The 138,819-nt window shown below is 53.1% G+C and overlaps 7 protein-coding genes across 13 annotated transcripts in view; 3 read left to right on the plus strand and 4 right to left on the minus strand.

Moving 5' to 3' along the window:
* Nucleotides 1-491: 491 nt before the first annotated feature.
* On the plus strand, nt 492-34,781 carry Espn (espin). Of its 2 annotated transcripts, XM_038333614.1 has the most exons (14): nt 492-934; nt 3,701-3,894; nt 16,663-16,849; nt 16,951-17,133; nt 17,278-17,409; nt 19,793-19,994; nt 20,798-21,072; nt 23,856-24,053; nt 24,144-24,342; nt 26,479-26,624; nt 26,700-26,981; nt 31,537-31,616; nt 31,704-31,715; nt 33,849-34,781. In XM_038333614.1, exons 1-14 carry the CDS (start codon nt 641-643, stop codon nt 33,991-33,993), a joined length of 2,529 nt encoding a protein of 842 aa, XP_038189542.1. In that variant the 5' UTR covers nt 492-640; the 3' UTR covers nt 33,994-34,781. The 2 variants fall into 2 exon arrangements, with proteins under 2 accessions (XP_038189542.1, XP_038189541.1); XM_038333613.1 differs by lacking the exons at nt 492-934; nt 3,701-3,894; nt 16,663-16,849; ... (4 more) ...; nt 23,856-24,053; nt 24,144-24,342 and adding an exon at nt 26,106-26,256 and having other exon boundaries at nt 26,479-26,981.
* Nucleotides 34,782-35,008: 227 nt separating this feature from the next.
* On the minus strand, nt 35,009-38,982 carry Tnfrsf25 (TNF receptor superfamily member 25; the record flags this gene model as incomplete). Its single annotated transcript, XM_042055276.1, has 9 exons — nt 35,009-35,613; nt 35,762-35,945; nt 36,395-36,432; nt 36,670-36,768; nt 36,946-37,001; nt 37,650-37,679; nt 37,850-38,039; nt 38,340-38,474; nt 38,673-38,982. Coding segments are annotated over 9 exons (1,371 nt in total), but the record flags the coding sequence as incomplete, so codon positions are not given.
* A 1,201-nt stretch (nt 38,983-40,183) lies between these two features.
* Nucleotides 40,184-73,240, minus strand: Plekhg5 (pleckstrin homology and RhoGEF domain containing G5). Of its 5 annotated transcripts, XM_038334028.1 has the most exons (22): nt 73,152-73,240; nt 72,358-72,434; nt 56,821-56,950; nt 50,805-50,904; nt 50,397-50,457; nt 50,014-50,105; nt 49,312-49,448; nt 48,881-49,029; nt 47,146-47,355; nt 46,878-47,069; nt 46,544-46,639; nt 45,891-45,941; nt 45,632-45,781; nt 45,241-45,351; nt 44,992-45,141; nt 44,769-44,906; nt 44,514-44,633; nt 42,768-42,900; nt 42,572-42,687; nt 42,309-42,490; nt 40,850-41,614; nt 40,184-40,576 (listed from the first exon to the last, which is right to left on the minus strand). In XM_038334028.1, the coding sequence occupies exons 1-22, from the start codon at nt 73,153-73,155 to the stop codon at nt 40,567-40,569; spliced, it is 3,174 nt and encodes a 1,057-aa protein (XP_038189956.1). In that variant the 5' UTR covers nt 73,156-73,240; the 3' UTR covers nt 40,184-40,566. The 5 variants fall into 5 exon arrangements, with proteins under 5 accessions (XP_038189956.1, XP_038189957.1, XP_038189958.1 ...); XM_038334029.1 differs by having other exon boundaries at nt 40,184-41,614; XM_038334030.1 differs by lacking the exons at nt 72,358-72,434; nt 73,152-73,240 and adding an exon at nt 62,353-62,476 and having other exon boundaries at nt 41,233-41,614.
* A 23,779-nt stretch (nt 73,241-97,019) lies between these two features.
* Nol9 (nucleolar protein 9) lies at nt 97,020-116,807 on the minus strand. Of its 2 annotated transcripts, none has more exons than XM_038334516.1 (12): nt 116,304-116,807; nt 114,927-115,146; nt 114,590-114,717; nt 109,673-109,808; nt 109,469-109,556; nt 108,869-108,966; nt 104,792-104,953; nt 103,893-104,193; nt 103,060-103,171; nt 100,324-100,501; nt 99,420-99,553; nt 97,020-98,780 (listed from the first exon to the last, which is right to left on the minus strand). In XM_038334516.1, the coding sequence occupies exons 1-12, from the start codon at nt 116,790-116,792 to the stop codon at nt 98,646-98,648; spliced, it is 2,181 nt and encodes a 726-aa protein (XP_038190444.1). In that variant the 5' UTR covers nt 116,793-116,807; the 3' UTR covers nt 97,020-98,645. The 2 variants fall into 2 exon arrangements, with proteins under 2 accessions (XP_038190444.1, XP_038190443.1); XM_038334515.1 differs by having other exon boundaries at nt 109,469-109,559.
* A 741-nt stretch (nt 116,808-117,548) lies between these two features.
* Nucleotides 117,549-126,237, plus strand: Tas1r1 (taste 1 receptor member 1). Its single transcript, XM_038333698.1, has 6 exons — nt 117,549-118,087; nt 120,674-120,980; nt 122,677-123,438; nt 123,857-124,069; nt 124,335-124,455; nt 125,174-126,237. The coding sequence occupies exons 1-6, from the start codon at nt 117,801-117,803 to the stop codon at nt 126,103-126,105; spliced, it is 2,622 nt and encodes an 873-aa protein (XP_038189626.1). The 5' UTR covers nt 117,549-117,800; the 3' UTR covers nt 126,106-126,237.
* Nucleotides 126,238-126,511: 274 nt separating this feature from the next.
* Zbtb48 (zinc finger and BTB domain containing 48) lies at nt 126,512-133,348 on the plus strand. The gene is made up of 11 exons (XM_038333247.1): nt 126,512-126,622; nt 127,094-127,774; nt 128,138-128,367; nt 130,339-130,450; nt 131,039-131,131; nt 131,431-131,517; nt 131,611-131,765; nt 132,103-132,239; nt 132,310-132,474; nt 132,843-132,931; nt 133,001-133,348. The coding sequence occupies exons 2-11, from the start codon at nt 127,097-127,099 to the stop codon at nt 133,295-133,297; spliced, it is 2,043 nt and encodes a 680-aa protein (XP_038189175.1). The 5' UTR covers nt 126,512-126,622; nt 127,094-127,096; the 3' UTR covers nt 133,298-133,348.
* A 2,114-nt stretch (nt 133,349-135,462) lies between these two features.
* Nucleotides 135,463-138,819, minus strand: part of Klhl21 (kelch like family member 21) — a 9,168-nt gene continuing 5,811 nt past the window's right edge. Inside the window, exons 3-4 of the mRNA XM_038334982.2 lie at nt 138,813-138,819; nt 135,463-137,910 (exon numbers count right to left, since the gene is read on the minus strand). The exon at nt 138,813-138,819 is cut by the window's right edge and continues 66 nt beyond it. Of these exons, the coding sequence (XP_038190910.1) occupies nt 137,617-137,910; nt 138,813-138,819 (301 nt within the window). The 3' untranslated portion in view covers nt 135,463-137,616. The remainder of the gene's footprint in view (nt 137,911-138,812) is intronic.

Consider the following 138,819-nt stretch of genomic DNA (forward strand, 5'->3'; position numbering starts at 1 on the left):
TTGGCATCCAGAGAGCACTGGGCACTGGGCATTCTGCACGTGATGGGACATTTTTAAGTTTCTCGACAGTGGCGTCCAGTTCCCTGGCTTTGAACGTCCCTTCTTACAACCAGATCCAGCGGCAGGCACCTTCTTGATGCCCATGACAAACCATTTCCTATCTCCAACTTGCCAGGTTCAAGTGACACTTGTAGCTCCTTGTAACTGCCATCAGCTGCTGGCTTGTGTCCCCAGCACCCGAAACACTTCAGTGGCCACTGGGGCGCTGAATGAACGGGTCTGTATCTGGGTGGCAGTAGAACCCTACCCAATTTTTATGTGCAGCAAATCAGAAAAGGAACCTGCTGCGCACCAACCCTTGTCACCCGCCGGGGATGGGGGACGGCTCAGAGCCCGGGAGGCGGGGCAGAGAGAAGGCGTGGCGGGGGCGGATCCAGGGCTTAAGCGGGGCACTCTCGGGGTCCCCGCCCCAGAGCGCTGCAGAAACGGAGTTGAGTCCCAGGGATCGCAGAGCCGGAGCCGACGGGCAGCCGCTCGGCCTCTGGGGTTCACACTTCTGCGCCACGGGGAGCCTAAGGCCACCCGCATGACTCCCGGGGGAACCCACTGAGCGCCGGGTCACGGCGCCGAGGGCGACACCATGGCCTTGGAGCAGGCGCTGCAGGCGGCACGCCGGGGCGACCTGGACGTGCTGAAGTCCTTGCACGCCGCCGGCCTGTTGGTTCCTACTCTGCGCGACCGGCTAGATGCTCTGCCAGTGCACCATGCGGCCCGATCTGGCAAACTTCACTGTCTACGCTACCTGGTGGAGGAGGCTGCCCTCCCGGCCGTGGCCCGCGCGCGCAACGGCGCCACACCCGCCCACGACGCCGCCGCCACAGGCTACCTCTCCTGTCTGCAGTGGCTGCTCACACAGGGTGGCTGCAGAGTGCAGGTGAGTCCACTCCAAGAGAGGGTTTGGGCCCAAAGAGGACTCCAAGGATGGGCGGAATATAAGTGGTCTTTGCTAGGCTGAGCCCTGCAGGTTTCTCTTTCCAGACGGCTTTAGAGAAGGTGGGCTCCTGAGACTGAGGACATGGGTAGATTCCTGGCTGCTTGGTATTAGGAAAACCCAAAGGGGACCGGACTCAGTAGAGCTGGTATCTCCAAGAGCAGGCAAAGCACAGATCGTAGAGGGAGTGGCCTAGGCTTGGAGGAAGGTGGGGGCCATGATGGGCCTTGGCTGACAAATTAGAAGCCTGTGTCCTCCAGGCTCAGGTCTGGAGGGAGAGTGCACAAGGTCCCATAACTTGCCCTAGGCCAAGATCCAGATACCACTAAGTCAGGGACAAAGGTACTGGGACGTGAGGTGGGGGAGTTCTAGGACATAGGAGGATCCAAAGACATCAGCAAGGCTGGGCCTTCCAACTCCAAGGCTCTTCTCAGCCCAACCTGAATCTTTGTGCCTGAGATAACCACCTGGTCCCTCTGAGGACCTGCCAGGGGGACATCTGGCTGAAGAGTGGATCAGAAAGTCCTCATCACAGAGAACAAGAAACACCCTGAGATGCCCACACTCCTAGGGGAAAGCTAAGGAAACCAGGTGATGGAGAGGGGTGGGGCCGGGAGGCCACCAGGCTTGGCCCAAAGGCTCTCCTAGGCTGAGGGAAGGGATCAGTATGATATTCTGGTTGCCTGAGTAGCCAGCTGAGGAGGGAGCACATCTGATCTCCGCCTGACAGAGACCACTGGATGGTTCGCATCTATAATCATAGCACTTGGGAAACTGAGGCAGGAGGATGGCTGTGAGTCTGAAGTCACCCTGGGCCTCACAGTTGAGACCCTGTCTCAAAAAAAACCAACCAAACAACAAAAACAGACCACTGGGTTAACTGCACGCCAAAGGGGTGCAAGCCAGCGCCAATCTGGTCTGCAGGGACCTAGCAAAACGCAGTACAGCTCCCAGCTCCGGTCCCCCCTCCTGTCGGAGGGCAAGCTCCACCTTCCCATCTTTCTGGTAGATTCTTTCCTTACCTTATCTCCTGGCCTTGTTATTTCCACATGGTCCATGCCTCCCTCTTTCGGGAGGTGCCTGCCTCCCTGATTCTACATCCACCACTGGTCAGAAGACTCTCTTATCACTACAGAGGAGGTGGAAGGAACAAGCAGCCTTGGGCCAGCTAATCAATTCTCTGTCCTGTGCACCCAGAAAGCTGGGGGTAGAAGCATGGAGGGAGGTGGTGGGGGTGACCTCGATCTCTCCTGTCCAGCCCACAGATAAACAACTTAGGATGTGGGCCTCAGTACACAAAACTCCCAGGGCCTATGCAGCTGGTGGCACATTGAATGCAGGACATTGGCTTCACACTGCCATCGTTATCCAGAAACCCTGAGCTACGGAGATGCCCAAGAGCCTAAGGCCCATATCCCCAAGAGCAACGGAGAGGGAAGGCCTTTCTCCAGAGCCGAGTTACCAGACCTCCATCACTGTAGTCCTACTTCGGCCACCTCTAAACGGCTGATGCCTGAACTCAGGAGAACAGACTAAACAAGCCTACAACGCGCAGTAGGGAACTCGGCATCTTCCTTAGTCTCTTATGGACATGGGTCATTCACTTTCTGTTCCATGATCCTCCCCGCCTCTACAGCCTGACAGATAACAACCTAGTCCCTGTGTCCCTTTCTTCTCTCAGGAGGCTCTGAAGTCTCCCTCCTGAGATTCACCTGCCTCAGGATCCCTGTGCCTTGACCAGAGGTGTTGCTGCGGTACCCTCTCCCTGCAGGAGAGAAGAGGCCTCACTTCCCGGTCACGGCTCACAGCAACTCCACACTTTCTCTGGTGTCTGTGTGCTAGATGCTGACAGACTGTCAGCTTCTACAATAGCACCTGCTCTCAAATGAAGCAGCCTCAGTGGGGACATCTGGGGTCTCTCGGTGGTTCTCTCCCTGCCCATGACCAGCCCCTCAGCCCCTCCCCCAGAGAAACCCAAATGTGTCTGCAGGGGTTTTACCCAGCCTCTCTAAGAGCCTGCCACTAGTACACACCCACACCATTGGCTGGCTGCCCCGGGCCCTGCCCACCAGTGCCCAGCAACCTCCTCCTCCACAGGGCGAGGACACAGCTTGTTCCTGAAGCTGTGTGCAGGGGAGTCTGCAGGAGGGCAGCTTCTTGCGTGGGGGTTGGGTTGTTGGAGGTATACCGCGATGAAAGGCTCTGTCCCTCCCAAAGGACACCTGGGAATGAGGAAGAGGAGGAATGAGGGCTAGAGGCAGGGGGAATCCTAATGCCAGCCTGGTAGAGACCCAGTTACCCCCTCCCTGTCTCCTCGCTCAGCCCAACAACGTAGTCATGGGCTCACATGTTTCCTAGGTGTCAGGGCTGTGCACAACTGTTGCTATGACAAAGGGTGCCATGTCCTGAGAGCCTCATGTACTGGCAGCTCTCCATCATGCCCCGAAGGCCTCCAAGAGTCCCACATGGTCTTGCTACCTATGGCCCAAGGGTCAAAGCCAGCCAGGAGTTGCCTAAGGACAGAAGTAGATTCAAATTCCTGGGATCTATTTCCCCTCCAGAGCATGCTCAGCTAGGCACAGCCGTTCCCTCAAGGGAGGGTCAGCACATGGATGTGTGCCCCACCTCCTGGAGGAGGCTGGCCGTGGACTGGACGCCTGGCAAGAACAGGTTCTGACTACAGCGTTTTAACTAGCTCTCTCACCGCAGGATAAAGATAATTCTGGTGCCACAGTCCTGCATCTGGCTGCCCGCTTTGGCCACCCGGATGTGGTGAACTGGCTTCTGCATCACGGCGGTGCGAACTCAGCCATCACCACAAACACAGGTGCCCTGCCTCTCCACTATGCCGCCGCCAAAGGAGACCTTCCCTCCACGAAGCTTCTGGTCGAGCATTACCCTGAGTAAGAGCCTTTCTTTGCATCCTTGTTCTGGTTTTGTGCTGGGAATTAAAACTGGGACTTGCACATGCATGGAGTCCGCCACGGAGCTGCACTCCCAGGCCAGGGCCGCCCTCTTTGTCTTTTGAAACAGGCTCTTATGTAGCTCAGGCTGGCCTCGAACTTGCTAAGTAAAGGATTTGGGCCTTGGATTCCTGATCTATACTTTTTATTTTTTTTCTTTTCTTTTCTTTGTTCGTTTATTTATCCATATTTCTTGAGATGGATCTTTGGTTGGCCTGGAACTTACTATGTAGACCAGGCTGGCCTCAAACTCACAGAGATCTGCCTCTGCCTCGCCTACTGAGTGACTGCCATGCCCAGCCTAAGGGTTCTCAGTCTTTCTGCTGACCACTTCCCAAGGACTGGGATTACAGGTCTGACTACCTACCACCCGGGACTTCTAGACTTTTCTCTTAAGGAGGTCTCAGAGGCAAGGCTCTGGGGGATACCTGGAGGCTGCCTCAGTGATCATCCGGGGTTCAGAGGCCCAAGCCTAAGACAGGTCCGGCCAAAGTGAAACTTCTGCCTTTTACATGGCCCATCAGGGCCTCTGTTTCAGGCTCTGCAAGCAGGTGCTCCCTACCTTAGCTCCCCTAGCAGCTTAGAATTGGATTTGAACCGGGCGGTGATGGCGCTCTCCTTTAATCCCAGTACTCGGGAGGCAGAGGTAGGCGGATCTTTGTGAGTTCGAGGCCAGCCTGGTCTACAAGAGCTAGTTCCAGGACAGGCTCCAAAGCTACAGAGAAGCCCTGTATCGAAAAAACAAAAAACAAAACAAACAAAAATGTTGGATTTGGGACACTGGGCATGCTAGCCCAGGTCACTCGCCCTCCTCTGGGTGCTTGCCTTGCTGCAGCAGGTGGCCATCAGTCTGTGCTCGGAATGAGGAGTTAGGGGTCACCTCCTAGTCTGAGCATGACCAGGAGAGGAAGGATCGATGATGGAGCAGGTAAGAGGAGAGCCATCCTGTTGTCCATGATTCCTCCCAGCCCCAGAGCAATGAGCAGGCTTTCTCTGGAGAACCTTCCTGTTCTGCGGCCTCTCAATCCGTTTGTGTCACTGGGAGATCCCGAGGCAGGATGGGGACATGCTGGGGAAAGAGACTCATAGCAGAGCAAAGTGTCGTAGAAGAGCCTGGGGGAGGAAGACAGTCAGGTCTTACGCGTCCTGGGCTGAGGACAAGGGCCTCAGGAAAAAGACATGGATTCTCCCTAACGGTGTAGGATGTGAGCAGCCACCACCAGGACCTGAGGCTGAGGGTGCTCCTCAGTTTCTGTCCAAGTATGTGTGCCCAGCCTCAGGAGGAGGACTTCTGCAAGGTGACAGGGTTAGACCCAACACCTATTCATTTCCGAGGTTGCCTCATGGCCACTGCCCACCAGGAAGCAGACTGGCCACAGGGCATAGGACAGGCACTGGTGTGGACATAAGAAGCTCTCAGATCGCCGGGCGGTGGTGGCGCACGCCTTTAATCCCAGCACTCGGGAGGCAGAGGCAGGCGGATCTCTGTGAGTTCGAGACCAGCCTGGTCTACAAGAGCTAGTTCCAGGACAGGCTCCAAAGCCACAGAGAAACCCTGTCTCGAAAAACCAAAAAAAAAAAAAAAAAGAAGCTCTCAGACCAAGAAGGCCAGGCACCAGTTGTCTCCTCGGCTCTGGGTAGGCAGGCTGAGCCTGTTTGGCATCTGGCAAGGGTTTCCCTGTCTGGCATTGGGTGGGTGAGCCAGCAGGAAGGAAGTTTGCTGGTGTGGCTTCTCTGCATAGCCATCTGGTGGCCACTGAGGTGTGAAGGCTTCGCATTCAGACAAGCAGGACTGGAGGTCAGATCCAAGCCAGTGGCCTCAGGGACCTCTGAGTGTGGGGTCTGACCTGCTGGCCCAGATTCCTGTTAGCCCCTTCAGATTAGGGCCTGGCCATGCCTGTGGCATGTCCTCTGCCCAAGGCTGTGGTTCTGATGTACTCTCAGGTGCCCTCACTCTAAGCACAGGACGCCAAGTTCCTAATATGACGTGTTATGGAATATGGGATTGTCCTGCTTTCAGCAGCCTCTCCTTCAGACACAGCACACACAGAGGTCCAGGCTACTGTGAGCACTATGAGCAGACAGGGCTCCAAGCCTGCTCTGTGGGTTCCAGTGAAAATCACAGCCCTTTATGTGCCTTAGCGAAAGACCCCACTCAGGACAAGCCTAACATCCCCTATGGGCTGAGATTCCTACGGAGGAAGACTCCAGCTCCACCGTGCAACACACTCGTGAGCTCCAGCCCTTGGGGCCCTTGGAGCCCTCGGAGCCCTTGGGGCCCTTGGAGCCCTTGGAGCCCTTGGGGCCCCTGACTTTCCCAGGTGCTGAGTAAGATAGGACCCTGGTGCAGACTCTGCAACAAATGACCTCATTGAGGGGCTGACAGACCGCCCAGGACTCACCAAGCATCTCAGGGAGTTAGATGGAGGGCTTGGGCTCCGATCCCTGCCATGGTTTGTGACCTTTGAACGCATGCCAGGCTAAGCTCAGGCAAGAGGGGAGACTAGAAATTGGGGTCAGGGGTTGTTGCGCCCATGTAACCTCTGGCCTTGGGAGTGGGATTCTCTGGGGTCACAGGGTCCAATCGGAGGACCCCCACAGCCCAGCCCCGAGGCTGAGGCTCCACGCTCGCTGGAGCCTCCCAGACCTGCTGAGAAGCTTGTGAATTATTCACAGGGACTCAGCTCTCTCTGGGGCGTTGGTGAGGGGGGAAGAGTGCCATCCGTGGGAAACTCGATCCTGCCCAGGGAGGCTGTGGGTAACCATGGGCCATGGGGCTGACAAGCTGCAGAGGAGCTGGAGAACTGGGCAGCTTTGGGAAGGGCCCTGCCAGGGCAGGCCTATGCCTTGGGGGCATTTCAAAGGGCTTGAGGTCACAGGAACACACAGTACACATTCTTTTCCTCAAGTCTACCCCAATTCATTGGACTGAATCTCTCCAGAAAGAAAACTAGCCACAGAACACCTCCCTCCCACTCTGGGCAGGAGGAGGGGGGCCTTCCTCTAAGAACCCTGCAAAAAAGGGACCCCTAACCTGGGAGTCCTGGAGACAGATGGGCTGACAGTCCAGGACAGAAACACAAGTAACTCATCGTGACTATGGTGTCTGCATCCCCAGATGGAGTGACTGAAAAGTGTAAACCAGGTGGCAGACTTCTTTGCTTTCAAACTTTTTGTTTGCTTGCTTTTTTAAGGTTTCTCTGTGTAATAGCTCTGGCTGTCCTGGAACTCACTTTGTAGACCAGGCTGGCCTCAAACTCACAGGCATCTGCCTGCCTCTGCCTCCCGAGTGCTGAGATTACAGGCGTGCGCCACCACCGCCCTGTTTTGGTTGACTCTTAACAGGGATCTTAAATCCAAGAATCCCCTTCCCGAATGTCTTTGCCATGTCTGCTTTGGGCTGTTCTCCGGCCTTTACTGCTGGAGGAGGGCCCTGGGCTCAACCCTGACTGAACTTTGAGACTGGAGAGTGGGGAGCGCTCTGGGGTCTTCCTCTCAGGCTCCCGGGCTCTTATCATCTGTGAACATAGCCTTCTACATGTCTCTGTGTGTTTTCTTACTGTTGGACCCCATGACTAATGATGTTACAGGCTTATCTTCCTTGCTCTGTGTGCCCAGTGTCTGCACGCCATGGGCCTTTGTTTGCTGATTGATGAGGAGTCTGGAATCCTGGGTCTGTGCCGGTGACAGGTTACTGCCTGTGACCTTAGCTGGAACTCCCTTTCTGCATCTCCCTGTGCCCATATGACCCGAGAGGCCGAGGCCATGGTGGGCACAGAGCTCCTGGCCCGGCTGCCTCTTTTCTTTTTTTTTTTTTTCATTTATTTATTTTATTATGTAAAGAATATTCTGTATGTGTGTATGCCTGCAGGCCAGAAGAGGGCACCAGACCCCTTTACAGATGGTTGTGAGCCACCATGTGGTTGCTGGGAATTGAACTCAGGACCTTTGGAAAAGCAGGCAATGCTCTTAACCTCTAAGCCATCTCTCCAGCCCCCCGGCTGCCTCTTTTCACTTACACACTTATTCACCCCACAATTAGGTCTGAACTCTGCCCAGCATCCAGCTGTGGGGTACCGGGCGGGACAGAAACCCCAACAAGCAAGCCGGCCCTCATTGTTACACCCAGCTCTCCAGCACCAGGAATACAGTTGTCCCAGCTTAGGAGACACTCACAGAAGACAAAGAAGGGAATAGGTTGAGAGCAACCCCAGCCCCCAGTTTAGAGGAACACTTCTACTCAGGGGTGTATGGGTGTGGGTGTGCAGGCCGTCTGTCCCAGGGGGCAGCATAGAGCTGCTCTGCCATATGCCTTTGTATAAACAGAATGAGCTAAACAAAAGAACAAGAGAATACAAGGGTGATCAACACTAGGTGGTAAAATTGGGATGTCTGGTAGGAAGTCATGGCGGGGTCCCTCAAGTTGAGAGGCCAGGAAAGGCCTCTATGAGGCAGTCATCTACACAAAGCTCCACTGTGACAGCGTGGCCGTGGCTGGGGCACAGCAAAGCGAGTTGAGTCAGGAGGAGATTGGGAGAGACCCCACGTGCTGGAAATGTCACGGTGTGTGCGCTATTTTTGTTGCCCTCACAAAATACTGGATAAAAGCCGCTTACAGGCCGGGCGGTGGTGACGCACGCCTTTAATCCCAGCACTCGGGAGGCAGAGGCAGGTGGATCTCTGAGTTCGAGGCCAGCCTGGTCTACAAGAGCTAGTTCCAGGACAGGCTCTACAGGGAAGCCCTGTCTCGAAAAACCAAAAAAAAAAAAAAAAGACGCTTACAGACGCTTACAGACAGATTGGTTTGACTCAGTTTAAGAAAAGACATAGCCCATTATCGAGCAGGAGTTTGGGGTGGAGGGAGCAAGTCAGTGAGGTGATCAGCTGGCTCCCTGCTCTCTTCCCGTTTCAAATAGTCCAGGACCCCAGCCAATGGGATCACTTCCCACACGCAGGGTGGGTCTTCTTCTCAGGAACTGTCCTCACACACTCACCCGAGATGTCTCCTAGGTGTGCCTAAACACAGTCAACCAGACAGAGAAGCTGGGCCAGGCTTGCTGCTGGGCTGGGATGCCCATGAACTGGCCGAGACCCTCCCTAAAAATAATGCTGTGATTTCCATTTCTCCCCTCCCCCTGCCCAAGCCAAGCTCTTGGCATAAACAAATTTGATTGACAAATACCTTGTGTGTGCAGGCCCTTCCCAAACTCCCTTAGGGCAGGTGTTATTGGCAGCGGGAGAATAAGCACCGTGGCCCTCTGGCCTCAGTCTGACTCTGCGGCAAGGGATCACTCCTTGTTCTCTGTGGCTGCGTTGGCTGTAAGCAGCTCTCTAAGACCTCCCCCCAGAAGTAGAGGGCACCCTTTCCCTAACAGAGGGTCTTCCAGAACATAGCACCCTCTTCCCCCAGGAGGAAGACTAGAAACTACTTAGGATCTACTAGGTCACCTCACACCAGCAGAAGATCTTAGAGCAGGGTTTGTTAAACCCCAGAGTTTGAGGTTCAGAAGGAGGGTAGCAGGGCTGGAGAGATGGCTCACCGATTAGGAGCATAGGCTGGCTCTCGCAGAGGACCTGAGTTCAGTTCCCAGCATCCACATGGTAGGTCACAACCACCTGTAATGCAAGTTCCAGGGTATCTGATGCCCTCTTCTGCCCTCCGTGGGTACCTGCATACATGTGGCACACAAACATTTATGGCCTTCCACATACACATAAGAAAAAAAATAAATCTTGGGCTGCAGAGATGGCTCAGGGGTTAAGAGCACTGGCTGCTCTTCCAGAGGTCCTGAGTTCAATTCCCAGCAACCACATGGTGGCTCACAACCGTCTATAATAAGATCTGGTGCCCTCTTCTGGAGTGCAGTCAGATATACAGGCAGAATGCTGTATACATAATAAATAAAAAAATCTTTTTTAAAAAGAAAGGGAAAGAAATACATTTTTAAAAAGCCTTAAAAATAAATAAGTAATAAATCTTGAAAAGCAAACAAACAAGGGTGTGGGTTGTTGAGGCTCTGTGCTAGAGTCCTTGTGACGCACGCATGAAGCCCTGGGTTCCAACACCAGCACCCTATAAATTGAGTGATCCCAGAACTCAGAAGGTAGAGTCAGGAGAACCAAAAGTTCAAGGGCCATCCTCAGCTATCCAGTGAGTTCTCGGCCAGCCTGGCCGGCATGAAACGCTGTCTAGGAGAGACAGAGCTGAGCGACTGTCCTCTACCCCTGACTGAGCGGGGGTGGGATGGGGACACGTGTTGTCTCAGAAGCTTGTTCTCTGCCCAAATGAACAGGCAGCGAAGGAGCTGGCGCTGGGAAGGGGCCCTGGTGAGCAGTGCTCAGCCAGTCAGGTGTGGATCAAGAAGACCACTGGATATTGATGGAACAATGGCCCTGAGACTGACTGGACCCGAGCGAGGTTTGGGGGTGGATGCTGGGCTCAGAAGAAGGCAGCTGGAAGGCCAGCACCCCCACCCCACCAGGGGACACTTTGCACTTCATAAGCTGCCTTAATGCTGACTCACAGAAGTTGGCTGTACGGCTGTATGGGAGAGGCTGTACAGGGATGGCTACTTTTACCACATGAGGAAACAGGCTGGGGAGGGCAAAGGACCCTGTGCTGGGGCCTCACACGTGATGGGTGATGAGCAGACACGGGGTGCATGGAAGGTCAATGGGCTAGAGGAGAGCCAGGCAAGAGGCATCTGGAGGTCCCCCCTAGCAAAGGTCTCCTGAGGTCCTTTTTGTACCCTTTAGTCAGGGTTCCCCCTTCCCATACACACACACAGTAGACATGAAGTCTAGCCTGACATACGTTTGGCAGGACCCCTGGTCCTGGTTTTTCCTCCCAGGCACAGAAGAAACAACCTAACTGTAGGTTTGAGAATTCAGACAAGAAGGGACACTGTGACCCAGTTTGGGGGAGGTGGGACTTACACCTGGTCCTCCTCAGCCATTGTCATGTTCCCAGGCCCAAGCACACCTGAGCCTACCCACTGGCAAAGGGTTTCTGAGAGAAGGGTAGAGGTCTGTGTGCAGAGACAGACAGACAGACAGACAGACAGACAGACAGACAGACAGACAGACAAGAAAGGTGTGGACACAGCATGGCTGCAGCTGCAAGCTCTCTCTCTCTCTCTCTCTCTCTCTCTCTCTCTCTCTGGTTCACATCACGGCTTTGTTTATTTTGTATTAAATCATCTTAGCCCTCTCTACCCCAGTTTCCTCGTTTGAGAAAGGGGAACGGTGCTAACATCCACCCCTAAGACCATAGCAAGGACTGAATGGGAAGGGGCGTGAAACTGGCTAACACTGCACTTGCAGTGAGTAACCATTCAATTAAAGTAGCTGTTATAACTGAGCCACCTTTAATCCCAGCACTTGGAGACAGAGACAGGCAGATCTCCAGCCTGGTCTACAAAACAAGTTCCAAGACAACCAGGAAGTTACACAGAGAAACAATGTCTCGAAAAACCAGAGAAAAAGGTAACTGCTACCAGTCAGAAGTCATTCTTCTTTAATTAAGAGTCTCTCTATGTAGCGCTGGCTGGCCTGGAATTCACTCTGTAGACCAGGCTGGCCTCAAACTCACAGAGATCCACTGCGCAGCTTCCAGAGTGAGATTAAAGAAAGGTGTGCCCATGACACCTGCCCCGTTTTTTTTTTAAATATTTATTTATTTATTATGTATACAATATTCTGTCTGTGTGTATGCCTGCAGGCCAGAGGAGGGCACCAGACCCCATTACAGATGGTTGTGAGCCACCATGTGGTTGCTGGAAATTGAACTCAGGACCTTTGGAAGAGCAGGCAATGCTCTTAACCGCTGAGCCATCTCTCCAGCCCCTACCCCGTTTTTCTTATTACTGTTCTTGTCCATTAGCCCACAAGTCCCAGGAGTTTTACCTCCTTCCTTATGCTTATCCAGAGCTTGGGGATTTCTCCCGTGAGTCTGAGGGAGCCTGGGCTTCCTCTTACCTCCATGCCAAGCAAGAAAATGGCTGGCTGCCCCCTTCTCACAGCCCATGCCCTGGGCCTCCCACTCCCCAGTAGGAGTCCTGAGGGCAGAGGTTGACATGCTGGTAATAATGGGGCCTTTACAATGTGCCACGGCTCTGCTGGGAGGGGCAGCTAGTGACTGACAGGAGGATGTGAGCACCACCGCCCTCTGCTGTCCAGTTCCTCCTAGGTGGATGGATACCCCTGGATGGCGGCTACCCACCAACCAGAAGGTGCTGGAAAGACAAAGTTCATAATGGCTCTGGCTTTCTTTGTTGTGTGAACTGTCTTGCCCCACCCTGAAAACTCACAGGCCCTGGGGGTCACCCCCTCTGGCTTCCGATCCCCAGGACCCCAGCACTCACTGTGCCTTGGTTACTGGGTGAATAATTCAAGCGGCTGAGTGTCGGGCATGAAATATTTAGCAGGCTGTTCCTGACACACCAGTGTGTGGGGGCGACGCTGGCACTGGGATTGCAGGCTGGGGCTGTGAGCCAGCAGGGATATAAGGAGAGGTGTGTGGTCGACCGCTGGGTCTTTTGCCGGCCCTGGACTGTGTAGGCAGGACCTACTTTTTAATTTTTTCCCTGTTTCATTTTATTTTAGGTTTTTAGATACAGAGTTTTACTATGTAGTCCAGATTCTCAGTGATTCTCCTGTCTCAGCCTTCCAAATGTTAGGATAGGCATGTGCCAGGATATGCGGTGCATGCATGCATGTGTATGTACATGTGTGTCCGCATGTGCGTGTATATACATGTGTGTATGTGTGTTTACGTGCATACGTGTATATCCACGTGTGTGTGTACATGTGTGTATGTGTGTGTATGTGCATGTGTGTCTACATGCATGCACGTATATCCATGCGTGTATGCGTGTGTACATGCATGTGTGTATGCATATGTGCATTGTGTATGCGTGTGTGTGCATGTGTGTATCAGTGTGTGCACACGTGTATATGCGCCTGTGTGTATGTGCGTGCGTGCATGTGTCTGTGCATGTGTCTGTGTGTTGCTGAGCCTGTAACCCAGAGCATTCCACATGCTACACAGTCATTGTAATACTGAGCTACATCCGCAGCCCTCACTGGAGTGGCATGCTGTAGGACAACCAGGTGTGGCACTCATTTTCCCCCAGATGTCTAAAGAGCCAGATTCAACATTAGAGCAACAAGCAGCAGCTTTGTGTTGGGGTGTGGGAAGGATGCCCACACAAGAAGTCAGGAGAGACAGGGAATGAGAACTAAGTTGGGGATGCATACAACTTGAGCGGAGAGGCTCCAGGCTCGGAGCTGCTGGGATGGCTGTGGTTAAGGAGAGGAAGACATGCTCATCTGGGTAAGAGTAGGGACCTAAATTATGTTGTGGGGTTGGCGCATGGGCAGATCTATCTAGAGGAGGAGGGACATGTAGACTATTGGGTCAATGAGGGAGGGGCTTAATGCGTCTGGTTGATATGTGGATGCTTGGCTAGGAAGAATAATTTGGGTGGAAATATAAAGGACTGCAGAGTAGCAGGATGGGTCCCCACTCCCAGCTTGATGAGTTTGTAGACTTGAATGGGCAAGTGATGGGTCTGGAGTAGCTTGTGGCTCCACCCAGTGTCCATTCCTGGTAACTGCATCCCACGCAACCCAAACCCGTTACTCAGGCCAGCGTCAAAGCTCTCAATTGCATCCCTCCCACCTGTGGGGATGCAGCTCAGTCCCAATTAGGAAACTGCTGGGCTGCAGAAACAAGGATAAGGGGTGGTAATCGTCCAAACTTAGACCATAAGAGAAGCCATCGGAACACAGATCCTGCCCGTTTTTCCCCACTATCCGCGTGTCCACTGTGGGTCACACGCATCAGGCACTGAATCCCACAGATATGTAATCCTATCACATTTGCCAGTTGTGTGATATAAGATAAGAGTGCCCTAGCCTAGGAATAACAACAGAACTTAAGAAATACTTTTGTCTGGGCTGGAGAGGTGGCTCAGCGGTTAAGAGCACTGGCTGCCCTTGCAGAGGACCCAAATTCTATTCCACCCACATGGAGGCTCACAACCAACTGGAACTCCAGTTTCAGAGGATCTGATGCCCTCCTTTGACATCTTGGTGTACACACATAAATGTAGGCAAAATATTCATACACATAAAATAAATATTTAAAATATAAAGATCTAGGCTGCTGGGTGGTGGTGGCCTTTAATCCCAGCCCTTGGGAGGTAGAGCCAGGTGGATCTCTGTGAATTTGAGGCCAGCCTGGTCTACAGAGCTAGTTCTAGGACAGACACCAAAGCTACACAGAGAAACCCTGTCTCAAAAACCTAAAAAACAAAAACAAACAACAACAAAGAAGAAGGAGGAGGAGGAGAGGAGGAGGAGAGAAGGGAGAGGAGGAGAAGGGGAGGAGGGGGAGGGGGAGTAGGGGGCAGAGGAGGAGGAGGGGAGGAGGAGAAGGGGAAGAGGAGGAGGGGAGGAGGAGGAGAGGAGGAGGAATATCTAGGCATGCCAGTGCACTCCTTTAATCCCAGGACTCAGGAAGCAGAGGCTGGCAGATCTCTTTGAGTGACAGGCCAACCTGGTCTACAGAGTGAGTTCCAGGGCAGTCAGAGCTACATAGAAAAACACTGCTTCAAAAAATACAAAGCCTTAAAATTAGTTAGTTAATTAATTAAATAAAAAGAAATACAGGGCTGAATAGATGTCTCAGCGGTTAAGAGCACTGGCTGCTCTTCTAGAATACCTGAGTTCAATTCCTAGCAACCACATGATGACTCACAACCATCTGTAATGAGATCTGGTGCCCTCTTCTGGCCTGAAGAATACTGTATACATAATAAATAAATCTTAAAAATAAAAGAAAGACATATCTGCTAGTACTATACTCCTAGCTAAGTGTCCAGTAAACATAAGACTTCCAGGTTAACACCGAAACTCAGGGAGTTGGAGAGATGGCTCAGTGGCTAAGAGTGCTTGCTGCTCTTGCAGAGGACCCACGTTTGGGCTCCAAAACCACCTGCAGTTCCAGCCTTATGGGACTCTTACACCTCTGGCTTCCGCAGTCACCTGTATTCATATACACGAACCCACACACAGGTAATTCACATGATTAAAGCACCGTTCCCAGTGAAACCAAGGATGCAGTACGTGGCACACGCTAGAACATCATTTGATGCCCGTCTGAAGTTTAGGGTTAACTGGGCATGCTGCATTTTACCTGGAAACCTCAGCCCTGCCTAGTCTAGGAAATCAGCTTCCTGGGGGAGGCCCAGGCCAATAGCAGCTATAGCTAACCATACATGCCAGGCCACCAAAGGAAGTGGCCCAAGGTAGAAGGGGCCTCCAGAAGGTGCAAGGAGAAAGGACAGGCAGGCTTCAGGAAAGAGAGATGTGTCCTGAGTCCTTTTTTAAAAGATTTATTTATTTATTATGTATACAGTGTTCTGTCTACATATATGACTGCACCCCAGAGGAGGGCACCAGATCTCACTATAGACGGTTGTGAGCCACCATGTGGTTGCTGGGAATTGAACTCAGGACTTCTGGAAGCCAGTGTCCTGTGCTCTTAACCCCCGAGCCATCTCTCCAGCCCGGGTCCTGAGTCTTAAAAGAGGAAAGAGTGGGCCTTCTGAATGGGAAGGCGCCTGAGACAGGCAGAGTTCAGACAGCAAGTGTGGCGGCACGCAGTGACAGCAACCGCAGCAGAATGGTAGGCAAGTTCAAGTGACTGTTGTCCTTAGAGACACCGGCTCCAAGGGGGTCGAAGGCTCGCGAAATGGCTCAGAAGGTGAAAGTGTTTGTGGCCAAGCCTGATGACCTGAGTTCCATCCCCAGGAACAACATGGTGGAAGGAAAACCAGCTGACTCCTGAGAGCTGTCCTCTGACGGCCTTGTGGCCATCCGTGGCCTGCATGCACACACACATACAAATACGTAAATATAATGTATGAGAAAGGAGCCATTTTCAATAAAGGGGAAAGAAGAAAATCAGTTTTAAAAGAATAAATAAGTAAATATCATTTAAAATAAGGGCTGGAGAGATGGCTCAGAGGTTAAGAGCATTGCCTGCTCTTCCAAAGGTCCTGAGCTCAATTCCCGGCAACCACATGGTGGCTCACAACCATCTGCAGTGGGGTCTGGTACCCTCTTCTGGCCTGCAGACATACACACAGACAGAATATTGTATGCATAATAAATAAATAAATATTATTAAAATAATCTTAGCTGGGCATGGAGGTGCACGTCTTCAATCCCAACACTCTAGAGTAAGAGGCAAGCATATCTCTGTGAGTTAGAGACCAGCCTGGGCTACATAGTGAAGGACAGCCAGGCCTATGTAGAGATACCCTGTCTCCAAAAAAAAAGTAGGGGGGCTGGGGAGATGGCTCAGCAGTTAAGAGCATTGCCTGCTCTTCCAGAGGTCCTGAGTTCAATTCCCAGCACCCACATGGTGGCTCACAACCATCTGTAATGAGATCTGGTGCCCTCTTCGGGCCTGGTTAAATAAAAAAAAGCGGTAGGTTTAGGCACTATATAGAAAAGTTGTGTAGGCGGAAGGAGGTGGAACGTGGAGAGAGACTCTGAAGGACAGCAGTGTAAGACTGAGCCAGAGAACTCAGGAACACACAGCCTCTCCAGGCCGCTCTCGAGTGCCAGGCTAGAGGAGGCATTGAGGAGAGCGCAGAGGGCATCCAGAACCTAAGGCGGGGTGTTGTCTATTCGCAGCGGAGTGAATGCCCAAACCAGCAACGGTGCCACGCCCCTGTACCTGGCGTGCCAGGAGGGCCATCTGGAGGTGACGAAGTACCTGGTACAGGAGTGCAGCGCAGACCCGCACGTGAGCGCCCAAGACGGCATGACCCCTCTGCACGCCGCGGCGCAGATGGGCCACAACCCCGTCCTGGTGTGGCTGGTGAGCTGGGACCAGAGCAGGACAGCGCTGGGGGTGAGAAAGGGTCTCAAGGGGCTTAGTTCAAGCCCTGCCCTCTGCCCCGCCCACTCCCTCCCTACCAGGTGAGCTTCGCAGACGTGAGCTTGTCCGAGCAGGACCACGACGGCGCCACGGCCATGCACTTTGCCGCTAGTCGCGGCCACACCAAAGTGCTTAGCTGGCTCCTGCTGCACGGGGCAGAGATCTCGCAGGACCTGTGGGGCGGGACCCCACTGCACGACGCTGCTGAGAACGGGGAACTCGAGGTCAGGGCGGCCCGAGATGGGCGGGGCGGGGAGGGGCCGGGCGCTGGGGCGCGGGCGCCCTCTCGCGGTCGCAGACTCTCCTTGCAGCCTTTCTGGAGTGCGGGGCGTGGAGGGACCCAGCCCTTTCCTCCTCGCCCCCTGCAGTGCTGCCAGATCCTCGTGGTGAACGGCGCGGGACTGGAAGTCCGGGACCATGATGGGTACACAGCTGCCGACCTGTCTGATTTCAATGGCCACACTCACTGCTCCCGCTACCTACGTACCGTGCAAACCCTGGTATGACTTTCCCCTTTTAGCCAGAAGGAAGCTGAGGGTCAGGGGTATGAAGCTTCTTGCCTGGGGTGGTACAAGGGGGAAGTCTCCTTGCCCACTGCTTGGCACCAGCTGAAATTCAAAACCATTGTCATCGGGCATGCGGATAGGCAGAGGCCAGGAGACACTGACCACTGGGCCCAGCCAACTTCATTTTTCACCCACCCACATGTATTAGCGGACTTAACTCTTACAGACCCTCTCCTGTAGGCTGTGGTAGTTGGTCCCATTTCACAGATGGGTAAACTGAGCCTCCGGAAGGCCAAAGGTCACACACCGTGATGGAGCCCAATGGCCTGGCGTTGGCTATGAGCTATCTCCTCTCTCCTTCGGCGCTGAGGGTTTGGAATGCTAGGCAGATGGCGTACCATTAAGCCACACCTCAGGTCTCTTCCCACCTGCCTTTTTTGTGACCCTTCTGCTGTGGCCTCTTCAGTAGCTAGGATTACAGCCATGCACCATAACAGCTGGCAGGAACCGCCCCTCTTGACTAGTACACAATTGCTCACCTCGTAGTTAATTCATAACCGAAAAACGATGTGACTCTTGTAAATTATTTTATTGTATGCTTACAAAGCCATGAGATGACCCAGTGGGAATCTAGGCTCAGGTGTGGGCATCTCTAAGTCCAGGGCCCTGCCCCTGCTGGTACAATGCCTACTTTGGGGCAGTAGAGGAGGAAGACGGTAGGTCTCACAGCCCCCGCCCCCACAGAGGGATGCTATCTCCACGTCCTAGCCCAGACATGAGGAAGGCTTCCAGACGAAGCCCGGGAGAAAGAAGGCAGGTGGCCCTGCTCTATCTGAAGCATGTGGGGTAACCCTGGTTGGGATCTGAGCAGCTCAGTATGGCCTAGGTGTCAATCATGGCTGAAGGTTGGGGGGGGGGAATGAACCTCCAGAAAGTCCTCCCATCACTGGGGCACACAAGCAGGGGTGGGCACTGTGAGTCTCTGTCTGGACCGGGAGTGAGTTTCATCAGGCAGAGGGTCCGCTATGGGGCTGCGAGTGTGCAGCACCCGCGAACGCCTGAGAGCCTGCCAGGCTGGGGCTGCAGCTGCCCGTAAGCACCAGCATTGACGTCGGACTCCAGCAGGCTCTCTGTCCTGCGCTGTACAGTGTGACCCTGGCTCATCTCTGTCACGTTTGTTGGTAATTTACACTTAAGGCATATACTGGGCACCATGCCTGTCACCGACTTCCAACACCTTTGCCCCCTGTGGAGCAAATACCATTATCCCCACTTTACAGATGAAGAAACTCGGTGCAGAAAGTATTGGCATATAATATGCTCATAATCCATAGCTAGGGAGTGGGGGCAGGGAGTAAAGGCTCTGCTTCTAGGCTGCCAAGCCTGCGTGCCTGGGTCCTAGCTCTTGTCTTCTGTGGTCTACAGAGCTCAGGGCAGGGTCCCCATGCTGCCCACTAGTGTTAGTTAAGAGAAGAGTGCCTCTAGGTTGTAGGTCTCTCCTTTCCCTCATAGGGTAGGAACAGGGCCTGGACCCCTTGAAGTGAATGAGATAGGCAGTAGGATTTGTTCCCCTCACCCAGGCAGGCCAGGCAGCAGCAATGACAGATCCAAGCCACTGAGGTAGCTGGCCCAGAAAAGGCAAACACTAATTACAGGGCCAATGAGGGTGGCCGCTGGGCCGTTACCTGGTGCCAGCCTGCTTCCCTCTCCCAGGGGGCCTGTGACACTTCTCAGGCAGGGAGGGGCCAGGAGGGCAGGAGGCAACAGAGGAGCAAGCTTGCCGGTAGCAGGGACAGCATGGGCAACGTAAGTTAGCCCCTCACCCTAACTGCTCCCAGCAAAGAGGAACGGACCTGCACTCAGAAGCCCAGCCTGTGGGAGGGAGAATGGGAGGGTTGGCAGCCCCAGCTGAGGCATGCCATCTAGGGCCCAACCTCCCCACCCCCACCAGAAGGGAGCTGGCATGCCAAGCAAATAAAGATGGGGTTGCAGGCAGGAAGTGGGGGTTGTCCCCCTATATGCTTCTTCCTTCAGGAGCAGCCCTTGGGGCCCTCTGCCCACAGACGCATAAAAGCCAGGGCCTTCTGCCCACTGACAAGAGCGGAAAGTCTGGTGTACCGCTGCACTGTGCCTCCCCGGCCTTCTTTCCAGGTCTCCGCCTACCTGAGCAGGGGGAGAGCCAGGTGGGAATTTCTTTGAGGCCGGAAGTGCTGCTGGGAGGGTCTGCTCTTGACGCTTATTCGAAGAAACTGTGGACCCTCTCATGTTAGAAAAGGAAGGAAGTGGCTTGGCAGGTCATTCACTGAGGACTTGTGGTGGGACCCCTGTTGCAGAGAGTGTGGAGTTTATCCCCACAGCTGCCCTCCTTTCTCCTCAGAGCGTGGAACACCGAGTCCTGTCCCGGGATCCGTCCACTGACCTGGAGGCGAAGCAGCCTGACTCCGGCATGTCCTCGCCCAACACCACCATGTCGGTGCAGCCGCTGAACCTGGACCTCGGCTCGCCCACCAGCACCCTCTCCAACTATGACTCGGGCTCCTCCAGCCACTCCAGCATCAAGGGTCAGTGCTCTACCCGAGGTGAGCGGGCCGGTAAGAAGAGTACTCGGAGGAGAGGAGACAAAGCACATGGCTGTTCTCTCCATGTCACTCACTGTCTTGACATGGGGAGAGGGACAACCGAGCGTGTCCATTCCGATATAGACTCCCTGCCACAAAGCCCGCACGTGCCCCACACCTGGTTTGCTGTTCTCTGGTCTAGGTTACAAACTCAAAGCTGCACATATGGACAGGTGTGCCCAGGAAACAGATAAGCACGCACAAACACATACAAACAGATAAGCACATACAAACTTACGCTGATACTATACATATAAACACACACCTATATTACACAAACGGGATACAGATACGGACTACTACAGATATGGACATCCGCACAAAGGTCCCCCAGACCAATACAGAAACACAAATATACAGAGGGATAGGGTTAAATACACACATAACAAAAGCCCTCAGAGACAGGCATCTGTGTACACACTGACCACACCCTATACAGTCCAACTACCTGCAGTGTCCGCTTCCTACCACTAGGTGGCGATCTGCAGAGCTGGCTTGAGTGTAGCCATCCAGACTCCTGCCTTGCCTGACTCCGGCCAGGTGGTCCCACTCCACAGGATCCTGGAACCCAAAACTCCCTAGAGTGACCCCTAAAAACCCGAGAGCACCACCTTCCTACCTACTGAGGAGGCCGCAGCAAATGACCCCCATTAGCCTTGCCACTGGTTAAGCCATTTGTAGTGTTGGGATACCTTGAATCTGGGATACATTTTGCAAACTTATACACCCTGCTTGCCCTTCTGCCCCCCCTCTCCCCCGCCCAGGGCTTTCCAGTGCAAGAGCTGCAGATTTACAGAGCTACATGGATATGCTGAACCCAGAGCTGAGCATGCCTCAGGGCAAAATAGGGAAGCCTACACCACCACCACCACCGCCACCAAGCTTCCCTCCGCCGCCACCACCCCCAGGCACCCAGCTGCCCCCACCTCCACCAGGCTATCCAGCTCCCAATCCCCCTGTGGGGCTACCTGCAGATAATATCTACATGCAGACCAAGAACAAGCTTCGCCATGTGGAAGTGGAATCACGGAAGAAGGAGGTAGGTAGAGAGTTGGCCCTGTTGGCTAGCAGTAGGACTAGGCTGGGCCAATAGAGAACTGGCCCGGTTGGTTTGTGGTCACAAATGAGAATTTCTGGTCTCAGGGAAAGTTCAAGTATTGAAAATCTTAGCCGGGCGGTGGTGGCACACGCCTTTAATCCCAGCACTCAGGAGGCAGAGGTAGGTGGATCTTTGTGAGGTCGAGGCCAGCCTAGTCTACAAGAGCTACTTCCAGGACAGGCTCCAAAGCTACAGAGAAACCCCCCCCCCCAAAAAAAAAAAATCTTAGCCAGGTCTGTGAGACCACAGAACTGAACGTGGTGGACCGATGGGAGCCACAAAGCAAGGCGGCCATATTCCTTTCGAGGGGTCGAGGCTGAGGGAATTTAGGCCTAGTCGGGCTTAGTGAGGAGCTATGCCACATCTTGCACAGAGCAGCAGGGCTGTCGCGGAGTTAGATATGGATACCCGTAGCATGGGGCTCACAGAGAGAATGACACTCGAGCCAGGTGGTGGTGGACTCCGTCTTTAATTCCAGCATAGGAGAGGTAGAGGCAGGCAGGTCTCTGAATTTTAGGAGAGCCAGAATAGGGCTACAAGAGAACTCCTGTCTCAGAAAACAAAAACAAAAAAAAATGAAAAATAAAAAAAGAACACTTGAGGTGTCTTCCAGGTGGGTTAGTCTGGGAGTTTAACTTGAAGGTGAGGGCCAAAAGTTGAGCAAACACTAGAAAGTTCAGCTACCTACTGGCTGAAGCTGGCTCCTCTTCCATCAGGGTTAAAAAAGGCTCCCTCCAATGCTAACTCTCCTCCCACTCCATAACCTCTGCGTGAGTGGAGGATGAGCATGTGTGTGAGAAGGAGAGGGAACCCTTCAGAAGGGGCGTGACCGTGAGGGGCTAGAACATCCAAGGCATTTGGACTTCCGGCTAAGCTGGGGAGCAGAGAAGGGGCAGATGAAAGCCAGACCAGGGGGAGAGGTGAGGGGACAATCTAAAACCACAGGTGGCCAGGTGTAGGGTGGCAAACCCACAAAGCCTTGCCAGAGCCCAGACCTTGCAATTCTCTCCCCAGCCCAAGGCATGCCACCCCAGGGTGGAGCTGAGTGATCAGTTTGCACAGGTGAGCCAGGTCACAAGGCCATGGGGGCGGAGGTGGCTGTGGGAAGGACACAACCTTTACAGGGACTGCACCGCGGTCTTCACCTGCCTTCCGGTGCACCAAGCTCTTCCCAGAAGGTTCTTTTTATCATCCGGAGATGAAAGAAGGCTGGACAGAGGTTGAAGAGAGTTGAGGCCAGCCCACTTTCGCAGCCTGGCGCAGCATAGAACCTTGCCCCAAACCATGCCCCCTCCCCACTCCTGGGCCTGAGTGCCAGCATTATGCCATGCCCGAGCCCCTCTGCGGTGTGTTCGTGCTGAACTGAAGGCGCTAATAGGCTCCACAAAGGGCCCTTTGTGTGCCGGTTGCGTCCCTTGTCCCCTCAGGCGCGGGTGCCTAAACTGAGTTGAGGGGTGTGCGCCTCGGCGGCTGTAGTGGGTGCCTGCCGAAGGGGCTGGCTGACCCAGAAAGCAAATCTGGCGTGTCGTGTTTCCTGTCACGTGCACTTTGTTCAGTGGGGTGCGGAGGGTCTGAGTCCACTGCAGAGACATACAAACTGGGGACTAGGTCAGGGGACAGGCCCCACCTGGTCATTTGGTCTTTGGCCACGCCACCTTTTCTCTCTCGCCCAGTGCTGGCCTTAGTGGGGAGCAACCGAGTGAGAAGTGGTCTTGTCACCCGAGCCCACCTGGCCACCCTTGAAACTTGAGGCCTGGGCGCGGGTGTGGTGTCGTTTACATGGATAGCGATGGGTTCCAGATGCGGGAGGGGAAGGTCCAGGGCGCGACCTGGGTTGGGGGTGTGGGTTGGGGGCAAAAAAGAGCGGTTTCGCTGCCCGAAGTCAGCCCCTCTTACGGTCCTAGCAAATGACTGAGGGCGGGGAGGATGAAGGTAGGGTACTCAGTACCTCTAGTGGGGGGGGAGAGGTGCAGAGGGCGGAGCCGCCCCTGGCCCGGTGTGGAGCAGCGGGGCTCCGTGACATCCCCGCCTGCTGGGGGGTTGAGCCTGGGATTGGCGGACCCTGGGTGATGTCAGGCCGACTGAGCTCATAGGCGGGCCGCGTGCGGCCGGGCTGTAATCTGAGAGGAAGGATCAGGTAACGCAGGTGTCGGGTCCGTGCCGCCCCCGCCGCCAGGTGCACAGCGGGGGCCACCGGAACAGTCGCAGGTAGGAGCAGCCCTCGGCTGTGGGCCCCCTGAGTAAGGAGAAGCGTTCCAGGGCACCAGCTCTAGACAGGGCCCCCTCCAGTCCGAGACCCCCGCCGGAGAGGGTTCGAGGAGCCTTGAGCTCTCACATGCGGTTTGTGGAGCAGTTAGTAGGGTGCAGCCGAGCCCTCGGGGCGGGCTAGTGGGAGCTGTCCTAGCTCAGGCTCCCCCTGGCGTCCAGGCTGGGCCTCCCCGCCCTTGGGTCCGCCCCCTTCTGGCCTTAGTGGGGGCCCTTGTGCCCTTGGCCCTAACCCAGACCCCTCCCTGTGAGCTGGCCGAGCCTTCGCCCTTTTACCAAGGTCCCCACGCCCCTTGCCCCATCCTGCTCAGAGAACTGGGGGTGGGGGGAGGGGCAGGGACGCGGCCAGCTGCGCCACTCGACGGGCCGCTGGCCGCGAGCCCCCTAGGCAAAGGGTGGGAAGGGAGGTGCGAGGGGCATCCGGGCTAAGTGCATCCTTCACCACTGTCTTCCCGCAGCTGAGCTCGAGCGACTCAGGATTGCGAAGGCAGGACTCGGGGCTGCTCAGGCACAACATCGGACTGCGCAGGCAGGACTCCGGCCGCAAGCAGCGCTCGTTCAGCAAACAGCCCAGCACGGGGGACTACTACCGCCAGCTGGGCCGCTGCCCGGGGGATCCGCTGACCTCACGCCCGGGCATGGCCCACAGTGAGGAGGTGCGTGCTCTCCATCCCGCATCCATGGGCAGTTCGGGTCCGGACCCTGTTGCACGCTCCTCACTCTCTGGCCCCTCTGCACCCCCGCAGGCGGCGCTGCTCCCCGGGAACCACGTGCACAACGGCTGCTCAGCGGACCCCAAGACGTCTAAGGAGCTGCCGCCACCGCCGCCACCACCGCCGCCGCCACTGCCCGAGGCCCTGAGTTCGCCGCCACCTGCCCCACCTCTGCCCCTCGAGGGCGCGGTCGCAGGCTGCGGGCAGCGTCGTTCCTCGTCGTCTGCAGGCAGTGAGTAGGGGCGGGATGAGGGGTGGGGGCGGCGCCAGCTGTAAAGGGGAGGGAAACCTAGAGACCGCCCCCTCCCCAGCTGCGACTTGCCTGGTCCTTCCCGGTTCTTCTTTCCAGGCCCTACCCTTTGAGGACAAAGGAAAGAAACTTTTGAGTTGCTTCGGTCCCACGGCAGGACTGGGCTGAGTGTGGCTTTTGGCAAGGCCCCTGCCTTCTCTAGGCCTTCTCCTTTTTGGCTAGGAAGAGCCTCCGGGCTCTGGTGGCGGGTGTTTCTTGAGCTCTTTTCTTCCTGTACCTACATCTTCAGTCCCCGCACTCGCCAACCTTTGACTCTTGGTCCCTCAAGCTAAGCACAGCCTTGAGCTTTTCTCAACTACAGGACTCACTGATCAGCTGTGTCTGGCGAGGGGAACAAAAACAATGACCCAGCAATCCATCACAACCCTTTCCTTGGGGTTTGTATGTGCGTGGTGTTGGTGTTCATGCGGACACCTCAGGGCCCCCTCAAGCGTGCTAGGCGTACTCTCGACCACTGGCTGGACGCTGTTGTTTAGAAGTTCAGCTAGGGACCAGGATTGCGGGACCATTCCTTCTGCCAGGGATCCTGGAAGGTTCTGGTTCTCTCATCCTAATGAGGCAGGGCTGGGCGCAGAAACCGTACTCGGTGGTTCCAGCCCAAGCTTCATTTCTCTGACTGGACTAGGAGAGCAGCTCCTCTGGAGCCTGTCAGAGTGTGTGCATACCTGGGCCTCTCAATCCATCCCCCAGCTCTTCAGCCAACGATCCTTCCTCTGCAGTCTGTACTAGGGACAAAAGGGAAATGCTAGTCTCTGGCTGTCCCAACCAGCCCCAATGCCAAGATGGTCTCCCTTAGAGGACTGAATGGACCACCTTTGTGGGCCCCCCCCCCAGTGGCCTGAGCCAGGGTCACAAGGGCAGGAGAGCTCCTCCCCTCTTCTCCCCCTCCTGCCCTCCCTGGCCTTCCTGCTGTCCTGGTTTCACCCCAGCCCCCCTTCCTCTAACCTCGCTGTCAATTCTCTCCCCTCGGTTCCTAGAAGTGAGAGTCCTGAGACACAGGAAGAGTGAGTAGTTGCGCGGGCTCACGGCTTAGGCTGAGGCTAAGGCGTGGGGTGGGGGAGGTGGCTTGCCCAGAAATAAGGCAGAAAGGGCCCGGGACTGAAGAAAGGGCTTGCTAGGGGCCAGTAGGTGAGAGGACCTGTTACCCTGAACACCTACGGCATCCCGGCATCCGGTGCCTGGCTTGCAGTTTTGCTTAAGTAAATGAGCCGGCAGTGGCATGCCTTCCTTCTCCTTGGGATGTGCTCCAGAGTATCGGCCCCAGCATCCAAGGGCCCTTGGTATCACTTTGTTCTGCCCCCAACTGGGGCACCAAAGACCACTCTCCCCAAGTCCTCATTCACCTCTGCCAGCCCTGCTGGAAATGCAAACTCAGTCCAGGTATTTGCATGCCTTTGGCCTGGCCCTTCTTCCTGCATGCCCTCTCCCATGTCCTCAGCAAGCTCCTCCTTCCACGGTTCCCTAGGGTCAAGCAGTGCTTTGCCATAAATGTATGCTCCGCTTGCCGTCATTGTGTCTGCTGTCTGTCTGTGGGTGTGGGGCCAGGGAAGGTCCACCTGGGTGGCACTCCAGGGTCCTGAGTCTTATAGCCACGGAGGCTCCAGTCTGCTCAGTCCAAGGGTCACTGGGCTTTGCTGATGAAGGGAGAGGGCCATAGGGAAACTCCGCCCTAGTAGGGGCTGAGCCAGGAAACCTGGGACAAAGGTTGGGTGGCTAGCAGGGTAGTGCGCTGGAGCTGGGCAGTCGATGGTGGGCAGAGATCCGCTCGAGTCCCCAGGGCTGGCCCAGGAGCCACCATGAATTCCCAGGGGCCTCCAGGTGGGGGCCGTGTGCCCAGTGAGTAAGACTTGGTGGGGTCACCGTGGACTGGGAGCTGATGGCCCACCTTTGGGTATCCTGAAAGCTATCTGAGGTATCCCAGGAGCTGGAGAGCTGCCTCTGGGCCCAAAGGTGGGCCCTACCCATCTGGCTTGGAAAGGGGGTTTGGGGTGGGGTGGGGGCAGGATGGAAATGGGAATACTACCTACCCCCAACCAATCACCTCTTCTCTCTGGGCAGGTACCAAATCTTTCAACATGATGTCCCCAACGGGTGATAACTCAGAGCTGCTGGCTGAGATAAAAGCAGGCAAGAGCCTGAAGCCAACGCCACAGAGCAAGGGGCTGACCACTGTGTTCTCAGGCAGTGGGCAACCAGCCTCCCAGGTAGGCACTAGACGGGTGCCCCGCCCGGGCTCCCAGTGCCTGCTGGGTGCTCAGTCCTACTGCTTCTCCCGGCAGCCTGAGTCACCATCACCTCAGCCATCGCCACAGCCCTCGGTGTCACCTGCGCCATCTCGAGCACGGAGCCCCACCCCACCGGCCTCTGGGCCTCAGCCGTTGCTCAATGGCAGCATAGTGCCGGCACCACCTGCCACCCCAGCACCAGGAGTACAGCTGGATGTAGAGGCCCTCATCCCTACGCTGGATGAGCAGGGCCGGCCCATCCCGGAGTGGAAGCGCCAGGTGATGGTCCGGAAGCTGCAGCAGAAGATGCAGGAGGAGGAGGAGCAGAGGAGGAAGGTGGGTGGGGTTTGGCTTCCTAGAAAGCCCTGGGGTCTGCACTGAGCCTACAGCCTGTTCTGACCCTTCAGCCTCCAGCAAAGCCCTTGGAGAGAAGCAGAAATATAGGATATTCTACACATAGCCGGTCTCTGTCTCCCCATGGTTAGCTGTCCCTTGAAGTGAGCCGTCAATGTTTACCAAACTCTAGTGTGCCTTCAAGTCACTTGGGACTTTATTAAAGAGCTTATTCTGCTTTGGGGACAAGGGTTGAGATTCTGCATTTCTAACAAGCTCCTGGGTGGACCACACTGAATGTGACCTGAACTCTGTCCTGGCACTGCCACAGTCCAGCCGCTGCTGCTGAGTCTTGCTCAGCGTCAATCCCTTATCTGTAAGATGATTTGGTCATCACTAGCTGCCGGTCGGTCACCATTTACTCACCCAACTAGTGTTCCCTGAGCGCCACCCATGTACTGCACACACTATTGTATCTTCTGAGGGCTCACAGTGAAGATACCAAAGCCTGCTATTAAGGTGGCTGTGGAAGTTATGTGTGTGTGTCAACAAGCAGATAAGTGTCCCTAAGAGATGATGTGAGAGTGACAGTTTGGAGTAACAAACAACTAAGCTTTATAATACACTGAGTGATCAGGCGCACAGGAGACTGAGGTGCCACCCAGCTGGTGGCCAGCTGTGGGCTGAGGGGTGATGTATTAGCCCAAGATGAGATGGGAGCTGGAGGCACACAGGAGTTGATTAGGAAGAGTCGCATGCGGAGGAAGGCAAGCAGAGTGGGCAGGTCTGGAAGAGGATGTGTCTTGGGTGTTTGGTGGGAGTGGTGGGAGTCAGGATACAAAGTTTCAGTTTTAGGCCTGGAAAAGACTAGCCCCACCACCCCCCCATCATAGGAAGCCTGGGTGCTCAGCAAACTTGTGTAGGAGGTGGGCAGTACTGGATCTAGATGGATCTGACCCTAGAAGTGGAGCTGGGTCCCGTACATTTTATGGGGTAGGAGACTGTAACTTAAGAGTGGAATACGGAGCCCGGCAGTGGTGGCACATGCTTTTAATCCCAGCACTCGGAAGGCAGAGGCAGGCGGATCTCTGTGAGTTCGAGGCCAGCCTGGTCTACAAGAGCTAGTTCCAGGACAGGCTCCAAAGCTACAGAGAAACCCTGTCTTAAAAAGTGGAGTATGGAGAAAAGGAATGGAGTGGAGTAGGAGGGGCATATGAAACACTGACTTCACCGCTGGGACAAGGATGGACTTGGACCACAGGAAGCCTGAGAAAGGGTCTGTGATCTGGTGACAAGAGAGGAACGTTGGAGCCTGGTCTACAGGACAGGCTCTAAAGCTGCAGAGAAACCCTGTCTCGAAAAAAAAAAAAAAAAAAAGAGGAACGTTGGGATCTTGCTTGGAAAGAGCTGTGGATCGGGCAGGGGAGGGCCGCTGTGCTTCTCGGCTTCAGTGCCTTTCGCATGTTCTTCGGGTGGTGTAATGAGCGACCAAGCCAGGCATGGAGACCCAGTCTGCCAGCCTGCCTTTCCTGCCTCAGGCAGCACCGCAGCCTCAGCTAATGCCCTCTACCAGCAACCAAAGCGAACAATGCTCTGAGCTGGGAGCCGAAGCCTGACTGCAATGCAATCTCCCCGCCAGCCAGGCGACCGGTCCCTGCAAACGCAGCCCAGCGGAGCCATTACACCACCCAGGACTTGCAAAAGGTCGCCTGCTCTGCTGCGGGAGCGGGCCAGAGGGAGACGCGCCCCCTCCCCTCTCTTGTCTTCCCTGCCTTAGCTGACCGCCGCTAGCTCCTGCTGCTATCCCCCGGAAGGCTGGAGGTACTCCCGCGAGCACAACGCCATCCTAGGGCCCTTTGGCGAGCTTATGACTGAGGCCGACATCCTCCGCATCGAGCAGCAAATTGAGAACCTGCAGGTGCTGCACAAGGCAAACAAGCTCGAGGCGCGCCTAGAGCAGCTAGAGCTGGAGTTGGAGCAGCTGCTACCGATCTCGGCCGCTCTGTCGGCGCCGCGCTTCACGGTAGACCCACGGCGCATGCACGGCCACGCACCCAACCTGCCCGCCTGGTGCAGCAAGATCTCTACGCTGCTCAAGAGTATGGCCACGCTGCTGGCTGCGCTGGGCGGCCGGCCAGCACACCTGGCAGAACTGCTGACTGCAGACACTGGCCAACCGCTGGCACCGCTGCCAGACGCACCCTCGAGACCTGGACCTCACTGTTTGGGCCGCTCTCATTCGCTCAGCTGGTGCCGGGAGGCTGTGGCACGGGAGATCCTCGAATGTGGCGTCTCGGTACAGCACCTCCGCGCCGCGTATGAACTGCGCACTCAGGGCGCGGCGCCCACCCCGAGCCTGCGCCGCAAGCTCCCTCAGCCCGCCAATACCCCGGACCGGGAACCCATCCTCGAGGAGGACTACGTGGCGATCGGTTCCAGTGAGCCGGGAGTCGCCGTTGCCAATGGCCTGTGGGCTGCAGAGGAGACCCTGGACACCCTGGACCCGCCCGAGCCGTGGCACCGGGAGGAAACTTTTCCGAAGCCCGAGCAGCTGGCTAACAGGCCCCCACTCTCCACCGAGCTGCCTGGCGTCCAGGACTACATCGACATGCGTAAGGAGCGCATTGTCTACCTCTTCCTGGAGCATTGGCGCAAGTGGACCTTCCAAGGACCTGGGCGTCATGCTCAGGCGCGCCTGCGCAGACTGCTGCCCCGGGTGGTGGCCTCTGGCGCCGGTCCCCTCCCAGAGGCAGACGACACTGCCCAGCAGCAACCAGCTGGTGACGGCTTGGACCGTGACCCTGAAGAGCGACTGCTGCGGCTGCTTAAGCAGCGACAGGTGGTGGGCAAACTGCTGGGGCACTGGAGAAGCCTGCTAAGGCAGGTACCAGCACGCCAGGTACCCGGCTCGAAGCTGACACATGGTGTGTACTGGCCCGAGCACTTCCTGCCACCACTTGACGACGGCGCTACGCGGAGCTACGACAGTCTCACCCTGGATCTCTTCATGTTAGGCTACTTTCAGCTGCTGGAGATGGGCCTGAGCCGCGAGGAACGGAAATTCCGCCACCTGTTGTGCTATGAGATGTTCGACCGTCTGGGCAGCCATCCGTGGGAGCTTATCCGCCAGTTCCACCGAGCAGTGTTGGAGGAGGTGGAGGCTGGAAAGCGTGGTTGGGACGATGGCTTTGAGGATCTCAAGTGCCAGTTCTTTGGAGACAGCCCCGAGTCTGAGCCGGCTCCAGAAGAGGCCCAAGAGGAGAAGGGAGAAGGGGGAGAGAAGGAACAAGACCAAGAGAAAGAGGAGGAAGAAAAAGAGAAGGGGGGAGAGGAGGAAAAACTGGAGGAAGAGAAGAGAAAGGAGGAAGACAAGGAGAAGAGAGAGGAGAGAGAGGAGGAGCCCTCTGAAGAATCCACTCCTGCTCAAACACAGGACCTGCCACAGGGGCAGCCAGAGGCCCCAGCCCCAGCACCTCAGCCGCCTCCCGCTGCACCTCCCCCAACCTCAGACCTGCCTAGTTGGGAACCCCCATCTGAAGAGCCCCTGGAGCTGGTGTCTGAGATGGGCGAATTCAGCAATGAGGACATCTGCCGTTATATTGACCGGAGCTTCTCCTTTTGGAAGGAGAAGGAGGCAGAACTCTTTGACATCTGAGAGAGAGCAAATGCAGAGCTTAGTTTTGTGCCTGGATGCCTGATTGGCATCTAGAGGCCAGAACCAGAGAGAAAAGAACCAGACTGTTAAAAGCCTGCTTCTCTGGGACCTTTGAGGTCCCTAGGAGGGAGGAAGTGAAGGCATTTATGAGATGGGTTAGTCACAGGGTCACAGGGCAAGTCAGGCGTTGCTATGAAGCCAGGAAGCACAAGTTAAGGAACCCTGGGTCCCCTGAGGGCAGTGCGGTTCTGTCTCTGGTTTTTCACCGAAGTTCGCAGCTACTTACCTCCTTGGCCACCCGTGCAGTGTTCTGTGTGGTGTGTGATGTGTACAGACCCTTGCTATTTATTCTGTAACATCAAGGAATAAAGCGCTCTGTCATAGGCTGTGCCGGCACCCCTCTCCCCATGTCATTATAGTCCCACATAGTGGAATAGTTTCTGTCCCATTAAGAAAAGAGCAAGCATGGGCCAGAAGGTCCTCCATAGGGGATCCGGAACAGCCCAGGTCTTCCTGAGCTGACCCGGTGGGTGTGCGGTTCAAGTCTCTATCTTCCTAAAAATTCGGAAAGACAGACTTGGAACCATCTAGCCACCTGCTTTGGGGGAAATCAGGACCCAGCTACTTTTCTGCTTCTTCCCTTTTACCTTCCCTGATCTATCTGGCTCCACCTCTAGGAAACTGGTTGGGTCATTGGGGAGCAGAAGGACCCTTTTGAGCAGGCTATCACTAAGCACCATTATCTGATTGTGCCAAAGCAGGCCACCAAAAAGGTCTTTCTTATAAACACATATATATTCTGCTGCCCCTGAATTCTCCATGTCCCCTGGGTTGAAAATGCATGCCCCTGGCCTGCAAATCTCAGGTCAAGCTGGTCCCTGAAGCTGTGTGGTTGTGTTTTAGGAGGAAGAGGAGGAGGCCCGGCTGGCTAGCCTGCCTGCCTGGAGGCGAGACATCCTCCGGAAGAAGCTGGAGGAGGAGCGGTGAGTGTCTGGAGGAGGATGCTGGACACTGTCTTGACCACCTTTGGGGTTGGGATGCCATCTAATCCTGTCTCTTTCTCATTCCAGGGAGCAGAAGCGGTAAGTTCGATCCTGGCCCAAACCTGTCACTTTTTTCTACAACCACTCACTGAGGCTTGTCCCTTATATTCCTTCACCCAACCCATTACTTCAGTCCTTGTATCATAACCTTTCTGCGCCCACTAATGACATAACACCCTTAATTATTTAGCACCTGCCCCTCAAAGTCTAGCTCTCATGCTCAGATCACATTACCTTGACCCTTCCCCCCCCACATCTCCTATCACTAACCTAAGCTTTTCACCAACTGTGTTAGCACTGTGTGTGTTGGCATATACCTAGAATCCCACTTGGTAGGTATAGGCAGGACTAGGAGTTCAAGGTTATCCTTGGCTTCACAGCCAGTTCAAGGCCAAATTGACCTATGAGGTGACCTTGTCTCAAAACGAAAGGCAAACAAAAGCTGGGTTTTCTATCCTACAGTGCTGGCTTTTCTGCTTTAATTATGTGTATGCCTGTGTGTCTCTGTGTGGGTAGGCACACACGAATGCAGATGTCTGTGGAGGCCAGAGGTGTCAGATCCCTTGGAGTTCCAGTTACAAGTGGTTGTGAGCCACCCAGTATGGGTGCTGGGAATCCAGTTTGGGTCCTCTGCAAGAGTAGTCCATGATCTTAATTGATAAGCCATCTCTCCATCCCCAAAGACAGTTATTTTAACCCCAGGATCAATAAACTTGATCATTCACATTCCCCTCAACTTAATTTCTGTACCCAGGAATCTATCCTGGTACTGCCAGCTAGAAGTATAATGTGCACCACACATGTAATTTTAAATTTTGTGGTAGCCACATTGAGAAAGTTTTTTTTTTTAAGATTTATTTATTTATTATGTATACAACATTCTGCCTCCATGTATGCCCGCCCGCCAGAAGAGGGCGCCAGATCTCATTGCAGATGGTTGTGAGCCACCATGTGGTTGCTGGGAATTGAACTCAGGACCCTTGGAAGAGCAGGCGGTGCTCTTAACCACTGAGCCATCTCTCCAGGCCGAGAAAGTTTTTAAAAGATATAGGTAAACTTAATTTTAATGCTTTAATTTAATGTATGAAGTCTTATTTCAGCAGCTCCTAGGCTCATAGCTCAGGTGGCAGAGTGCTTGTCCAGAGCCCTGGAAGCCCCAGGCTCAGTCTGCATATATCTGGAGGCATGGGACTAGAGAGATGGCTCAGAAGTTAAAACATTTGCTGCTCTTCCAGAGGACCCAGGTTCAACTCCCAGCACCTACAAGGCAGCTCAAAACCATCTGTAACTCCAGTTCTAGAGGATCCAATGGCCTCTTTTAGCCTCCTTGGGCACCAGGCACACATGTGGTACACAGACATAAATGCTGGCAAAATACTCATTCACACTCAATTAAATAAAATTGAAAACAAAATAACACACACACACACACACACACACACACACACACAAAACCAACCCTTGAGTGATAGCACAGGCCTGTAATTCCAGCATGCAGGAGAATCAGAAGTTCAGAGTAACCTTGTCAACATAGCAAGTTTGGGGTCCCCCCCCAAAAAAGCTTAGTTTTGAAAATACCATGTGTATGCCAATTTGAATCTTTCAATTGCTCCATAACTAAATAGAATTAGCAGTGACCCTGTCAAAAAAGCAAATCTACCCTTATGCTTCTTTAGAGTTAGGGCTCAAAGCTGTGTGTTCTAGGCAAGGTCTAACCTGGGGAGCTATACCCCAGTCCATAGGCTTGTGTTCTGAGAATCTGTCCCTAGCTAGCTAGCTGGCCTGTTCCCCTGTAATGAGATCCCCAGCATCTCTACCCTATTCCCTGGTCATTTAGATTGACAGTTCCCTAACTACTCAAGTCCTGTCTCCAATGACAGGCCTCTCTTGTCATTGATCCCCTGAACTCTGAAACATTCAATCCTCACACAGGGCCACCTGCGTGAGCCCTGTGTGACCCAGCACCCCCTCCGGGTAACAGGCCTCCACAAAATAACCCAACCTTAGCCTCCACCTACCCATCTCTTCATGACCAATATGACCCCATAAAAACCCCAGGGTCGTAAGCGGGAAAAGGCCCTGCCCTCGTTTGCTCCCTCTCTGCCATCCTTGTGTCTGGCCGGCCCCTGTATCTGGCCCCAGGCATCACTGAGTTTTGCCACCCATAAACAGAAAAGAGGAGGAGCGGCAAAAGCAGGAGGAAATGCAGCGGGCAAAAGAACAGTCTGAGAAGCTGCGAACACTGGGCTACGACGAGGCCAAGCTCGCACCCTGGCAGCGACAGGTCATCTTGAAGAAGGGGGAGATCCCTAAGTAATAAGAGTCTCTTGTCCTCTTGCGTGTAGCCTCACCAGTTCTGAGAGATGGGGAGCGGCCCCCCAGCCCCCGCCCCATCCTGTCAGGTTGGTGCTGAAAGGGCTGGGAGCCTTGCCGCCCTTCCCTTCGGTGCCGGAACCCTCCCTGTTCCCCCTCCCTGGCCCCACATCCCCAGCCCTGCTGCTGGAGTGCTTGCGCACTGCTGCTGTCGCCTGGAAAAAGTGCTCAAGCTGTTGACGCAAAAAGAAAAAAAGAAAGAAAAGAAAAAAGATGCTGCTTATTTGCATGCTCACTTACATATATTTGCATGTTCGTCTACCTTGTGCTCAGCTCTCCCCAGTCCCGTGGGTGGTGACTTTTTCTGCAGGGCGCACACCCGGCTGCAGCCCCCTCCCCCACATCCCGGAACCCACACTGCCAGCCCGTCCTGGGTGGAGGCAGACCCCGAGCTCGGGGAAGGGGTTTTCCTCCCTCCACAACCCAGATCTGCGCTAGCCAAGGCCAGGCTGCATTTCTCATCCCCGGTGAGGGTTTCCTCTCAGTCATTTGTTTACCAGAACCGATGAAACTTGCCTGTCGGGGCGGAGCCACCGCTCCCAAGGGGCCCCATCTTAACCCCCTACTCCAGTTAAGCCCTCCCAGTCCCCAGCCAGGACCTTCGCGCTCCCCTGACCTTTTCACTGCCCCAGTGGTGTAAGTGGAGGGTCAGGGACCCTGCACCTGGAGCCGCAACTATTCCTGACCCCATACCCCACCCCCTTCCTTCCCCATTAAACCTCTATCCGCCAACTGTGGCTCCTCATTCACTCTCACTCGCCGGCTTAGTGACTTTCTCCTGGGGCCACTGGGTCGTGGCGGATACAGGAGGGGTTGATGTAGGAGCCACGAAGGCCACTGGTTTCCACTGCGCGCCCCAGTTCCCGAGACATCAGGACCCCTAGCCAACTCAACACCCAGGGGGGAAAAAGTGAACTAGAGTACCACTCAGCAGCCCCAGCACCACTGAAACACCAAGAAACTATTTAAGATATTTAATACCAACTCCAAACTCAGGTTGATAAACAGTTGTGCAACTGATCATTTGGCCCCTCTTGATATTTCTCCACGATGCTTCGCTTCCCTTAGCTGGAGCTCCATAGGGCAGGTAAGCAGGGGCGAGGCCAGCCGGTGCTGCTACGCAGGACCGTGCTAGGGGGGTAGTAAATGACATAAAATGTCTACACGCATAAGTAACGATACTTAAGGCTCCTGCGAGGGTCACTGGAATGACGACGTGACTGGTAGGCCTCACATCACGGGCCGTGCTGCAGGCGGCTGCGCAGGTCCTCGGCACAGCCTTCCAACCCCATGCGCTCCAGGGCCGCATAGATGGCACCCAGGCCTGCAGGTTGCTGCTGGCGCCAGCGCTTGAGCATCTCATACTGTTGGTCTCGGAAGCGGCAGATCTCCACCTCCACAGCCTCAATTTCTGCCTCCCGTAGCCCCAGTGTGCGCACGAACTCCTTCCACCGTCGTGCTGGGACAGCATCCATCACATCATAGAGCTGCGGGCCAGGCTGGAGCATAGCGGCTGGCGAGCCTGCGGGGGGCGCTGGCGAGAGCGGAGGTGCCAGAGGAAGGCCTGAGGTGGGGTCAGGGAAGTGAAGTTGCTTTTCACCAGGAGGCCTAATGGACTTCTTTGGGCAGGCCAGATACCACCCAGTGAGGACAGGAAGTCCACCTTGGACTTGGGACGATGGAATCAGGCCTTAGCCATTTCAATCACTTACCAAGAGTTCTGTTTGGCGACTGATTCCAGGGCTGTGGAACCTGGTTGCAGGCCATATCCTGAGTCTGGGATAAACCAGGGGTCCAGCTGTTGCCTACCAACTGGACAGTGGTGTAGACTTTTCCAGTCCTGCCTTGGGGTGCCAGGAGGGTGTGGGCACTGTCTGAGGAGGAGGGATGGGTAGTCTGGAGTGGGGAGAGGCACCAAGTCAGTCATGTTTGTCTAAACAGGCCCCTTTACTAGTTTCTGCCCAGGGGTGGCCATTCCCTGGCTCAGGAGGCAGAATTGCCTCCCCTAGGCCTGGGTAAACGTGCAAGTGCACACACACACACACACACACACATACACACACACTCCTGTGGCCCAGCAGAGGGCTACTGTGTTTGTCTGAAGTCCGTCCCCCAATCCTTTGGAGTTGTTCATCCCTCTCAGTGTTAGGCCTGGGGCACCTGTCTGACTCGAGGGGACAGTCACTCAAGAGCGGGTGCTGTAGCTGGTCTTATTACTGATAACTCAGCTCTTTGACAAATGACAGCACTTGTCTGTTAGGTCTAATCTGTGCTAGCAACCATGCAGAGCACTAAGGACTATAACTCTCCTAGTTCCAGAAGCCTCCCAGTCCCGAGATAATTACCTGTGGTGAGGTCAGGGTCTCCATTTCAGTTGTGTCTGCTGAAGACAGACAGACAGACAGACAGACAGACAGACAGACAGACAGAGATGCCATGTCAGCAGCAGCCAAGGCCCCTGGACTTAGGTGCCAGTCCAGTGCATCTTGAGTCCCTTTGCACCTCATACTCCTTCCCTCAGTTTCCCCTTCTGCACAGAGTTCCAGGGGCTCTAGAGTACCTACCTAACTTTACCCCAGGTCTCTGGTAACGCACGTGTGCAGTACATGTATGGACTTACCAGGAACCACAGGCTTGCAAGGCTGGCGTCGGCAATATGAACAGATCAGGGTGGCCCCAAGCAGGAATGAGGTCCCTAGAAGCACCTGGACCCAAACTACTGAGAAAACAGTAACTGGTGAGTGCCAGCCAGCAGCCACCCCCTCCTCACAGTGGCCCCTCCACCACAGCCTGCAGCCACCCCCTCCCCACACTGGCCCCTCCACCCCAGCCTGCAGCCACACCCTCCTCACAGTGGCCCCTCCACCACAGCCTTCCCACTAGAGTTACCACCTACTCCACTTCCAGGCACAGGCTGTTGTGTAGGCAGCGGGACATATTCTGCCAAAACCCCTGCAAAGGGAGTGGGGCAGGACTGAAGGCTACCCAGGACTGCCTGGTACCTTCCCCATCTTTTAGGAGGTGGGGGCATCCATTCTGTGAGCCTCATTCCGTCGTCCATTCCCTGAGCATCACTGAAATGTCACTTGGGCCACTAATATCAACCATCACTCTTGAGCGTCTAGCTAGATCCACAAGAATGGGAGGTTTGCATCATTAGTTCCTGAGTGGTCCTCACACCTAGAATTAGTGTCTGTGAGGTAGGTAGAAGATAAGCAAATGATCTATCCAGTAAGGTGCCTTCCCCTTATTACAGCTCCGGGAAGGCTTCACAGCACCCTCATGCTCAGAGGGGAAACTTGAGATCTCTTAGCTTGCCAAGAATGAGCAGCAAATCCAGTCTCAGTGCAAGCCGCGGAGCTTGTAACCAATGGGAGGACGGAAGGTCTAAGGGACACTGTGACTGACAGAAGTGACAATACGCCCTGTTATGTATCTGCACAACCTTTTACCAGCCTGTTGTCTGAAATGCCACTTCCATGGCCAAGCCAAGCTGCCCCCACCTACATCTTTACCCATTTCTAAACCAGTAGCTTCTGTCCCCAAAGTCCCCACCCTGCTCCCAGCCTCCCTTCCTTCTGGCCCAGGACAGCCTCCTACTTGGGGCAGCACATGCAGTCATTGCCATGTTAATTGAGCCCTGTGGACCAAGAGATGGTGTGTTCCAGGGCAGGAGGGGAGGGAGATGAAAGAAAAGGGTTTAGGGGAGCTGGAGGGATGGTGGCGCACGCCTTTAATCCCAGCACTCAGGAGGCAGAGGCAGACGGATCTTTGTGAGTTCAAGGCCAGCCTGGTCTACAAAGTGAATTCCAGGACAGCCCAGGATGGGGTACTCACCGAGGGTTGGAGGAGCAGTGCAATCTGAACATGAGAGGCAAGACAAGGGCGAACTTTCCCTGCATGGCTCGGTGGAGCAGAAAAGCCGGCTTGCCTGACAGCCACAGCGGGTATCCGACACGGCTGAACAGTTCTCCAGGGTCACTTGGAAAGCTGTCAGGGGTGTAGGAATATGGGAACGTGGGTGCGTTCAGGCTACTGACCTCCACAAAAAGAAGGAGGTGTTAGCTAGCCCCACAGGTAGAGAAGTAGGCAGCTCATAGTGGACCAGAGGCCACGGCATGTGGAAACAGAAAGGCCACAGGGGAAAGGAGAAGAACATTTAGAAGCAGAATACATGGTGGCCACCAAGTGGACTGAACTCAGGGGTCTCACACCCACAGGCTGGGCCCAAGCCAGCTTTCTGAATGGCCTGTCCGCAAGAGTCCCCTGAGTCCTGGGCAGGTCCCTCACCCCCTTCATCACAGGCTTGGCAGCGGGTACAGTCGGTCTTAAAGTGGTTTCCCATGGTTAAGAAGGTGCCCTGAGGACAGGGAAGGCAGGTGGAGTTGCCACAGGTCTCCGTGCAGGGGGCCTTCTTGTAGTGTCCTGCGGAACCCAGGCAAGTGTCAAGAGTCAAACCATTCTACCTGCTTCCCACTGGTCGCCATCTCTCCGCTCTGCTCTCTACCTGCCTCCCACCTGTGGCTGCCACCCCAGCCTCCCTGGACCCCATCTCCAGCCTGTTTCACCCTCCCCCACCCTCCTTTTCCCTGCTTCACCCTCTTTACCCTTCCAGCCACCTACCTTTTGGGCAGCCCCTGCAACAAAACCGGCCATACCTCTTCTCTGAGTCACCAGCACAGTCACACCGGCCAGGAGGGCTGCCCTGGCCCTGGCCCGTGGGCAGCAGCAGCAGTAGCAGCAAGAGAGCCTGGGAAACATGCACTGCTGACCCCTGGGTGGCTCCCAGGCTCCTCCTCCATCCCAGAGCCTTAGCATCTGCTTTCTCAGGCTTCTGGGTAGAATGGGGCACCCATGGGAAGGGGAGCGGGGCCAGTTTCCTTCTCGGTCTACAGACCCAGCTTACACATGCACAACACACGACGGTCCCTTGTTAGCCCCTCACCCACTTCCCCTACAATCATCAAGACCGGGCCACCCTGCCACCATCCATGCCTTCTGCGATATGGAGGCCCCCAGACGCCTCTTTCCCCCGGAGCGGGAGCGTGTGCTTCCTCTCAGCGGAAGGGCGCGCCCGAACCTAACTAGGTCGGTGGGTGGAGGCAACCCAGCCCTCAGGGAGGTCGGAGTGGAGGGCACCCCACCACCAAGCTTCATAGACACTTAGCTCCTGGGCTGCAGGACAAGGCTGTTTCCGGGCTTCCCTCGATCCCACTCACCTCCTTCATGTATCCCCGTGGCAGTGGCTCCATGGCGGTCTGTACCGCCTGGGACCTTTGAGTGCTACTCTGGTCCCGCAGCCCGGGGCTTCCCCACTAGCCCAGCCCGAGTTCCTAGCCCAGGCCTGCCCGCCCGCGCCATCCAGAAAAGCCCGCCTCAGGGGATGGCCAGGGTGGGGTCTGCGGTTCTTCAGCAGCGAAGGGGGCGTGACTCTCTACCAGAAGGAGACCTTCCAGGCCCTTCCCGGCGGGGTGCACTTCAGGTACTGGAAGCTGACACAGGCTTTGACTAAACCTATATAGGACAAGGTTGCATCCCAACCCCACCCTCGGGCTAGCTCCAGTCCTGAGAACCGTTTCTTAGAGGTGGGTCCAGGGCAAGTGTCTTTTCTCTGGGCCTGGAGTACTTGGGTTGGGGTTGGGAAAACTTAGGTCTGTGAGAGACCTACATCTCCCAGAACAGCTGGGTGTGGAATCTGGGATGGATGGAGCCCTGAGTTAAGCAATACCCTCTAGAATGTAGAGTCTAGAAGGGTTCAGCAAGGGCAGGGACAAGAAGCATTTCCTGGGGGTACCAATTTAATGGTGACCTCCTGGTTGCGGCAGGAGACAAGTTGGTCTTGGGGTACTGGCCCACAGTATCTTTTTTGGTTTTTTGAGACAGGGTTTCCCTGTAGTTTCTAGAGTCTGTCCTAGAACTAGCTCTTGTAGACCAGGCTGGCCTCGAACTCAGAGATCCGCCTGCTTCTGCCTCCCGAGTGCTGGGATTAAAGGTGTGCGCCACCACCGCCTGGCTGGCCCACAGTATCTTCCACAGGGGCCCTACTACAGCTGGTGAGACCCACACACCCCAGCCAGCTCAATGCACGTGAGCAGTGAACAGATGGGGTTCCAGAACCACAGGACTCTCTCCCGGGGAGTATATACAAGTCTTTATAAAAGAGCCAAACTCAATAAATACGCAGCTTGACAGAGTCCAGCCCGAGCCTCAGAGGTGAGCATAGTTCAACCAAATGAGGGTGGTGGGGGAGGGCTGCTTGGGAGTCTCGCCCAGATGGTTAGGGCCAGCCATGTCAAGAGCAGAGGAAAAGGGGCTGCCTGGGCAAGGGGTGGAACTCGGCAGAGCCCTTCTCCATTCCATCCAGTCCAGCAAAGTGCAAATTGGCCATGGGGTGATGGGCAGCCATCCTGCCTGGCACACGGGCACACGCAGCAGCGGTGAAGCAGGTGCCATATCCCCCAGGTGGCGTGTTCTCTGCTGTCCCTTAGTCAGTGGCACCCTTGGGGTCTCCTTCCGCTCACACCTCCCTGTAAGGGGCGGAGAGAAAGTCCATCCTTGGTTGATGCCATTCACGAGATGGCTTTAGTTAACCCTACTCTCCACCATGGTCCTTTGACCCCTTTCCTGCTGCCTGCTACAGACAACCCTACGGTAGCTGGGGCAGGTCTGAAGCTCCTTTTCACACTCCATCCCCACGCTGATGCTCGCAGTCATGGCTACATCACTACCCACTCCCACGACTCAGTACTACCCACGCCATCACAGAGTCATCCGGTCCTCCCCCCAGCCACGCCACTCACGAGGCAGTGAGCGTGGAGTTAAGCAGCAGGGTGGTCCTGATCCGATAGAGCTGGGCCAGGGTCAGCTTCCTATGCTGAGTGGAGATTCCTGGGGGAGGCTCAGGCTGCACCCTGGGAGCAACCCCTGAAGGCATGTCTCTCCTGGCACAATCTGTAGGTTCCCTGGTCAAGTGGCTGGTTCTGTTCTCAGGTTCTGACAACTCGGAGCCATGGCTAGGGCCACATGCCCCTGGGCAATTCCAACCAGGTCCACCTTCCTGAAGGGAGCTCCGAGTCCTAACCCCAGGGGCCGTGGTGACCAGGCACAGTTCTGACAGGCTGCGGCTGGGAGCTGGGGGCACTACACAGGTGGCAGTTCCTGAGAGGAGCTGTAAGAGACTAGCCTCAGATTTGGACTTGAGCAGGCGGGGCAGACGAGGGATCAGCTGGACAGGAGTACAGCGGCGGAGGCAGGGTGAGGGGGTCTGTGGTAACTCCGGGGGCTGGGGCGCAGGCACTGGCTCTACCACAGGGGGTGGAGCCACAAAGTCTTGCAGAGAAGTGGGGGACAGAGTGCCATAGGCAGAGTCCATGGAACAAGAGCGGCCATCCACCGGGCCCAGGGGCAGCAGCTCGCTAGTGGGAGTGATGGATGAAGCCGTGGTGCTAAGTGAAGTCCCGTCCGACTGGGAGCTGAAGGGACCACGGTCAAACTCCGGAGAAGACAGTGTCTCCCCAGGCTCTACCACGACCATGGCCAGGGTCTCCGTGGAGCCATCTGAGGCACTGTAGGGGCAGAAGGAGAGTCAGCCAGCCAGATCCCTAAAAAGCCTAAAGCAACCTAGAAAACCAGGGGCTCTGAGGTCAGGGCTTCCGGTCCTGTCGTCACTGACAGCACCCATTCCTGACCTGTGCATGGGCTGCAGGTAGCGACACACAATGGGTCCTCCATGCCTGGACTCTGGTAGGAGACAGAGCTGTCCCCCAACAGTCCCACTGGGTTCATAGCATGATGCTATTCAGAGGGCAATCCCTATGTCCTGGGCTGGCTGGGGTCACTTATCCTGATGGGCCCTACCAAATGCTCTTTATTGTGTGTGTGACCTGGTCTGGCTGTAGAGCCCTAGAGCTCGCTACAAAGACCAGGTTGGCTTCAAACTTCTGGCAATCCTCCTGCCTCCACCTCTCAGATGCTGGGATTAGAGTTCATGTACCTTAGCTTGGTGGGTAGATTGTACGTCAACCTGTCTCTTTCTTTTCTTCTTTTTCTTCTCTCTCTCTCTCTCTCTCTCTCTCTCTCTCTCTCTCCCTCTCTCTCCCCCTCCTTCCCTCTCCCTCTCTCTCTTTCTTTCTTGAGACAAGGTCTCACTTTGTTGCCCAGGCTGCCATACACTCGAGGTAATCCTCCTGCCTCAGCTCTCAAATGCCGGGATTATAAGCACGAGGCTCGAGTTTACCGGGTAGTCTTGGATGAACGTACCAGTGCTGAGAGTTGAGGCTGTTGCTGCTCTTTCGCAGGATGGTGGGGGAGCTGGCGGCTGAAGCACTGCTCTCCCCTTCCTCTTCCTGTTCATCCTCCTCCTCTTCCAGGCTCTGCAGGGGCTGGCTGCCTGGATGCTCCTCCTGGGCACGCAGCTGTGCACGCAGCTGCTGCAGCTGGTTCTGCAGGGTGAGTGGGCACAGACACGGGATGAGCTGTGAGCAGCAGACCCCAGTTCCCTGCACCCGTCACTCTGTTCTCACCTGGGCATTGTAAATAGTGTCCACCCAGCTTCGGCATAGGGCCTGGCTGCTGGCCTGGAATGTGTAGGCTCCCACAGCACTGTGGAATTCATTCAGGTAGATGAGGAGGAAGGAGCCTGGTCGTGGAAGGGCCAGGTTAGTATCAGAACCCTTGTCTGTGGCAGCCCCTTGACCAAGAACAGGCCAGAATCCTCACCAGGGTCCCGAAGCTCCCGGCACACAATCTTGTCCACCAGCAGTGGTGGCCTGATGACCTTGGTTCTCTCGGCTTTCTTCACGGCCTTGGTCACCAAGAGTAGATCAGTGAACAGGAAGCAGTACACATCCATCTGTGGCAGGGAAGCAAGAGCTGTTGGGTTACAAATAGGACCCTGATTTTCAAGACAGGGTTTCTGTATGTAGTCCTGCCGTCCTGGGACTTGCTCTGTAGACCAGGCTGGCCTTGAACTCAGAGATCCACCTGCCTCTGCCTCCGAAGTGCTAGGATTAAAGGCATGTGCCACCACACCTGGCTTTATATATATATAATTTATTTAACTTTATTTTATGTGCATGAAGGTGTCAGATCCCCTGGAACTAGAGTTACAGACAGCTTTAAGCTGCCATGTGGGTACTGGGAACTGAACCCCAGGTCCTCTGCAAGAACAGTCTCTAAGCCATCTCTCCAGGTCCCATGCCTGGCTTTTTAAAAACCATTTTTAAACCTTCATTTGTATGTGTGTGAGCGCTTGCCTGCATGTGTGTGCTCTATGTGCATGCCTGGGGCCTGAGGGATCCCATGGAACTGGAGCTATACACAGTTATGAGATACCATGTGCATGGTGGGAAGTGAACCCAGGTCCTCGGCAAGACCAGCAAGTGCTCGTAACCACTGAGCCAGCTCTCCAGCCCCTGCCACAACTTTAGCTGGGAGCTGCTTCTTGCTTTTGTATATATGTGTGTATCTGTGGGGCACACAAGGTCAGCTCTCTCAGACTCAGATCAACAGACTTGGTAGCAAGTGCCTTTACCCACTGAGCCCAATGGCCCCTGGAGCTCAGTTTTCATCAAACACCTCCTTTTCTTATTATGAGCCTCGAAATTAAAAGAGGATTTTTTTTTTTTTTGGGTTTTTCGAGACAGGGTTTCTCTGTAGCTTTGGAGCCTGTCCTGGAACTAGCTCTTGTAGACCAGGCTGGTCTCGAACTCACAGAGATCCGCCTGCCTCTGCCTCCCGAGTGCTGGGATTAAAGGCCTGCGCCACCACGGCCCTGGTCAGTTTCTGTGTCAGTTCGACATGAGCTAGAGTCATCTAGGAAGAGGGACCCTCAACTGAGACAAATACTCCCAGATTAGGCAGTAGACAAATCTGTGGGGCATTTTCTTAATTAATGATTGGTGTGGGAGGGCCCATCCCACTGTAGGCAGGGCCATCTCTGGGCAGGTGGCCCTGGACTGTATAAGAAGCAAAGTGAGCCAGGTGGTGGTGGCGCACGCCTTTAATCCCAGCACTCAGGAGGCAGAGGCAGGCGGATCTCTGTGAGTTTGAGGCCAGCCTGCTCTACAAGAGCTAGTTCCAGGACAGGCTCTAAAAAAGCTGCAGAGAAACCCTGTCTCGAAAAACCAAAAAAAAAAAAGAAAAAAAGAAAGAAGCAAAGTGAGCAAGATAGAAGGCATCCTTCCAGCATGGCCTCTGCTTCAGCTCCTGCCCTGACTCCCCTCACAGATGGCCTAAGACATAGAAATGTAAAGCCAAAGAAATGTTTTCCTACCCAGACTGCTTCTGACCAGTGTTGTATCCCAACAGTGTTGTATCAGAAGCAGACCAGGACAGTTAACACATAATTAACCAGGCAGCTATGAGCCACCGACGCAAGCCCAAGGGAGAACCTCAGGAAGGATGGTGCCTACAAAGCAAGAGTGGGTGGGCAAGGTCTCAGGTGTGGGGTGGTCCTGGGATCACCTTGCTGTCTCTTCCCTCCTTCATCCTCAAGCTCCCTTCCAGCAGCAGCTGCCGAATCTCTTCAGGGGAGGCGCCAGGCATGGGTGCGGTCAGGTCCAGATGTAAAAATTCCTTCAAGAGCTTTAGGTGGGGGTGCAGATGTCAGGGAGGTCAGGGTCAAATCTGAGAGGCCCCCAAAGGAGATCTGCAGAGCAACCACCCCCTCTGACAAATGGGTGTTCCCAGAAGGCTACTAGCTAGAGGCTCGCTGCTCACCTTATCCACCTCATCATTGCTGCCCTCCACAACCTCGTAAGCATCGATCCGGCTCACCACCCCTGCCAGCCGCTGGCGCTCCTGTCGCTGCCGCATGCATGCGTTCACGTGGTGGATGAAGCATTCCACAGAGCTGATCTGAAGACAGACGTTGGGGTTTAGGGCCAGGATCTGGGAGAGACACAGACTGGGAGGGCGGCGGTACGCTCACAATTCGAGTTACCATGGTGATCACCGCTTCCTTGGCGCGCGGCTCATCCGTCTTCCTCAGCACTGACTTGAGCAGCAGTGGATATTTGGTGAGCCGCTGGTGGGGCTTGGCCAGCATGTCACTCAGCTTCAGCCGCTGACACTGCTGGTGCTTCTCAGCCCACTGTAGAGTGGGGGTGGAGATCAGGCTTAACCTCGCCCCTTCAGGCCCCGCCTACCCAGCTGTGCCCAAGGTCCTGCACCCAGAGCTCCAGACCCTCACCGTGACATAGGCGCGGAACAGGTCGTTGTCACGCAGCAGGCCACGCATGTATTCCATGCAGCCCTCCTCCTCCATACAGTATCGGATGTATGGCTTGAAGAGCGAGCCGAACTGGTCGGGGCAGAACCACAGCACCGGTTACCTTAGGTTTTCAAGGGCCCCAGGGGCTTCCCATACAACCCCGGAGGGGTTTCCAGGTCAGGACATTAAGTCTCAAAGATACCACCCATAGTCAGGTGGCAAGGACTCAAACCCAGGTCACCAACACGCACTACTTCCTCTTTTGGCCAGAGTTAACCTGGAATTAGGGTTAGTGGGAACCCTAACTAGAGGAAATGGACAGGCACACAGGATCTAGTCCTGGGGGGGGTTTCAGTGTCCCTGCCCATACCATCTTGAAGCCTTTGAGAAAGTCCCCAGGCTGCAACAGCGCCCGCGTGCGCCGCGCCTTCTCCAGCACCGGCACCATCACGCTGCCCCACAGCCCGCGATGCAGCCGCACAATCTCAGGGATGTTGCTAAACACGCGTTCAACCTCCACCTAGGCGAACACAGGCGCGGATCGGCTCCGCCCCGTCCCACCCACTCCTCCCTGCTAACCCCGCCCCTGCCCCGTACCTCCCCCGACGCCGCCCCAGGCCAGGTCGCACCTCACACAGGAGCCCCGACTCTTGCAGGTTAAGAAGACAGCACAGGAACAGCTGTAGGGGGAGGGGACGCTGCAGCAGGGGTAGGGGTGGGGTTCCCAGCCCTGAGGCCCTACCCAGACTCTTAATTACCCCTTCCCCCTAAGGCCCTTAAGCAGCCAGAGAGAAAGAGGGTGTTTGGATGGCTACACCCAGAAGCGCCAACCCAAGCATGGTTCAACTGGGGGGGAGGGGTCACCCTGACTGTTCCCATCAGGAGGAGAGCTAAGGAGAATGGTTTCTCAGCAAACCTGGAAGGCTCTGGGTCACCTCTGCCCTGGTTCCGCCTCCCTCCAGGGCAGGTGTTCTCCCTCCCCTGTTTAAATCCCCTGAGTGCCTATCCACTCTCTCAGCTCCTGGTGACTTGATAGATAGCAGGTGTTCAGAAACAGCCGTTGAACAGCTCGGGCCTCACCCAGAATAAGTCAGCTTCACCTGGCCGGCAAGCCTGATGTCCCGTCGTCCCCCCCCCCCCCCGCCCCACCTCCCAGACACCTCAGAAATCCACACCCGGGATGCAGCCTGGAGCCCTTTGATTTCCCTGCTTTCAACAACCGTCAGGTAACTGCCCTGCTTAGTACACTTAGTTGGCCTCTGCACCTGGGTCCCACACTCACGTTGGTGATCACACGCAGCTTCCGGATGTAGGAGACTTCTGTATGCAGGAGTTCCCACACTGCCTCCTGTTGGTGGCACTGCCGCCGGGTCAGCTTCTAGAGGGAGGGACAGGACAGGTTAGCCAGTAGCCTAGGATGTGTGGGGACAGTCACAGAGGGTGAGCAGCCCTGCACGCAACGTCCTCATTTTCTTGACAGGAACACAAAGATCTGGAAGGCGAGGCATCCCCATCATTAGAATTGCGACTGTCAAGATACCCAAGATAACACCACTATAGTGGGCTTCCTCTACCACGACACAGCCAAGCAGCCCACTTTCCCCAGCTACACCCACCTCATGCCCATCAATGAGCTCCCTCCAGCTGTCCTCCAGCCTCAGGCTTGAGTTATCTTCATCCTCATCCTCATCCTCTTCCTCCTCCTCCCAGGAGTCATGGTCAAAACGCAGCCTCCTGGGCATCCGCGGTAGTCCGAAGAGGCTGTAGGCATGCAGTTTGCCCTCCAGCTGTTCCATCTTGTCCACTTCCTGGAAGGAGACCCAGGGCCAGGGTCAGGGTCAGGGTTGGCTAGCTGCTCTGCCCTGAGCCCGTGGCGCCACATACCCGCCCAAAGGCACTGGTGCTGGGGCTGGAGCTGAAGAAACCGCTGAAGCGACTGGCTGCCCGGTTCTTCCAGCTCTCGCTGCTCCCACTGCTGGTGCCTCCACTGCTGCCAAGAGGCAGAGAACAGCTGGAAGGCGTGGAGGGCTCCTGCCCTGGGATGCTCGTCTCCCCCAGGAACTCAGACATGTTCTTGCGACGGCGGCCAGGGGCCTGGCCAGGGAGGAATGGTCAAGCGCAGCTCCCACCGGCCCCACAGCTCCACACCAGGGCTTCCGGGACACAGATCAACCACGCGGGCAGAAGTGTCTCTGCATCCTTGACCCAGGGTACCACCTCCCCCGAGACCAGATCTCCAGACACAGGTCACAGGTTCATCATCTCAACTACTGCCCAGGCCACTCAGTCAAAAGCAGGGAACAGGTAGGAAGAAACTCAGGGTTACATACATTACACACACACACACACACACACACACACACACTCAGAAGCCCCCCACAAGGGGGCTGGAGAGATGGCTCAGCAGTTAAGAGCATTGCCTGCTCTTCCAAAGGTCCTGAGTTCAATTCCCGGCAACCACATGGTGGCTCACAACCATCTGTAATGAGGTCTGGTGCCCTCTTCTGGCCTGCAGGCATACACGCAGACAGAATATTGTGTACATAAAAAATAAATATTAAAAAAAAGAAGAAGCCCCCAGAAACAGAGCTTCAAAAGGTTCCATTGGTGCTGAAGAGATGGTTCAGCAGTTAAGAGCAAGAACAAAGAACACCGGCTGGGTTTGGTTCCCATCACCAACATGGTATCTTGCAACTGTAATAACAGTTCCTGCGGATCTGATGCTGTTATGACCTCCAAGGACACTGAATGTATGTGGCCCACATACATACATGTAAGCAAAGCCCTAATAAAGTAAAAAAAAAAATCCTAAAAAATGTAAATGCTCACCAGACAGTGGTGGTGCACACCTTTAATCCCAACACTTGTGAGGCAGAGGCAGGTGGATCTCTGTGAGTTTGAGGCCAGCCTGGCCTATGGAGTGAGCACCAGGACAGACTCCAAAGCTACACAGAGAAACCCTGTCTTGGAGAGGGAGAGGGAAAGGGAAAGGGAGGGGTAGGGAGAGGGAAAGGGAGAGAGAGGGAGAGAGAGAGAGAGAGAGAGAGAGAGAGAGAGAGAGAGAGAGAGAGAGAGAGAGAGAGAGAGAGATCTAAAAGAGCCAGGAGTGGTGGTGCATGCCTTTAATCTCTTGGGAGGCAGAGCCAGTGTGATCTCTGTGAGTTTGAAGTCAGCCTCCGCTATATAACAAGCTCCAGGGACAGGCAAGGATACACAGTGAGACCCTGTCTCAAAAACAGATAGATAGATAGATAGATAGATAGATAGATAGATAGATAGATAGATAGATAGATCAACAGAAAAGAAAAGGAACAAGACCCACAAAACATTCATACCCAGTGGGTAACATATTCCCACTTTCCAACACAAACATGCTGTTGGGAAACAGCATTCCTCCTGCCCCACAGATAACAAACCCCACGTCCTCTGACTCCCTGGGCACTAGAAACAAAACCCACATCTAGACCAGTTACATACAGAGAGCCCCTGTCCTCACAGCCAACCACACCTTGCAGAAGTGGGACCCAAGCCCCAAGAGTGATGCTGAGGAGAGTCCAACATGACTCTTCCCTAGGAGGTTTCCTGCCCTACATCTGTCCCGACAGGCCCTCCTGCTCACCAAGATGTCCAGACTGTTCTCTCGGCGGCTCTGAGGGTCCACACGCTCCGATACAGGGGGCCCAGACCCAGTGGGCCTCAGGATGGGCAGACTGAGGGACTTGGAGTCCTTCACTCCCTGTTCCACTTTGCCTTCATCTCCCGGCTTGGCTAGCATGGCATGTGGAAGCGCAAGATGCCCTCAGTGCCCAAGCACAGGAGGCACAGAGGCCCTAGTCCCCTTTCCCCAGAGGATTCATGTCTAGGCCTCATTACCCTCCCTGGAAGCCCCACCCTGCCAACCCAGCAAAGACACCTGTATGTTAATGAGTCTGTTCAGGAGCATAGCCAATGGGAACCTGAGCCCAGGAAAGACTCCACAGCCTGGAGGACCCAACAAGCCCCAACCACCCCACCCAGCTAGCTGGCCATGGAGCCTGCTGCTCTGCTCACCTTTGACCCTCAGGTAGTGTCCTCCAAACCTGTAAGCCTCAAATGTGAGGGACAGAGGTGTGTTGGATTGGTCCAGGTAGATATCCACTTTACCCAGTGCAATGCCTTTCCTTTCAAACACAGGCAGGAGCACCTCCCTGCCCCAAGGAAGAAATGCGTGTTTTAAGGGAGCGATCATGTGACTCCCCAGCCCATCCACAGACACAGTTCCAGCCACCTCCCCAAGAAAAGCAAAAAAAGCAGCAGGCAAAGCACCTCATACGCAGGTACACACACCCGCCGCCAGGGCCTTGCAGGTCCCTCTCGAGCACAGCATCTCACACTCACACGCAGGTACACACACCCGCCCCCAGGGCCTTGCAGGTCCCTCTCGAGCACAGCATCTCACACTCACACGCAGGTACACACACCCGCCCCCAGGGCCTTGCAGGTCCTTCTCGGGCACAGCTGTACAGTCAGGATTAAGAGTGCACAGGTGAGCCTCGTGACTGTGTCACATTCACATGGGCCTGCCCACAGGAAGGGTGTGCACATACATGGGAGTACATAGACACACAGAGAGACGCAGGCAGGCAGATGCGTGCACACAAGCACACACATACACACGCCCGCACGCCCGCACTGTAGAGACCACTGTAGAGACCGGGAGCCCTGACAAAGGAACTCCACCTGTCCTGCCCCCACTTCCTCCTCAGGCCCTACCCCAGTGACTTCTTCTTCATGGCTGGCACAATTTCTGTTTCAATGTCCATGTTAAGGTCAAATTTCAAAGTGAAACACTCCTTGCTTGGGTCCTGAGGGTACATGTATCTGTTAGCATCTCCACCGCCACCCCACTGCTTACCTGACACACCCTGTGGTCCAGATAAATCCCTACTCTTAGAGAGGCTCCCAGAGTTCCACCGGCCCAAGGAGTCCCAACCCCCCCCCCATCATATTTGGGATATGCAGGCAGCTCTGAGCTCATCTAGACCCCATCCCTGGCTGGAGTTCCCAGCAGGGAGACCAAACTCAGGGAAAGAAAAGGCCTGGAAGAGAAGGGTGCTTTCTGGGAGCATGGGCAGTCATCCCTCCTGGCTCCTTACATCCGTGTGCCTCCTTCTTGCTTTCTTCTTGGAGATCTTTAGGCCGGTGCTCTTACGGTCCCTGTTGGAAGGCAGATGTTGAGGTGCAGATGGGTCCTTCCCAGTGTGGGATGTAGGTGGGAATCTCCCACCCTTGATCACTTGGAAGTTAATTTAGATGCATTCTACCCGGCTGCCTATGTGGGACTGTCTGCCCTCTGGTGGCCAACAAGGGAGTCACACACAATGGTTAACTAGTCAGGATGAGCCAACCAGGCGTGTTGGCCTGAGCAAGGGCCGTTTCCTCTAGAGATCAAGGCAAGGCAGGGGTGCAGAGGGATCAACCACTTGTCTCTGGAGAAGGATACTGAAGTGTGTGGTCCCTGGTCTCACCCCTATGGTGCAGCTCTGTTCACAGACCACACCTACCCTCTTCCGTCCACACAGTCCTCCTCTTCCTCCAGGTCTGCAGCAGGGCTAGTGCGTGGGGGACAGGAGCGGGTGGAGACATTCCGGGCCAGGACAGAGCCTTTGAAGAAAGGGAGCAGCGGGGAGGTTATGACCTGACCCTGCTCCCTCTATGGTCCATCCTTAACCTTAAAATCGGCTCCCCAGTGGCTCAGGCCCTTCAGTTCTGCCAAGAATGGGATGTTCGTTATTATCTATTTCCCCAGACCCCGAAGGTCCACAGACCTTTAAAGGGATGACACAGCGGTGATGCCCACTCCAAATACAAACCCACCTGTAGCCTCGGTTACCTTTCTACAGCATGAGGGTAGGAAAGCCATGCCTTGGTGGCTGTCTCAGACAGGGACCAAGTCCCTTCCTTTTAGGCCTCCCCTCCCCCTCTACCACAACCACACCTGAAGTCCCAGGAGCCCTGGGGGAGTGGGGAGTCCCTTTGTCTCTCTTACCAGCTGGGAAAGGTGACAGTCAGACTGGGTGTCTTCCAGAGCCAGTCTCTATTCAGCCACGTGTTGAAAGCACCCTTGTCCGTCTGCACACACACACACACACACACACACACACACAGACACACAGACACACGCACCCGTCCCAAGCTCTGGGCCAGGCTACAGCGGCTGTGTTTTGGTAAGTCCCTTTTTTTTGTCCATGCTATAGGGTTTTGGGGAACCCGTTCATGTTTACTTTTGTTGATTATCCGACTTTTATGAAAGATGCGGGCCATGCCAAGAGCCTGACCCAAGTGGTGAAAGCTGAGACTGAAAGCTGAGGAGGCATTCAATTTTAACAGCCCCGTTCTGGCCTAAGAGCTATTCATTATTTTTAGTTTTTCGAGACAGGGTTTCTCTGTAGCTTTCTAGCCTGTCCTGGAACTAGCCCTTGTAGACCAGGCTGGCCTCGTACTCACAGAGATCCACCTGCCTCTGCCTCCCGAGTGCTGGGATTAAAGGCATGCGCCACCACCGCCTGGCCGCTGTATTAGTTTTAAGCCACACACTTGGGCATAGACTTTTAAAATGGGGGCTTACAATTCTAAGCCAGATCCGCTATCGCCCTTGGGATGTCTCTTACAAAATCTTTATAAATTGCAGAAACAAAGAAAAAAAAAAAGAAAAAAATTGGGACTGAATTTCTCTATGCACTAAGATTTGGCCTAAATACGATCTTGACAATGGGGCGCGTTGGCCACCAGAGGGAATCCTTGAGCTTACCGTCCTCCAGGACTTAGAAAATTTTTGTCGCCGTGAGGACAAGCGGACAGAACTCTCCTGTGTCTGGACTCTGCGTTCTCGCCCCTTCCTCAGTAGCCAGCGTCTTGCAGCGCCTCCAAATTGCCGGTCATCTGGGAATTGGGACCCTGACAATTCCAGCTGGACCAGTGGGCCCCTCCCCCACTCCCTCAAGCCCTCACTACCCACCCCTCTCCTGAGGAACGACATTCTCTGCATTCCTTTCCTACCCTGCCCTCACCTACTCCCTCACCGGCCAAACCGGAAGTTCAAGATCAACTGTCCCCCCCCCCCCTTACCCACCAACCTTCCTCCAGCCCCCTCCTCAGCATCTCCAACCCTAGGACCCCCTATGCGCACTGGGCTAGCCCCTCCCACTCCTCCCCTGTCTGCTCCCATACCAGGTCACCAAAACTCCGCCCATATTCCATTTTCTCTTCCAGATATCTCTCAGACAGAAAAGCGGCTAGGTTCCTTTTCTGCTTATCCTTCTGCTTATATTAAAGAGTGTTTCGTCATCTGCCCCAGGCCTACGATCTAACCTGGCATCACCACTATGTCATCCAGGCTTCTACTCTCACTCCTGAAGAGCAAAGTAGGATTCAGTCAGCAGCTAGACAATATGCAGACCGGACTCATCTGGTAGACAGTACGGTCCCCGTGGGGGAAGTGGCTGTGCCAGTCACAGAATCACACTGGGACTACCAACCTGACCAAAGCGGCCGACAGAGGCGGGACATCATGGCTTGTTGCCTCCTTCAGGGTATGGAAATGGTCTCAAAAAAAGTAGTTAATTAGCCGGGCGGTGGTGGCGCACGCCTTTAATCCCAGCACTCGGGAGGCAGAGGCAGACAGATCTCTGTGAGTTCGAGGCCAGCCTGGTCTACAAGAGCTAGTTCCAGGACAGGCTCTAAAAAAGCTGCAGAGAAACCCTGTCTCGAAAAACCAAAAAAAAAAAAAAAAAAAAAAAAAAAAAAACAAGTAGTTAATTTTGACAAACTTGAGAGATCATACAGCTAGCTGACGAAAACCCAGCCATTTTTTAAAATCGATTGCAAGAGACCATGGTCCAGTATACCAGGCTAGATCCAGCCTCCCCAGTGGGAGTCACGGTCCTAGCTACCCATTTCTCAGTCAGCACCAGATATTAGAAAAAAGTTAAGAAAGGTTGAAGAGGATCCCCAAACCCCTATACAGGAATTGGTGAAAATGGCCTTTAAAGTTTTTAATGCCCAAGAAGAAGTAGCTGAGTCTCTCCGACAGACAGGCAGCAACCCTGCAGGCTCAAGCCTTAGCAGCTGCCCTAAGGCCACTGGAAGGGGGACAAGGGAAGTCAACCATGAGGCTCCATCCCAGCAGAGCCCAGCCTAAGTCAACCTCACCGGTAGGCTGCTTCAAGTGTGGCCTAAATGGCAATTTGGCATGATATTGCCCTGGACCTCCTATGTGGCCATGCCCTATCTGCCAGCAACCTGGACACTGGAAATCACAATGCCCCCATGTGGCTCGTCCTCTATACCACGCCACAGAGGTCCAGCCTCACCAACATCAGCAAGTGAGACTGTGCCAGCCTTTAAACTTCTCAGCCTTGGAGAGGATTGACGTAACCCAGACTTGGTAATTCCCATAACCCTATCCGAGCCTAGGGTAAAGCTGCAGGTAGTGGGTAAGTCCGTTAGCTTTCTTTTGGACACGGGAGCTACCTATTCTGTTTTAACATCTCACCAGGGCCTTATGTTCCCCTCACCAATTTCAGTTTGGGGGTAGAGGGGACCCGTTCCTCCCCACTTAAAACTTTGTCACTGGGCTAGAGACATGGTTCAGTGGTTAAGAGCTTTGCCTGCTCTTCCAAAGGTCCTGAGTTCAATTCCTGGAAACCACGTGGTGGCTCACAACCTTCTGTAAATGAGGTCTGCTGCCCTCTTCTGGCCTGCAGACATACACACAGACAGAATATTGTATGCATAATAAATAAATTAAAAAAAAAAAAAAACTTTGTCACTGCCCTCAGGAAACTGCCAGGCAGCGTGTGCAGTGGTCACTTCCACTGACACAGTCGAAGTGACCCGCCTGCCAATGGGAACCTCATCACAAATGGCTAAATTAATTGCCTTGACTAGGGCACTCCAAATAGCCAAGGGCCAACGGGCTAATATCTAAACCGACTCTAAATATGCCTTCTTAAATAGCCCATACCCATTCCGCACTCTGGAAGGAAAGGGGCTTCCTTACTACCAAGGGCGCTCCCATAGTTAACGGACCCCTTATAGCCAACCTTTTGGAGGCCTTCAGCTCCCTGCAAAAGTAGCCATTATTCACTGTCGGGGGACACAAGTCCTCCAAGGACCCAGTGGCCTTAGGCAATGCCAAGGTTGACTCAGTGGCCCAGGGGCTGGCATCCATTTCCTTGGATTCCACAGAACATTTTGTTCTTAACTCCCTCCTATCAGCCCTGTTACCAACCTAAAGAGAGGGATGAGCTTATAAAAAAGGGGCCACAAAAACAAAGGATGGATGGTTCTATTTAAATAACCATCTCAGGGGGCTGGAGAGATGGCTCAGAGGTTAAGAGCATTGCCTGTTCTTCCAAAGGTCCTGAGTTCAATTCCCAGCAAACACATGGTGGCTCACAACCATCTGTAATGAGGTCTGGTGCCCTCTTCTGGCCTGCATGCATACACACAGACAGAATATTATATACATAATAAATAAGTATAAATATTTTTAAAAATACATATAAAATAAATAAATAAATAAATAACCATCACATCCTTCCTCAAGACCAGGCACTGTCAATCATTTCAGACGTCCACCAGACCTCACACATAGGCCCTAAAGTTCCATTTCTTGGAGTCCCTTTTTGACCCCACCCATCTCTGACATTGTATTTCACAGGTTCACTCTCCTGCCAGACCAACCCACAGGGGGCTCTCCACATACGCCAGTCTCTACACCAGCTTCGTGGACACCGACCAGGTGAATATTGGCAGGCTGATTTCACCCATATGCCTACTCATAAAAAACTCCGTTATCTCCTAACACTTGTGGACACGTTTACAGGACGGATAGAAGCGTTTCCGGCCTCCAGGGAAACGGCAGATGTGGTAGCTCAGGTACTCCTGGACCACACCATTCCTGGGTTTGGCATTCTACAGACCATCCAGATGGACAGTGGGACAGCCTTCAGTTCCAGAGTCGTGGAACTTATGTCAGAAGCTCTCAATATCTCCTGGAAATTCCACACCCCGTACCATCCACAATCCTCGGGAAAGGTGGAGAGGGCCAATGGACTCAACAAACAACAGCTAATCAAGCTCTCCATTGAACTCAGGTTAGCTTGGCCCTCCTTTTTCCCCATTGCCCTTACCTTGGGGCCACGTTCCCTACGGGCCTGAGCCCTTTTGAGCTGCTTTATGGCAGGCCCTTTCTCCTTAACCATCACCTCCCAGTCCAAACTCCTCCACTGATGGGTACCTACTCCACCTCTCCCTTCTGAGGTCCCTTCTCCGTTCACACGCTGACAGCTGTCTCCCTGTCCCCACACCAGTGGACCCTAATGCCCCTAAACCTGCCCGGCTCTCCCCAGGGACAGAGTACTCCTCAAACAGTTAACTCCTAGGTCTCTTGAACCTCGATGGACAGGACCTCACAAAGTAATCCTCACCACCCCCTCAGCTGCCAAGCTCTTGGGACACCCACGCTGGTACCATCTCTCCAGGCTCAAGCAGGTACCTAGTCAGAACACTTGGTCTGTCCAGCAGTTAGGACCTTCCACCCTCCAGTTTTCCAGGATGCCACAATAAAGGGCCTACCTGCTCCTCATCCTGGCACACTCATCTTTGGAGATACAAACAAGACAGGTAATAACAGTATTTTTTTTTTCTCCTAGACACCTGCCTTCTTATCTCCTTCAAGAAACAAATGCCTGGCATCTCCAGGATGACAGTGAACAGGATGCCTCTCCAGCCACACCTCTTGCTGTGTGGACCCACCAACACCCAGCTCTCCCCTCCCCTCCCCCACGTCTCCCCATGCCCGCAGGAAGTAGCCAGACTTGAGTCAATGCCCCTTTTCCAAAGAAAGCCTAAATGTTGGTCATAAGTATCACCTCAGCTTCCTATCACCCCTTATACAAACAGTCTGGAATGTAAATCCAGGACTCTGGCCTCCATCTTTGGAGGCCCCACCTCTGTGCCCCTTGAACCTTGACCCCTCCCCCAGACTATTTAAACTGTTTCCCCAAAAGATAAAACACCTGGTCCTGTGCCCCCCCCCCCCCCCCGCTTTCCGGTTCCCCTTGGGCCACCTGAGAATGAAGGAGTCCAATTAAACCTGGATATCTTTTAATTTGGTTTGCTTTGATTGGGATTTTGTGTCGGCAGAGAGCTTGCGTTAGAAAATATTCCTAACAGTAAGGTTTCTGATTCCCTTCCCCAAGTTCTTTCCAACCACAGTGGCCACAACCTGCTGTCCTAGGCCAGTGGCCTGGTACAGAGAGTTTAGCCAAAAGCTGCTGGCCTCAAAGATAGGCAGAATAAGGAAGGAAGGGGGCTCCCGTGCTGACCCTGGCCAGCGGCGGGGACAGCTGCAGGAGGTGAGGAGGTGTTATCTGTAGATCTGTATTTCGTTCATGTGTTCTTCACGTGGCCCTCCCTACCAGGTTTCAATAGCTAACCAAGCACCACTTCCACCAAGATAGGGAATTCTGAGCTGCCCTGACTTCTAGAGGCCAGATCTGCTCTCAGGCTTACCTTGTGGGGGCAGGTCAAAGCGAACATGTCCATCATAGTGCATGGCGCTGTGGAACTTGCTGTCACAGGCCTCACACAGGTTGAGGGGCCCCCGGCGGTGCAGTTGCTGGCAGTCGGCATGATGGCATACCTGTGGGTGAAGGGTGCGGTCAGAATGTGCTCCAGACAGACACGCCAACAGTCAGACCACTCACTGCTGTGGTCATCCACCATCTTCTCCATGAGGTGCCTTCTGCTCCCCTTAGCCAAGTCATCTGGACAGCCTTCCCCACTGCCTGTTTCCAAAAAACAAGCCCTGCTCCTGAGACTTCAAAGGATCAATGGAGGGGCAGGGGCGACGGGGCCTCTCTGGCAGGAAGAGCCCTCGGAAAAACGCTTGAGACTTCTTCAGCCAGTATTGGAACACCTTAAATTGTGATTAGCATGAAAGCCTGGCTGCTTGGGCCTCGGCTCTCAGGTCTGCGGTCTGCCTGAGTCTCGAATAGTGGACTCCACACAGGTGGAGCTCCCGAGGAGTCCAAAGCAGGTGCTCACACGTGCACGCACACACATACAGACGCACACACATGTGCGCGCGCGTGCGCACACACACACACACACACACAGCCCCGCCTGCCTGGAGACTAGATTTGTATCTACCATATTTACCTATATTTATCTGTTCCTCCCCCTTCCTAGAGAGCTGTTGGCTTTGTAACCTTCTAACTGCCAAAGGCCTAGGGAATGGCCTGGCCCCAACGCAGTCCCACTTCGCCTCCTGCTTTTCCATAAAAATTTTAAAAAATCAAAAAACAAAACAAAACAAAAACAAAAACCAGAAGCTAGCAAGAAATCCACAGCCTCCCAACCATGTCCGCTACACACCCAGGGCAATCGGGTCTTCCTACGACTGGCCCTGATCCAATCTGCAGCCAGCTCCTCACCCCAGACCTCCCACTTCCTGCAGGGTCAGGTTTCCCTCCCTCAGCACAGGGCAGGCTTCCCCTCCGCCTTAGAGACAGTGCTGGGCTCACCTCTCCCTTTCAGGGAAAGCGGCACAGGATCCGTCTTCACAGCTTACATACAATTCTCCACTCTCCCTGCCTTGACCTTCTGACAGATCTGGGTTATCAGAGGTTTCGGGTGGTGGGGGTGCTAGATAAGGCCTCGCTCTATAGTTCAGACAGACCTCAAATTCAAAGCAATCCTCCTGCCTCAGCCTCCCTGGTGCTGGTATTACAGGCGTGAGCCACCGTGCCTGGCTCTCCCCCAGTTTTCATCTTTAAATAGTTCAAGCCTACAGAGAGTTATAAGAATAGTTCAGCCTTCTGGATTCTGAGACTATATGCCTCCTCTCATCCTTTGTCACGGTGTCTCTGGTACAGAAATCCCACACAGCCCTGAGTAACAGGAGCCCAGTAAGTCCTCAACCACGAAGCATTCCTCTCTCCACTCTTTTCGGCCTCACCAAGCTGCCAAGAACCTGTGATCCTCCTGACGCTGCCCTACAGGACCTAGGATGGCAGGCCTGTACCACCAGTCCTAGCTGATGTCCTTTCTTTTCTTTTCGTTCTTTTTTTTTTTTTTTTCAAGACAAGACAGGGTTTCTCTGTGTAACAGTTCTGGCTGTTCTGGAACTCGCTTTGTAGACTAGACTGTCCTCGAACTCAAAACAGAAACAGATCTGCCTGCCTGCTGGGATTAAAGGTGTGCACCACTACCACATGGCTTTTTTTTTTTTTAATTGGTGTGTGTGTGTATAGATCAGGGAAGAACCTTTAAGAAGACATTCTCGAGGGTGGTAATGGCACACACCTTAAATCCCAGCACTCAAGAGGCAGAGTCAGGTGGATTTCTGAGTTCAAGGCCAGCCTGGTCTACAAGAGCTAGTTCCAGGACAGCTAGTACTGTTAGACAGGGAAACCCTGTCTCAAAAAACAAAAAACAAACAAAACAACAAAAAAAGAATTCTCTACCCCGCACTGTGGGCTTCAGGGATTGTGCAGGGTCATCAGCCTCTCCCAGCAAACACTCCTACCTTCTGGGCCATCTGGTACACCAGCCCCCCTTTCTTGTTTATGTATAGATTTATTTACTTAGAAACGAGTTATTTCCTGTAATGCCCAGGCTGGGTACAAATTATTCCCCTGCCTCAGCCTTCCAAATAGCTGGGACTTGTGCCGGCAAGATTTTCCTCAAAACCCCACACAATGTCCAAACCTTCACAGAGCCCAACTATTGTCCTCTGTGCTCACAGGTCCTCTCCCGACCAGCTCACGACCTTCACAAACCCTCCCACCCTGAACCCGACTGGAAATCTAGGCTCACACAAGAATCTACCTTTGCTTCTCTTTTTACTCATAACATTGACTCTTTGGAGGTGTCTGAACGTTTGACAGGACAGAACATCACTGACTTTTTTCATCAGTAAAATGGATATAGAGATCTCTTGGGCAATCTCCCTAAAGCCCCTTTCCTCCTCATAGTGTGTGTGTGCGTGCACATGCGTGCACACATGGAGGCCAGGAAAGTGAGTGAGTGTATGGGGTGGGGAGGATGGGTGTGTAGAAGTTTCAGGTTGGTAGTTTCAAGCCACCCAGCGTGGGTGCTGGGGACTGAACCGGGTTTCTCCAAAGAGCAGCCAGTGCTCCTAACCGCCACCTTGTCCTCTACCCGCTCCTGATAGTTAGCAAAGAGTCAATGGCTCACACTGGATCTGCCACCATCTCCGGTCACCTCAAGGGTGTCCACAAACACTGATGGTTTGTGCCTGAATCAATCACTCCTGCAGTGGTGCAGGGGACAGGGATTTCCCTTTTCTTTGTCCTGAGCAGGAAAGGGAGGGCTAAGTGGCTCTTGTGTACCCCAGCTGGCCTGCAACTTACTATGTAGGTGAGAACGACCCTGCTTGTTTTCCTTTTCGTTTTTATAGGTTCATTTTATGTCATGCATGTGTTTTGCCTGCTTACATGTATAACATGTGTACCATGAGCATGCAATTTCCACAGAGGCCAGAAGAGGGCGTCAGATCCTTTGGAAATGGAGTTGCAGGCACGCCTGTAAGCCACTACATGAGGGGCTAGGACTCAAAAATCTGCGTCCTTTGGAAGAGTGGCCAGTGCTTTTAACAGCTGAGCCAGTAGTATCTGGAGCCTTCATGCTGCTGGCCTGATGGCATCTCAGAGAGATGGCATCATGAGTCCCCAGCCCCTAGCTGGTTCGCTGTCCATGGGTGGTCAGAGGGAGCCCTGTTCCAGAAGGACTCACACCATAGCCACTCAGAACCCCCTAGTGACTCTTCCTCACTCTGAGTAAGAACAGAAAGTCCCCCATCGAGCCTTAAAGCCCCTGGTGCCTGGCCTGCAATGCTAATGTTCCTCTCTTAACCTTGTCTCCAGCCTGGCAACCCTGTTCCCTTCCTCTCCTGAATATTCCACCCAGGTGCTACCACACACAGCGAGCCCACAAGGACTGGTATTTTAGTCTACCCGACTGAAAAGCCTGTCTCCAGGCTTAGACACACCCAGGCTGTCAGCTTTTGTGGCAAGTGCCTTTCCCCCACTGGGCCATCTTGCCAGCTCAGTACTTGTATGGTTTATTAGTTAGATGCTGGAAGAGTGCTTGGTTGGAAGTACCTGAACAGAGACGTCCAGATGACAGACAGACTCCCAAGGAAGATGGCCAAGACAGCGGAGGGAGGGATGGAAGTAGGGAGTGGCAGGGAGGTAGGGGAAAGTCAGAGTTCCTGTCCAGGGTCTGCTGTCAAGTCTTCTCTGGGTCATTTCCTCTCACCCTCCTTTACACAAGAGGGTAGAGCTCAGAAGAGCGAACTCCCAAAGGCTGCACACCCAGCAGAGCCCGGGCTTGAAGCCAGCGTGTGGAACGCCAGACCACAGATTAGTCTCATTCCTGCCACTGCCAGGTACCAGACAATGGAGAGATAAATGGGGGGAGGTGGACCCAAGTTAGCCTTGAGGGAGGGTGGCTCCCAGGAAGAAACCAATCTGAGTCTGAGGCTTGGTGTTTAGGCTCTTGTGTCTCTCCTCTCCTCCAGAAAGGACCGTCCGCAGGTGGCCCACTTGCCCCAGGGGAGATGACAGGAACTGAGTCCTGTGCATTGGCAGCAATGGACATTATGATGACCCAGATTCCGGACAGCGGGGTAGCCAGTTCCAGTTCCTGTGTTAATCCACTGCTAATGAAGGCAGGAAAACACGTACCTGCCTACAGCCACAAATCCCAGGGAAGGCAGAGAACGGCCTGGCTTTGTTCAGTTAGGGGCCTCCTGGCTTTAAGAGCCTCCTCCTGACAGTGATCTGGGGGGAGGCACCTGCTCCCCTTCAATCTTTGTCAGGCACCACCAGTCCACCAGCCTGGTCTGGGCTTCTGGCTCTAGGCCCCCTCCCCCGCTGACTAGGATAACTTCAAGCTATACACGAGCTAAGCCTGGTTCTGGCTCAGTGTGACAGACAGTAAGGACTGCTCTAAGTTGTGTGTTCAGGAGAAGGGTGCCCAATTTAGGGCCACAATTCTGTTTTTAAATTAAGTCAATATCAAGACAGCAGATTCAGGCAGGGCGAGGTGGCTCAGGCCTTTATGCCCAACACTCTGGACACAGAGTCCGGGAGATCTCTATGAGTTCAAAACTAGTCTGCTATACATAGTGGTTCCAGGACAACCCGAGATACACGGTGAGACTCTGTTTCAAAAGCGAAAGTGCAGGAGTAAGTGTGGATTTGTTCAGTGCCTTCTGGCTGATGCATCAGACATGGCAGCAATTGCTGCCTCCACCACTCCTGGCCTATAGCGTAGGTTCAAGGGACCCACAGGGTCAGTTTGCAGGAACTGAACCTGAGTTCCCACACAAAGTAAGCAGGCTGTTCTGGAATAGCCAGAGAAAATCACAAGCTCAGATCAGAGGTTGAGGTTGGGGCCTGGCAAAGCCCTCTTGGGTAGCCTTCCCACTTCCTTATATCCCTCTTGCCAAGTAACTAAAGCAGGTTCCTTCCCAGCGCTAGACTCTCTGATCTTTCTTCCTAGACCCCCCCTCCCGACTTCCTTACTGTCCACCAAACCCACCTCCATATGAAAGAGCACCCTACTCCACAGGAGAAAGACAGCATGTCGGTAGGGAAGTTCCTCTGGAGACAGAGCCACACACAGAGGACACAGCCATCCCCCTCCACCCCACTCCTAGGCCAGGGCACGGAGCACGGAAAACAGGCTCTCTGCTCACTCACACAAGGGCCGAGACTAAGGGCAGGAGAAGCAGGGCCTGAGTGGCAGAGGGTGTGGGACAGAGGAAGGAAGGGGGGAGGGGCGGCTTGGGCCCCACAGGTGTGTCCGGAGGTAGCAAACACAAAAGGCCCAGGGGTTGAGGGGCATCTCTGCCCACCAGCTTCTTAATCCCAAGGTGGGGACCCCCTTTCAAGCCCCCACTCCCAGCTGTATACAGTTCACACAGGTTGAGCCACCCTGGCCCTCTGGAGTGGGGGACAGAGGGGACCCAGTTAAGCATACCCGCTAGGTTTTGGCCCACCCACGTCCCCCTACCTGGCTGTCACTGCTGCGGGTGTGACCCCCGACCCAGGGGGACTGGGAGTCTGAGGAGGGCAGCTCGGAGCCCGGCCTGGTTGCTGCTCGGTGCCCGGAGACGCCGGGTCCTGTCCCCATAGTGGCTGGAGGAAGCGGCGGTCTGCACTGCTGCTCAGGACAAAGTGCGGAGCCCCGCTTCCTGCCATTGTGCAGTCGCGCCCTGGAGGGGGTGGCTGGATCGGTGACACCCCGCGGAACCCCAGCCACTCCCAGGCAGAGCCACTCAGCTTTGAGTACAGCTTGGAGACCCTGCCTCTGGGACTGAGCCCACCCCAGGGGCTCGAGACACAGCACGAGACGGGTACAGCCGGTTTAAGGACCAAATCCCTTAGGATCCCGCCCTGGGCCAACTCTCTTTGCTGGGCCAACAAGATGGGACTCCAGCATCTTTCTTGTTGCATCCTGTGTTGAGTCCCATTCCAGCCCCATGCAAGGTCCTAGGGGACCCCCACCACACACACCCACACATAAACCCCAAGCAAGAGCCTGGGGATCTCTGCTCCAGGGGCAGAGGTAGGGACTCCAAGCCAACTCATGACCTGGGAGAAAAGCGGGAGGTGCGGGGAGGGCTGGTGGGAAAGAGTGGAGGAGCTGGGCAGTCCCCAGCTGTCCCCCAGGAGTTGGGCCAGGGAAACCCCTCAGCCAGGCAGGCTTTCGAGGGAGGTCACTGGTATTGCTAGGACGGGGCACTGACGCCAGAGGGCGCTCAACACAACATGATAAGCCGCCTGCCCGCCCCCCCCATGGGGGTGGGACTGTCTCCACTCTGCTTATCAAGGGTTTCTACACTCATCCCAAGGAAGCGGGGGCACACTATTTTTTTTGTTTGTTTGGTTTTGGTTTTGGCTTTTCAAGACAGGGTTGATCTGTGTAACAGTCCTGGATGTCCTGGAACACGCTTTGTAGATCACACTAGCCTCAAACTCAGAGATCCGCCTGCCTCTGCCTGGGTGCTGGGATTAAAGGCAAGCTCCAACACCTCTGGCTGAGGGGTGGGGGGCGGATGACACCACTATTATCCCCTCCCGTTACCTAGGGGATAAAGCAAACTAAAAAAAAAACAAGTGCATAGTCGCGGCTTAGCCCAGACTGGTTCAAACAAGAACTCACTAAGTAGCTGAGAATGACCTTGAGACAGGGTCTCCAGAAACTCCAGAAAGCTGTGATAACCAGGGATTTCAAGTGCTGGGATTAAAAGCCCGCGCCACAACCGCCTGGCCATGAACGTTATTATCAGTTGTCAACTTGACTACATCTGGAATGAACTACAACCCAGGGAAGACACACACGTGAGATGTTATTATTTGCTTGGTTTGAAGTGGATGAATCCACTTCCAATCCAGACCTTTGAGGCAGGAAGACACATCTTTGATCTGGGCCATACCTTCTGCTGGAAGCCCAAATAAGGGCATGGAAGAAAGAAGTTTTTGTGTGCTAGCAAGTCTGTTCCTTTCCTGGCGCTAAGACTCCTTCAGGATTCCAGAGTCTACCATAGACCAGCTGAGAAAGTCAGTCTTGTGAACTCTTGGACTTTCCATTCACAGCCCGCCATGACTGGATCAGCTGGAGCATAGCCTGTTAAGTGATTCTATATATAGAAAGAGATTCGTTCTGTAAATTCCACAGACTATTCTAGAGACCCACACCTGGTTTCCCCGGTTCTGGGGACCGAGTGCCAGGCAAGCTTCTACTGATGGAGCTACATCCAAGTCCTGCTTTGTTAACAGAGTATTGTTCGGAGCTAAGGTCTCACTCTTGTAGCCAGCCAAGGTTGCTTTGAATTTGAGGCAATCCTCCTACCTCCACCTCTTTTATTTTATTTCATATTTTTATATGCACAGGTATGAAGGTGTCAGATGCCCTAGAACTGGAGATACAGACAGCTGTGAGCTGCAATATGGGTGCTGGGAATTGAACCCAGGACCTCTGGAAGAACAGCCAGTGCTCTTAACTGCTGAGCCATCTCTCCAGCCCTCTACCTTGGCCTCTTAAGCGTTGGGATTATAGGAGTGAGCCACCATACCTGGCTTAAACCCAGACCTCTGACGCAGGTTGTGGCATCGCTTCTGTGGGCACTCCTCAGTCCCCTTTGAGGAGCATATACTGCCACTGGTACATCTACCCCCTAGATAACCCCTGCATCTGACATCGTGGAAGAAGGCAGGAAGCAGGAACTTCTGAGATGGTTCTTAGGGCAGTAATTAAGCTTTGACTCCAAGGGCTACCTTCATCCCAAAAACCAGAGCACTCACCATCTACAAGTAACTCCCTTGAAAACCAAAACAAAAAGTCTCACCAGAAACTGACTGCCCTCATCTCCTAGGTGGTCCCATGTAGTCATCTGGCCTTTTGGCTGACAGCCCTAGGGCTCCCCAAGTTCAGAGCCCTCACCCCTCCGTCCAGAACTGTATGTGCTCTCGACCTTCAAATGGTTGGCATGGGGGCCCAACCCTACCTCCCCAAAGGACTCTCAAAATAACGCCCGGCCTCTTCCTTAGTCCCTAAGATCGAATGAATTCTTTCTTAGCTTTCTTATGACATGACATTATTCTGCTTCCTTGTTCTCCGTCATTCTTTCCTGCAGAGGCCAGCGGCCTAGCTCTCTGGCTCACTCGGTGTCCTCAGCCTTCAGCACACAACCACAAGCAAGAGCAACAAAGAAAAGCAAAGGAAGGGTCTTCAGCTGTCGAAGAACTTGGGACAGAGAAGTTCTTAGGGAGGTTATCCCGCCTGGGGCCAAGGGTCAACCAGAGCCTTCCCCAATGCTTAACTAAGGAGCCTTCCCCACTGCTTAACTAAAAGGATTTCTCCCTCTTCCTGGAACCTATAGGTGACCTTGGGCCTGTTGGCCTCAGAAAGATGAGCTTCCATTCAAATTCTGGTGGTCCTCAGCCTGTCCCATGGTCAGACAGCTACTGCCTTCCACTGAGTCCTCCCAACTTCCTGTCCAGGAATTTGAGCAACAAATCCCACTCAGACTGTGGAGACAGTGACTGTCCCCAACTTAACAGGAAGAAGTTAAGGCCCGAGAGGCTGCAGGTTCCTCAAGGTGGCTAGTACGCAAGTCGGCAAATGCACATCTGTGCTTGGAACTGCTGCCCACGGCCCAGGCCCAGGCCCAGGGTGGGGCTGGAGCACAGCACAGGCTAAGTGGTGGTTTGGACAAGGTCTTGAAGACCTACCTTCCTGAGAAGAAAGCAGAGCTCAAAGACGGCTCGGAGGGAATCCCAATGGTATGGGGTAACTAAGTCCCAGAAAGTAAAGATCACTGGAGCCAAGACATTTACCTCAAAAGGACTTCTGAGTGACCGGGCTCTTGTCATGCTCTGTCTTGGCTATTCTAGTGGGAGCGGGGGGGGGGGGGGGTTGCTGCTTAGGGGACCAGGAACTGCTGCCCCATGGCCAGAATGTAGGGTCAAGTTAGTGACAGAGTGGGGGTGAGTCCCTGCCATGAAAGGGGAAAGGCCTCCCACCTAACAAATAGCAAGGAGCTAAGGGGCAGACCTGAGGTCCTGGCCCTTGACTCCCTGGGGAAGGGGCCCCTTTCCAGCCCAGCCTGGCTCCAGGGTGTGAGTCAGGGCTGCCTTGCTGAAACTGATACCCAGAAACCAGATGCAGAAGATGATAAATAATGGAGAAATATTGGAGTCTCTGAGGCACCCCAAGCAGGCGCTTTCCTCTCTAGGACACAGGGCCAGCCTGGAGTAAGAGTTCTGGGTCCAGCAGGAACTATGGATCTGGGGCAGGACGCGGAGCCAGCTCGGTGCTCGGCACACAGCAGATGGCCCCCAAACAGCAGCCAGGGCTCTTGTCTGAAAGACACACTTGCCCTAGGCTTCTCCAGCAGGGCTGGGCTCCCCTGAGAGATGGCCCAGGGCTCTACCCGCCACCTCAGATATCCAAGGGTGGAGCCTGCATGCGTGGGCAGGCCAGTCAGGGTGGGGTGGCTCTGCCAGGCAGCTCTTACTGCAGGTGGTTCACGGGCCTCCTCCTTTCCTGAAGGCTGGGCCTCACCCTTTTGTCCTATGGGTCTCCAGTCCTGCTTGGAGGCAGAGCCTGACCTAAGACAGACGGCACAGGAGCAGAAGCCAGCCTACAGGTCCCTCAGCACAGACACGTTCCTTAGCAAAGGTCCCGGCTGGGCTGTGGTCTGTGAGTCTTACCCTCTAAGGCAGCACCTAGATTCCAGGGACCTGCTTCACCAGTGGCGCTCCGGAGGATCATGGGGAAGGAATCCTTAGAGGTTTTGTGCCCCACCTAGCCCTGCTCTCGCCCAGTGACAGCAATCTTCTCACTTGTGAAGGCAGTGCTGGCTGGCCACCACTAGAATGTGTCATCTCAGGACAGCTGTTGTGTCCTAGTGGGCACGGGACCTTGATGCACGGCCCAGGAACAGTAAAAACCCAAGAGCAAGGTCACTGAGGAGTCACCAAGGAAGGTCACTGAAGCACTGGTAGGGCCTAGGGACCTTTTGACTTCTCTTTCCCTGTCTCACACCAAGACTGGCCAGATTGGTCTCATTGGTTCATCAGGCAGCCTGAGGTACAGCCTCTTGCGATCCCTGCTGGCCCCCAGGGACCTTTCCATTTGAGACCCACATGGGACAGGGTGGGAACAGCCTCCTAAGTACACCTCAGGCCTAGCCCCTGCAGGGTCATTCCCTACAGGCCTCACCCTCACTAGCCAGTGGCCCCCACCCCACGGCCACAGACTCCTCATGGCCACAGGAGCAGTGTTTGAGTGCATTCCATCATTAAATAAGAAGAGAGGTTGTCAACGGGAACCCTCAGTAGGGAACTGCAGGCCTTGTGAGGCCCCCTAACCTGGACCACTTGGCAGTCGTCAATCACTCTTGAGTCTCACCGAGGTACACTGTCTCCTCTTTATGGCCCAGGCTTGAGCTACACACGTCAAACCCAGAGGTGCACAGAACACAGAGCAAGGAGAACAGTAGACACAGGCCCTGACTCAGGTAGAGGGGTGTCACCACCTACCACCCATCAGGCTGAGACATAAGGTGTCACAGGAAAGTCCTGCTCACGAACCAGAGGGTGGCAGGAGGCCAGATGGTGGCTCCGGGGGATAAGCTAGGATTCTGGCTATCAGGAGTGAAGAGTGGGCTTCATGGCATGTGACAGGCTGGCACTCTACCAATCTATAGCAGTCAGAGTCCCTGGTCCTTCACCTGGGCTTCAAGACAGGCCAAAGGGCCGGGCGGTGGTGGCGCACGCCTTTAATCCCAGCACTCGGGAGGCAGAGGCAGGCGGATCTCTGTGAGTTCGAGACCAGCCTGGTCTACAAGAGCTAGTTCCAGGACAGGCTCCAAAGCTACAGAGAAACCCTGTCTCGAAAAACCAAAAAAAAAAAAAAAAAAAAAAAGACAGGCCAAAGGGAGAGGAGGAGCTGTGACAGGAAGCTGTCCTGACTGGAGCAAGCAGGGGACTGGGCTGAAACACCCACAGCAGCCTGAGTCTATGAGGAAACTGCCTCAAACCAGACTGGCTTCTGGCCATCTGAAGAGGTGTGCCTACCTCTCTCTGGGTTCCTTACAAAAACAAACAAACAAACAAACAAACAAACAAAAAACATGCATTGATTCTTATTTTATGTGTATGAGTATTTCATCTGCATGTATGTATATGCACCACAGGTGTGCTTGGGGCCCACACAGGTCAGAAGAGGGTGTCAGATCCCTTGGAACGGGAGTTACAGTTGTGAGCTGCCATTGGGGTGCTGGGAACTGGATCCAGGTCCTCTGCAAGAGAAGCCAGCACTCTTAACCAATGAGCCGTCTCTCCAATCACCTTACCCCCTTTTTGAGAGGGTTTCATTGTATAACCTTGGCTGGCCTAGAACTCTCTATATAAACTAGGCTAGCTTTGAACTCATGAGTTCTCCTTAGTATTCTGAATGGTAGGATTAAAGGCATGTGCCACCACGCCTGGTGTGTTGTTGTTGATGTTTTTATTTTTATGTGTGTAAATGTTTTGTCCGCACGTATGTATGTGTACTAGGTGTGTGCCTGGTGTCGGAGAAGAGAGAATAGGGTGTTAGCCGCCATGTTGTGATCTACCACGTAATGCTGGGAATCAAACCCAGTCCTCTCCAAAAGCAGCCACTGCTGTCACCCCTGAGCCATCTCTCCAGTCTCCCTCTCCTCTATGCTTTCTTATTTATTAAAGATTTATTTATTTTTATGTGCATTGATGTTTTGCCTGCATGTGTTTGTATGAGGGTGCCAGATCTTCTGGAACTGGAGATACAGACAGTTGTGAGCTGCCATGTGGGTACTGGGAATTGAACCCAGGTCCTCTGGAAGAGCAGCCAGTGCTCTTAACTGCTGAGCCATCTCTCCAGACATGCTTTTTTTTTTTTTTTTTTTTTTTTTTTAATAAAAGGTCTTGCTATGTATCCATCCTAGGCCAGCCTCAAACTCACAATAATCCTCCTGCCTCAACCTCTTGAATACTATAATTACAGGCATGTACTATCATGCCTGGCTGGGGCCCTTTGCAATTGGCCCATGCCTGTCACCCTTGGGTGGATTGTAACTCTCCTCTCTCAGTAGCCTGTAACTTACTCAGGACTGGGGGGTAGAGAGCCACAGTGGGTCAAAACAAGCCAGCCTTTCTTCTCTTACCCCAGAAGGGTAGAGCTGGGGTTCCAACTACCAGCACTGGCTCTGTGGAACTGGACTCCACCAGGCAACTCCTCTCCTCTGATCTTACTTGCTGGGCAGGTGCCCCAAGTTTTCAATTGCTCCCCTCAGATTATTTAGCCACAGCCTAGGCAATCCACACTCACGGCTTCCCTGGTCCTGCCCTTCTTCAGCAGTAGATTGGACCACCACCCGCTCATAGCTGACCATGCCCTTCTTCAGCAGTAGACGGGACCACCACCCGTTCATAGCTGACCAGCCTCTAAAAGGACCACCATCATCTCCAAAAGCCCCCAAGCCTGGCCATTCCCAAGGGAAGCTGGTATCCTGCCTCTTACTCCCAAAGCACTGCCCAGAGAACAGGCCAATCCTGTCACCTCTCTCACGACATCCCACCTACCCTGGCTCAAGGAGATCCCAGGGTGCAGTACTCGCTCCTCCAGCCCCGAGTACACAGGCCTTCATCTGGACACGACCCCAGACTCCTCTTCTCTCCACTCCACAACACTGAGAGAACTCTGGAGTTACATCTATACCCAACCGTCAATCCGAGGCTCAAGGACGGGGCCTCATGACTAGACAATGGAGGGACAGCTCCAGATGTTGGAAACGTCTCTATATGGAATCAAATTTCGCCTCCCTATCCAGGTCCTAAGAGCAAAGCAGAGAGCATCACCTCTCTCCCTGGCAGCTGTTGGGGACCCTAGAGCAGAAGTCCTGACTGAGGCTCAGGCCCTGCCTTGACAAGTCATCAGCACAGAATGTTGGTCACTCTGTGGAAATGGAGTTGCCTCTACCACCCAGAGTGGGCTGCTGGCACAGGATTCTGAGCAAACACGGCTTCTAGGTCAATGTTCCCAAATCCTCCAGTGGTTCAGTATCAGCGCTCTGCCATGTCCCCTTATGACCCAAGTTGTGGAGCAGACTGACCAGAATGCTTGCCACAAGGAGGCCCAGCAAAGAACAGGGCGTCAGTCACCGCCCTATGGCTATTTTGTGGGAGGGCTAAGGACACCCATGACACTCACCTGCTTTGGTTCCTCCCCACCCCCAGTGTGTAATATGCACTTGTCAGGCAGAGTCTGGTATGGAGCCCTGTGAAGTCTCTCTCAGGGAGAGACAGAAGGCACACCCAAAGCCTGGGAGACAGGCTTGCTGATTTCCCACACACTACGGATGAAGTCCATGACTGCATCGAGCATTCCCATATGCCGTAGCATGCACGCCGGGTGCTGCGCTAAGCGCTATACACAAGGGGCTTCTTTTCATCCCGGACAACTGAAAGAGGCCCTCACACTGGCCTGCCCAGGGTCAGACAATTGCAAGGAAATCCTGGAACTCAACGGTATGAGCTATGCATCCTCATCCTGGACAGGGAGAAGCGGTACCACGTCTCTTTAGGGTCTCCATGGCATATAGCCCTGCCACTCAGGACAGGATACATAGAGTGCTCCTAATGCAGCCCAACCTTCCCTCTCTTCACGGTCCATCCTCTACGGACCGCTCTCCCAACGCCCCTCCCCTGCTCACTCTGTCCTCCATCTCCACACCGCCTATTCCCAGGATCAGAGTTGATTCCTCAAGAAAGTCCACCATGGTTACCCCAGCTCTGATGAGTTTCAGAGACAGAAAGCAGGGGTGAGGCAGATCTCAGAAGTTCCAGCACCCAAGGGAGTCCCCGCCAGACTCAGGTGCAACCCTGCCTGCAAACGGCTTTTCCCGCTAGCAGCTCCTGGTGCAGCTGGAGATTGAGACCTTGTCCTCAGAGAGTCTCACCCTGGGGCAAGCTCCACCATGTACGCTTTGTGATGTAGGCAGGTTCCTTTGCCTCTCTGAGCCTGAGCTTCTCCACAGCACCTGGCACATCACCACAGCACTAAGTCAAGGCACCAACAACAATCTTTGTCATTCTCTCCCTGAACCCAGTCCCTGTCCTCTCTGCCTCCACATTCCTGCCTACCTCATCCCCTTCCCGGGTTCACTCCTGCTTTCTTCCTGTTACCACCCAAACCTCCACTTCCGTCAGGGTATCCTCTCCTTGCCAGAGATGACCCCACAGCTACAGAGGAGCAAGCCAGAGTAGGTCTGAAGGCTACAGAGGGCCAGCTGCTGAGACCAGCCCTCTTCTCATGCCACTAGGGGCCCTGCGGGGGTTGGGACAGTGTGTCTTGTCCCTCTGTCACCCCTTCAGGACAGATGCTTCAGGCTCCCAACAGATGTGTTGAGGGAGCACTGGCCAGCTTGCTTGCCAATCTGGGGAAGAGGCAGACAGCCAACACCAGAGCCCAATGCCAGGCACCACCCGTGCCAGCAGATTGTATCTGACATCACTGCCGCCCCCTTGCCTGGTGACCACGGCAACTGGAGGCCGCCCCCTTCTCTTTCCACCCCCAGAACAGTCCTCATGTTCCTTCTGACCATGGGCCTCCTGTGCCGGATGAATGGTGGCGGTGGAGTGGCATTTTAAATCTCCCCCACAGCTGGCGGGGCCAAACTGCATGGCAGTTAGGAACGTGGGCGCTGGCTTTGCACACCTGACTCCTGGGTTCAGATCCCCAGTCTACCACTAGCCGGCCACGTATTCATAGGTCAACCATTTCGTGTCTGAGCCTCAGTTTCCTCACCTATTCCACAGGAGGGACTGAGGCCAGGACCTACCCCAGAAGAGAGGAGCAAGCTGATCCGGCTCTCAAGAGCTATTGTCACACAAATGTGTGCCAGGAAGGAGCTGCCTCTTAGGAACTGTGGGGCCTTGTCCAAGTCACACGACCTCTCCGAACCTTGGTATCTTCATCTGGAAAGCAGGGTGACAATACCTTCCCTGATGAGCTGCCACAGCCGTAGGTAAGCACAGAAAATGTGTGGCACGGAGCCCAGGGCATCAAAAGATATTCTTGCTGCTACCTCTCTCCCTGGCTCCCTTCTTTTCAGTTTATCCAAGGCCAGTGGCCCCCCTCTCCTTCCCTCAGCCATCTCCACGGCTGTACTCAAGCCCCACAGTATCCCAGAACAACGTCCAGGTCTGAAGAGCGGCCAGGTGCTGAAGCAAACCATGGGGACCGCTTCCCTTCCCTTCCGAAGCCTCTGTGGCTCCCATCTTCTCAGGCAGTGACAAGGACCCCATGAGGCTGATCTTGTTTAGATAAAAGTCCCCCCACTCCACTGTTCCTCTCCATGGACACCTTCTCGCCTCCTAAACCAGCTACACTGAATCCAGAGGGCACCACTATGCCCTGGCAAGGAGACCGTGGATGTCCTGAGAAGTGAAACTTGTCCTCCGTGCCCCAAGCTATTCAGTCCCCTACCTTGGCAGCCCGGCCCTTGTCCATGCAGGCTGGGTTCTGGCAGCGCAGCCCCTTCTCTTCTGCTGGGCTCTGGTCTTCTGTGGAGAAGCAAAGGGCATCAGTTCATGGATGGGGGGGGGGGGCACTTACCCTCCCCTGGGCCCTGGTGGCCTCCAGACCAGGGGACTGGTAGGGCAGACTGCTCAATCCTGCCTTCAAAGGAAGTCAGTGTCCTTTTCTCTTTCAAATGCCAACTTATCTGCAGGGGAATCTGTTTGCAGAGCCCTTTTCTGTGCAGTTCCCCGGGGAAATTGTCCAGATTCCAGGGGGGAGTCCTTGGAAATCAGCTACTCCCTCCCTCAGCCCCACCAGAGGGAGGGGGTAACTCAGTGATCTCCTGGGGCCCCAGACTTTCTAAGCTATTCCAAGCAGGGCTACGGGGAGGGAGGAGAGGTCCAAGGGTCCAGGATGCCCTTCCTAGCCCAGTTCACCAAACTCAGACCCTTTGAAGCTAGACATTCCCTTCCCGAGGCCTGGGGCGACCTCTGTTCCCCGCTGTCCATCTCTGACCATGAGTTTGGCCCCCTCCAAGCTGATGCCTTTTCTTCTCAGAGGCTGGGGCGCCGCAGCGAGGGGGCAGAGGCGAGGGCAGGGCAGCTGCAGCTAGCCCCGGTGCAGAGGCCGGCGTCCACCCGGCTCCAGCAAGGCCCTCCCCGGGGCAGGCCGGGCCCCCACCCCGCGCGGAGCCCTCCGAGCCACCCTGGCGACCAGCCGGCCTGCAGGGCGGGAGCAGACGTCCGCCGGGTCGCACTCACCCATGGCGCCGAGCCGCCAGGAGCCGAGCGCGGGAGCCGGGGAACCGAGCGCGGGAGCGGAGGAACCAAGCGCCGCGGCCGCCTGGCGCGCGAGGCGGGGCGGGGCAGGTGGGCGGTGGGAGGAGCGCGGGGCGGCCCGCGGGGGGCGGGGAGCCGGCGGCCCCCGACGGCGCCACCCCCAGAGACGGGGTGTGTCCCAGGTGGGGTCCCAGGCCCAGCCCTGCTCCCCGCCCCACAGGCCTCTCCACGGATGGCCGGGCGCGCGCCTAGTGCTCCCCGATTCCTCGCGGCCTCCTGCATCGTGGGCCGCACAGCGGCTGTGGCTGTGGCAGCGGGGGCTGCTGCTGAGGCCGGAAGTGCCTCCAAGGAAAAGGCGCCTCCTGCACCCAGACACGCGGGTCGGCGACAGACACGCACCCCCTCTGCTCCATGCCGCGCCCCCACTCATTCCGAAAGGTTGCCACTCGCGGTCCCAGGGTCTAAGGACACGGTGGAGGTGGGCGGGTAGCCTCCTTGAACGGCAGCTGCTGTGGTTTTAGTGTTCCCAGCTCAGCAAACACACAGAATTTAAGTTTCGCAAAATTGCCAGCATTCCCCCAAGCAGCTCAGCACTCAGAGACCGCCCCTCCCCAACCCGGCAGTCCCCCACGGGCTGGGTTTTTTTCGGGAGCACCACTACACTGGCTAGTTAGGAAGTTTCCCCTAATGGTTTATGGAAATGGGATTACCAATAGGTGGACAGCTTTTATTGTTGGGTTGTTTTGTTGTTTTTGAGTCAGGAACTCACTGTGTAGTCCTGGCTAACCTCGAACTTACAGAGATCCACCTGCTTCTACCTCGGAAGTGCTGGAATTAAAGGCATGCACCCCCCACACTCCCCGCAAGGACAGCATTTTTTTAAACCCTTGTTTAAGAGGCCCAGGATAAAGGATTTTGCTGCCCAAGTCTGACATCCTGACCCCCAGCCCAAGGTGGAAGGAGAAATCCAACTGTCCTCTAGCCTCTCTGCATGCGTGTTTTGGCATATCTGCAAGCACACACTGCACACACGTATACACACACACACACACACACACACACACACACTAAATAGCTCAGGCTAACCTTGAACTCACAGAGGTCAGCCTGTTTTTTGAAACTCAACCGCTGGGATTAAAGGTGTTGGCCACCACACCCAGTTTAGAAGAAGGTCTTTTGTAGAACAAAACTCCCTCTGGTAAGGAGAGGCCCTGGGGCAAAGGACTGTGGTGCTGGGTAACCTAAGGCCTTTGGGCTGAGAGGAAAGCTTTTGTGTCAGGCTTCTCTAGAGACTCTGAGACCATCCCTACATTTGGCTCACACTCTCTGGTCCAGCCACACACCACACAGCATGGACCTTCTCGGAGTCTCTGCCTCTTCAGCTGTCCAGCAGGCCAGGTTGCCTGTCCTGGCACACAGTTGGGACTGACCCTCAGAAGACCCTGACCAGGCTACCTGGGTCACCAGTCCAGCTGACCCCAGCAGCCTTGACTTCCAGGGGTAGGTAGCTAACTCAAGTGAATGGGTGTCCCGACGACATTCACAACTACAGCAGCCGTGGCGGGGGTGGGGAGGATTTCCCATGCACCCCGCCCAAGGAGTTTGCTCCTGGAAGATTCCAGGCCTCTAGGTTCTCAAAATGTCAGTCAGGTTCTAGCATCCTTTGACCCCAAAGACAGACCTCAGAATTCTGAGTCCTTCTTCATTCTCCCAACCCCCTCCCTGGGGTTTCATATAGCCCAACCTTGAACTCATGAAAAGGCTGAAGATGACCTCGAATCTCTGACGACCCTGCCTTCTCACGCTAGGAGCTGGAATTACAGATGTGCACCTCCTGTTTATCGGGCTCCTTACTGGGGATACTCGGTTGTTCCTCTGCCACCAGAAACCTCGTGCCCTTTAAGTCCTGCTGCACCTGTTTCAGACGGACTGTGGTGGCCACAGCCGGAGATATGTCTCTGGAGTGTCGTGTCCCCCACTCGTGTTTCTGGGTACTATGGTCTTTGCCTCCTGGGCTCGTGCTCAAAACACAAAGTCTCATGGGAGAGGGATTTTGGCATGTCTCGGGGCCCAGAGTGGTGTCTGGGCTGAGGGACAAGAGACAGACAAGCCCCCCAACCCTGCCCAGGACAAGCATGACCTCCCTTCCAGGAAATCTGCTGTCCCTGTAACCCAGGTGGAAAGGGTGGGCCTGGGGGCGACTTGAGGGGGACGCCTCCTTCTGTGGTGTCATATCTTGAACACGCTGATTGGGCAGAGGTGGCCACCTAGCCTAGCTAGCCCGGCCAATTAGATCTGTTCTCATGAGAGTCTGAACTGGGTCCTGAGGGCTTAGAGAGTCGGTCTGAGTGGACAGGAAACCTCAAGCTTGTTGGGAAGCAGTGAGAAGGGGGCTTTCAGGAGAAACTAGTCAGTGGAAAGACTCGGGGCAGAGAGGATAAGGAGGAGGTGGCTTGGGCCTGCCACTGCTACCTGTCCTGAGCTTACCCAGGGCTCCTGTACCTTAGCCCGCAGACCTGGAACTCTGAATTTGTTCTTCCTTGACCCCAGCCCCACCATGCTAGAGATCATCTCCCTGAGCTGAAATGACCCAGCTGACCTTCTGCTCCTCTGGCTCCTGCTAGCCTGAGGAAAGTCAGGGTCCCTCAGCCAGGAAACAAGCCCACTGGCTCCTCGCCCCCTGTGTTAGTCACAGGACACCCAGCTTTGGCTCCCCGCTACCCCCCACCCCACAGCACGTTCTCTACCAGAACTAGGCAGAAGCCAGAGCCGGCAGACGTGTTTTGTTTGGCTGAGCACAAGGTTTCAAAAGAATCTCAGTTGGTTGCCAACTTTGAAAAGTCAGTAGATTTTACATAAAAATCCAGATTGTTGGCTCCCCTTGACAAACCAGAGGAGCCTGGCAGCTCTAGATTCATATTCCAGAAGGTTCCAGTTCTCAAGTAGTGTCTGTCTCAGATGGGTTCAAACCGCCGCCATCCAGGGAACTTGCTACACCCTAAGGCTCACACAGCCTCTCCAGGGCTATTTGGGCCCTTTCCAGGCTTCTCTTTAAGGCCCTTTCTGCACTGGCAACAAAGTCTTGCCCATTCTTCTTGGCTCAGGAATGCTGTTTTCTGCCCTCTTGCAACACATTTTAGATCCAGGTGGATCTCCCTGCTTGACCTCCCCTGCCCCCCTCACACCACCCTCCCCCCCCCGCCCCGTGCCTGTCCTGGGCTGTGCCTTTGAAGCAACCTATTATTTTCTCCCCATCCTCTCCAGATAGCTCCCTGAGCAGCCCTCACGTGTTGAGCACCTGAAGGGAATTCTGCCTGCTCCCTTGAAGGCTTCATTTCACAGTCAAACCTTTTGTAGCAACTGCTAGCCCCAGATGGGAGCCACTGGCCCCTGCAGTGAGGGAGCCCAGGCAAGCTCAACACTCGGGTGTCCTGTGTATATGCAACCCGAACCAGATCCCTTAAGAAATAATTTATTTTGGGGGCTGTAGAGATGGCTCAGTGGTTAAGAGCATTGCCTGCTCTTCCAAAGGTCCTGAGTTCAATTCCTGGCAACCACATGGTGGCTCACAACCATCTGCAGTGGGGTCTGGTACCCTCTTCTGGCCTGCAGACATACACACAGACAGAATATTGTATACATAATAAATAAGTAATTTATTTTGTATATATGTATATGTTTGCGTGTTTATGCACATACGTGCAGGTATCTGCGGAGGCCAGAAGAGGGTGTGAGCCTGCCAGCTTGGGTGCCAGGAAGTGAACTCAGATTCTCTGCAAGAGCAGCAAGTGTTCTTTGCCACGGATACAACACCTTTCTAGTTCCTTAACCCAGATCTTGAAGACTTAGTGTGGGGCTGGGGGGAGAAGGTAAAATCTTTCAATGATGTTTTGTTTGTCTTGGTTTGGCTGTTAGTGTTTTGAGACAGGGTCTCTATCTAGTTCCAACTATCCTGAAACCCCACTATGCCTAGCTGAAACAATGTCTTTCTAGAAAAATATTTCAGCCAGGCAGTGGTGATGCACGCCTTTAGTCCCAGCACTCGGGAGGCAGAGGCAGGCAGAACTGTGAGTTCAAGGCCAGCCTGGTCTACAGAGGGACAGGTTCCAAAGCTACAGAGAAACCCTGTCTCGAAACCAAAATAATAATAATAATAATAATAATAATAGTAATGATTGAAGAAGACACCTTACATCAACCTCTGACCTCCACGTGCATATAATACACACAGTCAAGTATATATACCATACACAAAAGAAGTTAAAGGAGAGAGAAAGAGAGAGAGCAAGAAGGCTCAGCACTTGAGAGCACTGACTGATATTCCAGAGGACCTGGGTTCATTCCCAGTACCTATACGATGGCTCCCAATAGGATCTGTATCTCCTGTTCTAGGGACTCTGGTGCCCTCTTCTGACCTCTACAGGCACCAGGCACACAAGCAGTACACAAACAGGAAGGCAAAACACCCACATACATAAAATAAGAAATAATCTAAAAATTAAGCTGAAAATAAAATTAAAATAACCAGTAATGACTGTTCAAAAACATTAAGAAAATAAAATGAAGTCAGGCACACACCTTAAATCCCAGCACTTGGGAGGCAGAGGTGGGCAGTCTCCAGTTTTAAGGCCAGCCTGGTCTACAGAAGTTCTACAGGGTAGAATTGTTTTTAAACACTTGAGAGTGGAAGTAGGATCACTGCCTCCGTTTATATATGAAGAAACCGAGTCATTCTAGACAAGCAAACTCCCCTAAGGTTACAAAGGCAACCAGCCTATGTCTCTAGGACTCCAAGCCTGACCCTAACCATCAGTCTACAGAGCCCGCCACAATTAGGTATTAAACAAAAATATATGAGCCTTCCAACATGAAACGAGTGCCTTCCTTCTTTCCCCGTGGGCCTCAGGCTAAGCCAAACGCACCTGTCCTCAAATTCTCCGGCAGAGCCCTCATCTAGGGGCTGGCACACAGATGAGCCTCCCTGTCCACTACCTCTCAGCCCCAGGCCAGACCACCAAAAGGCTGCCCCTCCCAGGAAACAGCTGTGACCTTGGATGCCCCCTCCCACGCTAGCCCTGCCCTCCCAGGGGCCTGTCTGAGCAACTGTGCCAATCCTTAATGGGATGCAGTACTCCCCAGCCCCACCCCACACATACACACTGAGAAGGCTGAAGAAGGCAAAAATTGTCTTAGAATAGGCCAGAAGCCAGATGGCTGTGCCCTGAGCCAGTGACCACTGGCCCGGATATCTGCCACTCCCTCTGGCAGACCCCAGTCTGGGCATCCCTAAAAGCCTAAGGGCAGGGCCGGGGTGCAGCTCAGCAGATAGGATGCTTGCCGAGCATGCAGGAAGTCCTGGGTTCAATTCCCAGCCCTGCATGAGAGGTGTGGCAGAGCCGCCTATCTCAGAAGCCCACAGGCAGAGGAAGACATCAGTGCCAACATCAGCTACATAAGGAGTTTGGGGCCGTGCTGATTTTTTTTTTCAAACTGACACAGATTTAGATATCCCTGGGAACATCTCAGTTGAGGAGCTGCCTCCATCAGACTGATCTGTAGGCAAATCTGTAGGGTGTTTTCTTAATTAATGATTGCTATGGAAAGGCTGGCACCACCTACAGTCAGGTGGTCCTAGGCTACATAAGAAAGTGCACTATGGTGAGCAAGTCAATAGAAGCATTCCTCCGCGGCCGCTGCTTCATCCTGCCTCCAGGTTCCTGCCTCTGCTTCCCCTGATGATGGACTGCAGTTTGTAAGTCAGATAAACCCTATCCTCTCCAAGTTGCTTTTTTTTTAAAAAAAAAAAAAAAAAAGAGAGAGATTTATTTATTATGCATACAGTATCCTGCCAGCATGTATGTCTACATGCCAGAAGAGGGCGCCAGATCTCATTGTAGATGGCTGTGAGCCATCATATGGTTGCTGGGAACTGAACCCAGGTCCTCTGGAGGGGCAAGCAGCCAGTGCCCTTAACCTTTGAGCCATCTCTCCAGCCTCTCCAAGTTGTTTTTGACCATGTTCCTCATGCTGTGGTGACCCCCCCCCAACAATAAAATTACTTTTGTTGCTACTTCATAACTATAATTTGCTACTGTTATGAATCATAATGTAGATAGCTGATATGCAGGATATCTGATATGTGAGCCCCTCAAAGGGGTCATGACCCACAGGTTGAAAAGCCTTGTGCTGTGGGAATCTGGGATGTGTATAAGTTAAATGCGGATCCCATGAAGGAATAAGCACGGGCCATGGGCCCTAAGGCAGCTCCTTCCTACAGCCCAGATTCACCGCTGCCATCATTCCCAGTGCCAGAGTCTAACCATCACCCCGCGCCCGCCCCACCCCGCAAACTCAGTCAAAGGTGGAAAGACACATCTAGAACTCCTTCCTGTGGCTAGAAAAACTGTCCACACTGTTTCGGCACATAACTTGTGGCCAATTGGTCACTTCCTCTGCCCGAGGCTGCCATGGGTCCCTGTTCATCTGTCCATCTGCCGGCTGCAGGCTTCCTTCTAAGGCTCCAAGGAGGAACCGAGAGAAGGACAGGAAGAGAGGCTGCAGAAAGGGTTTGAGATTCTGAGAGGCTGCAGAAAAGGTTTGAGATTCTGACTCTGGACAGCCGTGTTCCATAGAGGAGCCCCACCCCCAACCAGGCTGGGCTGGTTTTGGGACCCAATACCCACCCACGTGGGTCCAGGCCAGGGGCTGACTGGCAGCAAAGGACTGAGCCCACACAGACAGCTGTGTGCCTTGGTTCCCCCACCCAGCTCCCTCAGCTCCTCCTGGGATCAGCTCACGTGCTGTTAGTGCCTTGCCAGGACTTCTGCCCACCGTGCAGAGAACTGGACCTGGGAGCAAGTGGGCGGGAGAGCCTCAGCTGCAGGCTTGGGCTGACGGTACATCTGAGTGCTGCCACATACGACCTCACAGAGCTTCACCAGAATAAAGGCCCCCCAAAATAGCCCTGCCCCAGAGGGTAGGCATGAAGGTTCAGGACCAGGGCTTAAAGCCCACCCAGGGAATGTCAGCTAAGGAGTTTGTGTGACTGAGGAACCCAAAACTGCAGGCAGCTGGTCTTTATGGAACCCCAAAGTCAAGAGAACGACCTAGGCAAAGGACAGGAGAACCCTGGAGAGAAGAAGGTTCAGCACACTGCAATTGCCACCGTTGTGCCCGTGAAGCTCAGTCCACTCCGGCTGAGTCTCCCTGGCTTGCAGCCTCCCTGAGACTGGGTATCATGGAACCTGACAGTCAGTGGGGCTAGTGAAGAAGATCGGCCTCCTGCAGCTGGCTCCATCCCACCCTCTGATTGCGGATTTCTCTGGCTGAGGCCAGATTCCAGCCACATGTTTCTCCTCCCTCCCCCTGCCCCTGCGTCCTTTCTTCTCTGCCATTTTGCCATGCTCCTTCAGACCCATGTTCAAGGCAGCGTGGCCACTGCTCAAGACACTTGGACACACTTCTAATGGAGCCCAGAGCTCTGGGGCCAGCATGGGCAAGAAAGCCATCTCCTCCCAGCAGTGACAGTGGGGGAGGGGGGGGGAAACACACACACAATTGTCCAACAAACTTTTCAGACCTCCAAAGCATCTATTCTTCCTTCTCATCTCCCCATGTGGTCCAACAGCTCCCCCAACTTCTCATGGCAGACACAAGGCCTAACCTAGCCCTCTGGCCACAGGACAATCTCGTGAGAGGACTCCAGGCAAGCTGGGGAGTTCATGTCCCTGGTGAGACTCCCGCTCTCTTTGCTTTGGCCTCCCAGAGCATGAGGTTAAAAGTAAATGAACCAAAGCTGGAACCCAGCCATTCTGTGAGCTGGTCATCAGCTTCTGGCTTGGCTGCTGTGGTCCAGGATTGTTTTCCAGTAACACGCCAGAACAGATCACGGGTCAGGCCCACAGAACCAGTCCAGAGCAGATCGACGTTGCTGAACTTAGACCAGCAATTACAACAATCACAGCCTGCCCAAACTGGGCCCTATCTGACTGCCACTGTGGGAGGTGATCCACAGAGTCACCTCAGGGATTGTTCTCAGCCTCTCATGATAACACCAGGGATACTATTGTCCCCAACTATGCCAAGGCCCCAGAGTTGAGCACCCCAATATTTTGCCGAGTCTCTTGAGGACCATAATCTCACCATGGTTCTGTTTGCGTATTCATAAAGTGGAGGATAACATGGGAAATAACCCACATCCCTAAATTAGATCAGAAATATTCTGGAAAAGCTCAACCCCTGTGCCTCACCTTGGAGGAAGAGATAGGGCAGAGCCAGAGCCTTGACCTGACTAAGGCAGGTGGCCACTGCTACCACTGGTCTTCCACTGAGACTCCAAGGTTACTGAGGGGTAGGCATGCCCAGCTGGCCACCCGGAAGGATGGAGCACTTTGACATGTTCATTACCATCTGATCATCACGTTTGGGGCCCTGTCCCTCCTGCGGTGGCTCTCCAGAGGGACACCACACCACCACAAGCAAGTGATCTTCAGCAACACATGCCCAACCAGCAGGCCAAAGGCTTTGGCCAGCAGGAGTGGCCAGGCAGACCAGGTACCCACAGCTCCTCCAAGTCCTCAGAGGGAAACGGCTGTACCTACCCTCCAAGTCCTCAATGATGTCCAGAGCTGAACTCCAGGAGAAGCGTTCCACGGCCCCCAGCTCCAGCTGGGTGAGGTCACGGGGCAGGGTCTCCAGCTCATAGGTACCCCGCTTCCTCCAGTAGAGAAACATGTTGACACCTGGGGTTCCCCTTGCCTGGCCCGCACCTTCAGAAGTTGGGTGGCTCCAGGGACCTCAGTCCCTGAGGCCTGGACACGGTGGTGCCAGGATGCAGAGGGGCTGCAGAGACCAGAGGGGCAGGCTTTGGGCTGGCAATCATGGCCCTCCCCAGGGAGGAAAAGGAGCATTCTGGGAGTGGCCGAGGGCCTTACATCTGACCAATGGCCGGGGCCCCTGCCTCACACAAAGCCCCTTTCTTCCCCTCCTACAGACATTTTACACATTTTGCCTTCCCAGCCCCCTCAGAGCCCCCACCCAGGAGATGGGCCGTCCGTCTGGGGATGCAGAGGCCTGGAAAAAAGTGCAATTGTTTCCTGTCTCTTTGCTAAGATAAGTTTTCAGAGGAGAAAAATGTGCTGCCCCAGGGACAATTCCAGGTCTCCACCATGACCTATGACCCGGAACAGCCCCAGCTAACTCACAGATTCTCAATGAGGGATGAAGGCACCTGTGGGAATGCCAGGGGGTACCCTGAGAACATGCTCCAGGCTCTCCCCGGGAAGTTCAGATGTATCTCCTACCTCTGTTAAGCTAAGGGTTTCCAGGGAGTCAGAGGGCACAAGACCTCGCCTAGGCCAGTTATGCCAGCTGAACTCTTTCTGAGCTTCTCTTCACCCTTCACCAGGCTCCCAATCACCATCTCCTTCCTCAGCCTGTGACCCACAGCAGGGGATGAGCCCTGGGTGGTTGAGTTTGGGCCAAGGACCCCCAGCATCATCAGGGAACCTCACTGTTCCCTGCAGCATAGGCCCCAGGTCAGGACCTGAGAAGGACTGAGGAAGAGTGAGGGCTCGGGGTGCAGAGTTTAAGAAAGGAACCATGGGAGGAGGGATAGGGCCTAGCTGCATGTGTGTGGCCTGGCTTCCATCTCAGGCAGGGGTGGGGGTGACAAGAACCATGGAGGAGAAGAACCAACAGCATAGGTTGGAAAAGAGAAAGCTCCAGGCCAGACCTTGTCTCAGCAACAGCAAAACTGGGCATGGAGAATCAAGTCTGAAATCCCAGAAATCAGAAGGCTGGGGCACAAGAATCCAGAGGCCCAGGCCCTGGGAGGTTGGGTCAGTAGAATCGAGAGTCTCAGGCCAACTGGAGCTGTGTGGCGAGGTCCTGTCTCAAAAAAAGAAATACCAGTAACAAAAATCTGAAGCTGGAGATGAAGGCAGCTCAGCATTTAAGAGCTCTTGCTGCTCTTCCAGAGGACCCGAGTTCAATTCCCACACCCATGTCAGGCAGTTCACAACTGTCTGAAACTCCAGCTCCAGGGGACCTCACACCTCTGGCCCCTGTAGGCACATGCACTCATGAGCACACACCATTCAGACATGCACATAATTAAAACTAATAGAAATCAATCCTTTTTGTTGTTTTGTTTTGAGACAGGGTTTCTCTGTGTTACCACTGTGCCTGTCCTGGAACTCGCTTTGTAGACCAGGCTGGCCTCGAACATACAGAGATCCCCCTGTCTCTGCCTCCCAAGTGCTAGGATTAAAGGTGTGCACCACCACTGCCTGGCATAAAATATAATGTTAAAACAACAGCAAAAGCCAAACCAGCCTTTTTCCTCATTCAAAAACTGAAGGCAAATGGATCACTAGCAAGTCTCCTGGAGTCACCCCCAGAAATTCATCCCTGGGATCTCTCACCATGTTTATTGAAACCGCCAAGATCTTATCCCAAAATCCAGGCTAAAAATTCCCCCAAGTATTTCTCCATCAGTAGACAAGGACACAGGCTGCATGAAGTTGTGTTAAGCCATCTTCTTTGTTTTGTTTTCTGTGTCTGGGTGTTTAGCCTGCATGTATGCCTCTGTCCCTCTTGTCCTGGTGCTCTCGGAGGTCAAAAGAAGGCACGAATCCCTGGGACTGGAGTTACAGTGGCATGAGCCACCATGTGGCTGCTGGGGATTTAACCCGGGGTCCTCTGGAAGAACAGCCAGTGCTCCCACCCCCTTAGTCACCTCTCCAGCCTAATAAGCCACCTTTCTAGCCTGTGTCACTCAAGATCACCGACCCAGTGAAAGAAAGCATGCCACGCTTTGTACACAGAAATGAAAAGATCGGGGGTACAATACCTGCAAAATATCATACACATGAAATATTTAAAAACATACAAAATGCTAATGTTTCTCAAAAAGCAAAGCACAGTAAAACAAAACAAAAGCCCAACTATGAGTTTAAGGAAGCCCCATGGTGGCTCTCCCAAGAGAGGAGGGCACCGTCTCTACACCACCTGTAAAAAAGAAGCTGGTGGGGGACATCTTGCTGCTGCATACGACCTGGGTTACGGTTCCCCGGATCCTGTAATGACTCTCAACCACCTAACTTCAGTCCTGTGGGGGGCAGGGGGTCTGAGACCCTTTCCTGGCCTCTGTAGGCAACAGGCAAAGCAGCCACACACATAAAATATATTAAAAAAAAACTAAGTAGAACTTGGATTTAAATTCAGGACTGTCCATCTTGAAAGCCAACCAGAGGCTAGGAGACAGGACAGCAATGTGGCCGTTAGAAATCCAGACTTGAGGCAGGCCTGGTGGCACAGGCCTGTAACCTCCGCTACTCAGGAAATTGAGGAGGAGGACCCCAAGTTCAGGCCAGCCTGGGCAACTTAGTGAGGCCCAGTTTCAAAATAGAAAATACGGAAAGGAGGTTGGATATACAGTTTAGTTGGCAGAGAGTGATTGCCTGTTGGGTACAAAACCGTAAGCTTGATTTCCGTTATTGTATAAACTGGGTGTGGTGGCTCATGTCTTTAATCCCAGCCTTGGGAGGATCAGAAGTTTAATGTAATTGTCATCCTCAGTTACACAGCAGGTTCGAGGCTACGTGAAACACAACCCCAACACACACACACACACACGTGCAAAAATAAAAAATAAAATAAAATAAAAAAAAAGGCTGAGACTAGAGCACAGAGATAGCATGGGGCCAGGGCGCAGGGGGAGCGTGGGGCCAGGGCACAGTGGTAGCGTGCTAGGCTGCATGAGGCTTTGGGTCAAATCCCAAGCACTACAAAAGGGGGAAGAGGAAGGAAATAAAGAAATTCAGACTTCGGTGTGGTAAAGGCACCCTGCACTGCCTCTACCTCCTCAGCCAGCCAGGTCTGTGGGAGCTGGCCTGGGCATGGCAGAATCAGCCCTACCAGATCCGATGCCTACAACAGAGAGGCACAGGCAGAGGGGACTAGCTGCTTTGCTAAGGGTGGTAGAAGGGTCACCCCAGGCTGAAGGGGGCTGGGGAATGGCAGAAATGGCCATCCAGGCAGGCTACACACCCCTAGCTGAGGCCTAAGGTGCCAAGAGGCAGCACAGGCCTGCCTGCCTCCCTGCCTTCCAGCCTCACAGGGTTGTGGTGAACAAGCACAGGCCCTCAAGCCTTGATCGCACAGACCCGACATGAGGCTGTGGGATGTTGGGGTGTCCTGGCTCACGTTCAGTACAACGTGGGTCTGAGCGTTCAGCAATAAGACTGTCCAGCGCTCACCAGCACCCTCTCCAGTAAAGGCCAGAGCTTCAGAACTGGCTGCAGGACTGGGCAGGAGCCACACCTGCCTCTGATTTCAGAATAGCCAGCCCCAGGAGCAGGCCCACCAAATGGGGAGAAGCTTCTTTCCTACCCCTCCACAGACAAAACACAGGGCCCTGCCCCAGCAGGTGTGCACCACCTGAGAGGTCACAGTCGCTTGGACTGTGGTGCACAAGCGTGGGGCAGACTTCCAGGCTGCGGCCTCCGTAGGTTCCGCATGCACCCTCACTGCCCTCAGGCCCAGCGGCTCTCCTGGTTTTCTGTGCTTGTACCTCCCTGTCTGTGCTCACACCCACCCCACTTCCTTGCCTCACCTTTCCACCCAGGAGAGCAAGAGGCACCCTCAGTGGATCCAGACTGACTCCCCACACCTAAAACAACAACCCGCAGTGCTCTGTCCAAAGCCTCAGCCAACCTGAAACAGCTACCCTTAGACGCGGCTGAACACCTCAACAGACAGCAGGAGGAAGGGCAATGACAGATATTCCCCGGGCCTGGGAACTGAGCACCTGTTTCTCCTTTAATCCACACCTCACTTCCAAGGCAGAGATGGAGACGCTGATGTCTCTGGTGGGTGATCTGCCCAAGAGCCACAGGACCATCTTCTCACAGCTGGGCCACACTATTCTGAGCTAGGGGTGGCTCTCATCCAACCTCACTTGTCCACAGAGCCCTCCTGGTCACCTCGGGGTACAGAGCTGGGGGCTAGAGCAAGTCAGGTGACCCTGAAATGGCAGTCCATTCATTCAGCCCTAGGCTTACCTCAAATTCAGGGCTCTTGGTACCTCCGTTTCCACGTGGAGTGTAGACCAATTGGTAGTCTCTACTTGGGCCTCTGGGGGCTGGAAACCTTGAACCCCAGAGGCTTGCCCCTCATCCAGATGTCTGGATCCTTTCCAGTTCCGGTGAGAAGCTGCTGGTCCAGGAGTCAGAGACAGGACAGAAATGTATAGGGAGCTTGGAGACCCCAGCGCCTGGCAGTGGCATCAGACTGGAGAGAGGTTGAGTCCTTGCCAACCACAGCTGTTTCCCTACAGGCGGAAGTGCCTTCTGAGGGCCTGGCCAGGGACCACTGCAAGGTCTCGCTGAGTAAGGGGTCGAAAGAGGAAGAGATGCAGGTGGCCAGAGCTGGCCAAAGCCATGGAAGTGACACAGCTGTCATCCTTGGCTCTGGGCGATCTTTTGTGAGTGAAACCAAGGGGGTCCTTTCAGTTATTCTGGATGACCTCTGACCCTAAGAGCTGGGCCACTGAAGGCAAATCTCTCTGGGTTGGACTTGGCTCTGAGTCCTGTCCCCTGCTGTAGTAGCCGGTGGGTGCTGGAGTCTCAGATTCTCCAAAATGGATTCAGAGGGGCATGGTTTTTTTTTTAAAGATTTATTTATTTATTATGTATGCAGCAGATCTCATTATAGATGGTTGTGAGCCACCATGTGGTTGCTGGGAATTGAACTCAGGACCTTTGGAAGAACAGGCAGTGCTCTTAACCTCTGAGCCGTCTCTCCAGCCCCAGGGGCTAGGGTTTAAGAGCGAATAGTGCTCTCGCCAGGGACTGGAGTTCATTTCCAGGGACCCGTGTTACAATTGCTGTAACTCAGCTCCAGGGGATCTAACACCCTCTTTTGGCTTCCTCATGAATTGCGTGTGTGTGTGTGTGGGTGCGCGCGCGCGCGCGCGCACCCACACACACACACACACACACACATGCGCGCGCATAGGTACACCTCTGCCATTGCTTTGGTGGTGGGAAAGACACCTGACTCACAAGGCCATACATGAATTCTGGCAGAGAGACAATGCTGACCCTGAGGGGAATAACAACTTGGGGAATTTTGTTTTTAAGACTTCTGTATGAGTATTTTGCCTGCATGAATGTCTGGGCACCATATGAGTGATTGATACTGATGGAAGACAGAGGGCAGCAGATCTGCCTGGAACTGGAGTTACAGATGGTTGTGAGTGACCATGTGGGTGCTGGGAATTGAGCCCAGGTCTTCTCTTACCCTCTGAGGCATCTCACCAGCCCCAGGGGTGGGCTTTTCCCCCCTCCCACGAACAGGGCTCCATGCCTCTCACCAGGCAAGGCTTGCTATGACCCTTTGTGGTTGCCCGGGGCAGGTGACCAACGTCTCTTTCTCCTCCTCCTGGTATCTGAGGCACATCAGCATGCTGGGACAGCTGAGTAAAGCCAGCTGTATGCCAGCTGCCCAGCTCGCTCGCGTGCGAGGTGGCCCTCTCAGGTCTGCCACGGCGCCTGTTCAAAATTAAGTTGCATCAGGGCACTGTTATATAACCTGGCAAGGATGGATGCTGGCTGCTCCCCAGCCTTCTGGCTCTCCTGCTTTGGCTTGGCCCCTGTAACTTCCAACCAGACTTCTGATCCAGGTAAACAGGAGAATCGCCCACCTTCTGGAAAAGCACATGTCGAGGGACCAGTGTTCTCTGGTGACCCCTGGCAAGGGCCTGGGTGGGACAGACGCCAATCCCCTGGCAGTAGGCAGCGTGCTCTGCATTGGTTCCTGCAGGAGGGCTGAATGGCGGAGCCCAGTGTGGGCGGCACACATCCCTCCCTTCGGTATTAATTCTGAAGGTCAGATGCATGGCTGAGGTCTCAGCCTATTTGTGGGTAACCACTAGGTCTCTAGCCAGCCCTTCTCTGCAGCCTCAGCCAGGCCCCAATCCCTTCTGCCTCTGACAGCTCCAAGCACTGTTCACAGTCGACGGACCAGGGGTGGAGCAAGCGCCGAGGATAGTCACCAGTTCCTCGGGCCTCAGTTTCCCCTTCTCCCACTCCAAGGACAAACAGGCCTGCTGACACTGGTGGAGACTCCAAGAGGGGATGAGAGCACACCCCAACCCCACCCTGTGCTGTGTACACAGCTCTTCCCCTAGTCCTGGGCCTGTGGTAAGGGGGCTGCTCCTGACCTGGGAAGCAGACCTGCAGGATGCCTGGCCACCTCCCTCATGACTGCATTTCCAGGCATTCCTCCAGTATCCCCTCACTTATGCCCCCTCTCATTCCCACTTAAGCCAGAGACCCAGTACGTCCTCTTCTCTGGTTCCCTAAGCGGCACATGCCAGGTGCTAACATTTGCTGGACCCTTCTTTGGGTCAGGGTCCAGACAGGGAGCCTGGGGATTTCTTTCACTTCGCTTAAAAGGGCTGTGTAATTGTTATCACCGTTGCCCCCATTCTATGGAAAGGAAAACTGAGACTCTGGGGGCACAAAGACTTGCCTGGGCCGGCTTGGAGGCTGGAATAACGTAGTGGGTACCTCAGCCTTATTCTCCTGCCATGGGCCTTGAGGCATCCATCCCAGACTGAACCAGCCCACTCTGCCCTCACTGCTCATACCCTAGTCAATATGTATCCTGCCTTGGACTCGGAGAACACTTCAAGCTTCAATGCCCCCCGACCGTATAGCCACTTAACTATGGGCCTCTAAAGTAGGGGGACAGTGCAGATAACAGGCCCCTCAGAGCCGGGAGGTCCCAGGGCCTCCCACTCCCGTGGGAGGCTCAGTCATTGTCCCATAGTTGGCTTGACTGTTGTCACCCACCCGGCCACCCACCACAGCCTGGGGACAGGCACGGCCTGGGGCTGGCTGGCTGCACACCAGCTGCCCACGCCATTCTAGACTTTGCTTCCAGAATGTCTAAGTGCTCAGTCCCTGCCCTGTCCGAGGCTACAGATTCATCTTTGCCTTCCCTTCCAGAACCAGCCAGGGTATCTGGTTGTGGCATCTTGGACAAGTGGCTCAACTTCTCAGGGCCTTAGCTCTCTCAACTGTAGATGGAATTTACAATATTGCTTCTCAGGGTGGCTCTGGGGACTGAGTTAGTCCACAAGATTGACCTTCACATCAGTGTCTTGGTGACACAGAGGACTTAGAGATGATAGCCAACAACACAGCTCAGACAGACAGACAGATAGACAGACAGAATGTAACCCTGAACTTGTCACTTTTCTGACTAAAATCTTGCTCTTTCCTACCAGGGGGTGTGGTCACATGCCTAGAGGTGGCCCCCTCAGACCCCAGGACCTGACCGTCAGGCTCCTCCCACCAGCCACTCTTGACATGTGGGAGGATCTTTCCTGCTTTAGTGGACAGGCTCACTCTGGGCCTGGAGCCCCACTCCTAGCCCTGGCCAATCAGCTCCTGACATCTCTCCTCCGGATACAGAGCCCATGCCCGGCCTGGCCCATTAGCTGTAGGTGCCAGGGATGTTCTCAATGACCTGAACTTGGGTCAACTCACAGTTAACTGTCCTTAAGCAGGGACTGACTTCCAAACCCCTCTAGGCCTGGTCCAGTGGGTTCTGCCTCACCTGTGTGGGCGAGATGGCAGACTGCCTCACATCGAAGGGGACCTGGACACTTGGTAGTAGGCCAGAGCTGACAGCTGCCCTCTGCCCCAGTTGTCCAGCCAGCTGACTGCCTGAAGCGTCTCAGCTGGGTGGGGAGAAGTCTAGGTTTCCAGAAGCCTATGGCAGCAACAGAATGGCCACACTCCAGTGAATCCCGGCTGCTGGCCACACAGACTTTCAAACCTGGCCAGACAGACTGAAAAGGCTGAGCCCTCAGAGGCTGCATCTGTCCAGGGAACAAAGGCTTCTAGGCCAGTCTCTGACCACAAGGAGAGCTTGGACTCCCAGGGCAGCTGGAATTTCAAAACATCTAACCCATTGTTGGGATACTGACCCTGTTGGCTGGAAATGACTCTCACTGTCTGGTGGACGTGCCCAGTTAAACCAGGCTGTCTCTGACAGTTTGGTCACTGTACTAGGAACGTCAAGGAGATGCGTGGAAGGGAAATGGGAAATACTGGAGCCAGAAAAGGGCCCCTTGCCCCTAAGGGGCCTTCACTTTTTCTTATCCTGAGTGGTCGTGTGCCAGTGGAGGTTACCAGAAGACAGTATGTGTGACTTTGATTTATTTTTGTTTTCATTTTTCTTTTGAGACAGTGTTTCTCTGTTGCTCTGGCTGGCCTGGAACTCAGTCCACCTACTCTGGCTCCCTACCCCAAGTCTATGCTACCTCGTGCAATTATGTATGTAGGCTCTAAGTTTGTGGTCCTTCTGCCTCTGACTCCTTGAGCTGGGACCTACTGACATGAGCCACTATGGCCGCCAGGCTTTCCTCCCAGTGGCTCCCAAGGGCTGATGGACAAAGCTCTAGGGAACCACAAGCCTTACAAGAAGATTAAGGTCAACTTGCAAAAAATTAAAACAAAGTTTCTTTGTGTAACAGCTCTGGCTGTCCTGGACCTTGCTCTGTAGACCAGGCCAGCCTCGAACTCACAGAGATCCACCTGTTTCTGCCTCCAGTGCTGGGATTAAAGGCGTGCACCACCACCGCCTGACAGACAAGTTTCCAGAGCCAGTTATCTCCTACTACACAGGTCCCAGAGATGGAACTTGGGCCATCAGGCCTGTTGCCAATCCCCCTTGCCTGCTGAGACATCTAGCTAGCTTCTGTAGATACTTTTTGAAATGTAGCAGTATTTTTCTGAGGGTGGTGACACAGGCTCAAAGGAGGAGAGGCTGAAAGATCAGGAGTTCAAAACCAGCTTTAACTACAAAGTGAATTCAAGGCCAGTCTAGGCTATACGAGGCCCTGTTTCAAAAACAACAGCAACAAAAAGCAAACTAAACCCTTGAGTAACTAAAATTCCCAGACAGGGACTTTACCACAGACACAGTGACAGTCACTGTGACGGTCCTGGACAAGGAAAATGGTGCACAGAAAGCTTACAGGTAGCTGACCCTTACACAGGTCCTTGGCCTGCACAATCCAGGCTGCTTCAAGCTCCCTCTGTAACTGAGGGTCCTGGGTCACACCGTTCATCATAGCACACTGAAGCCAGTTTTGAGTCCAACATGGGCTCCCTAGCAAGGCTGTCTTAAAAGCTTCCTGTAGAAAGAACTAGAGGGTTAGTTATGCGTGGTGCGACCCTCTACCTCAGTTCTAGAAGCATGAGGTCAGATCCCATGGCAGCTGCACACACCCACACCCCTCTGCCAAGAGCCACAGCATGTCAGTAATGGGAGTGGATGAAGAGCGATCCCAGGGATCATGTGAGGGAATGCCTGCACAGCCTCCCACCTCCTGTACTCCTTTGTTGGAAATACAGTCATGTGACCAGACCTAGAAAGTGAGCAAAGGCCCAAATACTGAATATAGGGTGAGCAGCATCCAGGATCTTGTACTCATCCATCCAGAAATTCCCTTTTTCTAGTCCCATCCTGTGTGGTCCCTTTTCACAGGTGCAGATGTAGACAGGCATCTACAAAGGCATCATTCACGAGAAGGACCCAGATGCCCATCACGAAAGACAGGTTTCCGGGTGAGGGGGTTACGGAGGTGGGTCAGGAGGTAAAAGCTTTGGCTGTGCAGCAGAGACGACCTGGTTCCATTCTGGGCACCCCTGGTGGAGGGATGGGGCACGCCCAAGGCTGTCTTCTGACTTTCACATGCAAGCCGTGGCATGTGTGCATACACTCGCAACATAAATGAAAAGAAAATCAAAGCGAGCATGTAAACACCATGAGGCAAGGAGAAAGTAATGGTAGGCTGTGGCACGGCTCTGCGGTAAGGCACTTGCCTGGTGTGTGTGAGGCCCTAGATTCAGTTGGCACCACCAAAAAGGGAGAAAACAACTGAGGGGTACAGAAGTTTGGGGACCAAGCCTGTCCCAGCAATGGAAGTCGAACTCTAGTGTATACAAATTGGCCATCTGTAGGGAGGTGTTAGGTACCCCTAATATTTTAATAATTTATTTATTTAATGTGCATTGGTGTGAAGGTGTGAGATCCCCTGGGACTGGAGTTACAGACAGTTGTGAGCTGCTATGTGGATGTTGGAATCCGAACCCGGATCCTATGGAAGAGGAGCCAGTGCTCTTAACCTCTGAGCCATCTCTCTAGCCCTCCCCCCCCCTTAATATTTTTAAAATGTCATTGTGTTTGTATGTATTCAACATGACATGTATGGAGGTCACGGGACAATTCTGGGGTCGAGTCTCTCCTTTCACTTCCATGTGGCTGCTGGGGATGAAGCTCAGGCCACCAGGCTTGCATGGCAAGCCTATCTACACACTAAGACCTCTGGGCAGCCCATTAGACATTTTTTGGACATTTTTCTTATCTGACCTTCCAAATCAGAGTCCATGGCTAAAAGATTGAGAGGACTTTAGGACTTTGAAGACAGGGTTTGTCTCTGTATAGCTCTGAGCCCTGGCTGTCCTGGAACTCACTCTGTAGACCAGGCTGGCCTTGAACTCACAGAGATCTTGCTGCCTCCAATGCTGGGATTAAGGGCCTGCGTCAGCCACCTGATTTCTAAACTCCTGATCCATCCAGTTACAGATGACTATAGACACTTTCCAGCCTGTGGAGCAATTCTGAAAGGGTCTAGGACAGCTTGGCCAGTATGGGTTTTGGTGGCCTCTCTGGGACCTACTTTTCCCCCACTCCACTCCCTCTGTCTTCTCTGCAAAGAAACAGATTTGCTAGTTTCTGAATGAAGGCAGAGTCAGCTTTGCTGGGACTGAGATCACGCTTTGCCCTCCAGTCACCTGGCCTCACCGCACTCAAGGGCCTCTCCTTCGCTGAACACCAATCTTAACTTCTCCAGATGGATCTGTCTGCACAGAAAAACCTCAGAGCTCTCGGCCCATCCAATCTGCTTCCTTTCAACCCTGGTCTCCTGGGCACGGTGTATTTGAAATATTTTAATATGTAGACTCCAGAGCTGGCATGGTGCCACCCCCATCCTTCCCTAGAAAGCAATAGCAGGCAGAAGCTCCTCTGTGATCCCCATGGCCAGCAGCAGATACCTGGCTGGGCTGCTTGGGGAGAGAGGCCTGAGAGTTAGTGTCTTTTTCTACTTGGCAGAGTTGGTCACGTCCCAGAATCTAAGCAAGTTCAAAAGCATTAGAAAAATTCTAGCCAGTGATTGTTGGCTGTCCTAATGACATCAGGCTGGAAACCATGGCAACCCCAGGCTTCTCAGATTAGGCCCTGGTCTGTCCAGTTCAGCTCTATCTGCTGATTCCCAAGGCTTTGCTTACTCAGCTCTGGCCTGTGCGGTGCAGGCTCACCCCATGCCTTGGTGCATGTCCTTTATGCTTGCAACCTTGCCCACCCTCCAGCTGCTCTTTCCTGGCAAAGCCTTAGGGGTATTTAACGTGCAAGGCTTTTCCAAAGAGGCCCTGCAGGTCACATGGGTTTCCCCTCTCAGCACAGATGGCCCCCTTGTTTATTTTAGCCACTGTTGAAGCTGGGCTCGTCAGCAAAGTCTGGTTCTCTTAGCTGGGCCATGCCAGGCCCGGGCAAACCAGCTGCCCTGAGCTGGGCTGCATTCTCAGAGGCATCTCTTACACAGACACCAGTTTAGGGTTCACTATATTTTAAAAGCTGTGAACTTGCTGGGTAGTGTTGGCTTGGTGCCTTTATCCCAGCACCTGGGTAGCAGAGGCAGGCTGATCTCAGTGAGTTCCAGGACAGTCAGGGCTACACAGAGAATCCCTGTCTCGGAAAAAAAAAAAAAAAAGAAAAAAAAAAAAAACCACCCAAAATCCCAAAAAACTCTGAATTCTAGCCAGATGTGGGGGTGCATATTTTCTTTTATATATCTTTTTAAGATTTAAGAAGCCTCTTCCCCTCCCCCGTAACAGCCCTGACTGTCCTGGAACTTACTTTGTAGACCAGGTTGGTCTCAAACTCACAGAGATCTATCTATCTGCCTCTGCCTCCCAAGTGCTGGGATTAAAAGCATGTGCCACCACCACCTGGCTTCAAAGAAGCATTTTGCTTGCATGGATGTTTGTATGCATGCGCACCATGACTGTACCTGTGGAGGTCAGAAGAGGGCACCAGAATTACGGACAGCTGTGAGGCACCAAGCAGTGCCAGGAATCAAAGGTGGTTCTCTGCGAGAGCAGCAATGCTCTCAAGTATTGAGCCAAATCTCTAGTTCCTGGCTGCACACCTTTAACCCCAGCACCGGGGCGACAGAGGCAGGAAGGGATTCAAGGCCAGCCTAGTCAACACAGTCAAGCTCAGGCTGAGACCCTACTTCAAACACACAATCCAGTAAAACTCCTGAACTCTTCTTGGTGTATAACCCCCTTCCAGGTCACCCAGAGACACAGCACCCTTTCCTACCTTACACAGCCTCAGATAGGGAATGAATAGTGTCTTATGGGATTCCTGGGAATCCCATCAGCCTCCTTTCAAAGCTATTTTCTTTTCTTTCCTTTGTTCTTTTCTTTTATTTTTTTGAGACAGGGTTTCGCTGTAGCTTTTGGAGCCTGTCCTGGAACTACCTCTTGTAGACCAGGCTGGCCTTGAACTCACAGAGATCTGCCTGCCTCTACCTCCCGAGAGCTGGAATTAAAGGCATGTGCCACCACTATTTTCATTCCCATGTTTTCTTAAGTCTTTAAATAATTACTTGGAGTCAGGTGGTGGTGGTGGTACACGCCTTAATCCCAGCACTCAGGAGGCAGAGGCAGGCTGATATCTTGAGTTTGAGGCCAGGCAGGGCTACAGAGAAACCGTTTCAAAAACAAAAACAAACAAACAAAAAAACCCAAATAAATGATTACCTGGAATATCTTACACACTGAAAGCATACAAATTCATTGTTCACAAAAATTTTAATGATCAAATTCATAGCAAAATGGGAGATGTCAGAAACCACACATAGTGGGGAATGATTCTTAAACTTAGTCAGATGTGACAGTCACAAGATTCACAGTGCCACCTAGGCCATGGGCACGTAAGGGCTGTTTTCCACATGGGCATAGACAATTTTAAACACAGCACGTAAGGGCTTTCGAAGATAGAGTTTATCAGAGCAATCAAGGACCTGCCCAATGGCTGCTCTCACAGGACGCAAGGCAACAGGACTAACCTGAGGGGAAGCCTGACAGGTGAGGGGTTGTGCCCCCACCATACCAAGCCTTCAGGAGGGACAAAACCTTGATGCTCACCTTCCAAGAGTTTGCAACCACCAGAGACAGGTACACAAGAATCACTACCATCTTCCACAGCTTGAGCCTTGGCAGGGCCTTTTATTGGCAATCCCATTGCCCTCCCCCTACACGCGGAGAAGGAAACAGACCCAGGCAAGACTTCCCCACAAGGTGGTTTCCGCGCAGGTCCACCACTACGTTGCCATCCAAATCTAAGGAACGAAAACCATTGCCAGACCAGAAGAGGCGTGCTCCTGGAATCCGAGCAGAGGATCTCAAGCGTGGCAGTCTAAGCTATACAGTTAGTTCTACGCCAGCCCGGGCTAAGAGTAAGATGCTGTGGAGTGGGAGAGTGGAGAGGAAAGATAAAAGTAAACAGGAAGTGGAGAGAAGAAAAACAGCTCCTGGAGAGGGTTCAATGCTCAGGTGAGACAGAGCCCTGGCCCGTCCACCAACCATGTTTCCCACAGCACTCAAAGGGCCTGTAGTGGCATTCCATTTGTAAGTGAGGCTTGCCTGAAGATCCGAGTAGAACAGCCCCGCAGGTCAGCCTTACTATCAGGCAGCAGCCACACTAGTTGTCATAGAAACTGGGCGGTGCACGCCTTTAATCCGTTTTAGGATTATAAAACGGGAGGAGACAACTCTCACACACAGTCTCGTTCTGAGATTCCCAGACAGGATCACCATTTTGGACTGAGGTCGAGGTAAGAGCCAGTGGCTGGCTGCTTTGCTATTTGTATCTTCAGGTTGAACCCCAATTTCTCTGAGTTTTATTGTGGTTCAGGCTCTTTACACCATCTGATTTGCACACCATGTACGGATCAGGCAGTTCTTATCAGGGAGGTCCAGCACAGGACGCAGCAATCTCCCTGCTCCTGGCCTCTTACCGCACTCACCTCTGTCCAGGCTCTGGAAGAGCCCATCACTCCAAGGACCCGGGCTTGTTCCCACAGCCTCTTCAGGGCCACTTTCTCAGGCCTCGAGTTGTCTATGATTTCCTGGGACAGTGATTATGCGAACACCAGTCCCTCCACGTCTAGGAAATAATTCCTAGACTCTGATTTTAAGAAGCCACAAAAACTAACTTGGAGTTTGTTGTTGTGTGGTTCTATGGAGTTCTTATGTATGTAACTTGTACACCACACTCCTAAGATTCCAGGGGACCACAACAGACCATGTAAACAGAAACTTCACACAAACACACCTGTGATCCCAGCACTTGGGAAACTGAGGCAGAAAGATCATACATGAGGTCAGCCTGTTCATAGCAAGATCCTGGCTCAAAACAGAAACAAAACCCCAAAAAGAAGGCACAGAGTCCAATCTCTTCCTTGTCCCAAATGCCCTGATATCACAATCACATGGACAGACACTGTTGCAGGTCTTCCCAAGGCCAGGGCTCCACAGCAAGAGCTCTCCCCAGAGGAGTTTCCAAATGACTACTCCTCACAGCCACTTGCCCAATGCCCACAAATCCCTCTACTGCTGACACCAGGTCTCTACTGGTGGGGACGCACAAGTGAAGGTCAGCTGAAAGCACCTTTATGGAAAACACAAACTGGAGACCTACATTTCAGGGTCTTTATTCTTGTGAAGACAGGAAGATCTGGGGAGGGCGCAGAGGAGAGACGGTGCAAGGCTAGGGCTGTGCATATCTGCCGCCCCAGAACTCAGAAGCAATGGAGCCCATAGGCACCTGCTTGGGCAATATGAGACGACCCTCCTCCCCACCAAATAGAAAGACACAACACAAGCTAAAGCTAGATATAAATAAGGGACAGCTAATTAGTGAGTCCTTAAATGGTCTAAAGGGTTTTACACCAACCAGGCTGCTGCAGTTCTGTCTCCTAATGGGTTTTCCTTTTTCCTTTTTTTGATTTTTGAGACAGTGCTTTTGTCTGTGTAGCCCTGGCTGTCCTCTGTAGACCAGGCTGGTTTTGAACTCACAGAGATCCTCTGGTCTTTGCCTCCCAAGTGCCGAGATTAAAGGCATGCGCTACCACTTGCCCGGCTTCCTATTGGGTTTTTCAAATGCCAAGGCCAAAGATGGGGTCCAAACAGACAAGACCAGGCACGCTCAGGGTGGTATGGTCACAGACAAGACAAAGATAATCAATGGTATGCGTGAACATAAACATTAATCCTTTCCCAGGCTGGAATGGTCTTCGAACATGATCCTGCTAGAAGGTGAAATCCTGATGTGTCAGTCACGACAAATCAAGAAGTTCTTCAGTGGCCTGATTATTTTTTATCCACAAAAATGACCTGACCCAGTCACTTCTAATTACAAAATACACTAGGGAAAAAAATGGCACTGGAGTAGCCTCCAGGTACCTAGAAGAAAGCACTGGCAGTAAAGGTTTGTCCAAGCCAGGCACAAGGTGTGTGTTCACAGGTTGGTGGACCCGTGGCAGTGTGTCCTGCCTCAACAGAGGAGTCAGTCAGAGCACACCCAGACTTACGGAACCATCTGGAGGCTTTCTGGATGTCAGAGCGACTTCTTCAACATAATTAAAATGGAGACTCATGATTAAAATGGCAGAGAAACTAACAGAGCAAATACTACCCTCTAACATTTGAGTGCACGGTTGGGGGATTCAATGGCATCCAAGGACCAGGCATTTGAGTCCACGTCACCCTCACTGGTAAGGTCCAGGTGGCTCAAAGTCAACCTCTCTCATTCGTGCCCATCCAGCCTGCTCAGACCGGGCACCTGTGCACTGAGCCTGAGGACTGCTGGGTCAGCCTGCTGCCCATTTCTTGGCACATTTTTGTGGTCCTGGATTCCCCAATTTTATCTTGATTGCAATGGTCAGGTCCTTGGTGAATGAACTGTGGTGAGGCACAGTTTTCTTCACTGCTCCACAGCTCGTCAGGAAACACTCCTCCATTCAGCCAGACGGCCATTCGGAAAGCAGTCCAGGCCAAGTTTGAGATCAAACATCTTAAGAGAAAACTCTGAAAACTGGGTGTGCTGACACAGAACTGTAATGCCACACTTGGATGGAGACCATGTCTTAGAGGGAAAACGAAAAATGGAGTCTTGAGCTATTTACTATGCAGCACGTTGTCCAATTCCATGAACCTCACTGGACACGAGGGCGCTGTTCATAGTCACAAAGCCCCACCGACCTGCTGACTCCGAGGTCAAGGACAAGGTTTGCAGGCAGAAAACCTCTATCTATACAAGGATCTACTTTTTCCTTCTGTAGAATCTGTACCCTAGGGAAGCATGTTCAAACTCTCTTTCTCCAATTTTCTCCGATGCTCCAGGAAGTTTAAAATTATAAGCTGTGGTGATGTAAGGAATTGTCCCTTCAGGCCCAGGCTGAAATGGAAACACAAAGAAACAGCACTGAGACCTGTCCAGACAGCCTCGAGGAGCAGAAGGATTCTTCCCAACTGGAAGCCAGTATGAAGGCAGCTGGAGAGCAGGTCTGGGCAGCAGGTCTCTGGGGCTCCAGACACTTAGGATGATCCTCAAAGAGCTACTTTTTTAATTTTATTTTTAAAAATTTTTCAAGACAGAGTTTCGCAGTAGCTTTGGAGCCTGTCCTAGAACTAGCTCTTGTAGAGTAGGCTGGCCTTGAACTCATAGAGATCCATCTGAGTGCTGGGATTAAAGGTATGTGCTACCACTCCCCAGCTGGGCTTTTATTTTCATATATTCATAAATAATATATATATTCGCCTAGTAGGTGGAAAAAAAACTGTCCATAGGAGGGCAGTCATAAGGAGGTATCTATGCTCTCCTTATGAGGTATCACATCCTCCCCTATTATTGGCTCTACACTGGGATCCTGACTTGAACCTTCTGAGGCATCCAATATTCCATCTTATGTCATTCAAACCACATAATATAGTATCTTGTCTCCCAGATAAAGCACCTGCTGCATTGACTACAGCCAACTTCAGCTCATTTCTGCCTGCCTGGGTTTCCCTGCAGGACTCTCCCATGCGGGCTCACCTGGTTCTTGATAATACAGTGTGGAATGGAAATAGAACCAATCAGCAGACAATTCACAGCTTTCAGCTCTTCTGGAGGCAGAGGGGTGATGATGTGGTACATCCGCTGGTCCATGTCAATGCCTCTGCAGATGCCTGTAGACACAGAGCAGCATCAGCCACACTGCAGGAGTCTCACAGCTCAACTACCAGGAAACAAAGCTTGATCCTGACATTAAGAGTTTTATGTGGGGCTGAAGAGACAGCTCACAGCAGGAAAGAACACATGTTGCTCTTGCTAAGGACCCAGGTGCCTTTCCCAGAATCCATCCACTGGCTCACAATTCCATTCCATGGGATCTGATGCTCCCTTCTGGCCTCTGAGAGCACCAGGCCGGTGGTGTAGACAGACGCACATGGAATAAATTAAGGTGTTTTAATTTCTAGCGCTTTGCTTTCAGAATACAAAGAACAATTGAGGGTTACTGAGATCGCTCAGCAGGCTTAAGGATGGTTGCTGCTCTTCCACAGGACCCAAGTTCAGTTCCCAGCACCAACTTGAGGCAGTACCTCCAGCTCCAGGAACCCACCCCACCATCTCTGGTCTCCAGGGACATCTGCACTCATGTGCACATACCCACATAATCCACATACCTATGTCTCCTGGAGTGAGGGACCATGCCCAGATAAAATAAAATAAATTTTAAGAGAGTACAAAGAATATGAACATCTGCCTGTTGAGTTATGAGGAACCGAAGTAGGCTAACAGAAGACCTTGGGTAGCTGCGATGAAGGCAGAGTGTCAATGCTGAGGAGCACACACAGAAAAGACATTCATTTCCCTAGCGACAGGCGTTTCTCAATCCCGTGTACTGGTCAATACCAGTTGTGTACAGTGAAGCAGACAGCATTTACTCTCAACTCACCAAAGCCCAAACAGTCACATATGGGAGTCTGGGCAAGCAGGATGGGACCCCGAGTGTATCCTTTCATGTCCTCCAGGATCCTGCAAAGCCCAACCCAGCTGGCATTTATGGCGTACAGTATGTGGGCAGGGGCAACATCAGCGTGAGTGATCCGGACAGCAACTGCATTGAAGGGGACCTGGAGAATAAACCACGAATGCTCATCTCCCTGACAGACTTCTACCTCAGGTCTATGTAGCCTAACAGGCCACGACATAAAGCTTCACCTTTTTTTTTTTTTTTTTTTTTAAGAAAAAGCATCTCGAAAGACAAAACAAAACAAAAAAGAAAAAGAAAAACCTAACGCTTGCTGACTTGAATAGACTGACTGGTCAGCAAACCCAGGGATCCTCTTGTGCTGGGATTACAAGCTTGGGCCACCATACCCACACAAAAATCTGGATTTTGAAAACATAAATCAGGATGGCTTGGTTGATGGAAGTCCTGGCTCAAAATGCAGATCCCTAGCATAGCTAAAGATGGAGTGTGGTGGCCAATGCTTATTCTCACAGTATATGGCAAGCAGAGGCAGAAGGGCGAGAAGGTCAAGGCAGCCTGGGTGCCATAGTTCCCTCCTTCCTGTACCTCTATCCATGTGATCTTCATTTCTGTCTCCCCTCAACTTGAAAAAAAAAAAAAAACAAACCAGGGGACAAGAGCAGGAGCATTAGTGTCAACTTGTAGGATTCCAGGGCATTTCTTTATAGACTGACTGATTAGAGGAAAGTTGTTCAGGCATCAGGCTAGAGAGTCATGGATCTATGGCTATGTAAAGTGAGCATGGGAAATCAAGAGAGTCCAGTGAGATAAGGCTGCAGCTGATTGGACCGTCACAGTAGGTGTTGGCAGTGACCAGGAAAATGACAGTCAGGTCTGCCATTCCAGTCTCAGCTCAGCTTTTCTTCTGGGTCTTTGGAGTTTTTACCAGCTGTGTTTTGTTGAATAGGAATTTGCTTTCTTTTAAAAACAATTCCAGGGGCTGCAGAGATGGCTCAGAGGTTAAGAGCATCGCCTGCTCTTCTAAAGGTCCTGAGTTCAATTCCCAGCAACCACATGGTGGCTCTTAACCATCTGTAATGAGGTCTGGTGCCCTCTTCTGGCTTTCAGGAATACATGCAGACAGAATATTGTATACATAATAAATAAATATTGAAAAAAAATAAAATAAAATAAAAAATAAAAACAATTCCACTGCACTGGGTTGTGGTGGTGCACATCTTTGATCCCAGCATTTAGAAGGCAGAGACAGTCAGATCTCTGAGTTTGAGGTTAGATTGGTCTACAGAATTCCAGGACAGCTGATACACAGAGAAACCCTGTCTTGAAAATGAAAAATCTCACCTAATTCCCAGCTTGGCTGAGCCTCCTACTATGAATCAAGATGTGAGGCATCAGTTGCTCCTCCCATCAGTGCCCTGGTCCCGCCACTGAGACTATAAGCCTCTGAAACACTAAGCCCAGTTTACACACACACACACACCCTTTCTTTTTTGGTTTTTCAAGACAGGGTTTCTTTGTGTAGCTTTGGAGCCTGTCCTGGCACTCACTCTGTAGACCAGGCTGGCCTCGAAGTCACAGAGATCCACCTGCCTCTGCCTCCAAAGTGCTGAGATTAAAGGCGTGCGCCACCCCTGCTGGCTAACCTCTTTTTTTTTTTTTTTTTTTTTTTTTTATTAGTTGCTTTGGGCTCTTTCCTGCTGCTCTTCTGAAAAGACAGGATGGTCTTTACCTCTTTTTCCTCTTCCTCTCTCCATTCCCTGTATCTCAATAAAACTCCCACACAAGCTCTAAAAAAGCTGTCTTGGTCATGGTGTTGTCACAGCAAAGTCACTGAGACAGTGTGCGAGCGTGTGTGTATACATGAAGGATGTGTGCGAGTGCACATGCATATGAAGCTTGGGCTGAGCGTCAACACAGTCCTGTGGAATAATCCTGTACACTGTAAAGATGTGTTGCTCTCATTGTTACAAGCCAGAAGTGGAAGAAACAACGTGGGAGGGTCATAGAGGAAGTGAACGAGCCTCAGGGCAGCACATAGATTAAAAAACAAACAAACAAACAAAAACCAGGTTAATTTAAGTTGTAAGCCAGCTGGAGACAAGCCTAAGCTATTGGTCGAGTATTTATAATTAATAGTGAGTCTCTGTGTTGGGACCCACAGCATGGGGAGGGCTCTGGGCCAACCGCCCACAGCAAACATGCATTGCTGCCACGGTCACCACAGAGCTCTCCCCAAAGCCATCCCGGCAGCCTGGCCTGGAAGTTGTAAACACTTTGGTGCTGGTACCCGATAGGAATAACAAGGTGCTCAGGAGGCTGCTCTATGTACCAGGCACTACCAGGAAGGCTCACAGAGCTCAGCAGCATCTTGAGACGTCAGGCACTGCCACTGTGCATGTGGAAAGTGTAAATGTGAGGTGGCTACCAGATCAGCTGACATCAAACTACAATCCACGCCACACACTAAACTTGCCAGCCAAGGACCAAATGTCAGCACTCCATCCTCTCCCAAGTAACCCAGCCTCATCATTCCTTAGTTTTCCCATCTGAAAAATGGGGATAATATCAGAACCGAAATCACAGAGCTGTTTTGAGAATTAGGGAAGCAATATACAGGAGGAGGCAGAGCAGCCAGGACACCAGAGCCTCAAGTACCTTATCAGTAAAGAGACCATTTCTCCCGCCAGCTCTGATTACCTTATAGGGCGTCAGGCTGTGCAAAGGACTAAGTGGCCCTGGCACAGGAGGCATCAGCTGGCTAAGGTAGCCCAACACCGCCAGATCTCGAAAAATTTTGTTGTATTTGGCCCTGAAAAGTAGAGCACAAGAAGGTAAATAGAGAATATATCACGCCCGCTTGGGGGCAGAAGTGAACAGCATCTCAATCATTAGGTAGCACACTAGACCTTGCTCTTTCAAGATATCCCTAAACCCTAGGGCTGGAGATGTGGTTGTGTTACTGCCAGCACATACCCTGGTCTAATGGCCAATAAAACAGACTGACTCCCTCTCCCTCTCTCCCTCAAGGTCTCCACCCACACCCTCTCTTGACACAGTCCCCTCAGCACTGAGCACCTGGCCACCGGCATGGGAAGCCCCATCTCCATGCTCCTAACAGGAATCTTTCTCCTTTAAATGTACATCAGTGGCACCCCTGAAAAGTCTTACGAGGATTCTCTCTCTCTCTCTTTTTTGTTTACAGGGCTTCACAGTAGACTGGCCTTGAACTCATGATGTCCCATGATAGATAAGAGCCACCATGACCAGCTCTCTAAACAAGCGAGCACGCCATGCCCCGGCCCACTGCAGGAAGGTTCATTCTTTTTTTTTTTTTTTTTTTTTTTTAAATGGTGTTTCGAGACAGGGTTTCTCTTTGGCTTTGGAGCCTGTCTACTAACTCCTGTAGACCAGGCTGGTCTCAAACTCACAGAGATCCGCCTGCCTCTGCCTTCCTAGTGCTGGGATTAAAGGTGTGCACCACCACTGCCTGGCTAAGCTTCATTCTTTACCCAAGTTGACACTTTACTTACCTATTTTTCTCATTTTTACTACACGGAAATTCTGTGTAAACAAGCTTCAGCTTATGTCCAGGGAAGACTGGAACTGGACTGGAGTCTTTCTCTTCTTCAGTAAAATCCAAACTGTCTCCAAATTCTTCAATTTCAAACCCTCGACGTCTCCTGATCTTGCTTTTTGTATACAGGCCATCTGTGAGCTCTACGTACTCTGAGGTCAGAGAGGGCATTGTAGGACCCCGGGCGGAATACAACTGAATGACGTAGTTGGGAGACAACAGTCGGATCAGGTCAACAAGCAGCAGCAGTCCGTCGTCTGTAGTGGGAGAGAGCAGAGCATGGCGTAGTAAGCAAAGGCAAGGGCCTGGTGTGGTGCAGCACTTGGGAGGCAGAGGCAGGCAATCTCTGTGAGTTTGAGGTCTAACAGAGCGAGTTCCAGGACAGCCAGGAAACACAGGGAAACTTTGCCTCTGAAAAAACAAAACCAAAAGCAAACAAAAAGAAGATCAAAAAAGACATGGCCAGGCAGCGTGTGCACACCTGAGAAGATCTGACACCCGTTTCTGGCTTCCAAGGACATTGTGCGCAATGTCTGGACAAAACAGTCAAGCAAAAATCAGTCAATTGATTATAAAAAATAATCAACAACCCAAAAGACCAGAACCCAGAGCTCTGGCTTACTTGGTGGAGTACTCATTCCCTCAGCACCACATAAAATAAACAGTGATGTCTGTAGTCTCTAACTGGGGAGGGGGTGTGTTCAGAAGTTCAAGGCTGCCCTCAGTTACATAGAGGGAATGGCCTATGCTGACCCTCATTTGAACACTACAGCACACATGTATGGAAACAGCACAGGGCACCTGTACAGCACCCATGGTAGCTGCTTACACTGCATCACATGTATACGGACTTACCTTTCACCCAGCCCATCGTGTTGATGATAAGTGGGGACTCTCTCTTGTAGTCTCTGAACACATACTTCACTATCTCAATATAATTCTCATAGTCATTGTGACAAGTCATCTTTCCATAATACACCATCCTCTGTGGCTTCCTCGGGTGGGTGTAAGGTGGTCCTAGAAAACAAAAGCCAGAGTCAGGAATCAAGCACTTTCCTAACATACAGAAGGCTCCAGCAGAGTGGTTCTCAACCTCCCTAATGCTGTAACCCTGTAATACAGTTCATGCTGTGATGATCCACAACCATAACGTTGTTTGTGTTGCTATTTCATAACCAATTTTACTACTGTTATGAATAGTAATGTAAATATCTGGTATGTGACCCCTGTGGGAGTCATGACCTACAGGTTGAGACCTGCTGCTACAGAGGTTCTATCTAAATCACTACCAAGCAAACATAACCAAGCCACGGCCACACAACAGTGGGCAGTTGTGGCACTGCCAACCCTGACAAAGATCTTAGGAAAGCTCAAACTACCAAGAAGAGCATCAAATTATGTTTTTAGAAGTCAACTTAAGCTGGGCAGTGGTGGCGCATGCCTTTAATCCCATCCCAGCACTCGGGAGGCAGAGGTGGATCTCTGTGAGTTCAAGACCAGCCTGGTCTACAAGAGCTAGTTCCAGGACAAGCTCCAAAACCACAGAGAAACCCTGTCTCGACAAACCAAACCAAACCAACAAAAACAAAAAAAAAAAACCCAAACAAAACAAAGTAATACAAAGACGGCCAATTTCATGTATGTAAGTAAACTCTGATCATGTTCTGACACGACTGCATTTATTCCAGGTATCTGGGATACAACTATGAACCCCCACTTTCTAGGGCTTATAAAGCCCAGCAAAAATTCAATTAACAACCTTTAATAATCTCCTGCTAAGTGGTGGTACATACTTTTGAGACAGAGTTTCTTTAACAGTCTTAGCTGTCCTGGAAGTCACTGAGATCCACTTGCTTTTGCCTCCCAAGTGCTGGGAGCAAAGGCATACACACCACTATCTGGCTGTGGCAAACATGTTTAATACCAGAATTTGGGAGGCTAAGCATCTGAACCTGAGTTCCAGGTCAGCAAGTTCCAGGATAGCCAGAGCTACACAGTAAAAGCCCGATCTCCCCAAGGTTTGGAGAGACGGCTCAGTGGCAAGACATGGCAGAGGACCTGAGTTTGATGTCAAGAAGCTGACAATCACTTCTCACTCTAGCTTCAGTGGACTCTCACACCCTCTTCTGACCTCTAAGGAGACTAGCACTCGTGTGCATAACTTCCCTCCCCCACATACACATAATTAAAAATAAATCTTAGAGGGGGGAGTCTTAAACTGTGTGGCGGTACTGCATGCCTTTAATCCCAGTATTACTCAGGAAGCACAGGCAGATCTCTGTGGATCCGAGGTCAGCCTAGACTACAGAGCAAGTTCTAGGAAAGCAAAGCTACATAGAGAAAGCCTATCATGTAAAGCCAAATAAATAAACAAATAAGTAAATAAATCAAAAATAAATAAATAAAAAGTCAAGGCTGATGACAGGTCATTAGATAAAGGTGTTTCCGTTGAGCCGATGGCCAGTGTAGTTCTCCTGAACCTACATGGGAAGAAGGAACTGTTGTGGAATACTTGTACAATGTGTGAAGATACGTTGCTGTAATTGACCAACAGCTAGGCAAGAAGCATAGGTGGAACTTCCTGGCAGAGGAGGAGGAAGTCAGAAGGATGGATCTGGCTGGCAGGAGACATTAAGACAGAGAACAAGTCGGACACACAAGAGTGGAAGATAGGTAAAAGGCATGTGGTAGAACGAAGGTTAATAATAATATGTGTTAATTAGTTAGAAGAGCTAGTGGGACAAGCCTGAACTAATGGCCAAGCTTTCACAATTAGTAAGGTATCTCCAAGTCAGTATTTGGGAGTTGGCAGGACAGAAAAAACTCGTTACAAAGCCAAGTGACTCCTACAAGTTGCCACTGGATTTCTGTATGTATGTGTATGCGTGTCAAGACACTTGCACCCAACTCCTATTCATAATAAGTGAGTGTAAAATAAATGTAAAAACAAAACATGTGCATAGTGGCACATTCCTTTAACCCCAGCACTTGGGAGAGGCAGGTGGATCTCTAAGAGTTCCAAGACAGCCAGGGCTACACAGACCGAGAAACCTTGCTTCAAAAACAAAACAAGATAAAGGCAGTAGTGGCACACGCCTTTAATCCCAGCACTTAGAAGGCAAAGGCAGGTAGATCTCTGAGTTTGAGGCCAGCCTGGTGGTCTACCGCGTGAGTTCCAGGCCAACCAAGTCTAGACAGAGAAATTCCATCTTGAAATATCAAAACAAAATAATACAAACAAACAAACACCAAAAGAATAAAAACTCCAGGGACTTAAACAGGCATTCTTTTGAGATTTACAAGTGGCCAACAAGCACTGGAAATATAAACACTCAAGAGGAGGACACTCAGTATTTACGGTCACAGAAGTACAAAATAGACACTTGCTTGGGGTTCTGTAATCAAAATAAGCAACACTGCCAAGAAGATCAAAGAGAATTAATGCCCCTGCATACTGCTGGTGGCAACTTAAAAGATGGCACAGCCACTGTGAAAGTCTGGTAATTTCTCAAAAAGGTCAACAGGAGACTATCCCATTACCTAGGAACTGCACATCTAGGCACACAAATGAACCTGAATGCAGGGTCTCGATGGTGTACTTGCCCCCTGTTCTCACGGCAGCACTGTTCACAGCAGCACAAACCCACAACTCCCACAGTGGGATGGGGAGGGCTCAAGTGGGAAAGGTACGGGGCCACACAAGCCTGCTGACCAAACTTCAGTCCCCAGACCCCACTAGCAGCTGAATTTGGGGATACACATCTGCCATTGCAGCACTCGAGGGAGAAGGGAGGCAGCGAGGTGAGAGCCACTTAAGAGCCTGCAGACCAGCTAGTCTGGTATATGCAGGGAATCAGCAAAAAAATAAGGGACCCAAATTCACCCCAACAAGGTGGAAGGAGAAAAGCTACTCTCTCATCTCCACACACACACACTGTAAAGCACTCACTAGCTAGATGGACAAAAATGCAGGATGCAAATATCTACTGGAATCATCTCAGACATACAAAGAAAACTAAGGTGATTATTTTTTCTCTCTGTGTGTATGAATGTATGCAAGCTGGTTTTCTTCTCTCTGCCCTCCAGCTTGCCATAGCAGTGCTGGGGTCACAGGCAGATTCAACAAAACCAGATCCACCTTATTATGTGTCCCAGGCCATCAGGTTTGTGTAGCCGGGTCTTCTACCCATCAAGCCATGCCCTTAGTCTGAGATTGTCTGACACATTCCATAAACTAGAAGCTGGTAAACAAGCCAAATGCAGCACTGATTCACCTACAAGAGTAACTAGGTCCATTCCCAGGGACAGAACTGGGCTAGAGAGCAATTAGGAGCTGAGAGGTGGAAGTGGTCTGTAAAGAGAGAAGTGCTTCACTAGGTGATAACAAAGAAAATTGTAGCAATGGGAAGCACAACATTATAAACAGATTTATACACCCAGGTGTGGCTAAGATGAGCACATTGCTTCTGTGTGCTTTCTAATTCTAAAATGCGTTCTGAAACAGTAAGAGGACAGTACGCGGTCCCTGTGACTGCAGAGATCAAACCTGTGCAAGGCTCAACAGTACTGGGCCAGGGCTCAGGTCACCTAAGATGTTATTAGGGTGATATGTCTTTGCAATTTACACAAAACAGGTGCTGGAGAGATGGCTCAGAGTTAAGAGCACTGGCTGCTCTTCTAGAGGACCCAGGTTCAATTCTCAGCACCCACATAGCTCACAACTGTCTGTAACTCCAGGTCCAGAGGACCCGATACCCTCACAAAGACATACATGCAGACAAAACACCAAAGACTATTAACAAATTTACATAAAGCATTTCTTAAAATAAGCACACTCAAGTTTGCTGTGCAAGCTTCACTTTGCACAGAATTTTGTGAATATGATTCCTCTTAAACCTCGTAAGCCCAAGACATGTAACACGTGAGACTTACCCAGCAGCGGTTCTGTAATGGTAAGTAGAGCAATGCAGCCAGGAGGTGTGAACTCTGTCTGCCCGGGATCACATTCCAGGTAGTCAACCCCGGGGAGGCTGGAAATCGGCAGAGAAAGAGGAGTCTCAGGCAGCTGTCCTCTGCGGCAGTGACTGTGCCGGGAGCAGCCTTGTAGCTGTCACGCTCCAGACACTAAGGGCAAGGCCCCATCCCACTCACAACAGGCAAGGTTACTGCAAAAACGTAACAGCTCTGGGCTTAGAGATGACACGTGAACCAGTTTAGATCAAGTCCAAGCACCCGCTCTTCTACAGGTCAGTGTGCGAGCACCGTCCCCACAGGAAGAGTGCCACTGCCCAGTCCACAGCACTCAGAGCCAAACACAATCCCACCCCCAGTGTCTCCACCAAGTTGGGTATGGTGGCTTACACTTGTAATCATAGCACTGGGGAGACTGAGGCAGGAGAATCACCAAAAATCCAAGGCCAGACTGATCTAGAGAGTAAGACTATGCCTCAGAGGATCAAACAAAAACCAAGTCTCTGTATTTGAATCTCACTTCATGCCCAGATGACCGAATGAAAACACAAATATGCTTACCTGTTCAGTAACTGGTTAATCAGTATTCTACTGAACGTGGACTTTCCCGCGTCACAGGCACCACACAACAGGATGACAGGGCAGCCATCTACTTTTGCAGGTAAAACAAACAGTGAGCCCCAGTACCGGCCCAGTCCTCAGGACTGTAGCTACGCAGCGTCTGAGGCTCTGGGGACCGCGAGACTGAAGGAAGGGGATGCTCACCACAGGACACACTGACGAGCTCCTCCAGCGCACAATGGGCACTGTCACTCAAGAAGATGCCTGCCCTCTTCCGCTGTCTTCTGAGGCCAATCGTCTTCAAAGCTATAAACTCAGCGTTAATCCGCACAGGATAATGCTAAAATACAACAATTCATTCAAACCCTAAGGAAAGTTTCCTTAAAAATATACATTTGCTTGTTTCTAAACTAATAAGCAACATATAGTTGTTTCTGCTTTTTGAGACAGGGTTTCTCTCTGTAGCTTTGGAGCCTGTCATAAAAGTTGCTCTGTAGACCAGGCTGGCCTCAAAGTCACAGTAATATACCTGCCCCTGTCTCCCGAGTACTGGGATTAAAGATGTGCAACACCACCGCTCACCATCAACATATAGCTGTGAGTTACAAAACAAAAATCGGTCCCTTTCCCTCAGTACCCTAAAGCGCAGCCCATCAGCATGGCCTGCCTACTCTCTCTGAAGCACATGTCTCTGCACAGTGCACACCCACTCTCAGGCTGCCGCTGCCTTGGGAGAAAAGAAAGGGATTAAAATGTGGGGAAAGTTCAACAGAGGCCACCGCTGGAGGACAGGTTGGTTGATCTGAAATAAAATCAAGGCCATCTATGAAACACAAACAGGACATAGCACAGCACATGCAAATGGAGCTGAAGAGGCAAAGACGGCTGTGCTCAGTCTCCACCAGGGTCCACCGGGGTCCTCAGGAAGCATAAGGGCCCTACAAAGGGCTTGTGCTAGCTGCCGTAGGGAGGTTCCAAAGAAAAGCGTCCCCCATACAAAAGAGGAGGAGAGAAGAAACTACCCACAACACATCCTCAGGCAGTCAGCAATCACAGACGGCATTCCTGCCTCAGGTGCCTCCTGAGAGTTATAGAGTTCTTTCTGTGAGGGATAAAAACGGAGGCCCAGAGCTGAAGAGATGGTTTAGTGACAAAGAGTAATTACTGTTCTCACAGAAGACCAGAGTCTGGTCCCTAGCACTCATGTCAGACAGCTCAGTCACCTGTTAACTTCACCTCTGGGAAACTGGAAGCCACCTTCTGGCCTACTAAAAATAGTAAGGGGCATACACAGACATATAAACGAGTATAAAAACTCTTCAGAGCCGGGCGGTGGTGGCATACACCTTTAATCCCAACACTCGGGAGGCAGAGGCAGGCAGATCTCTGTGAGTTCGAGGCCAATCTGGTCTACAAAAACTAGTTCCAGGACAGGCTCCAAAGCTACAGAGAAACCCTGTCTTGAAAAACCAAAAACCAAACCAAACCAAAACTTCAGAATGCACTCACGTGAGGGCTAAGGAGATGGCTCAGTGGATAAAACTCTAGTTTTTAGGACTAGAGTTCAAATCCCCAGCACTCGGGCTGGAGAGATGGCTCAGTGGTTAAGAGTAGAGCCGGGCGATGGTGGCGCACGCCTTTAATCCCAGCACTCAGGAGGCAGAGGCAGGCGGATCTCTGTGAGTTCGAGACCAGCCTGGTCTACAAGAGCTAGTTCCAGGACAGGCTCTAAAAAAAGCTGCAGAGAAACCCTGTCTCGAAAAACCAAAAGAAAAAAAAAAAAAAAAAAAAGAGTACAGGCTGCTCTTCCAGAGGTCCTGAGTTTAATTCCCAGCAACCACATGACAGCTCACAACCATCTATGATGAGATCTGGCTCCCTCTTCTGGCCTGTAGGCAAACATCCAGACAGAATGCTGTATACATAATAAATAAATAAATAAATCTAAAAAACAAGAAACAAAACAACAACAACAACAAAAAAAAAACCAATCCCCAGCACTCAGGCAAAAAATAGGGAGGTGTGAGGGTTGCCTGTAATTCCAGTACTTGGGAGACAGAGAAAGGAGAACCCTGGGAAAAGCTGATTAGCTAGACTAGCTGCAACTGGTGGGCCCCAGGTTCAGCAAGAAACCTTGTACAATGAATAAGTGGAGACTAATTGAGGAAGACATTCCATATCATGTTCTGACCTCCACATGCGTGTGTATGTACACTGACACACAGACAACCCCCCCACATAAATAAGTAAATAATAATATAAACCACATCGATATACGCCTTTAATCCCAATACACTGGAGGCAGAGGCAGAACTCAAACTCTGAGTTCAAGGTCAGCCTGATCTACAAAGGAAGTTCCAAGACAGCCAGGACTGTTACACAGAGAAACCCTGCCCCGAAAAACAAAATAAACCATCTGGGCTACATAGTAACACCGGCCCTCAAAAAAAAAAAAAAAAAAAAAAAAAAAAAGGTGGGGGTGGGGTCTGGAGAGATGGCCCAGAGGTTAAGAAGATTAGGGGCTCTTTCAGAAGGCAGATGTTCTGTTCCTAGCACCCATGCTGCCTGGTTTACAACCTCCTGTAACTTCAGTTCCAAAACTCTAACTTCATACATCTGGTCTCCAAGAAACCTGGCACACATGTGCGTATACCCACATAATTAAATACTGAAACAATAATCACAAAAGCACATCCATGCCCCGACCACCTTCATCTCCCTTTGCATAGCAGCTTCTAGGCGTCAGGATGTTTTGGTTCCCTCTCCCAGGGGTAAGGAACTACCACCTCACCTATCTGTCTTCTGGTGATTATACGATCAGATGCCCAGCCAGGAGGGGTGGTGGTGCCATAGCATTTATTTGGTTTGTTTTGAGACAGGGTCTTTCTGTAGTCCAAGCTGTCCAACACAGACCAGGCTATCCTCGAACTCGTAAGAGATCCTCCTTAATGAGTTCGAGGACAGCCTGATCTACAGAGCAAGATCCAGAACAGCCACGGCTTACACAGAGAAACCCTGTCTTAAAAAAAAGAGACAAACAAAACAAACCCAAATTGGAATGGTACCCATTGTGATGTTGGCATTAATATGAGATCTTGGGGACGGACAGGGAAGGTTACGGCTTAATAACCTGTGTGTGTCGATGTTAAGCTGACAAGGGGACAGTTGTGCTAGTCAGTGTTTACGTCACCTTGATGAGAGCTAGAGTCATTTTAGAGAGGAAGCCTTGCCAGGGATTGGTGCAGTCTTTAAACCCTTTAAACCCAGTGCTCGGGAGGCAGAGGTAAGCAGATCTCTGAGGCCAGTCTAGTCAACAGAGCAAGTTCCAGGACAGCTAGGGCTACAGAGAGAAACTCTGTCTCAAAAAACAAAAAAGCACGCCGGGCGGTGGTGGCGCACGCCTTTAATCCCAGCACTCGGGAGGCAGAGGCAGGCGGATCTCTGTGAGTTCGAGACCAGCCTGGTCTACAAGAGCTAGTTCCAGGACAGGCTCCAAAGCCACAGAGAAACCCTGTCTCGAAAAACCAAAAAAAAAAAAAAAAAAAAAAAAAAAAAAAAAAAAAAAAAAAAACCAAAAACAAAAAACAAACAAAAAAAAAAAAAAAACAAAAAAGCAAAACAAACAAGAATACTTGCTGTTTTTGCAAAGGACAGGAAATGTACGTACCAGGCATACATTTGGCACATAAGCATACATGCATGCAAAACACACACACACAAATAAAATAAACCAAATAATAATAATAAAATAAACAAAACAAAAAAACTGCTTGTAAGTGCTGGGCAAAGAGTTCAGCCAATAATCTTGAGGCCCTGGGCATGAACCCAGGCATGGAGTGCTCATGGGTGTGGGTGTGTACAATCTTATCACATGGGACTAGGACGCAGAGGCTGTGACAGACATCCAGACTCCTTGGTAAGCTTCAGGCCAACCAGAGACTGTTTCAAAAGACAGACAAAACCTCAAGGTGCCCGCTGGCTTCTGCATGCATCTGCACTTGCATGCGTGCAAGCACATACACATAGAATTGCCTGTTTCTCCCAAGGTCACATGGCCTTATAAGCAAACATATTCATCATGGACTCAAGGGCCATCCAGCTGAGCTTCCCCTCCACAGCGCTGCCACTCCAGCCTCCTGCATTCCCACTGGCTGTGGTCGAGCAAGGTGGTTCACAATGCCCTCTCGACAATGAACTCTCACTACAGAGCCCTGGAGCCACTGCTTTCCTTCAGCTTCCTTCTCCCCACCTCCTGACTCCATCAGGCAAGCATACTGAAACCAGTCTGATCTCTAGACCCTCATTCTGCATCTGTGACTTTCTTAGACCACCTTAGACTGGCAAGCCCTCCACCCTGGTCATTCCTTGGCTCCTCTGTGACTTCCTTATTTTAACCTCCTCTCAAGTGACATGGCCCAGACCTCATGCCCTCTCCCCTCTCAAACTCCGTCAATGTGCCCATGCTGTCTGTCTGTCTCTCTCACCTAATCTGTGTTCTTGGATACCCTCTCTGTTGCAGGCTCTAAACAGAAGATGGCCCTAGCATCTCCTCCAAACTACAGACTCACATACTCTAGCGCCTACCTGATATCTCCAACTGGATATCTTTTTTTCTTCTTCTTTTGGAGACAGGGTGCCTTGTAGCTCAGAGTGGCCTCCACATCACTATCTAGCTGGAGATGAACTTGAATTCCTTATCCGCCTGACTACATCTCCCGAGTGCTGGGATTACAGGCTTGTCCTACCATAGCTGATAAAGAGGTGGCTTCTGCTGGGCAATGAAACTGAAGAAGAGGAGGAGAAATGTTCATGACGAGCTTTCTATAAGTGCCTGTGTAAATGCACGCCACACCGCGTAAGTGGGGGCCAGAGGACAAAACCCAGGTGTGTTCTCTCCTTCTACATGAGCACCTGGGATGGAACCCACATCCTCAGGCTTGTTCAGCAAGTGCCTTTACCCATGATACACCTTTCTATAGAGACTATCTCCTAACTGTTGACACCCCGAAATGCTACCCCACACACATGACAGAGGATGATCATTCTGAAAGTGCTCCCAACAATTCAGCTGACGGCTCTGGTGCAAGGGACCAGCAACCCTAAGTAAGTACGGGGCCTTACCGCCTGCCGGAAGACGTAAGAAGCACACTGATAGGAGCTCATGAAGTCTACGGCAGGGGACTTCAGCTGTTCCAGCAGCACAACGGAGGCCAGGGGACAGAAATAGTGCATCACCCAGTGTCTGTCATCTGCAAAGAGAGGAGCAGGCCACCTCAGAATTAGTAACAATTTAGATCCCAAGGGTTGTTATCTCAACTATAGGCTTGTGAAGTAGAGGTGACTTTTTTACGCCTGGGTGGAGGCAGCACAACCCGAGTCTACTAGCTTCATGGTCTCAGAAAACTTCTGGTGTAAAACAGCAGAAATCGCAGTACTTTAATACTTAGAGTACAGTTACCCAGTTTCATGTGCGGCTTGAGCAGAGCCCGTATCTCTTTTCTGACCTCCTTTTCGCTTTTCTCAGGTTCTGGGTACAGCATCCCCCTGATGCTCAGGAAAGAATGGGTGTAGGCAGAAAACACATCTTGGGCAGGCTGGCCTTGTTTGATGATATGGCCGAAGATTTGCAGCTGGCCATAGATGCAAGTCACACGGCATATCCCACTGAAAATAAAGTCCTAGCAGGGAAAGAAGAAAACCATATGGACATTATAGACACTGCTACCAAAGATAGAAAAATTCTAAAATCTTAACTTGCAGGGGCTGGAGAGATGGCTCAGTGGTTAAGAGCATTGCCTGCTCTTCCAAAGGTCCTGAGTTCAATTCCCAGCAACCACATGGTGGCTCACAACCATCTGTAATGAGGTCTGGTGCCCTCTTCTGGCCTGCAGACATACACACAGACAGAATATTGTATACATAATAAATAAATAAATATTTAAAAAAAATAAAATCTTAACTTGCTATTCACTTACCAAAATGATTTATCCCCTTGAGACAGGGCCTCATGATGTAGCCAAGGCTGTCCTAGAACTGACTGAGTAGGTTCCTCATCTCATGGAGATCTAACCCTCCCTACACTCATGTAGTGGCTGGTGTGAAAACTGATGTCCAAGTGTCAAAGTACACAGCACTGGGGCTGCAAAGGTGGCTCACCGGTTAGAGCACTGGTGGCTCTCCCGGAGCACCCATGTTCGGTTCCCAGCACCCTCGTGGGGGCTCGCAAGCTCCTTTAACTTCAGTTTCAGAGGATCCTCTGCAGGCACTGCACGCACATGGTGTACAGAAATGCAGGAGAAACACTCAGACATAAAAAACCAAAACAAGGCTACACTGTACTAAGTGACCAAATTCTGTCGGGTTTGAACTTAACCCTAAACATCATATCCCCGTCGCAGCTCCCAACAGGCTCACAAACTCTACCAACCCGTGCTTACAAAGGCACACAGCATACCCGTCTCCGATTCTCGAGGCTTCACTCCTTCCGGGCATAAGAAGGGCAATCTTTAACCAGGGTCAGACCGCCTGAGTTTAACTCTTGGCTCTGCCTTGCTACTGTCTAACTCCGGCTGCAAGGGACCTACCTTGTTTTTCGGCCCATAAACACGAGAAAGAAATGCCAACCGTCACTCCCGTGAGAGCTGGGAGTGCTGATTTGGGACACCCGGAAAGCTGGCAGCTACGTGCCCAACAAGTCCGACCCATTAGTTTGCTAGTACAGCGCAGCCAGCAGGCCTACAGAATCCTGAGCAGGAGGGTGAGGATGGACTTGCATGCGACCAGCATCCGGAGGACCACGGCCCGGTCATCAGAAGCTCCCCCGCGGGCGACTCACCTCCTCGGCTGGCAGCAGCAACAACACTCGGCCCGAGCCTAGGTCCCGCACAGGTTGGGTGACGTTCGTCGGCAGGGGTGGGAAGTTGTGCGCGCGCTGTGGGCGTGGCGTGGACTGCGGCTGTGGCGTGAGCTGGCGGCGCGGCGGGGGCTGGCGGCGGGGCGGGGGCTGGCGGCGGGGCGAGGGTAGGTTGCTCGGCGTGGACCCGGTGCCCGGCGTGGACCCGGTGCCCGGCGTGGACCCGCTGCGGCTCCGGACCTTGCACTTTTCCGCCACGTGCGCGCCCGCGGTGACACCCAGCTTCCAGTCGCCGCCCAAAGCTTGGGCCCGCAGCAGCCGCCGTCGCAGTCGCCGCAGCTCGCCCCGGGTCAGGACCCCAAACCGGCGACGGCCCCGACGGCTGAGGAGGAGATGGGACCGGGCCTTGCGAGCCCGCTGCCAAGAGGAGCGGCTCGGAACCCGCCTGAGCAGCACCTCGGAGTCCGCCATGATTGGCCCGGAACGCCTCCGGCCGGCCGATCTCGCGAGATCACGTCGCCCCGCCCCCAGCGCCAGGCGTGCAGAACTGCGGTCGCCCTCTCTCGGCCAGCTTGTGCAGCACATCAGGAACTCCAGCCCATCGTGCCTAGGCTCGGGCGCCCCGAACTTGGCCGTCCCATCCAGGGCCCCATTTACATTATGCAAAACCCCACCCTGGCTGGCTGAAGAGTGGGTACCGAAGCCCCTGGATTTAACCACAAGGCCACCTCTCAGGAAATCCACCTGGGATTTCTTTTTCTTCCTGCAGAAAAAAAAAATAAAATAAAATAAAAACAGGGTTGGCATTTTAAAACAAATTGGGTCCATTTGTATAATGCTGGGTTTGCATACATTTGACTTTTGGCCGATGGGAGCAATCCTGGAGGACAAGGTTAAACCATGATGATTAAATACATTTTGAAAGTCTGAATACTAGGGCCAGCAGATGACCACTCGGAGCCTAGTCTCAGGCTTACTAAATGAGGTTTACTAACTCTTTTAACTCCTGTAACTCTCTGGAGACTCTTGACAGCCAACAGTACTATCTATCAGTTACTTCGGTGAAACAGAGGTAGGAAGATGGCTTCAGCCCAGGAGTTCAAAGCCAGCCTGGACAAGAGAGCAAGAGACCGCCTTAAAAACAAAAACAAACAAAAAGCAAAAAAGCAAAAAAAAAAAAAAAAAAAAAAAAAAAAAAAAAAAAAAAAGCCATCAGTTCCCTGAGAGCAACCCTGACCTTCAGTGCCCGAGTCTCCTCCTGGAAAACCATCAGGGCTCCCTTCCCTAGCCAGGTGAAGCCAAAAGCACCCAAGCAAGGACAGGGACAGAAACCACAACCGTCCAGAGGAGGGGTCTCAGGGCCACCTTGTTTGCATGCATGCCCTGACCCTGCCCAGTTCCTGAGAGAGACCACAGCCCGGAAGACCAGCCGTCTTTCTACAACGGGACTCGTCCCACCCCTTCCAGAGGCACGAAGCTATGAAGCGTCCTGGCAGTTGTCACTCTTTGTATTTAAGACGCCAGCCTTGTCCGAGGTGTGCTCAGCCATGCTGGGCAAAGGGGCATCTAGCCAGCATGTTTTTCTGGGCAGCTTACCTGGTCAGCCTGCAGCTCCACATTGCTTATTGCTGGGCTTTCAGCTGCTACAAGACAGAGTCCTCGCCGAGCTTCAGCCTCCCAGGAGATTACCTCCTCGCAGGCCTGTTCGGTCTCCATGCAGACTATCTGCAGGTGAGAAACCAACCCCAGGTGACACGTTGTGACAGGTGAGTGGAGGGGCCGCCAGAGCTGTCACTTAGTGGGCTGGGGATGTGGTTCAATCGGTTTGGAGCTTGTCTAGAGTAGACGAGGCCCTGGGTTTAATCTCCAGTACCACACGGGATGGCTTGTGCACAGTGTACCTACAATCCCCGGTACTGGAAGGATCAGAAGTCCAAGGTCATCCTCAGCTACATTGTGAGTTCAAGGCCAGTTCCGTCCTAGAGGGAAGGAGGAAGAGAGGGGCTCACAGTGGAACATAGAGGTCCCTCCGCTTACTTTTGGCCCATCCTTCCCCTCTGATCTGTAAGGACTGAAGTCTGGCTGATAGCTGACCGAGTCCATCCGTTTCTACATTAGGATGCTACCTATTTATTTATATCGCAATGTGTTATTTGTACTGTGATACATTCTTTCATTTCTGCAGTTAGAGCGTGCTATAACGCTAAGTCGTGTCCCCACCCCACCCCCACCCCCGGCTTTTCTGAAGCTGGCACTTGGGATTCCCCACGGGTATCTTCTTAAAGATGGCTGCTCTTAGTCTATGCAAGTCCCCTGTTGGGAAGTCTAGAGTGTTCTCACTGCAGGCCGATAGGCTGTGAGATACTCTACCTGACTGTTGGCCAGGAAGCAAGTAAGGTTCTGGAAGCCCTGGCCTGTGAGGACTAGGCCAAAGAGCTCCCAACAGGAGGCTGGGAAGGAGAAACTTGGACTTGGAAGACAGGTTTGAGGACACAAGAAAACTGGCTTTATAAAACTGAAGGACTCTCTGTTCAAGAGGTACCGAGCCTCTCCACCCACGCCGGGGACAGAAGTGATAGAAGCAGGGAGCGGGCATCTTCCAGAAGGCAGAGGGTTGGAGAGTGGTCGTGCGGCAAGGTTGCATGGCATGGCTTCAGCGTCATGCTCTGTTGAGAACAGTGGCCAAAGCAGAGAAAACTCAGCCTAGGTTGAACCCTGGAAGGCAGGTGTGAGGTAATTTTGCATTTTGTTTGTCCAAGAGATGGTGTCTAGAGTTGTTGGCTCAAACATCAGTCTAGATGTTGCTGAAAAAGTCTGTTTGTGATGTGATTAAGATTTAAATCAATAGACTGAATAAAACAGGCTGTCCATCAACAGTAAGTGGGCCTCCTCACACAATCCCTTTAAGACCTCAGAGAGAAGAAAGACTCTAAGTAAAGAGACTCGGCCCTCAGATTCAGGACTACGGTTCCCACCTGCCCTCGGGTTCAGCTGACTGTCTAGCCTACTGGCTAGCTCTACAAATTTTGAACTGAGTAACTCGCACAGTCATGTAAGCCAGTTCCTTAATGTGGACCTCCCTGTGTGTATGCTTGTCTGTGCTTAAGTGTGTGTGTGTGTGTGTGTGTGTGTGTGTGTGTGTGCATATGTGTTAACCCTCTTTCTTTAGGGCAGGGTTTCTTAAGTTTTTGCATTCATGCCAATTTTTACCTGGAAAATGTTTTTAAAGATTGATTTTTTTTTATTATTTGTTTATTGGTTTTTTTGAGACAGGGTCTCTCTGTATAGTCTTGGCTGTCTTGGAACTCACTCTATAGGCCAGGCTGGCTTTGAACTCAGAGAACCGCCTGCCTCTGCCTCCCAAGAGCTGGGATTAAAAGCATGTACCACCACCATCCGACTATTTTTTAATGTATGTTGGTATTTTGCTTACAAATACGTCTGGGTACCACATGTATGCCTGGTGCCCACAGAGGCCAAAACAGGGCATCAGAGCCCCTGCACTGGGGTTACAGATGGTTGTGAGCTGCCATGTGGGTGCTGGGAACTGAGCGCCCCAAAGCTGTGTGAGAGCAGTCACTGCTCTTAACTGTGAACCATCTCCCCAGTCCCTCCTGAGAATTTTTAACATGACTTTAGTATAGGTATATATTTGAGCATGGTGGCCCATGCCTTTAATCCCAGCATTTGGGAGACAGAGGCAGGTGGATCTCTGTGAGTTCAAGGCCAGCCTGGTCCGCTAAAGTTACGGAGAAACCCTGTCTCAAAAAACAAACAAACAGACAATCTCAGCTGAATATTTGGCATGTCTGGACACAGATTTTTTTCCTTTTAATTTGATACATTGAGTATTAAGAACACTACTTCAGATATAAGTAGCAAAAGTATGCTTAGAGCCATTTCTGAAGTTATTGGAAATTCTATCCCAACACTAAGCCAAAAGTCATTGAACAGTTTATTAGAAGCTTTGAGTCAGCTGCTCAGACAGGTACTTAGGTGAGCAAGCGTTCCTGGATAATCAGCCGAAAGAGATGCCACTCTGATACTTGTGTGCTACAGCATGCTGCGGCCACAGAAGAAAGGTCTTCACTTTCCTTTATTAAACCATCACATTCCGGTGAGAGCAGAAAACTTCGTACATACAAGAAGGACCCTGCGCTGCACAGTGTTGCACTGCGCAGTGTGTGATATCTCAGTTCTGAGAAGCTGAGTGGGGGTGTTCAGGCTGGCATTGACTTGGACAGACCTCAGAGGTCCTTTCTGCCCCTAAAGCCTGGGATGCAGGAGATGGTGGTAGTGGTGGTGGGGGCGGGCCTTCAACCTTCTCAGTCCTCCCTGGGCTTTCCCTGCAGGCCTGACAGCTTCAATGGCCATGGCTACCACCTCTTCCAGGCCATGCGGTTCAGCATCGAGGAGATAAACAACTCCACAGTCTTGCTTCCTAACGTCTCCCTGGGGTATGAGCTGTATGATGTGTGTTCAGAGTCGGCCAATGTGTATGCCTTACTGAGGGTGCTCGCCCAGCAGGAGACTGACCACATAGCGCTGCAGAGAGACCTTCACAACTATTCCTCCAAGGTGGTAGCACTTATTGGGCCTGACAACACCAACCACGCCGTCACTGCTGCCGCCCTGCTGGGCCCCTTTCTGATGCCTCTGGTAAGCCAAGCCCTGGGGATCCCAATCTACGAGGATAGGGTGGAGGCCGTGGGAGCTGCGGCCTCCCTGAGGCTAGCCTGCCCCCTGACTCTCGGGGTAGTCCTTGCTGTCTTCTCAAGTCGCAGGCATTCTGCTGCCCTGGCTACTGTCCAGTCTTCTTGCCTGTCTGTCCCCGAGCTGCTTCCAGCCTTCCTGCCTCAGCCATCATGGGGAAACCATGACCTTTTGATTTTTGTTTGGTTGGTTTGACACAGGGTCTCACTATGTAGCACCGGCTGCCCTGAAACTCATTCTGTAGACCAGGCTGGCCGTGAGCTCACAGAGATCCGTCTGCCTCCGAGTGCTGGGATTAAAGGCGTGGACCACCACAGCCAATTCCCCTGTCCTTTTGAAAGAGTAGCTACCCAGTTGCTCCCTCTCTGCCTTCTCTTCATCCAAAGACTCCACTGCCTTTGCTATCCCAAAAGCTTTTACTTCCCACCCAGATACTGCATCACCCGCTGGCTACCTTTCTTCCTTGCTGTTCAGCGGTGGTCCTGTGCTGCCCCATACCTGGCCACTGCTGTCATCAAGCCGTCTGTCCAAGTAGCTTTTCTGTCTAGAGGGATCCCTCTCCCCTGTCCTCATGTGCCTGGTTCTTCCTGTCCCTTGCCGCTGACCTTCCTGGAGCTCTCTGAGAGGCTAGCTTGTTTTACCCGTCCATTTGTGCCTCAGTCTCGGATTCTATCCGTGCTTGGTCTAGCTGTAGGAATACCTTCAGTTCCAAATTCAAAGAGCACTTTTCAGTTCCTACCCTACGTGGCTTCTTCGCGGCCTGTCTGACCTGGGCTGTATGGCACTATCCTTGACATTTCTACCCTACCCCTTTTACTTTCAGCTCCTCTCTCTGGAGAGTCCTTTTGCTTCCTGCCTCTGAGGCAGCTGGTATTTCCCTGGTCTCCTCTTTCCTCCTGTTCCAGGCCATGGAGACCATGCATCCTGACTTTGGTGCATGCCTTCCTCACCCAGCTTCCCCACCAGAGGCTCTGTGAGGAACTCACTCTCCGTTGCAGCCTCACGATGGCCTACACGACCCACCTAGCTGTTTACTGACAGTTTTCAGACCGACCGTCACCATTAAAGTCTAGTTTCCCTTCAGAATCTATCTGTCATCTTTTTCCTTTTGTCTTTTTGAGACGGGGTCTCTTGTAGCCCAGGTTGGCCCTATACTTGTGTTAGAGTCTAGGATAGCTTTAAAGTCTTGATCCTCCCACCTCCTAACTGCTGGGGTCTGCCACACCTGGTTAAATCTTTTGCCTTTTACAGAGTACCACTGTCCCTCACATAGATGATCCCATCAGCCCCTGCTCTAGTCGTGAGCCTTTCCAGCAGTTGAGTTCACTTCAGTTAGAGATATACTCCTCAAACTTGAGTCTGAACATGTCATTCCTCAGGGGAACCCTGGGAGGTCCCCACAGTGTACAGGACAGAAGTGACCCCATCAGCTTGAGAGTTCAGGTCTCCTACTCTGTCCTACTGATGCCAAGGAAGCATGGTTTGTTCCATGTTTAAATGACATGGCCCTTTCACTTGACCATACCTCCTGGAACTCCCCAGAGGAGCCTGTCCTCTTGGTTTGGGCGGGGGGCTGTGGTGAGGGACATGCCTCACTCACAGTTAATGTTGCTGACATCACTGAATGGAACTCCTCCCCCAGATCAGCTATGAGGCCAGCAGTGTGATGCTCAGCTCGAAGCGCCAGTACCCGTCCTTTCTTCGCACGATCCCCAGTGACAAGCATCAGGTGCAGGTCATGATGCTGCTGCTGCAGAGCTTCGGGTGGGTCTGGATCTCACTCATCGGCAGCTATGGTGATTACGGGCAGCTGGGCGTGCGGGCACTGGAGGAACTGGCCGCTCCACAGGGCATCTGCATTGCCTTCAAGGGTATCGTGCCCTCTTCTGCCCAGGTGGGTGACCTGAGAATGCAGCAGATGATGCAGCAGCTAGCTCAAGCCAGGACCACTGTGGTCGTGGTTTTCTCTAGCCGGCAACTGGCTGGAGTGTTCTTCAGGTCGGTGGTGCTGGCCAACCTGACTGGCAAGGTGTGGATTGCCTCAGAAGACTGGGCCATCTCCTCGTACATCACCAGTGTGCCTGGGATCCAGGGCATTGGGACAGTGCTGGGTGTGGCCATCCAGCAGAGACTTGTCCCTGGCTTGAAGGAGTTTGAAGAGTCTTACATCAGGGCAGTAAAGGGTGCCCCCAGGTCTTGTCCAAAGGGATCCCGGTGCAGCACTAACCAGCTGTGCCAAGAGTGCCATGCCTTCACGACACATAACATGCCCACGCTTGGAGCCTTCTCCATGAGTGCTGCCTACAATGTGTACCAGGCTGTGTATGCTGTGGCCCATGGTCTCCACCAGCTCCTGGGATGTACCTCGGAGACCTGTTCCAGGGGTCCAGTCTACCCTTGGCAGGTAAGAGATTCCAGCCAGGGTGTTTGCATCCAGGAAACCACTCAGCCCTGGCAGTGTGGGTACATGGACTATCTGGGGAGACAGTGAATCTCTGTTCACTATGAGAAGAGTCTCTGTTCTCTTAGATCAGTTCTCCTCTCTGAGCCTTGTCTTCTCCCACCCACCGTGCCCCAGAGATATCAAAGGCCAACAATGTCTGCACAAGAGTCCGAGTCCTTTATTAGAGGTCTCTCAGGAGACTGGGCAGGGACCAAGGGGATTCCTAGAAGTGGGAACAGATTGCTGAGGAAGGAACCAGGCCTTATAGGTGGGTTGGAAACACTCAGGACAAGCACGAGAGAGCTCCTGCTTGTTTCCTGGGTTGCCTGAGTTTGTGTGTTCTATGGTAGCTTGGCTTCATGACGTCTGTCTGTCCCAGCTTCTGCAGCAGATCCACAAGGTGAATTTCCTTCTACATAAGCACACGGTGGCATTCGATGACATTGGGGATCCTCTAGATGACTATGACATCATCGCCTGGGACTGGAATGGGCCTGAATGGACCTTCGAGGTCATTGGCTCAGCCACATTGTCTCCAGTTCAGCTAGACATAAATAAGACAAAAATCCGGTGGCATGGGAAGAACAATCAGGTAATGGGGACATGGTCAGTCACCTGGTGACAGCTTTGTTACTAGGAGCCTGGGGGGTGATACCTACCCAGAACAGGAAGGAGATGCCAGATGTCAGGCTACCTGAGTTCTGCTCAGGTCTGCCAGGAACAGACGCTCCCAGGACTCTGCTCTGCACCTGAACCTGGAGGGTAGAGGTGCGGAGATCTCGTTTCTGTGCTGCGTGTGAGCTGCCCCTGGACTGGGGCTCCTCTATGTGACTGCAAACCACTGTGGCTTCTTACAGGTTCCTGCGTCTGTGTGCACCAGAGACTGCCTCGAAGGGCACCACAGAGTGGTTGTGGGTTCCCACCATTGTTGCTTTGAGTGTATGCCCTGTGAGGCTGGAACCTTCCTCAACAAGAGTGGTGAGTAAACAGTGAGCGGGTGAGGGGTCCAGCACACAAGGGCCCCAGAACCTGCCAGGCGGATCCACCTGGAAATGTCAGGCCTTGGTGTGTCCTCTGTCAGCTTCCACAGATGAATCTGGTCCTAAAAGCAACCTCTTTATCCAAAGATATACAGCTCCTTTGTGCTGTTCTGTTTCTATGAAGCCCCTTCCTTGTGCCAGGGAGTCAGCACCTGAATGGTTGGGTTAACGGTAGACACAGGCTCGTCTGTGGCAGAAGGAAGTCAGTGTGCTCCATTCAGTGACTCACGGTGGAGGGCAGAGAGCACAGATGGGAGCTATGGACTCAGCTTAGAGCTTAGACAACAGGGGACACAGTCTTTCCTTTCATTATCTCTGTGGTGACGGGAGAGTCAGGTACCTCAGAGCAGATGCTCAGCAGGTGGATCTGGTTGACGGAAATGCTGAAGGGAGAGGCAAAGATATCGTTAAAGCTCTGCGCTCAGACCCAATCATAAAGTTCTCCAAGTCTGCAAACCCCCTTTGAGATCCTGAGCCATATAAAATGTAGACCTTTTGAGAATGTGCTTAGCTGGAGGCTGTTCTAGGCTCCCTTCTCCTGTGGCTCCAAAACCTGCCTGCCAAGGTGCAGCTCTCGCAACGATCTGGACGTCCTTCCCCACGCCTCCCCTTCCTTCTGCTCACCTGACTCTCAGGAACCTTGCTCCTCCTTTCAGATCTTCAGATCTGCCAGCCATGTGGAAAAGAAGAGTGGGCACCTGTGGGAAGCACGACTTGTTTCTCACGTACTGTGGAGTTCTTGACTTGGCACGAACCCGTCTCTGTGGTGCTGCTCACAGCTAACACACTACTGCTCCTGCTGGTGGTTGGGACCACCGGTCTGTTTGTAAGGCATCTTCACACGCCTGTTGTGAGGTCGGCCGGAGGCAGGATGTGCTTCTTCATGCTGGGTGCCCTGGCTGCAGGGAGCTGCAGCCTCTATGGCTTCTTTGGGGAGCCCACGGTGCCCACATGCTTACTGTGTCGGCCCCTCTTTTCTCTCGGTTTTGCGGTCTTCCTCTCCTGCCTGACAATCCGCTCCTTCCAACTGGTTGTCATCTTCAAGTTTTCCACCAAGGTCCCCATGTTCTACCACACTTGGGCCCAAAACCATGGTGCCAGTCTGTTCGTCGCTGTCAGCTCCACGGTCCACTTGCTCATCTGTCTCATGTGGCTTGCACTGTGGACCCCACTGCCCACCAGGGAATACCAGCGCTTCCCCCATCTGATAATTCTTGAGTGCACAGAGGTCAACTCTGTGGGCTTCCTGCTGGCGTTCACCCACAATATCCTCCTCTCCATCAGCACCTTTACCTGCAGTTACCTGGGTAAGGAACTGCCAGAGAACTATAACGAAGCCAAATGTGTCACCTTCAGCCTGCTCCTCAACTTCGTATCCTGGATCACCTTCTTCACCATGTCCAGTATTTACCAGGGCAGCAACTTGTCCGCGGCCTATGTGACGGCGGGACTGACCACTCTGAGCGGCGGCTTCAGCGGTTACTTCCTCCCCAAGTGCTATGTGATTCTCTGCCGTCCAGACCTCAACAATACAGAACACTTTCAGGCCTCCATTCTAGACTACACGAGGCGCAGCGGCTCTACCTGATCCGCGGGGACTGTAGGGGCGGGGCAGACCGGAAGACTCTCCTGTCTTGAAGGTGGCGGATCCAGTGGAGGCGGAGGGCCTGAGGTGTCTGGGAAAGCTCAGCCATGGCTTGCGATGTATAAGCACACAGAAGAATCCATCCTAATAAAGACGTGAATCGTTGTGCGTGGCGTTGTGCGCATCCGTACCACGGGGTGGTGGTGGGGGAGCTTGGGACCGCACATAAGGTAGCTGGATCTGGAACCTAGCACCCAGCTCGATGTTGCTAGGCGACTCCGGGAACAAGACCCAGCGCAGTAGGATGCACGTCTGGCCCCGCCCCCTCGGCGGCTCATTGGTCTTCCTCTGGCCACGCCTCCAAGGCATCCCGCTCTGGTCCGCGCGCCCCAACGTCACATCCGGCGTGGCGACGGCGGCGTCTCCGCGCAGGGGGCCGGGCAGTAGTTAAGTCTTGTAGGCGGTGGAAGTGGTCTATCCCGGAGCAGTGAGGCCGGTGTGAGCCGGGAGGACCGGCCGGGTGAGGAGGGCGCGGGAGAGGGTGGCGGCGAACCACCCCGGGCGCTGACCAGAGTGTGGCGGCCGCTTTCCGCTCGGGACCTGCAGGCGCGGCGTGGGCTTGGGTCACCTGTGCGCAGCCGCCGGCCTTGCCCTACTGGCTGTGCCTTGGGTGCGCGGCGGATCAGTTCGGGTTCACGCTTGTCTATCCCCAAATTTGCATTTTCATTTTTTTTTCACTTGCACCCTTCCCCTACCCTGTCCTGTCCTGCACCATGTGCTCCCACTCTGCTTTCTCCCTCCTGCCAACCCATGCCACTCCCCGCCCCTGAGAGGCTGTCACTCCGCTCTGGCTGTGCTCCGCCTGCAAACGTCTAACCTTGACCCAAGCCTTCATCCCGACGTAGGTGGCTGTTGAAGGGTCCAACTCACGCCAGTGTAAGGGCTTTCTCGATCGGGCTGGCCAGAGTGTCCTGTTTGCCTTCCTTTCCAGATTATGGACGGTTCCTTCGTACAGCACAGCGTGAGGGTTCTGCAGGAACTCAACAAGCAGCGGGAGAAGGGCCAATATTGCGACGCCACGCTGGATGTGGGGGGCCTGGTGTTCAAGGCACACTGGAGTGTCCTGGCCTGTTGCAGCCATTTCTTCCAAAGGATCTATGGGGATGGCTCAGGAGGCAGCGTCGTCCTTCCTGCAGGCTTCGCTGAGATTTTTGGTCTCCTGCTGGACTTTTTCTACACTGGTCACCTCGCCCTCACCTCAGGGAACAGGGATCAGGTGCTCTTGGCAGCCAAGGAATTGCGGGTGCCAGAGGCTGTGGAGCTGTGTCAGAGCTTCCAGCCCAGGACCTCAGGGGGACAGGCACCGAGTGTCCAGAGTGGACTGGGACCACCTGCCTCCCAGGATGTGAAAAGCCACCTCAAGGAGCCAGCAGACTTGGACGAAGAGGAAGTTTTCAGGACTCTGAGCTTGGCCCCTGGGGATCAGGAGTCCAGAGATGGTCAGCAGCCCCAGCTCGACTCCCCTGCACAGAACAGTCCCTCCTTCCTCTGCGGGAAAGGCAGGCAGGCTGTGAAGCCTCGTCCCTCAGAGGACATAGAGTCCGAGGACTGCAAAGAGCCTCCAAGGCCCTTTGAGGCTGGAGGTGCCCCGCTGCAGGATGAGAGCAATGAGGTACTGCTACCGGGGTGCGAGAACGGGGTGGGGGGCAAGCTAGAGGGTACAGATGGACGCTTCTGGAGTTAAACATGGGAGGCTAGCGGCCTCATGCCACCTTTCTGCGAGCTACACTTAGCCATGGTCGTCAGCTTCTGGGGGTGGAGTGAGCATCAGTGTTCCCCGAGGGTAGAGAAACCTGGCCAGCTCCCTGGAAACAGAGCCCCTTTCCTCCGAGGCTGGGATTTACCTGTGGTCTTCCCTGGACCCCTGCAGAAAGGGGATCATCAAGGATAGGGCTTGGGTTGGAATTCAAGCTGGGTCCCTGAAGCTACTGCTGGTACTTTGGTGACCCTGCTCCTCCTGCTGCCTCTTCTTTAGTGGGAAGTGGTGGTTCAAGTTGAGGACGACGGCGATTCTGAGCCTGAGACTGTGCTGACCAGGAGGAAGTCAAAAGTCATCCGAAAGCCCTGTGCTGCAGAGCCAGCCCTGGGTGCGGGTTCCCTAGCAACCGAGCCCACTGAGAGCAGGAAAGGTGCAGCGGTGCCGGTTGAATGTCCCACGTGTCATAAAAAGTTCCTCAGCAAATACTATCTAAAAGTCCACAACAGGTAACCGCTCTGTTTTTCTAGTTTCTTTTCCCACTCGCCCTTCTGTGTTGAGGGAGGGGTCCTGTAGTCCCCTCCTCTGGGCTCTGTAGGGGCTGGAGGGCTCTACTTAGGCCCATGCAGTGCCTGGTTGGCATGCCTTTCCGCCCTCCCTGTCTTCCTGTGGATTGTGGGTTTGTAGATCCTAAACAGTAGATTCTACCACTGTGACTTCTGCACATGTGAGACATGAGACAAACCTAGCTCCTTTCTGAGCTGGAGCGGAGGTCTGACTGTAGGGCGTTCTGAAGTCTGGCAGTGTAGGCTTTGACAAGAGGCTAATCCCCAGGACTGAGGCCGCCTGTGTTTCTGGGGATATTAGCTCTGGGAGTAAGAAGTATAAAGGGCCATTTGTCCAGCTCGGACCCATGTAGAACTGTGGAGGTAAAAAGAGAAAGACTTTACTATGTAAACTTACATAGACCAAGCAGGCCTTGAACTCAGAGATTACCAGGCTTTGCCTCCCGAGTGCTGGTGTTAAAGGCATACTCCATCATACCTAGTCCTAGGACTGTTTTTGTTTAAAGAGACAATCAGGGAGTCTCTATATAGCCTCTAACTCACTATGTAGACCAGACTGGCCAGGAACACAGAGATCTGCCTGCTTCTGCCTCCAGAGTGTTGGGATCAAAGACTTGTGTCCCCACACCTAGCTTGTATAAGTTAAAATTACTTGAAAGTGAGTGCTGCAGACACAAGTCATCTCCGATGCTCAGTAGCCATGCAACTGGTACCTAGCCAGGTGCTGAGCCACGTGTTGTCGGTATGATACCCTGGGAAGCTGCTGGTGTTCACCTGGAGTGGGCTTGGGACCCATTTCCCATCCTGTGCTTTGGCCCCGTGACCTTCAGTGCTAGGCTTTGACCCCCAGGGCCTTTACCACTCAGCTACATCCCTAGCCCTTTTTCAGTTAGACAGGCCTTCTCTAAATTACTGAGGCTGCTGGAGTTAGTGATCCTTGTGCCTCAGCATGGAGTAGCTGTGAATGAGCTGGGGGTATAGCTCAGTCTTTGTGTGTTCGCCTAACACGTGAGGCCCTGGCTTCAATCCCCAGTGCTGGGGAAAAATATCCAAACCAAGTAGCTGGGGTTATCTCACAGGCCTCTGTCGTCCACCTAAACTAGAAGGTAAGGAAGCTGCTGACCGGAGAAAACCAAGCTGTTGGGAACAGAGCTAGCAATAATGTCTTGAGCTTGGAGCAACAAGCCTGGCTAGTTCACTCAGGCCTCCCATGTCCTCCTGGGCCCCGGGCCCTCTCAGTATGAAACAGGAAGCACTGGAGGACTGAACCAAGAGGTGGTGATGAGGGCTGCCTTATCTTCAGATACTTCTGAACTTAGTGGGGACCATGAGCTGCTGCAGCCATCCTTGTGACGTCCTTGTGACGTCAGGGAGATGAAGAGAGCAGATCTGGTGGTGGCATTTGCATTTTATTTACTCGTGGGGGTGCAGAAGCCAGGGGACACCTTGAGTGGATGTTCTCTCACCACGTGGGTCCTCTGGCTTGGCAGCCAAGTGCTTTTGTCCACCGAGCCATTTCACCCGTCTACCATGGGGTTGAAAGTAGAGCCCACGGAGAGGAGGCTACATAACCAGGCTGTGCCAGTCAGCTCCAACTCAGCCATTTAGCGAGGCTGGCGGAAGTAGGGCTGGCTCCTGGCTCCCAGCTGTCCCTCCAGGATGGGGCCACTTGGACCTGTGGCTACTGCGTCTTCCCTTCCTGAGGCTCTCTACACTGGAGGGGATTTCTAGTCTTGCCCCTGCATGTCCAACCTGGGTGTCACTGAGCCTACATGGTGAGCCCTGACTGGCCTCAGAACACTCCCTCCTGTGTACCACAGCGTAGGTCTGTGTAGGAGTAGGAGGGGTCCCGAGTACCAGAGAAGTGGGAAAGCCTCTTAGCCCCCACACCGCTGCAGCCTCTCTTCTCGGCAGGAAGCACACTGGGGAGAAGCCCTTCGAGTGCCCCAAATGTGGGAAGTGTTACTTTCGCAAGGAGAACCTTTTGGAACACGAAGCCCGGAATTGCATGAACCGCTCAGAACAGGTACTTGGGAATTAGTCCAAGTATTTGTGGGCAGCAGCCCGGTGGCCTGTGTCTTCTTGCCATCTGGGAAGGACCCCCCCACCCCAGGAAACTCTACAGGATTATAAAATAAGAGCTGCAGGGGCCTTGGATGTCACCATGTCCATACTGTAGTACAAGAGGGGACACTTGTTCAGAGGGCTCAAGTTCAGAGGGAGAAGCACTACAGGAATATTTTGGGTTAGCTCCATCCTAGGCTTGGAGCAAGGAAAGTGTTTGTGGGGGATGGCTGCTGGGAAGGGCCACCTTGCCTGTCCTCTTGCCCCAAGTGGGTAGTGTCTGGCTAAACCCCACCTTTCTCTTCCCAGAGACTGGTCATTAGCAGCTGGGCCTGTCTCTAGCTTGTCTGGAGCTGAGCAGGGCCTGGCGTGTGGTAGTGTGCAGTGCCCTGTGATGTAGGCAGGCAGGTTACATGTTGCCCTCTCCTACCCCAGCATCCCCTGCCCCAGGCAGACACTTCCCAGCAGCGTGTGGAAGCCCCTGCAGAGGCTGCCGTCGCCGGCAGAGGCCCTCCCTGATGCTGGCCCTGCTTGCCCTTCACACTGCCAGGTCTTCACATGCTCCGTGTGCCAGGAGACATTCCGCCGGAGGATGGAGCTGCGGGTGCACATGGTGTCACACACTGGGGAAATGCCCTACAAGGTAGGTCAGCTGGTCCCCAGGTCACGGGCAGGATGAGGATGTGGACCCCTTTTCCTGGGGTGGTACTTGGCACCTCTCCCTTGAAGCCTGCTTTCCTTGCCCACCCAGTGACACTACTATAGATAGGGCCACTGTCTATAGCCCTATATACTGGCTCAGCATTCCTCCGGGCGTGGCTGAGCATTGCCCCGTCTTGGGAGCCAGCCTTCAGCAGATCTGGGTTAGCCGTCCTTCACCATGAACTGGTGGCAGGGCTGATGGCGCGGCTGTGCTGGTGCTGACTAGTCCTGTGTTTTCAGTGTTCCTCCTGCTCCCAGCAGTTCATGCAGAAGAAGGACTTGCAGAGCCACATGATCAAGCTGCACGGAGCCCCTAAGCCCCACGCAGTAAGTGCCAGGCAGGGCTGGGGTACCCGTGGCTCCTGGACAGCCCACCCTGTCCTCACCTGGCACTGCTCCCTCTGCCTGTCCTGCCTGCAGTGTCCCACCTGTGCCAAGTGCTTCCTGTCTCGGACGGAGCTCCAGCTGCACGAGGCTTTCAAGCACCGCGGGGAAAAGCTGTTTGTGTGTGAGGAGTGTGGGCACCGGGCCTCGAGCCGCAACGGGCTGCAGATGCACATCAAGGCCAAGCACAGGTGTGAGCCTCCTCCCTCCTCCCTGAGTGTGGGCCCCACACACATGCACACATGGGGATGAGTGTTCCCCTCCGGAGTCTAGCACCTGCAGCCTTCCGGGGCTGGGGTGAGAGGCAGGCAGATTTGTTAGGCCAGTGGGGAGGGCTCAGGCTGAGGCACATCTGTCCCCTACCTTCCTGACTCCTGGATTCTCCTGTGCTTCTGGCGAAGGTGGTGGAGTTCTTTGCCTGGAACCACCCAAGTCCTACTTGCTTAGCATGTTCCAGCCCTAACGGGTGACTGAAAGGGGATGGCTTCCCCCAGTGATGGCCTCTGCCTCGTGTCCCCATCCGCACAGGAATGAAAGGCCTTATGTCTGCGAGTTCTGCAGCCACGCGTTCACCCAGAAGGCCAATCTCAACATGCACCTCCGCACACACACAGGCGAGAAGCCTTTCCAATGTCACCTCTGTGGCAAGACCTTCCGTACCCAAGGTGAGGCAGCTCCATCCCCTCCTTCCCCGGGGCTCAAGCCAGCAACTGAGCTCCACTTTGTCCCCCACAGCCAGTCTGGACAAGCACAACCGTACCCACACCGGGGAGAGGCCTTTCAGCTGTGAATTCTGTGAACAGCGCTTCACTGAGAAGGGGCCCCTTCTGAGGCATGTAGCAAGTCGTCACCAGGAGGGCAGGCCTCACTTCTGCCAGATCTGTGGCAAGACCTTCAAAGGCAAGTGGGCAAGGTGTGGGAGAGAGGGCCTGGCTTCCATTTCCTGCCTACCTGAGTTTGAGGGTCTACAGAGATCAAGGGAACAGTGGCTTCCCAGTGCTCCTTAGAACCTTCCAGCCAGCAGAGTTCTGTCTTCCATGTGCTAGGAGACATGAGAGTGGACCGGCTGTGACGGCGGAGGTGGGGGCAGGGCGCCCTGGACCTGGGCAATGGTGGCCTCGGTGTGGTGCTGTAGAGCCTGGAGTGGGGGAGACCCTGCCAAGGGCCGCCTCCTGTGCCTTAGGCCCTGGGACGCCTTGTCTCCCATCTCAGTCCTGTCACTTCCATGTTCCCTGCTCCTAATGCCAGTGGCCCCCTTCCTCCTACAGCCGTGGAACAGCTACGAGTGCACGTCAGACGACACAAGGGCGTGAGGAAGTTCGAGTGCACTGAGTGTGGCTACAAGTTCACTCGGCAGGTAGGCTGGGTCCCGGGTCTCCTGCCCCTCCTCCACTCGTCCCAGGCTCTAAGCATCCCCTCCCCGCAGGCTCACCTGCGGAGGCACATGGAGATCCACGACAGAGTGGAAAACTACAATCCACGGCAGCGCAAGCTCCGCAACCTAGTCATTGAGGACGAGAAGATGGTGGTGGTGGCTCTCCAGCCGCCTGCAGACCTGGAGATGGGCTCTGCAGAGGTCATTGTGGAGTCCCTGACCCAGGGTGGCCTTGCCGCCCAGCTCCCTAGCCAGAGACTGTGTGCAGAGGAGAGCTTTGCCAGCCCCGGTGTCTTAGAGCCTTCACTCATCATCACAGCTGCTGTCCCCGAGGGCTGTGACACGTAGACCCCTGCCCAGTTAGCCCCATCGACCAATAAACACGTGACTTTAGATTCACTTTTCGGTGGTCTATTGCTAGATCTTCTGCAACTACGGGGCCCAGACCAAACTGAAGGGCTTCCTCCCAGCCGTCCCTCATGGTACCCATCCAGTGGGCACCTGGGTGCAGCTGCTTCCCCAGCTCTGGGAACCTCAGCCAAGCTGAGGAACTTGGCGGGAATGGAGGTGGCATCCACTTGCTATATAGCTCCTGTCCCTCACTGCTGCACGCCAATAGATAGAGTCCTGACTTAGCATATTATAAGTGAGGCCTGCCATGGGTTGAACCTCTGAAGTTGGGCACAGTAGCCAGGGTCCATGGTCATGGCTTCATTGGCCAGAGTTAAGTCAGCTCAATGGAGCTGAACATGGCCAGGGACAGCTAAGACGCTAGCTGGCCTTAATGGCTGTATGCCCAGAGGAACCCACCCCTTGGAAGGGTCCTATTTTGGTCCAGACCTTGAATGGGAAGGGGCATGGGTCCTGCCCCTTCCAGAGCATGGTGCTGTAGGTCATGGATGCGGTAGATGCACCTTCAAATTTCTTAACTCCTTTGTCTCCCAAAGAGCCTGTGAGACTTCCTGCTTCATCCACATGTTCCCTCTGGCTGGTGAATGGTCACGCTTCTCAGACAGGTACTGAGAAAACTCACTGGGTGGGAAACCTCGGCCGAATTATTGGGGGCTTTCTCATGGATGCCTAGCCTGTTAGCATACAAGCTCAGGGGCCTTGGTTGCTTCTGGAAGCTTCTGGGGCTTCCTCAGCATGGTACCCAAGCTCTAGGTAAGTACCCCCAGTCAGAAGTACAAGACCTTTCTATGACCTAGCTGGGGAAATGGTTTGATGTCATCTTTGCCACACTGTTGATTGAGGCTGTCACCAGTACTTCCTGGTTAGAGGAGGCATAGACCTTGATAGGTGTGTCAAACATATACAGACACACTGAAACATTCCACCCCATCCAGGGCTGGGCTTTGCCTAATCCCCTTGCTCCATGAGATGCCATACTCCTCCTGCCATGACATACCCTAACTTCCCTGGTGTTGGGAGGCTAGGAAGATGGGGTTCCCTCAGAACACACCCGACTCCCTTTCGTTCCCTGGCCATTAGCAGCTGAGGGAATTGTGCACCCCAGGTTTGCCAGTATAGGCCATAAACAGCTTCGGATCTGTTCTGAAGCTACTAAAGGCCATAGTTGGGGTGTGGCTTAGTGGTAAGGTAAAGCATTCAGCATGGGTGAGTTCCTCAATCTGTCCTCAGGGATCCTAGCCTGTTTCTTTTCCAGCCAGGCATTGGCCTCCCCTGGATTTGGATAGGTTCTGGGGAGGAGATTGAAGGCTGGTGTGTGTGTGTGTGTGTCACAGCCTGTTTGGAAACCCTCCAGAGTTGTGATTCTCAACCTTCCTAACGCTGCCACCCTTCAATACAGTTACTCATGTTGTGGTGACCCCAACCATAAAATTAACTTCACTAGCGCACGCCTTTAATCCCAGCACTCTGGAGGCAGAGACAGATGGATCTCTGTGAGTTGGAGGCCACACCTGGTCTACAGAGTGAGTTCCAGGACAGGCTCCAAAGCTACAGAGAAACCCTGTTTTGGAAAAAGAAATAACACAACAAAATTATTTTTGTTGCTACTTTGTCATTGTAATTTTACTACTGTTATGGATTACAATTCAAATACCTGGTTTCTGATGGCTTTGGTGGTCATGACCCTCAGGTTGAGAACCACTGTTCTAAAGGTACCCTCCTAGGTTCAGGGTCCATCTCACTGTGGGTAGGAGCCTACCTTTGTACTTTGTCATGTGTGTATTTCACCTTGAGGAGAGAAGGGACTGGAGAGGCTCTGTGATGCTGGACTCCGCCCTCCTGTATCTGCATTCACTATTCAGATCTACCTTCCGCCACCAGTGTTGGTCTCTGCACACAAGGACTCCCCGTAGACAAAGCAGCAAGAAGATGAAGGCCAGCTGGGAGGTGGTGGAGCACACCTTTAATCCCAGCATTTAGGGGGCAGGTAATCTCTGGGAGTTCGAGGCCATCCTAGTTTACAGTGTGAGCTCCAGGACACCCAGGGCTGCATGGTGCAACCATGTCTGGAAAAACAGAGATGAAAGCCATGACACCTAGCATGTAGGAAACATTTTATTTCAAAAAATAGGGGAGCATCCTAAAACCTTAGAATGCTGGACACAGAAGCCTAGAGAGTAGACAGAAATAAATATACAAATCTGCCCCAGCCACTGGTGTGACTGAATGCTGGTCACCTAAGGAAGGTGACCTTTATTACACAAGTCTCTGAAGTCATAAATATAAGAAATACCTTATAGATCAGCAAATACCAGGCACAGAACTTTTCATAACTTAATTTTATCCTGACATACAAAAGCTTTATACATGTGACAGGGACAATCCCATACCCAGGTAGCCCAGCTTTTATCCCCGTTAGTGCAGACATGTATCAAGTGATGGGTTACAGTCCAGAGCCCGTGGCAAAGGTGAAGCTGAGGGAGGGATTGTCCTGGACTCCCAATGGGAGGACCACAGTGAGTCGTGATGTGCAAACCTGAGTATCTCTGGAGGTTGGCAGAGGGGCCCTGCGCTAAGGTGCACGATAAGGCAGGAGCCACTGCAGTCCCAGGAGAGTGCGGCACTGCAGCTCTTCCCCTGGTAAGCCCCCTAGCCTGTCCCCAAAGGACCTGACAGTGGTGGCCAGGCTACTTTCCCCAGCACTGAGCTTAGTTCCCGAGACACAGGATTCCACCCTGCCATGCCAAGGCACCCCATGGAGTATCAACACCTCTGGGTGACAGCTTTTAAGGCTCACGGAAAGAGTTTACTAGGCCAAGAGGGAGGAGAGGCACTAGAGGGCTGGGTTGACAGCACCAGGGGACAGAAAGCACAGCTGCACACCCTACAGGAGCCCTAGGGCATCAGTGGGCCTGGGCTGGGACAGCACTGCCCCATACTCAGTCCTCCCCAGGGTCAGGCGCCCGGCAGAGCATTTTAGAAAGACGGATTTCAAACCAAACAAGAAGGTAGGTGCCTGGGAAATTAAGGCAGCCTCCTCTGCCACCTGGCCAAGAAGACGGCTGTGGTGTGTGATGGGGGCACTCCATTCCTGGAGCCTCATCCGCCAGCTAAGTTCACCAGTGCACCCTGAACCTTGACTTTGTCTCTAATGTGACAGTCCTAATGCCCTCTTCTCCACAAAGAAACATGATGACAAACTGGGTACCTTGAGTGGTCCCAGCCCCCAAACCCATGAAACCATTCAAGGTCAGGAAGAAACCCAGGGGTCCCTGAGCTGTGACTCGGGTGTCCCGCTGCTCCCGCACCTGGGCCTGAGCTCTCAGGCATCCTGTTTCCCACACGATGGCAGGAAAAGTCTAACAATGGTGACCTGTACATCTTCAAGTCAGACAGGGCCACTTGTCTCTTCTCCCAACTCCTCTACTTCTTTTCGAGTTCAAACCGCAAGCATTTCAAACCTAGAACCAAGTGCTGGGGCCGCCCCGCTTGGCTTCCTTTTGAAGCAGGAGTTGTCGCTCCCAGGCCCGGCATCTGTCTGCTCAGCCAAGTATCACTGAGATTCTCAAGGAGACACGGTCTTCTCCTCTAGCGTTGCCTCTGCAGGCTTGGGACAGAGCCCCAGGGAGGGCCTCCTGGTCAGGAGAGAGCAGGTACTATGGAAACAGACCCCTTCAAGCTCACACTGTGGCTTAATCCCCCAGCCCAGTCAGTCCTCAACTCCTGAAAGCCTACCCTGCTGTCTGGTGAGGCCTAAGAGACGTGCAAAGCTAGGTGAACTGACACTCCTTGGACCTGCAGCACTGGCTGCTGGGAGCCTTGGCGCTAGATGTGGAGTTTAGCTCTCTGTTGTAGCCTTTGTCTTCCTGAGTCTCCAGTGTTCCAGGCCAGGCCACTTTCTGTCATAGGGACCCTTGCCTTCTGCTCTGGGATCAAGCAGGCCCGGGAAGTGGCAGCAAGGAGAGGCACACTGCACGGTGAGTTGGATACTACAAGCTGGAGGTAACTTCTGGAAGGCAGAGATACATGATGGTGGAGAAGCCACTGGTTCTTGACCACACACACAGGTCACCATCAGCTTCATCCCTAGAAGCTGTGACACAGGCTCCGAGTGTATAGGAACCGTCACACGATGCCTCTAGGGCTCACTCAGCAGCCAGGAGCCACTGCTCCGGTTCATGTGCAAAAAGGAGAGGCCGCTCCTCTGCAGGTGCCAAGCCCCTTGTACAAAGGCCCTCCCTTGGGCCAGGCCTGGGCTAGTGCAGCTCGTCAGGGTTCTGAGGCAGCCTGTGGCGCCCCGCATCCATGTCACTGCTGCCACTATTCAGCTCAAAGCCACGGCCCCCTGCTGGTGTCTGTGGCATGAACTGGCGGAAGATGCTCACACTGCCATGCCAGAAGGTGGGCTCCGGAAGCCGCCCCACCACACTCCATGCCCGGGTCTCTGGGTCATACGCCTCCACCACGTCCGAGAGTTCAAAGGTATTGTCATATCCCCCAGAGACATAGAGCTTGCCTCCCAGGACGGCCAGGCTGCCCCCGACATGTACCTGTAGGTCAAGGCAGAGGAGTGAGAGGCAGGCAACTGAAGCAGGGCAGATGTCCCTCCCTGATTGCTCTAGTAACTTCCAGGGAACAGCCCAGCACATGATAGCCCCAGCACTAAGAACCATCCTCAGCCAGCCTTCCAAGGAGTTCAGACAGCATAAGCCAATGCCTTCCTGTTCTCCAACCAGGAAAATGGGGCTCCCCGTGTGGTCAGCATGGTCTCCAGGTGTGGGCCACACCCAGCGTCCCTGCATCAGCCCGTTAGGGAAGGCTCATCTGTTCTCTATTACAGATAGGAGACAGTATGCTGGGTCAGCCATCAGTGACAGCTAGGAACTGAACCTGGTCAGATAGGGCAACGTCTCCCAAGAGCCACCACACCATCGGAGATAGGAAACCCTGACCAGATAGATGAGGTCTGCAGTGGGGTGCTGAGTTCATGGTACATGTACTGTATGTGTCCAATAAATGTATTCCCTGGGTCAACTCCTCAGGAAGTAGCTGGGTGGATAGTTCCCGGACCTGTCTGACCCCATTCCCTCAAGCCACAATGGCTGCTAGCATTCACACAAACACGCCAGCCCTGGGGCCTCTGCACTTGCTGCCTCTCTGTAGAAAACTTCTCAAGATTCCTCGCCCTCTTCTGCTCAGTGGTGCTGGCGCACAGTGAGGGTGCAGTGACCACTGGCCTGGTCTTGAGATCCTATTTAACATCTGGTACTGGCAAGTTCCAAACGCAATGAGGGTAACACCTGCTTCCCTTTGCCCAGAGAACACCTGGAGAAGACTCAATACAGGTCCCACCCACCATGACTGTCTCCTAAGCACTCTGTCTTAATGACAGTCCAGTTGCAAAAGCAGGAACAGCCTGCACTCACAAATGCTGGCACGCCTGCAAATTTACCTGATTC

The sequence above is a fragment of the Arvicola amphibius genome, chromosome 6 (genome assembly GCF_903992535.2).
Source record: "Arvicola amphibius chromosome 6, mArvAmp1.2, whole genome shotgun sequence".
NCBI classification, from domain to species: Eukaryota; Metazoa; Chordata; class Mammalia; order Rodentia; family Cricetidae; genus Arvicola; species Arvicola amphibius.

Coding starts and splice junctions, on each gene's coding strand:
- Zbtb48 (XM_038333247.1), top strand. CDS start 127,097: ATGGACGGTTCCTTCGTACAGCACAGCGTGAGGGTTCTGCAGGAACTC. Junction 132,240..132,309: donor CAAGACCTTCCGTACCCAAG/GTGAGGCAGCTC, acceptor TGTCCCCCACAG/CCAGTCTGGACAAGCACAAC. Junction 132,932..133,000: donor GCTACAAGTTCACTCGGCAG/GTAGGCTGGGTC, acceptor CCCTCCCCGCAG/GCTCACCTGCGGAGGCACAT.
- Espn (XM_038333614.1), top strand. CDS start 641: ATGGCCTTGGAGCAGGCGCTGCAGGCGGCACGCCGGGGCGACCTGGAC. Junction 19,995..20,797: donor GGGTCAGTGCTCTACCCGAG/GTGAGCGGGCCG, acceptor TCCCCCGCCCAG/GGCTTTCCAGTGCAAGAGCT. Junction 24,343..26,478: donor TTCCTCGTCGTCTGCAGGCA/GTGAGTAGGGGC, acceptor CTCTCTGGGCAG/GTACCAAATCTTTCAACATG.
- Tas1r1 (XM_038333698.1), top strand. CDS start 117,801: ATGAAGCGTCCTGGCAGTTGTCACTCTTTGTATTTAAGACGCCAGCCT. Junction 120,981..122,676: donor GCCCCTTTCTGATGCCTCTG/GTAAGCCAAGCC, acceptor CTCCTCCCCCAG/ATCAGCTATGAGGCCAGCAG. Junction 124,456..125,173: donor AACCTTCCTCAACAAGAGTG/GTGAGTAAACAG, acceptor TCCTCCTTTCAG/ATCTTCAGATCTGCCAGCCA.
- Plekhg5 (XM_038334025.1), bottom strand. CDS start 62,472: ATGGGGACAGGACCCGGCGTCTCCGGGCACCGAGCAGCAACCAGGCCG. Junction 50,458..50,804: donor GACTGTGTGGACGGAAGAGG/GTAGGTGTGGTC, acceptor GCCTTCCAACAG/GGACCGTAAGAGCACCGGCC. Junction 45,352..45,631: donor TTCTCAAAGGCTTCAAGATG/GTATGGGCAGGG, acceptor TGCCCCGACCAG/TTCGGCTCGCTCTTCAAGCC.
- Nol9 (XM_038334515.1), bottom strand. CDS start 116,792: ATGGCGGACTCCGAGGTGCTGCTCAGGCGGGTTCCGAGCCGCTCCTCT. Junction 109,560..109,672: donor GCTCGTCAGTGTGTCCTGTG/GTGAGCATCCCC, acceptor TACCTGCAAAAG/TAGATGGCTGCCCTGTCATC. Junction 99,554..100,323: donor ATGTGACTGTTTGGGCTTTG/GTGAGTTGAGAG, acceptor CTGTGTCTACAG/GCATCTGCAGAGGCATTGAC.